This window comes from Lepisosteus platostomus, chromosome 5 (genome assembly GCF_059453375.1).
Source record: "Lepisosteus platostomus isolate fLepPlt1 chromosome 5, fLepPlt1.hap1, whole genome shotgun sequence".
Lineage (NCBI taxonomy): Eukaryota > Metazoa > Chordata > Actinopteri > Semionotiformes > Lepisosteidae > Lepisosteus > Lepisosteus platostomus.
Window position 1 is genome coordinate 1,260,140 of NC_142615.1, and position 140,201 is coordinate 1,400,340.

General features: G+C 52.7%; 6 protein-coding genes and 6 long non-coding RNA genes across 28 annotated transcripts in view; 7 read left to right on the top strand and 5 right to left on the bottom strand.

Moving 5' to 3' along the window:
- The first annotated feature begins 1,860 nt into the window (after window positions 1–1,860).
- On the top strand, window positions 1,861–9,042 carry LOC148662353 (E3 ubiquitin-protein ligase RING2-A-like). 6 transcript variants are annotated; one of them, XM_088631918.1, is made up of 7 exons: window positions 1,861–2,197; window positions 3,498–3,589; window positions 3,793–3,953; window positions 4,506–4,721; window positions 5,122–5,400; window positions 6,474–6,672; window positions 7,867–9,042. In XM_088631918.1, the coding sequence occupies exons 1-7, from the start codon at window positions 1,861–1,863 to the stop codon at window positions 7,966–7,968; spliced, it is 1,386 nt and encodes a 461-aa protein (XP_088488044.1). In that variant the 3' UTR covers window positions 7,969–9,042. The 6 variants fall into 6 exon arrangements, 5 of the variants coding, with proteins under 5 accessions (XP_088488044.1, XP_088488043.1, XP_088488045.1 ...); XM_088631917.1 differs by having other exon boundaries at window positions 1,861–2,178; window positions 3,476–3,589; XM_088631919.1 differs by having other exon boundaries at window positions 2,032–2,162.
- Window positions 9,043–10,563: 1,521 nt separating this feature from the next.
- Window positions 10,564–15,604, bottom strand: rps18 (ribosomal protein S18). Its single transcript, XM_088632018.1, has 6 exons — window positions 15,444–15,604; window positions 15,086–15,184; window positions 13,571–13,657; window positions 13,323–13,424; window positions 12,683–12,774; window positions 10,564–10,684 (listed from the first exon to the last, which is right to left on the bottom strand). The coding sequence occupies exons 1-6, from the start codon at window positions 15,444–15,446 to the stop codon at window positions 10,609–10,611; spliced, it is 459 nt and encodes a 152-aa protein (XP_088488144.1). The 5' UTR covers window positions 15,447–15,604; the 3' UTR covers window positions 10,564–10,608.
- Window positions 15,605–22,352: 6,748 nt separating this feature from the next.
- On the top strand, window positions 22,353–44,822 carry vps52 (VPS52 subunit of GARP complex). The gene is made up of 20 exons (XM_088631851.1): window positions 22,353–22,504; window positions 23,766–23,853; window positions 24,900–24,952; window positions 29,020–29,095; window positions 29,585–29,652; window positions 30,570–30,745; window positions 31,819–31,969; window positions 32,052–32,152; window positions 32,622–32,754; window positions 34,042–34,099; window positions 35,032–35,165; window positions 37,113–37,268; window positions 37,361–37,479; window positions 38,432–38,555; window positions 40,081–40,176; window positions 40,268–40,375; window positions 41,709–41,774; window positions 41,871–41,982; window positions 42,065–42,183; window positions 44,560–44,822. Exons 1-20 carry the CDS (start codon window positions 22,424–22,426, stop codon window positions 44,704–44,706), a joined length of 2,166 nt encoding a protein of 721 aa, XP_088487977.1. The 5' UTR covers window positions 22,353–22,423; the 3' UTR covers window positions 44,707–44,822.
- A 994-nt stretch (window positions 44,823–45,816) lies between these two features.
- Window positions 45,817–46,780, top strand: LOC148662356 (uncharacterized). Its single transcript, XR_015936771.1, has 2 exons — window positions 45,817–46,457; window positions 46,497–46,780. It is a non-coding gene; the product is annotated as an uncharacterized LOC148662356 (long non-coding RNA).
- A 1,035-nt stretch (window positions 46,781–47,815) lies between these two features.
- LOC148662357 (uncharacterized) lies at window positions 47,816–54,254 on the top strand. 2 transcript variants are annotated; one of them, XR_015936752.1, is made up of 4 exons: window positions 47,816–48,576; window positions 50,021–50,179; window positions 53,634–53,751; window positions 53,840–54,254. It is a non-coding gene; the product is annotated as an uncharacterized LOC148662357 (long non-coding RNA). The 2 variants fall into 2 exon arrangements; XR_015936751.1 differs by lacking the exon at window positions 47,816–48,576 and having other exon boundaries at window positions 49,089–50,179.
- Window positions 48,568–49,548, bottom strand: LOC148662358 (uncharacterized). The gene is made up of 3 exons (XR_015936776.1): window positions 49,448–49,548; window positions 48,835–49,098; window positions 48,568–48,787 (listed from the first exon to the last, which is right to left on the bottom strand). It is a non-coding gene; the product is annotated as an uncharacterized LOC148662358 (long non-coding RNA).
- A 440-nt stretch (window positions 54,255–54,694) lies between the features above and the next one.
- LOC148662359 (uncharacterized) lies at window positions 54,695–57,715 on the top strand. Its single transcript, XR_015936782.1, has 2 exons — window positions 54,695–54,903; window positions 57,251–57,715. It is a non-coding gene; the product is annotated as an uncharacterized LOC148662359 (long non-coding RNA).
- On the bottom strand, window positions 57,213–88,279 carry LOC148662360 (uncharacterized). 11 transcript variants are annotated; one of them, XM_088631893.1, is made up of 15 exons: window positions 88,124–88,279; window positions 84,171–84,479; window positions 83,651–83,932; window positions 83,275–83,313; window positions 83,106–83,150; window positions 76,491–76,799; window positions 75,969–76,250; window positions 73,223–73,330; window positions 72,539–72,612; window positions 67,002–72,430; window positions 66,340–66,431; window positions 64,975–65,066; window positions 63,891–64,521; window positions 57,717–62,397; window positions 57,213–57,628 (listed from the first exon to the last, which is right to left on the bottom strand). In XM_088631893.1, the coding sequence occupies exons 1-10, from the start codon at window positions 88,200–88,202 to the stop codon at window positions 72,278–72,280; spliced, it is 1,680 nt and encodes a 559-aa protein (XP_088488019.1). In that variant the 5' UTR covers window positions 88,203–88,279; the 3' UTR covers window positions 57,213–57,628; window positions 57,717–62,397; window positions 63,891–64,521; window positions 64,975–65,066; window positions 66,340–66,431; window positions 67,002–72,277. The 11 variants fall into 11 exon arrangements, with proteins under 11 accessions (XP_088488019.1, XP_088488018.1, XP_088488015.1 ...); XM_088631892.1 differs by having other exon boundaries at window positions 66,485–72,430; XM_088631889.1 differs by having other exon boundaries at window positions 63,891–64,126; window positions 64,439–64,521; window positions 66,340–72,430.
- A 14,770-nt stretch (window positions 88,280–103,049) lies between these two features.
- LOC148662361 (uncharacterized) lies at window positions 103,050–107,816 on the top strand. The gene is made up of 3 exons (XR_015936775.1): window positions 103,050–103,184; window positions 103,278–104,152; window positions 107,343–107,816. It is a non-coding gene; the product is annotated as an uncharacterized LOC148662361 (long non-coding RNA).
- A 6,900-nt stretch (window positions 107,817–114,716) lies between these two features.
- On the bottom strand, window positions 114,717–139,590 carry slc44a4 (solute carrier family 44 member 4). The gene is made up of 23 exons (XM_088631855.1): window positions 138,426–139,590; window positions 130,947–130,995; window positions 129,871–129,944; window positions 129,692–129,770; window positions 129,390–129,489; window positions 128,644–128,769; window positions 128,484–128,544; window positions 128,279–128,393; window positions 128,105–128,188; window positions 124,906–125,018; window positions 124,179–124,301; window positions 123,262–123,361; window positions 122,942–123,034; window positions 122,369–122,471; window positions 120,454–120,710; window positions 118,540–118,634; window positions 118,025–118,128; window positions 117,861–117,934; window positions 117,582–117,652; window positions 117,163–117,257; window positions 116,537–116,621; window positions 115,793–116,008; window positions 114,717–115,627 (listed from the first exon to the last, which is right to left on the bottom strand). The coding sequence occupies exons 1-22, from the start codon at window positions 138,463–138,465 to the stop codon at window positions 115,896–115,898; spliced, it is 2,154 nt and encodes a 717-aa protein (XP_088487981.1). The 5' UTR covers window positions 138,466–139,590; the 3' UTR covers window positions 114,717–115,627; window positions 115,793–115,895.
- LOC148662363 (uncharacterized) lies at window positions 115,583–116,007 on the top strand. The gene is made up of 2 exons (XR_015936740.1): window positions 115,583–115,723; window positions 115,757–116,007. It is a non-coding gene; the product is annotated as an uncharacterized LOC148662363 (long non-coding RNA).
- Window positions 139,591–140,036: 446 nt separating the features above from the next.
- The window catches only part of ehmt2 (euchromatic histone-lysine N-methyltransferase 2), a 22,502-nt gene continuing 22,337 nt past the window's right edge, over window positions 140,037–140,201 (bottom strand). The window contains exon 27 of the mRNA XM_088632999.1: window positions 140,037–140,201. This exon is cut by the window's right edge and continues 607 nt beyond it. The gene's annotated coding sequence lies outside the window, so the exon portion shown is untranslated.

Genomic DNA, 140,201 nt, shown 5'->3' on the forward strand with positions numbered 1-140,201 from the left:
AGAGACACCAGAGTCTGGAGCAGTCAGGAGTCTACAGAGAGAAACACCAGAGTCTAGAGCAGCCAGGAGTCTACAGAGAGAGACACCAGAGTCTAGAGCAGTCAGGAGTCTACAGAGAGAAACATCAGAGTCTGGAGCAGTCAGGAGTCTACAGAGAGAGACACCAGAGTCTGGAGCAGTCAGGAGTCTACAGAGAGAGAAACACCAGAGTCTGGAGCAGCCAGGAGTCTAGAGAAAGAAACACCAGAGTCTGGAGCAGTCAGGAGTCTACAGAGAGAAACATCAGAGTCTAGAGCAGTCAGGAGTCTACAGAGAGAAACACCAGAGTCTGGAGCAGTCAGGAGTCTACAGAGAGAGACACCAGAGTCTGGAGCAGCCAGGAGTCTAGAGAGAGAAACACCAGAGTCTGGAGCAGTCAGGAGTCTACAGAAAGAAACACCAGAGTCTGGAGCAGTCAGGAGTCTACAGAGAGAAACATCAGAGTCTGGAGCAGTCAGGAGTCTACAGAGAGAGACACCAGAGTCTAGAGCAGTCAGGAGTCTACAGAGAGAGACACCAGAGTCTAGAGCAGCCAGGAGTCTACAGAGAGAGACACCAGAGTCTGGAGCAGCCAGGAGTCTACAGAGAGAGACACCAGAGTCTAGAGCAGCCAGGAGTCTACAGAGAGAGACACCAGAGTCTAGAGCAGCCAGGAGTCTACAGAGAGAGACACCAGAGTCTGGAGCAGCCAGGAGTCTACAGAAAGAAACACCAGAGTCTGGAGCAGTCAGGAGTCTACAGAGAGAAACATCAGAGTCTGGAGCAGCCAGGAGTCTACAGAGAGAGACACCAGAGTCTAGAGCAGCCAGGAGTCTACAGAGAGAAACACCAGAGTCTGGAGCAGTCAGGAGTCTACAGAGAGAGACACCAGAGTCTGGAGCAGCCAGGAGTCTACAGAGAGAGACACCAGAGTCTGGAGCAGTCAGGAGTCTACAGAGAGAGACACCAGAGTCTGGAGCAGTCAGGAGTCTACAGAGAGAGACATCAGAGTCTAGAGCAGCCAGGAGTCTACAGAGAGAAACATCAGAGTCTGGAGCAGTCAGGAGTCTACAGAGAGAGACATCAGAGTCTAGAGCAGCCAGGAGTCTACAGAGAGAAACATCAGAGTCTAGAGCAGCCAGGAGTCTACAGAGAGAGACACCAGAGTCTAGAGCAGTCAGGAGTCTACAGAGAGAAACACAGAGTCTGGAGCAGTCAGGAGTCTACAGAGAGAGACACCAGAGTCTAGAGCAGTCAGGAGTCTACAGAGAGAAACACCAGAGTCTGGAGCAGTCAGGAGTCTACAGAGAGAAACACCAGAGTCTAGAGCAGTCAGGAGTCTACAGAGAGAGACACCAGAGTCTGGAGCAGGGAGGAGATTATTTCAGTGTAGTTTCCAGGTGACGAGGGCGGCCGGTCCCGTCTCGGAGTATGAGTCCCAGGGGTCTCGGTCCCAGGCCCGCGTGCGAGAGAAGCCCATCTCGGGGGACTCGCTGCAGGGAGACGATACTGTTCAGCCGGTGAGCGGACTGGACGAAAGATGGCAGCAGATGGGGGCACCAAGCATTATCTGTCAGCAAACCAATACAGAGAGAGAGCAGAATGTCAGCACCCTTTACTTCCTTCCTTCCTTCACACATGTCTCTTCCTGGACAGTCGACAGGAGCTGAGTCGTCCCTCACGGGTGAGAAACAGCCCTGTCCTGTATTGATCAGTCCAGCTCCTGGCTTTCTACAGCGAGATGAGTCTATTTGGTATTCGTGAGGAGGGCCTGTGACGCAGTCCGCTGCCGCTGCCGCTGTCTCCTCCAGCCCACCAGGCGGCGCTGTCGCACGTCCAAGCATGACGCGCCACGCCGCCGGAAGTCCGGCTGCGTCGCTTCCGGCGTCAAGATGGCCGCCAGCTAGGAGCGCCCAGCCAGGCACTTTTGTTTACATTCCTCCCGATTGTGTTTCGTTGCGGACACGGAGGTGGCGGGGAGGGAAAAACAAAATTGCCCACGGAAGAAATAAAATCCCGAAGGAAACGCAGCGAAAGCGAAGCGCCTTCTGTGGCGCAGAGCAGGACGGGCCGCGGAGCGGAGGAGCGACGCGACACCGAGTTGGGAGAAACTTCGACCGCAGCGGCCGCGTCTCCCGGCCAGAGTGGGTGTGGAAGTGTCTCGTCTCGTCTCGTCTCTGTTCCCGAGTGAGTGTGGAAGTGTCTCGTCTCTGCTCCCGAGTGGGTGTGGGAGTGTCGCGTCTCTGTTCCCGAGTTGGTATGGAAGTGTCTCGTCTCCCGGCCCGAGTGAGTTTGGAAGTGTCTCGTCTCTGTTCCCGAGTGGGTGTGGAAGTGTCTCGTCTCGTCTCCCGGCCCTAGTGGGTGTGGAAGTGTCTCGTCTCGTCTCGCCTCCCGCCCCGAGTGAGTGTGGAAGTGTCTCGTCTCGTCTCCCGCCCCGAGTGAGTGTGGAAGTGTCTCGTCTCCCGGCCCCAGTGAGTGTGGAATTGTAGCGTCGCGTATCGGGTGGGTTTGGACACTCCCAGTGTACAGCAGTCTGCTGGTCCACTCCGGCTTTTACAGACGGTTGTACGCAGCTGTGAACTGTAAGTCTCATGGGCGACACTGGAAGACCTGGAGCGGATCAGACTGACAGCACTGTCACACCTGGAGCGGATCAGACTGCTGCGCACTGGGAGTCTGACTGACAGCACTGTCACACCTGGAGTGGATCAGACTGCTGCGCACTGGGAGTCTGACAGCACTGTCACACCTGGAGCGGATCAGACTGCTGCACACTGGGAGTCTGACAGCACTGTCACACCTGGAGCGGATCAGACTGCTGCGCACTGGGAGTCTGACTGACAGCACTGTCACACCTGGAGCGGATCAGACTGCTGCGCACTGGGAGTCTGACAGCACTGTCACACCTGGAGCGGATCAGACTGCTGCGCACTGGGAGTCTGACTGACTGCACTGTCACACCTGGAGCGGATCAGACTGCTGCGCACTGGGAGTCTGACTGACAGCACTGTCACACCTGGAGCGGATCAGACTGCTGCACACTGGGAGTCTGACTGACAGCACTGTCACACCTGGAGCGGATCAGACTGCTGCGCACTGGGAGTCTGACTGACAGCACTGTCACACCTGGAGCGGATCAGACTGCTGCGCACTGGGAGTCTGACTGACAGCACTGTCACACCTGGAGCGGATCAGACTGCTGCGCACTGGGAGTCTGACTGACAGCACTGTCACACCTGGAGCGGATCAGACTGCTGAACACTGGGAGTCTGACTGACAGCACTGTCACACCTGGAGCGGATCAGACTGCTGCGCACTGGGAGTCTGACTGACAGCACTGTCACACCTGGAGCGGATCAGACTGCTGCGCACTGGGAGTCTGACTGACAGCACTGTCACACCTGGAGCGGATCAGACTGCTGCACTGTCACACCTGGAGCTGTGAGTCTGATGGCACTTTCTCTATTTTGTCTCCTCAGGGACAAGAAACAACATGGCCACCCCAGCAACAGCACAGAACCCCAACAAGACGTGGGAGCTGAGTCTGTATGAGTTACACAGAACTCCGCAGGTAAGAGGGAGCTGTCTGTCTCTGGGAACTCGTGTCCAGTCAGTGTGTGTTTATGAACCCCTCTCTCTCAGTGCAGTGTTCATGTACTGGAGTGTCCAGTCAGTGTGTGTGTATGAACCCCTCTCTCTCTCAGTGCAGTGTTCATGTACTGGAGTGTCCAGTCAGGGTGTGTGTATGAACCCCTCTCTCTCTCTCCTGTGCAGGAGGCGATCATGGACGGGACAGAGATCGCTGTCTCTCCCCGCAGTCTCCACAGTGAGCTCATGTGCCCCATCTGCCTGGACATGCTGAAGAACACCATGACCACCAAGGAGTGTCTCCATCGCTTCTGCTCCGACTGCATCGTCACTGCGCTGCGGTCAGGGTACGAGCCAGCCTCCTCTGCACAGGGTGACACCCAGCGTCTGCCTGCCTGCCTGTCTGTCTGCCTGCCTGCCTGTCTGTCTGTCTGGGCCGCTGGCCCTGTCAATAACTCCTCTGTCTCTCTGTGGGGCGATGCTCCCTGTGGGTTAACCCCTCTGTCTCTCTCCGGGGTGACGATCCCTGTGGATGAACCCCCCTGTCTCTCTCCGGGGTGACGATCCCTGTGGATGAACCCCCCTGTCTCTCTCCGGGGTGACGATCCCTGTGGATGAACCCCCCTGTCTCTCTCCGGGGTGACGATCCCTGTGGATGAACCCCTCTGTCTCCAGTGTGATGATCCCTGTGGGTTAACCCCTCTGTCTCTCTCCGGGGTGACGATCCCTGTGGATGAACCCCCCTGTCTCTCTCTGGGGTGACAATCCCTGTGGACTAACCCCCCTGTCTCTCCCTGTGGGCTAACCCCCCTGTCTCTCCCTGTGGGCTAACCCCCCTGTCTCTCCCTGTGGACTAACCCCCCTGTCTCTCCCTGTGGATGACCCCCCTGTCTCTCCAGGAACAAGGAGTGCCCGACCTGCAGGAAGAAGCTGGTGTCAAAGCGCTCCCTGCGGCCCGACCCGAACTTCGACGCCCTGATCTCCAAGATCTACCCCAGCCGGGACGAGTACGAGGCCCACCAGGACCGGGTGCTGGCCCGGCTCAGCCGGCTGCACAACCAGCAGGCGCTGAGCTCCAGCATCGAGGAGGGGCTCAAGATGCAGGCCATGCACAGGTACCGGGCCAAACTGGACTGGCACCGGCGCCGACTGGACTGGACTGGACCACACTGGACTGGCACCGGCGCCGACTGGACTGGACTGGACCACACTGGACTGGCACAGGTGCCGACTGGACTGGACTGGACCACACTGGACTGGCACAGGCGCCGACTGGACTGGACTGGCCCACACTGGACTGACACAGGTGCTGATCGGACTGGACTGGACTGGCCCACAGCGGACTGGACTGGACTGGCCCACACTGGACTGACACAGGTGCTGATCACACTGGACTGGCCCACAGCGGACTGGACTGGACTGGCCCACAGCGGACTGACACAGGTGCTGACCGGACTGGCCCGGCCCGGAGCTCCCCAGCGGGCCCGGCGCTGACCCACTCCCCCTCCCCCCCAGGGCCCAGCGGGTCAGGAAGCAGCAGCACGAGAGTGACAACACCACCTTCAGCGGCGGGGAGGACAACTGCGACTCGCGGTCCCACGTGTCCCACGGCTCGGCCCAGAGCGCCGGCGCCGCCCCGCCCGAGGCCGGGCCCAGCCGGCACAAGCGCTCCCGGGCCTCCGACGACTCGGACCGGGCCAGCCCCCCGCCCCACGAGAGCTCGGGCTCCGAGATCGAGCTGGTGTTCTGCCCACACCCCCTGCTGGTGGACAGGGAGCAGTACAGCCAGACCAGGTACTGGAGAGAGGAGTGAGAGAGAGGAAAGAGAGACAGGAGAGAGACAGGAGTGAGAGGAGTGAGAGAGAGGAGAGAGAGATCGAGCTGGTGTTCTGCCCACACCCCCTGCTGGTGGACAGGGAGCAGTACAGCCAGACCAGGTACTGGAGAGAGGAGAGAGAGACAGGAGAGAGGAGAGAGAGATCGAGCTGGTGTTCTGCCCACACCCCCTGCTGGTGGACAGGGAGCAGTACAGCCAGACCAGGTACTGGAGAGAGGAGTGAGAGAGAGGAGAGACAGGAGAGAGAGGAGTGAGAGAGAGGAGAGAGAGATCGAGCTGGTGTTCTGCCCACACCCCCTGCTGGTGGACAGGGAGCAGTACAGCCAGACCAGGTACTGGAGAGAGGAGTGAGAGAGAGGAGAGACAGGAGAGAGAGGAGTGAGAGAGAGGAGAGAGAGATCGAGCTGGTGTTCTGCCCACACCCCCTGCTGGTGGACAGGGAGCAGTACAGCCAGACCAGGTACTGGAGAGAGGAGTGAGAGAGAGGAGTGAGAGAGAGGAGAGACAGGAGAGAGAGGAGTGAGAGAGAGGAGAGAGAGATCGAGCTGGTGTTCTGCCCACACCCCCTGCTGGTGGACAGGGAGCAGTACAGCCAGACCAGGTACTGGAGAGAGAGACGGGAGAGAGAGAGAGGAGTGAGAGACGGGAGAGAGAGACGGGAGAGAGAGACGGGAGAGAGAGACGGGAGAGAGAGGAGAGAGAGACAGGAGAGAGTGGGAGACAGGAGAGAGGAGAGAGATAGAGACAGGATAGAGAGATGACAGGAGAGGGGGACAGGACAGAGAGGAGAGAGAGATGGGAGAGACAGGAGAGAGAGAGGGGAGAGAGACAGGACTCACTCCCTGACTGTCTCTTTTTCTCTGACTGTCTCCCTGTCTCCCTCTCTCTCCCTGCGTCTCCCTTCCCACCTGTCTCTCTCTCTCTCTCCCCCTCCCTCCCTGTCTCTCCCTGTCTCCCCCTCTCTTCTACCCTGCCTGTCTCTCTCTCCCCCTCTCTCTCTCTCCCGCCCGTCTCCCTGTCTCTCTCTCAGGTACGTCAAGACGACAGCCAACGCCACAGTGGACCACCTGTCCAAGTACCTGGCCCTGCGCATCGCGCTGGAGGAGAGACAGGCGGACAGGCAGGCGGGGGGCGAGGGGGGCGAGGGGGGCGCCGGCGCGGCCAGCCTGCAGGACGTCAGCGAGAAGCAGTACACCATCTACATCACCACCACAGCGGGGCAGTTCACCGTGAGTGTCCCCCCCTCCTGTCCTCTCTCCCTCTCCTGTCCTCTCTCCCCCTCTCCTGTCCTCTCTCTCCCGCTCCTGTCCTCTCTCCCGCTCTCCTGTCCTCTCTCCCGCTCTCCTGTCCTCTCTCCCCCTCTCCTGTCCCCTCTCCCCCTCTCCTGTCCCCTCCTTTCCCCTCTCCTGTCCCCTCCTTTCCCCTCTCCTGTCCTCTCTCCCCCTCTCCTGTCCTCTCTCCCCCTCTCCTGTCCTCTCTCCCCCTCCTGTCCTCTCTCCCCCTCTCCTGTCCTCTCCCCCCCTCCTGTCCTCTCTCCCGCTCTCCTGTCCTCTCTCCCGCTCTCCTGTCCTCTCTCCCTCTCCTGTCCTCTCTCTCCCTCTCCTGTCCCCTCCTTTCCCCTCTCCTGTCCTCTCCTGTCCCCTCCTTTCCCCTCTCCTGTCCTCTCTCTCCCTCTCCTGTCCCCTCCTTTCCCCTCTCCTGTCCTCTCTCCCCCTCTCCTGTCCCCTCCTTTCCCCTCTCCTGTCCTCTCTCCCCCTCTCCTGTCCCCCCCCCCTCCTGTCCTCTCTCCCTCTCCTGCCCCCTCCTGTCCTCCCTCCCTCTCCTGTACCCTCCTTTCCCCTCTCCTGTCCTCTCTCCTGTCCCCCCCCCTCCTGTCCTCTCTCCCTCTCCTGCCCCCTCCTGTCCTCCCTCCCTCTCCTGTACCCTCCTTTCCCCTCTCCTGTCCTCTCTCCTGTCCCCCCCCCCTCCTGTCCTCTCTCCCTCTCCTGCCCCCTCCTGTCCTCTCTCCCCCTACTGTCCTCTCTCCCTGTCCTGTCTCCTCCTGTTCTCTCTCTCACTCTGACAGTGAGACAGGTTCTCTCTCTGACAGACACTTAATGGCTCTCTCTCTGACTGTGAGACAGGTCCTCTCACTCTCTGACAGTGAGACAGGTTCTCTCTCTGACAGACACTCAATGGCTCTCTCTCTCTGACAGTGAGACAGGTCCTCTCTCTCTCTCGCTGACAGTGAGACAGGTCCTCTCTCTCTCTCTCTGACTGTGAGACAGGTCCTCTCACTCTCTGACTGTGAGACAGGTCCTCTCACTCTCTGACTGTGAGACAGGTTCTCTCTCTGACAGACACTCAATGGCTCTCTCTCTCTGACAGTGAGACAGGTCCTCTCTCTCTCTCTGACAGTGAGACAGGTCCTCTCTCTCTCACAGACGCTCAATGGCTCTCTCACTCTGGAGCTCGTGAACGAGAAGTTTTGGAAGGTCAGCAAACCCCTCGAGCTGTACTACGCCCCCACCAAGGAGCAGAAGTGAGGGAGGGGTCCAGCTCTCGCCCTGTCTCACCCCTCCTGCGTCTGGACAGACAAGTTTTGCTCTGCTCTACGAGATGGAAGCTGATTCTGGAGTTTTCTACAGCCTGTTTTATACCGAAGGAATAAATCTGTCCTCTCTCTCTGTACAGTGTCTCTCTGTCCTCTCTCTGTGTACAGTCTCCCTCTGTCCTCTCCTTTTCTCTGTCCTCTCTCGCTGTAGTATGTCTCTCGGTCCTCTCTCTCTGTACAGTGTCTCTCTGTCCTCTCTGTGTACAGTCTCTCTCTGTCTCTATACAGTGTCTCCCTCTGTCCTCTCTTTTTCTCTGTACAGTGCGTCTCTCTGTACTCTGTCTCTCATTGTCCTCTCTCACTGTAGTGTGTCTCTCTCTGTACAGTGTGTAACACAGTGCCCTGTCTCTTTCTCCCAGCCTGTGTGCAGGGTCTGTCTGTCCTGCCCGTCTCTCTCTCTTTACAGTGTGTTATCACAGAGCTCTGTCTCTCTTTCTCTGTACAGTGTTATCACAGAGCCCTGTCTCTCCCTCTGTAGTGTATCACAGAGCCCTGTCTCTCTCTCTCTGTGCAGTGTGTTATCACAGAGCCCTGTCTCTCTCTCTCTGTGCAGTGTGTTATCACAGAGCCCTGTCTCTCTCTCTCTGTGCAGTGTGTTATCACAGAGCCCTGTCTCTCTCTCTGTACAGTGTTTTCAGAGCCCTGTCTCTCTCTCTGCGCAGTGTTATCTCCGAGCTGACTGCCACACTGACGCTCTGACACATTGACACTCTGACACTGACTGACTGAAACACTGACACACTGAAGTACACACTTACTGAAACACTGACACATTAACGTACACACTGAAACACTGACACATTGACACTCTGACACTGACTGACTGAAACACTGACACACTGAAGTACACACTGACGCACTGATTAAAACACACTTGCGCCCCGCCACACACACTGACGCTCCGCCACACAGCCCCCTCCCTGTGCCGAGCTGATCCCGCTGGTAGAGACACACTAGTCCTGCGTCTGTCTGCTCCCGTCCCACAATAAACTTTTCTAGAAGCGCAGACCCTCTCGGTCTCGTTATTGGGGGAGGTGGCCCTCGCCCCCGGCGTGCTGTAGTGCGTGTGTGTGTGTGCGTGGTGTCTGTTCGGACGGGCGGGTGCGTGCTTTCCCGTGTGCGGAGGCCCTGCAGGAAGTGCCCACCTGCGCCACTTCCTGCCTCTGCGGGAGCACACCGAGGGGGCGGGCCCAGCTCCCCGATTGGCCGAGGCAGAGAGGAAGGGCAGAGCCCGCTCCCCGATTGGCTGGGCCTGCGTCACCTGCGGGATGGAGCCAAACGCCGCCCCGCTGGGGGGACACCGGAAGAGCAGAGGGGCAGGGCCACCCCCCGCTGGCAGGTGGGTGACACCAGTACCCCCCCTCCCAGGGGCACAGCTGACAGGGGGACGGGGTTCGAGTCCAGGCCTCTCGGACAGCGTACTCCCACTGGCGGGGTGGAGGAGCCCCAGCCCGAGCAGTACAGGGTCACGGGCCCCAGCAAGAGCCCCCCGTCTCTCTGTGAAGGACTGGGCTCACAGCGGCCCCCGTCCTCCTCCAGCCCAGCTCCTGCAGGGAGTCCTCCGGACCCAGCGACTGTCCACAGTGAGGCATCTGTGTGTGTGCACACTGTCCCAGGTCTGGCGCTGTCCTCTCTCTGTGTGTGTGTGTGTGTGTGTGTGTACACTGTCGCAGGTCAGGCACTGTCGTGTGTGTGTGTGTGTGTGTGTGTGTGTGTGTGTGTGAGAGCACTGTCCTGTGTGTGTGTGCACTGTCGCAGGTCTGGCGCTGTCCTGTGTGTGTGTGTGTGTGTGTGCACTGTCGCAGGTCTGGCGCTGTCCCGTGTGTGTGTGCACTGTCGCAGGTCTGGCGCTGTCCTGTGTGTGTGTGTGTGTGCACTGTCGCAGGTCTGGCGCTGTCCTGTGTGTGTGTGCACTGTCGCAGGTCTGGCGCTGTCCTGTGTGTGTGTGCACTGTCGCAGGTCTGGCGCTGTCCTGTGTGTGTGTGCACTGTCGCAGGTCTGGCGCTGTCCTGTGTGTGTGTGTACTGTCGCAGGTCTGGCGCTGTCCTGTGTGTGTGTGTACTGTCGCAGGTCTGGCGCTGTCCTGTGTGTGTGTACACTGTCACAGGTCTGGCGCTGTCCTCTGTGTGTGTGTGTGTACACACTGTCGCAGGTCTGGCACTGTCGTGTGTGTGTGTACACTGTCGCAGGTCTGGCACTGTCGTGTGTGTGTGTTTATTGTATAATCCAGTGTATTCTTAACGTGATGTTGGATTATATGGTTGTTGCAGTTTGGTGTGGCGATGCCAAAAGCAACTCTCCACCCTTTTGGAGGGACACTGAAGTGATAGCTGAATGGCACAGCACGGGACAAAACACCAGGCCCAAGCAGGAGCTTCCCCCAACCCCTCAGGGTCACGACACAGCCGGAGCGAGCTCCCCCCTACCCCACACCTGATCGAGGGCCACGCTCCCCCTGTGCCAGATGACTGAGCGGCGCGAGCCCCCACCCCCACAGACCACACACCAGGCAGAGGGCAGACAGACGTGAGTGTGCTGGGCACGTTTATTGAGGAGGACAGAGGGACAGAGTTTACTTCTTCTTGGACACACCCACAGTGCGACCCCTTCTTCCAGTGGTCTTCGTGTGCTGACCTCTCACACGCAGGCTGAAACACAGAGAGAGAGAGAGAGAGGGGTTCATACACACACCCTGACTGGACACTCCAGTACATGAACACTGCACTGAGAGAGAGAGGGGTTCATACAGACACACTGACTGGACACTCCAGTACATGAACACTGCACTGAGAGAGAGAGGGGTTCATACACACACACTGACTGGACACTCCAGTACATGAACACTGCACTGAGAGAGAGAGGGGTTCATACACACACACTGACTGGACACTCCAGTACATGAACACTGCACTGAGAGAGAGAGGGGTTCACACAGACACACTGACTGGACACTCCAGTACATGAACACTGCACTGAGAGAGAGAGGGGTTCATACAGACACACTGACTGGACACTCCAGTACATGAACACTGCACTGAGAGAGAGAGGGGTTCATACACACACACTGACTGGACACTCCAGTACATGAACACTGCACTGAGAGAGAGAGGGGTTCACACAGACGCACTGACTGGACACTCCAGTACATGAACACTGCACTGAGAGAGAGAGGGGTTCATACAGACACACTGACTGGACACTCCAGTACATGAACACTGCACTGAGAGAGAGAGGGGTTCATACACACACACTGACTGGACACTCCAGTACATGAACACTGCACTGAGAGAGAGAGGGGTTCACACAGACACACTGACTGGACACTCCAGTACATGAACACTGCACTGAGAGAGAGAGGGGTTCATACAGACACACTGACTGGACACTCCAGTACATGAACACTGCACTGAGAGAGAGGGGGGTTCATACAGACACACTGACTGGACACTCCAGTACATGAACACTGCACTGAGAGAGAGAGGGGTTCATACAGACACCCTGACTGGACACTCCAGTACATGAACACTGCACTGAGAGAGAGAGGGGTTCACACAGACACACTGACTGGACACTCCAGTACATGAACACTGCACTGAGAGAGAGAGGGGTTCACACACACCCTGACTGGACACTCCAGTACATGAACACTGCACTGAGAGAGAGAGGGGTTCATACAGACACCCTGACTGGACACTCCAGTACATGAACACTGCACTGAGAGAGAGAGGGGTTCATACAGACACCCTGACTGGACACTCCAGTACATGAACACTGCACTGAGAGAGAGAGGGGTTCATACAGACACACTGACTGGACACTCCAGTACATGAACACTGCACTGAGAGAGAGAGGGGTTCATACACACACACTGACTGGACACTCCAGTACATGAACACTGCACTGAGAGAGAGAGGGGTTCATACACACACACTGACTGGACACTCCAGTACATGAACACTGCACTGAGAGAGAGAGGGGTTCATACACACACACTGACTGGACACTCCAGTACATGAACACTGCACTGAGAGAGAGAGGGGTTCACACACACACACTGACTGGACACTCCAGTACATGAACACTGCACTGAGAGAGAGAGGGGTTCACACACACACACTGACTGGACACTCCAGTACATGAACACTGCACTGAGAGAGAGAGGGGTTCACACAGACACACTGACTGGACACTCCAGTACATGAACACTGCACTGAGAGAGAGAGGGGTTAATACACACACACTGACTGGACACTCCAGTACATGAACACTGCACTGAGAGAGAGAGGGGTTCATACAGACACACTGACTGGACACTCCAGTACATGAACACTGCACTGAGAGAGAGAGGGGTTCATACACACACACTGACTGGACACTCCAGTACATGAACACTGCACTGAGAGAGAGAGGGGTTCATACACACACACACTGACTGGAGACTCCAGTACATGAACACTGCACTGAGAGAGAGAGAGGGGTTCACACACACACCCTGACTGGACACTCCAGTACATGAACACTGCACTGAGAGAGAGAGGGGTTCACACACACACCCTGACTGGACACTCCAGTACATGAACACTGCACTGAGAGAGAGAGAGGGGGGTTAGTAAAGAGGGGAGAAGGGATGTCCAAGTGTCTCTTACCCCCAGAAGTGTCTCAGTCCCCGATGAGCCCTGATCTTCTTCAGTCTCTCCAGGTCTTCTCTCAGCTTGTTGTCCAGGCCGTTAGCAAGAACCTGCGAGACAGCACAACGCCAGGTCACCCCACAACACGCCCAACTGTACCCCACTGTTCTCTATAGTAGAGTGCAGTCTAGAGACCCGTACCCCAGTGGTCTGTATAGCCTGCAGCCCCACAAGGGGGCACTGTAGATACCCGTACCACAGTGGTCTGTATAGCCTGCAGCCCCACAAGGGGGCACTGGAGAGATCCGTACCCCAGTGGTCTGTATAGCCTGCAGCCCCACAAGGGGGCACTGGAGAGATCCGTACCCCAGTGGTCTGTATAGCCTGCAGCCCCACAAGGGGGCACTGTAGAGACCCATACCCCAGTGGTCTGTATAGCCTGCAGCCCCACAAGGGGGCACTGTAGAGACCCCTACCCCAGTGGTCTGTATAGCCTGCAGCCCCACAGGGGGCACTGGAGAGACCTGTACCCCAGTGGTCTGTATAGCCTGCAGCCCCACAGGGGGCACTGGAGAGACCTGTACCCCAGTGAGGAGGGAGTAGAAACTGACCACAGGCCACAGGGTGCTGCGCCCCCCTCAGGACACTGCAGTCTTACCTGGCTGTATTTTCCATCCTTGATGTCCTTCTGCCTGTTGAGGAACCAGTCTGGGATCTTGTACTGCCTGGGGTTCTGCATGATGGTGATGACTCTCTCCACCTGCCCCCGCCCCAGACACCCCAACACACACAGCAGTGAGCCCCCACACGTCCATCTAGACCCCAACACATCTCCACCTGCCCCCCCAAGACATCCCCAACTACACCCCAACACACACACACAGCCCCCTCTCCCCCCAGACTCACCTCGTCTTCGGTCAGCTCTCCAGCTCTCTTGTTGAGGTCGATATCAGCCTTCCTCAGAACGACATGGGCATATCGCCGGCCCACCCCCTGAACACACAACAACAACAGGGTCAGTCCAGCGCCCACCCCCTGAACACACAACAACACCAACAGGCTCAGTCCAGCGCCCACCCCCTGAACACACCACACTAGCAGGGTCAGTCCAGAGCCCACCCCCTGAACACAAATAACACCAACCACAGGGTCAGTCCAGCGCCCACCCCCTGAACACACCACACCAACAGGGTCAGTCCAGCACCAACCCCCTGAACACACAACAACACCAACCACAGGGTCAGTCCAGCGCCAACCCCCTGAACACACAACAACACCAACCACAGGGTCAGTCCAGCGCCCACCCCCTGAACACAAATAACACCAACCACAGGGTCAGTCCAGCGCCCACCCCCTGAACACACCACACCAGCAGGGTCAGTCCAGCGCCCACCCCCTGAACACACCACACCAGCAGGGTCAGTCCAGCACCCACCCCCTGAACACAAATAACACCAACCACAGGGTCAGTCCAGCGCCCACCCCCTGAACACACCACACCAGCAGGGTCAGTCCAGCACCCACCCCCTGAACACACTACACCAGCAGGGTCAGTCCGGCGCCCACCCCCTGAACACACTACACCAGCAGGGTCAGTCCGGCGCCCACCCCCTGAACACACCACACCAGCAGGGTCAGTCCGGCGCCCACCCCCTGAACACACCACACCAGCAGGGTCAGTCCAGCGCCCACCCCCTGAACACACCACACCAGCAGGGTCAGTCCAGCATCCACCCCCTGAACACAAATAACACCAACCACAGGGTCAGTCCAGCACCCACCCCCTGAACACACCACACCAGCAGGGTCAGTCCAGCGCCCACCCCCTGAACACACCACACCAGCAGGGTCAGTCCAGCACCCACCCCCTGAACACAAATAACACCAACCACAGGGTCAGTCCAGCGCCCACCCCCTGAACACACCACACCAGCAGGGTCAGTCCAGCGCCCACCCCCTGAACACACCACACCAGCAGGGTCAGTCCAGCGCCCACCCCCTGAACACACCACACCAGCAGGGTCAGTCCAGCATCCACCCCCTGAACACACCACACCAGCAGGGTCAGTCCAGAGCCCTGAGCCCAGTCCTGACCCTGAGCACACAGCAGCTCAGTCCAGAGCCCAGTCCTGACCCTGAGCACACAGTCTACACAGAGACCCAGCAAGTCAGCCCTGACCCTGAACACACACCCTCAACACCCAGAGACACAGCAGGTCAGCCCAGAGTTCAGTCCTGACCCTGAACACACAGCAGCTCAGTCCACAGCCCAGCCCTGACCCTGAACACACAGCGGGTCAGCCCACAGCCCAGCCCTGACCCTGAACACACAGCGGGTCAGTCCACAGCCCAGCCCTGAACACACAGCGGGTCAGCCCAGAGCCCGGTCCAGTCCGGTCCACTCACAGCCCCGTGTCTCACCTTGATGGCGGTGATGGCGAAGGCGATCTTCCTGCGCCCATCGATGTTGGTGTTGAGAACACGCAGGATGTGCTGGAACTTCTCGGGGATAACGAGTGACTGCAGGTCAGAGAGAGACACAGAGAGACAGGGGGGTTTAGCGGGCTCGGCTCGGAGGGAATATGGCCGGATCACACAGCACAGCAGCGAGCGCCAGTTTTAAAACAGACCCGCACCCGGTTCCGACCCAAACCGAGCCGCAGGGCCGGGCAGGGGTCCGGGAGAGGCTGCCCCGCGGCGGCCGGGGCGCCGGCGCCCCCGTGTGCAAGCGATGGCGGCGGATGCCTTGCCGGCTCCCCGGCAGCTCGTCTCCCCTCACCATCTTGTCCGCGGGTCCCGTCGCAAAGAGGCAGAGGCCGCGCTCTCGCGAGACTATATCGCGGGATCTCCGGGGAGGGGCTTCCGGTTCCGGCGCCCGACCGCCGCCGCCGCCGCCCCCTCCCGAATGCCGTCCGGTGGGGAAACACGGACCGAGTTCTTCTTGTGGGCCGCTGTCGCTGCCTTTTAAGAGGACGGCGCTCTAAGTGGTGGTGGTGGTGGGAAAAAAAAGAAACGGTTTTAAACGACTCCCCGTGATTCTTTAAAAAAAAAAAGAAAAGGTCTTCCTTCGGTGCGGAAGAGAGCCGCCGGCCCGGCCCCTGTGCGGCCGGTGTGTCCCCAGGTTTTCCTTCCCCCTCGACTCTGAAACTCGATCAGCTCGTCGGCACCTTCGCCGGACTGACTTTATTTTTTAATATTTTGGTGCCCTCCGGGCCAGCGGGCGCTGGGTTTACGACGCCATTGGCTGTACTGTTGCGCGGTGCACTGGGGACTGACATGGCTTTCGAAGGCTGCGTGTTTCACTGTGGCGTTAAAAGCAGTTTCCCCCCCCGATGGGCACAGAGGGGTCCGTTGTGCCTGGTGTTGGGGACAGTTTCCTCACCGAGAGAGGCGTTTGGACTGCGGGGTACCTTCGTGTGCGGAGAGCCACAGTTATACCCCACTGACAGGGAGCTGGAAACCCCTCCGCCAGCCCGGCCAGCCCCTCCGGGACCGGGACCGGGACCGGGACCGGACACAGCCTGTAGTGTTGGGTCCGTCCCAGTGTGTTAACACGATCCCACCCCGTGTGTTTCTCCTCTGCACGAGTGCCATGAAACGCTCCAGTCCAAAGACATGAAATAAATCGCCACAAACATCAACACGGAACAGCCGCAGCGACGACAACACGTTTAATAACACACGACTTGGATAACACATCCGTGTGAGCCAGCGGGAGGGGCAGAGTTCAGTAATCTGACAGCTGGAGGGGAAGAAGCCGTCTCTGAAGCTGGAAGTCTGCGCCTTTAATAATAATAATCATCATAATAATAATAATAATAAACTTTATTTTATATAGCGCCTTTAAAGTGGATGCTGCGCATTGGTGGTAGTAGAGGGGAGTCCCCATTACCTGTAAAGCGCTTTGAGTGGAGTGTCCAGAAAAAGCGCTATATAAGTAAAAGCAATTATTAATTATTATTATTTAAAGGTGGCTTCTCAAAGCGCTTTACAGAATGACAGCAACAATAAATCCCCCCCAAAAATAGCTCCTATAACGCTGACCGGAGGGAAGGAGGGAGATAAAGTGAGGAACCGGGATGGCTGGTGTCCTGAACGATACTCCCAGCCTTCCTGAGACAGCGGGTAGTACAAATGCCCACCGTACAGGGGAGCTGAACTCTTTTTTTAGATTAAGTTTTTATTTAAACAGCAGAAATACAAGGGGGAGGGGAGACAAAATATTAAAACAGATACAAAAATAGACACTTGACAGCCGGAGGAATTCACAATTATAACAGCTAAAAATTAAACTTTTTACATAATTCCACGTGTTCCGATGGAGATTTTGCCTTTTGATTCTACCGGGGTAAAGTTAGCTTGAAGTTCGAAAACGATTTTGGCACGCCTGTAGCGCTTTCACGAAACCTCTTAGAGTTACAAAAACACTTGTTTTGTGTATAAAATACATTGTGGATGCTTTCTCAGCCTTTACTTTTTCGTTTTTATGACATTTTTTTGACCAAGCACGAATATTCTTTTGTCCATATCTCCGCAATGGAAGCACAGAACGCCTTCAAACCAAAAGCATTTTAAAGACCACGACCTGTGGATATTTCCACAGCCTTTACATCAAACTATCAGTGAGCTAATTATCTTTTTTTAAACCTCCGGTTTTTCATCGATGCGTAATTACGCACGAACTGGAACCCGGGGGACTGCTGTGTGCACACGTTCACAACGCGAGAAATACTGTTCAATACGGCTTCGTGCGAAAAACCCGTATATGACCATAGGAAGCAGAACAGCGCGGTCTCCCATTACCCAGACTGTAAGCACGGGAATAAAGCTTTGTTTGATTTCTGAAACCCTTCCTTTACATCTTGTTTTCATTCAGGTAAGGGTCAACTATATTCACAATACTACTGACAGCAGGAAGATTAAAATATTCTTTTCTCAGCAGCTTATTAAAAACAGCTCCCATGATGTTCAAACCGATTTGTTACACAGAACACTGACACAGTTTTGCATTCTGAATCTCTTTTCTCGTGCTTTTATTTAATGTGGCACAATGCACTGGGATAGGTGATTCTGTTCACAAACCAATAGCATTTAAACCACGGCACCCACAATGCTGCAAGTGTTTTGCACACTAAGCAGGTCCTCTGACTTTTCCCAGCTTTGTTTTGGGTTGTGGAACCTTTCTTTATATTTTTTAGGATTTTCTGAAGATAACACTACAGGTAATACACTGGGATAGGTGGGTCTTCTTCATGGCTGAATAGCATTTCAAATACAACAGCCACACTGCTGAAACCAAGTGTTTTACACACCAGACAGCCCCCAGAACCTTATACAACCTTGCTGTAGTTGTGGCCTCTTTCTTTATTTTTTTATGAGTTTTTCAATATGGCACCATTAGACAGGCGGTACATGGTGATAGGAGGGTGCTCTTCAAGGACAACAGCCACAGGGCTGCAACCAGGTGTTTTACACCAGACAGCTCCCCTAACCTTATACAACCTCGCTTTGAGTTGTGGAACATTTCTTTATTTTTTAATGTTTTTTTTGACTGTAATCAAGTGTTGTGCTCACTAGGCAGGCCTCCTGACCTTTCACAGTCATGCTTTGTTGTGTGCAACTGTAATTATCTTTTTAGGATTTTTTGAACATGGCAACTTCCACCGAGACGGATGGGGGGTGTGGGGGTGCTCTTCAATAGCTTTTTCATCTATACACACAAACGGATGTAACCAAGACACTCAGAACCTGTCACGCAGGGGCTGACTGCTGAGGATAGGGATCCAATGCGGTGCCCTTGGTAGGGTTGGCGCGAGACGCAGGCGTAGTCGGAGTAAACAGGCAGGGGCCCGAGTCCGGGAAGGCGTAGTACAGGCGTAGGCACAGAATCGACAGGCGAAGGCGTAGTCGAGGGACTGGCAGGGGTCGGAGTCCGGGAAGGCGTAGAAGTTGCGTCGGTAGGCAGAGGCGTAAACGAAGAGACAGGCTGGGGTCAGGATCCGAGAAAGCGTAAAACAGGCGAAGGTACAAAATCGAGTGGCTAAAGCAGTTGTCAGAAAAGCGGGGTCGAGGTCCAGGGGAGAAGTCATAGTAAGGCAAAGGCGTAGTTAGTAGGTAAGCTCCGGGAGAGAATCTCAATCGTGAGCAATGACCGGGGGACAGATGAGGGTTTAAGTAGAGGACTGATTGACATGTGCACGTTTGGTACGGGGAGAGCTCGAGGGAATGCGGGAGCGCTTGCCTGCGTGAGGGAGATTCATGACAGAACCAACAGAATCAACCTGAACTCATAGAAAAACAAGAATGCCCCCGAGACACCTGAATCCCCCTCCTGGACCACTCTGGTATCAACACCCCCAAACCCATCCATACCAGCTTACAAGATTCAGAATCGGTGCAACCCTCCAACCTGGACCAAGAGCAGGATGGGACAAGAATCTGCACCACACTACGTACACAGGTTTGTATTTTTGGCTGAAGATGAAAATGTCTAACATAGATTGTTATGGTTCTAGCAAACAATAAAAATAGTTGTTAAAATCCAAACACACATAATGAGATCACTCTCTGTCAGTATGTGTAACATTCTGGGTCTGGGCTCCTCTGTATTTGGGCTAAAGAGAGTTCAACAACATTTATTAAATGCACTGACATCATAATCTGACAAGATCCATTGTTTAGGGGAGACTTGACCACCCACTGTCCCCCTGGTATCGTGAAGCTCATTGTCCTTTAGCTTTCCAAAACCAGAATCACTTGGGACTCCGGGGGGATCGGTGTATGCAAAATATGAATTCCTTATGCAAGAAATTGTATATGGTCAATATAGCGATCATATCTTATCAGCAGATGGTAATCTCCAAGGAACAAGTAATAGGTTTATTCCACGCTGAAAAATGATCAAATGATTGATGAACCCAAGTGATTTGAAAGAAATGTTCCACAACTCAAAGCGAGGTTGTATAAGGTTAGGGGAGCTGTCTGGTGTAAAACACCTGGTTGCAGCCCTGTGGCTGTTGTCCTTGAAGAGCACCCTCCTATCACCATGTACCGCCTGTCTAATGGTGCCATATTGAAAAACTCATAAAAAAATAAAGAAAGAGGCCACAACTACAGCAAGGTTGTATAAGGTTCTGGGGGCTGTCTGGTGTGTAAAACACTTGGTTTCAGCAGTGTGGCTGTTGTATTTGAAATGCTATTCAGCCATGAAGAAGACCCACCTATCCCAGTGTATTACCTGTAGTGTTATCTTCAGAAAATCCTAAAAAATATAAAGAAAGGTTCCACAACCCAAAACAAAGCTGGGAAAAGTCAGAGGACCTGCTTAGTGTGCAAAACACTTGCAGCATTGTGGGTGCCGTGGTTTAAATGCTATTGGTTTGTGAACAGAATCACCTATCCCAGTGCATTGTGCCACATTAAATAAAAGCACGAGAAAAAGAGATTCAGAATGCAAAACTGTGTCAGTGTTCTGTGTAACAAATCGGTTTGAACATCATGGGAGCTGTTTTTAATAAGCTGCTGAGTAAAGAATATTTTAATCTTCCTGCTGTCAGTAGTATTGTGAATATAGTTGACCCTTACCTGAATGAAAACAAGATGTAAAGGAAGGGTTTCAGAAATCAAACAAAGCTTTATTCCCGTGCTTACAGTCTGGGTAATGGGAGACCGCGCTGTTCTGCTTCCTATGGTCATATACGGGTTTTTCGCACGAAGCCGTATTGAACAGTATTTCTCGCGTTGTGAACGTGGGCACACAGCGGTCCCCCGGGTTCCAGTTCGTGCGTAATTACGCATCGATGAAAAACCGGAGGTTTAAAAAAAGATAATTAGCTCACTGATAGTTTGATGTAAAGGCTGTGGAAATATCCACAGGTCGTGGTCTTTAAAATGCATTTGGTTTGAAGGCGTTCTGTGCTTCCATTGCAGAGATATGGACAAAAGAATATTCGTGCTTGGTCAAAAAAATGTCATAAAAACGAAAAAGTAAAGGCTGAGAAAGCATCCACAATGTATTTTATACACAAAACAAGTGTTTTTGTAACTCTAAGAGATTTCGTGAAAGCGCTACAGGCGTGCCAAAATCGTTTTCGAACTTCAAGCTAACTTTACCCCGGTCCACTGACAGGGGTATAACTGAGGTGTCCCTCGGGCGCCGGTGTTGAAAGGGAAACCCCTCCGCCAGCCCGGCCAGCCCCTCCGGGACCGGGACCGGGACCGGGCACAGCCTGTAGTGTTGGGTCCGTCCCAGTGTGTTAACACGATCCCGCCCCGTGTGTTTGTCCTCTGCACGAGTGCGAGGAAACGCTTGTGCGCCCGTCCGCTCCAGTCCAAAGACATGAAATAAATCGCCACAAACATCAACACGGAACAGCCGCAGCGACGACAACACGTTTAATAACACACGACTTGGATAACACATCCGTGTGAGCCAGCGGGAGGGGCAGAGTTCAGTAATCTGACAGCTGGAGGGGAAGAAGCCGTCTCTGAAGCTGGAAGTCTGCGCCTTTAATATTAATAATCATAATAATAATAATAATAATAATAATAAACTTTATTTTATATAGCGCCTTTAAGGTGGATGCTGCACATTGGTGGTAGTAGAGGGGAGTCCCCATTACCTGTAAAGCGCTTTGAGTGGAGTGTCCAGAAAAAGCGCTATATAAGTATAAGCAATTATTAATTATTATTATTTAAAGGTGGCTTCTCAAAGCGCTTTACAGAATGACAGCAACAATAAATCCCCCCAAAAAATAGCTCCTATAACGCTGGCCGGAGGGAAGGAGGGAGATAAAGTGAGGAACCGGGATGACTGGTGTCCTGAACGATACTCCCAGCCTTCCTGAGACAGCGGGTAGTACAAATGCCCACCGTACAGGGGAGCTGAACTCTTTTTTTAGATTAAGTTTTTATTTAAACAGCAGAAATACAAGGGGGAGGGGAGACAAAATATTAAAACAGATACAAAAATAGACACTTGACAGCCGGAGGAATTCACCATTATAACAGCTAAAAATTAAACTTTTTACATAATTCCACGTGTTCCGACGGAGGTTTTGCCTTTTGATTCTTTAAATGTCTAATCGAGTTTAAATAAAAAAGGAATTCTACCTTAAAAGCATTAATAGAGGGAGCATTCACCAAAATAATTAACAGATTAATTACGAAAACGTATCGTTTATCCAAATCAGGTCTAATAAAATATAAAATAATATCAAAATCTCACGATTTAACATTTAACTTTAAATATTTAACAACATTTTGAAAATCTATCCAAAACAATTATGTATATATGTATTAACAATTAACAAACACACGTAACAGATTCCTCATTCTCATTATTACAAAATACACATCAGTCATCTCGATCGTGTTTGAATCCAGAAAGTGTCAATTTAACAGGATAAAAATCTATGAACAATCTTAAATGTTATTTCTTTAACTTCATCTGAAAGACAGTATCGATCAGTATCATTTATTTTATATTTAAATATACATTTTATTGGAATATATTCCAATTTATTTTATATTCGAGTTCGCCGCATATGCACACAGCTAAAACTACATATAGAGTTTATAAATCTGAACATGATCGTATGATGAAATGGTCCACCCCGTCCATGCGACGTGTTCTTCACATCAGCTACGATCTGTACGGCAAAAAATAATAATTCAATAATAAAACCCATTAAAAAAAACCCTCAGCGCAGAGCACGCCGGGAGGCGGGCGCGGGGGCTGCTGGGAGGCGGAGGACCCGGATGCGGGCAGTGATGGCGGCGGTGCTCCAGACTGCGGACGCCGGCCCGGCTGTTAGCGCCATGGCGTACCTGCAGGACGAGGTACGTGCAGCGCCTCCGCCCCGGGAGAGACACGGGGAGCGCCGGCGGGCGGCTCCTTGCTCACTCGTACGTGTGTGTGTTTGTGTGTTTGTATACACGTCCCTCTCCTCCATAGCCAGCTCCCAGCCTCTTACTGCTCACACAGGGGTCTCTCAGGGAGACAGGTGTGTGTGTGTGTGTGTGTATACACGTCCCTCTCCTCCATAGCCAGCTCCCAGCCTCTTACTGCTCACACAGGGGTCTCTCAGGGAGACAGGTGTGTTTGTGTGTGTGTGTGTTCCCCGTGTTACGGCTCTCCCTCTGTCTGTGTCTCCTCTTCTCCGTGTTACGGCTCTCCCTCTGTCTGTGTCTCCTCTTCTCCGTGTTACGGCTCTCCCTCTGTCTGTGTCTCCTCTTCTCCGTGTTACGGCTCTCCCTCTGTCTGTGTCTCCTCTTCTCCGTGTTACGGCTCTCCTCTCCCCCCGGTCTGGCTCTCCTCTCCCCCCGGTCTGGCTCTCCTCTCCCCCCGGTCTGTGTCTCCTCTCCCCTGTGTTATGGCTTTCCCCCGGTCTGTGTCTACTCTCCCCTGTGTTAAGGCTCTCCCTCGGTCTGGTTCTCCTCTCCCCCCGGTCTGGCTCTCCTCTCCCCTGTGTTATGGCTCTCCCCCTGGTCTGTGTCTCCTCTCCCCTGTGTTAAGGCTCTCCCCCGGTCTGGTTCTCCTCTCCCTCGGTCTGGCTCTCCTCTCCCCCCGGTCTGTGTCTCCTCTCCCCTGTGTTATGGCTCTTCCCCGGTCTGTGTCTCCTCTCCCCTGTGTTATGGCTCTTCCCCGGTCTGTGTCTCCTCTCCCCTGTGTTATGGCTCTTCCCCGGTCTGTGTCTCCTCTCCCCTGTGTTATGGCTTTCCCCTGGTCTGGCTCTCCTCTCCCCCCGGTCTGTGTCTCCTCTCCCCTGTGTTATGGCTCTTCCCCGGTCTGTGTCTCCTCTCCCCTGTGTTATGGCTTTCCCCTGGTCTGGCTCTCCTCTCCCCCCGGTCTGTGTCTCCTCTCCCCTGTGTTACGGCTCTCCCCCGGTCTGTGTCTCCTCTCCCCTGTGTTATGGCTCTCCCCCCGTTCTGTGTCTCCTCTTCCCTGTGTTATGGCTCTCTCCCCTGTGTTACGGCTCCCCCCCCGGTCTGGCTCTCCTCTCCCCCCGGTCTGTGTCTCCTCTCCCCTGTGTTATGGCTCTTCCCCGGTCTGTGTCTCCTCTCCCCTGTGTTACGGCTCTCCCTCGGTCTCTCTCCTCAGATGAAGTCTGACCCAGATGACATTCCTGCTCTCAATCTGGGTGACCTGGACCTGACCTCTGACGAGTTCATCCTCGATGAAGTGGACAGTGAGTGTAGAGTTGTGTGAGTGTGGGTTTGTAGTGTGTGGGGTGTACACTTTAACACAGCGAGTGTAGAGTTGTGTGTGAGTGTGGGTTTGTAGTGTGTGGGGTGTACACTTTAACACAGCGAGTGTAGAGTTGTGTGAGAGTGTGGGCTTGTAGTGTGTGTGTGTGTGGTGTACACTTTAACACAGCGAGTGTAGAGTTGTGTGAGAGTGGGTTTGTAGTGTGTGTGGTGTACACTTTAACACAGCGAGTGTAGAGTTGTGTGAGAGTGTGGGTTTGGAGTGTGTGTGTGGTGTACACTTTAACACAGCGAGTGTAGAGTTGTGTGAGAGTGTGGGTTTGGAGTGTGTGTGTGGTGTACACTTTAACACAGCGAGTGTAGAGTTGTGTGAGAGTGTGGGTTTGGAGTGTGTGTGTGGTGTACACTTTAACACAGTGAGTGTAGAGTTGTGTGAGTGTGGGTTTGTAGTGTGTGGGGTGTACACTTTAACACAGCGAGTGTAGAGTTGTGTGAGAGTGTGGGTTTGTAGTGTGTGTGTGGTGTACACTTTAACACAGCGAGTGTAGAGTTGTGTGAGAGTGTGGGTTTGTGGTGTACACTTTAACACAGCGAGTGTAGAGTTGTGTGAGAGTGTGGGTTTGTGGTGTACACTTTAACACAGCGAGTGTAGAGTTGTGTGAGAGTGGGTTTGTAGTGTGGGTTTGTGGTGTACACTTTAACACAGCGAGTGTAGAGTTGTGTGAGAGTGTGGGGTTGTAGTGTGTGTGTGGTGTACACTTTAACACAGCGAGTGTAGAGTTGTGTGAGAGTGTGGGTTTGTAGTGTGTGTGGTGTACACTTTAACACAGCGAGTGTAGAGTTGTGTGAGAGTGTGGGGTTGTAGTGTGTGTGTGGTGTACACTTTAACACAGCGACTGTAGAGTTGTGTGGGTTTGTGTAGTGTTGTAGAGTTGTGTGAGAGTGTGGGCTTGTAGTGTGTGCTGTAGAGTTGTGAGTGTGGGTTTGTGTAGTGTGTGTGTGTCTAACAGTGTTTCTGTGCTCACAGTCCACATCCAGGCTAATCTGGAGGATGATCTGGTGAAGGAGGCTCTGAAAACGGTAAGACTGACCCCTGACCCTGACTGACCCCTGACCCGAGACTCACTGACCCCCTGACCCCGACTGACTGCAGACTCACTGACCCCCTGACCCCCTGACCCTGACTGACCCCAGACTCACTGACCCCCTGACTGACCCCAGACCTGAGACTCACTGACCCCCTGACTGACCCCAGACCTGAGACTCACTGACCCCCTGACCCTGACTGACCCCAGACCTGAGACTCACTGACCCCCTGACCCTGACTGACCCCAGACCTGAGACTCACTGACCCCCTGACTGACCCCAGACCTGAGACTCACTGACCCCCTGACCCTGACTGACCCCAGACCTGAGACTCACTGACCCCAGACTCACTGAACCCCTGACCCCAGACCTGAGACTCACTGACCCCGACTGACCCCAGACTCACTGACCCCCTGACCCCGACTAACCCCAGGCTCACTGACCGACAGACTGACCCTCTCTCCCAGGGTGTGGACCTGAGGCGGTACTCACACACACACTGACCCCAGACTGACCCTCTCTCCCAGGGTGTGGACCTGAGGCAGTACTCACACACACACTGACCCCAGACTGACCCCAGACTGACCCTCTCTCCCAGGGTGTGGACCTGAGGCAGTACTCACACACACACTGACCCCAGACTGACCCTCTCTCCCAGGGTGTGGACCTGAGGCAGTACTCACACACACACTGACCCCAGACTGACCCTCTCTCCCAGGGTGTGGACCTGAGGCAGTACTCACACACACACTGACCCCAGACTGACCCTCTCTCCCAGGGTGTGGACCTGAGGCAGTACTCACACACACACTGACCCCAGACTGACCCCAGACTGACCCTCTCTCCCAGGGTGTGGACCTGAGGCGGTACTCACACACACACTGACCCCAGACTGACCCTCTCTCCCAGGGTGTGGACCTGAGGCAGTACTCACACACACACTGACCCCAGACTGACCCTCTCTCCCAGGGTGTGGACCTGAGGCAGTACTCACACACACACTGACCCCAGACTGACCCTCTCTCCCAGGGTGTGGACCTGAGGCAGTACTCACACACACACACTGACCCCAGACTGACCCTCTCTCCCAGGGTGTGGACCTGAGGCGGTACTCACACACACACTGACCCCAGACTGACCCTCTCTCCCAGGGTGTGGACCTGAGGCAGTACTCACACACACACTGACCCCAGACTGACCCTCTCTCCCAGGGTGTGGACCTGAGGCAGTACTCACACACACACTGACCCCAGACTGACCCTCTCTCCCAGGGTGTGGACCTGAGGCAGTACTCACACACACACTGACCCCAGACTGACCCCAGACTGACCCCAGACTGACCCCAGACTGACCCTCTCTCCCAGGGTGTGGACCTGAGGCGGTACTCACACACACACTGACCCCAGACTGACCCTCTCTCCCAGGGTGTGGACCTGAGGCGGTACTCACACACACACTGACCCCAGACTGACCCTCTCTCCCAGGGTGTGGACCTGAGGCAGTACTCACACACACACTGACCCCAGACTGACCCTCTCTCCCAGGGTGTGGACCTGAGGCAGTACTCACACACACACTGACCCCAGACTGACCCCAGACTGACCCTCTCTCCCAGGGTGTGGACCTGAGGCGGTACTCACACACACACTGACCCCAGACTGACCCCAGACTGACCCTCTCTCCCAGGGTGTGGACCTGAGGCAGTACTCACAGACACACTGACCCCAGACTGACCCTCTCTCCCAGGGTGTGGACCTGAGGCAGTACTCACACACACACTGACCCCAGACTGACCCTCTCTCCCAGGGTGTGGACCTGAGGCAGTACTCACACACACACACTGACCCCAGACTGACCCTCTCTCCCAGGGTGTGGACCTGAGGCGGTACTCACACACACACTGACCCCAGACTGACCCCAGACTGACCCTCTCTCCCAGGGTGTGGACCTGAGGCAGTACTCACACACACACTGACCCCAGACTGACCCTCTCTCCCAGGGTGTGGACCTGAGGCAGTACTCACACACACACTGACCCCAGACTGACCCTCTCTCCCAGGGTGTGGACCTGAGGCAGTACTCACAGACACACTGACCCCAGACTGACCCTCTCTCCCAGGGTGTGGACCTGAGGCGGTACTCACACACACACTGACCCCAGACTGACCCTCTCTCCCAGGGTGTGGACCTGAGGCGGTACTCGCACACACACTGACCCCAGACTGACCCTCTCTCCCAGGGTGTGGACCTGAGACGGTACTCACACACACACTGACCCCAGACTGACCCTTTCTCCCAGGGTGTGGACCTGAGGCGGTACTCACACACACACTGACCCCAGACTGACCCTCTCTCCCAGGGTGTGGACGTGAGACGGTACTCACACACACACTGACCCCAGACTGACCCTCTCTCCCAGGGTGTGGACCTGAGGCAGTACTCACAGACACACTGACCCCAGACTGACCCTCTCTCCCAGGGTGTGGACCTGAGGCGGTACTCACACACACACTGACCCCAGACTGACCCTCTCTCCCAGGGTGTGGACCTGAGACAGTACTCACACACACACTGACCCCAGACTGACCCTCTCTCCCAGGGTGTGGACCTGAGGCGGTACTCACACACACACTGACCCCAGACTGACCCTTTCTCCCAGGGTGTGGACCTGAGACAGTACTCACAGACACACTGACCCCAGACTGACCCTCTCTCCCAGGGTGTGGACCTGAGACAGTACTCACACACACACTGACCTCAGACTGACCCCAGACTGACCCTCTCTCCCAGGGTGTGGACCTGAGGCAGTACTCACACACACACTGACCCCAGACTGACCCTCTCTCCCAGGGTGTGGACCTGAGGCGGTACTCACACACACACTGACCCCAGACTGACCCTCTCTCCCAGGGTGTGGACCTGAGGCGGTACTCACACACACACTGACCCCAGACTGACCCCAGACTGACCCTCTCTCCCAGGGTGTGGACCTGAGGCGGTACTCACACACACACTGACCCCAGACTGACCCTCTCTCCCAGGGTGTGGACCTGAGGCAGTACTCACACACACACTGACCCCAGACTGACCCTCTCTCCCAGGGTGTGGACCTGAGGCGGTACTCACACACACACTGACCCCAGACTGACCCTCTCTCCCAGGGTGTGGACCTGAGGCGGTACTCACACACACACTGACCCCAGACTGACCCTCTCTCCCAGGGTGTGGACCTGAGGCGGTACTCACACACACACTGACCCCAGACTGACCCTCTCTCCCAGGGTGTGGACCTGAGACAGTACTCACACACACACTGACCCCAGACTGACCCTCTCTCCCAGGGTGTGGACCTGAGGCAATACTCACACACACACTGACCCCAGACTGACCCTCTCTCCCAGGGTGTGGACCTGAGACAGTACTCACACACACACTGACCCCAGACTGACCCTCTCTCCCAGGGTGTGGACCTGAGGCAGTACTCACAGACACACTGACCCCAGACTGACCCTCTCTCCCAGGGTGTGGACCTGAGGCGGTACTCACACACACACTGACCCCAGACTGACCCTCTCTCCCAGGGTGTGGACCTGAGGCAGTACTCACAGACACACTGACCCCAGACTGACCCTCTCTCCCAGGGTGTGGACCTGAGGCAGTACTCACAGACACACTGACCCCAGACTGACCCTCTCTCCCAGGGTGTGGACCTGAGGCAGTACTCACAGACACACTGACCCCAGACTGACCCTCTCTCCCAGGGTGTGGACCTGAGGCAGTACTCACACACACACTGACCCCAGACTGACCCTCTCTCCCAGGGTGTGGACCTGAGGCAGTACTCACACACACACTGACCCCAGACTGACCCTCTCTCCCAGGGTGTGGACCTGAGGCAGTACTCACAGACACACTGACCCCAGACTGACCCTCTCTCCCAGGGTGTGGACCTGAGGCGGTACTCACACACACACTGACCCCAGACTGACCCTCTCTCCCAGGGTGTGGACCTGAGGCAGTACTCACACACACACTGACCCCAGACTGACCCTCTCTCCCAGGGTGTGGACCTGAGGCAGTACTCCAAGCAGGTGGAGGCGGAGCTGCAGCAGATCGAGCAGGCCTCCATCAGGGACTGTATCCTCTCTGGGCCCTCCCCTCCTCGTGGGGGGCGGGGCCTCGGTCACAGCAGCACCACTGAGATCGCAGCTCAGCATGGGGGGCGGGGCCTCGGTCACAGCAGCACCACTGAGATCGCAGCTCAGCGCGGGGGGGCGGGGCCTCGGTCACAGCAGCACCACTGAGATCGCAGCTCAGCGCAGGGGGGCGGGGCCTCGGTCACCTTATCCGGCCGATCCTTCAAGGATTCCCAGAGAGACCCGCTGGGCTGCTCGTTCCAGTCACCCGCTACTCTCTGCGTACAGAGGACTCTCCCTTCCTCTTCCCTGAAGGCCCCCCACTGGTGTCGGTGTGGATCCTGACACACACAAAGCCTGGTGCTGGCAGGGTCCGTACCGCTGGCCCGGTCCGGTCCGGTTCAGAGCTCTGTGCGTCTCTTTCGGGCGTGACGGCGCGGGTGTCCAGGCCTGTCCTCGTGTGTCTGTCCTTAAACCCCCCGTCCTCCAGACATCAAGGAGAGTCAGAACATCGCCTCCCTGCACAACCAGATCACGGCCTGCGACTCCATCCTGGAGGTGAGAGGTCACAGCCAGTCAGTGTGTGTGTATGAACCCCTCTCTCTCTCAGTGCAGTGTTCATGTACTGGAGTGTCCAGTCAGTGTGTGTGTATGAACCCCTCTCTCTCTCAGTGCAGTGTTCATGTACTGGAGTGTCCAGTCAGTGTGTGTGTATGAACCCCTTTCTCTCTCAGTGCAGTGTTCATGTACTGGAGTGTCCAGTCAGTGTGTGTGTATGAACCCCTCTCTCTCTCAGTGCAGTGTTCATGTACTGGAGTGTCCAGTCAGTGTGTGTGTATGAACCCCTCTCTCTCTCAGTGCAGTGTTAGTGTACTGGAGTGTCCAGTCAGTGTGTCTGTATGAACCCCCCTCTCTCTCAGTGCAGTGTTCATGTACTGGAGTGTCCAGTCAGTGTGTGTGTATGAACCCCTCTCTCTCTCAGTGCAGTGTTCATGTACTGGAGTGTCCAGTCAGTGTGTCTGTATGAACCCCTCTCTCTCTCAGTGCAGTGTTCATGTACTGGAGTGTCCAGTCAGTGTGTCTGTGTGAACCCCTCTCTCTCTCAGTGCAGTGTTCATGTACTGGAGTGTCCAGTCAGTGTGTCTGTATGAACCCCTCTCTCTCTCAGTGCAGTGTTCATGTACTGGAGTGTCCAGTCAGTGTGTGTGTGTGAACCCCTCTCTCTCTCAGTGCAGTGTTCATGTACTGGAGTGTCCAGTCAGTGTGTCTGTATGAACCCCTCTCTCTCAGTGCAGTGTTCATGTACTGGAGTGTCCAGTCAGTGTGTGTGTGTGAACCCCTCTCTCTCTCAGTGCAGTGTTCATGTACTGGAGTGTCCAGTCAGTGCGTGTGTATGAACCCCTCTCTCTCTCAGTGCAGTGTTCATGTACTGGAGTGTCCAGTCAGTGTGTGTGTATGAACCCCTCTCTCTCCAGCGGATGGAGCAGATGCTCAGTAACTTCCAGAGTGACCTGTCCTGCATCAGCAGTGAGATCCAGTCCCTGCAGGAGCAGTCGGTGGCCATGAACGTCAAGCTGAAGAACCGCCAGTCTGTCCGCAGCGAGCTGAGCCAGCTGGTGGACGAGCTGGTGGTGCCCAGCAGCATGATCGCGTGAGGCTGACCGCGACGCGTCCTGACCGCGGGGAGACTGACCGGCACGCGCGTCCTGACCGCGGGGAGACTGACCGGCACGCGCGTCCTGACCGCGGGGAGACTGACCGGCAGGCGCGTCCTGACCGCGGGGAGACTGACCGGCAGGCGCGTCCTGACCGCGGGGAGACTGACCGGCACGCGCGTCCTGACTGCGGGGAGACTGACCGCTGGGAGTTTGGTCTGAGTCGTGTCCTGACCGCGGGGAGACTGACCGCTGGGAGTTTGGTCTGAGTCGTGTCCTGACCGCGGGGAGACTGACCGGCACGCGCGTCCTGACCGCGGGGAGACTGACCGGCACGCGCGTCCTGACCGCGGGGAGACTGACCGGCACGCGCGTCCTGACCGCGGGGAGACTGACCGGCAGGCGCGTCCTGACCGCGGGGAGACTGACCGGCAGGCGCGTCCTGACCGCGGGGAGACTGACCGGCAGGCGCGTCCTGACCGCGGGGAGACTGACCGGCACGCGCGTCCTGACTGCGGGGAGACTGACCGCTGGGAGTTTGGTCTGAGTCGTGTCCTGACCGCGGGGAGACTGACCGGCAGGCGCGTCCTGACCGCGGGGAGACTGACCGCTGGGAGTGTGGTCCGAGTCGTGTCCTGACCGCTGGGAGACTGACCGCTGGGAGACTGACCGGCAGGCGCGTCCTGACCGCGGGGAGACTGACCGCTGGGAGTGTGGTCCGAGTCGTGTCCTGACCGCTGGGAGTGTGGTCCGAGTCGTGTCCTGACCGCTGGGAGTTTGGTCCGAGTCGTGTCCTGACCGCTGGGAGTTTGGTCCGAGTCGTGTCCTGACCGCGGGGAGACTGACCGCGGGGAGTTTGGTCTGAGTCGTGTCCTGACCGCGGGGAGACTGACCGCTGGGAGTGTGGTCTGAGTCGTGTCCTGACCGCGGGGAGTGTGGTCTGAGTCGTGTCCTGACCGCGGGGAGACTGACCGCGGGGAGTTTGGTCTGAGTCGTGTCCTGACCGCGTCGGTCGGTCAGTCCGTCCGGCGGTGAGTAACCCCCACTGTCCCCCCGCCGTCCCCCCCAGGACCGTCCTGGACAGCGCAGTGACGGGGCAGGACTTCGTGGAGCAGCTGCAGGAGCTCAACAACAAGATCAACTACGCGAAGGAGCAGAGCTTCCGGGAGACGCTGGCCTGCGCCGACATCCAGGACACGCTGGACAAGCTGCGGGTCAAGGTGGGGGCCGGGCGCGGGGGGCCGGGCGCGGGGGGGGCGGTCTCGGGGTCTCCGTCTCTGAGCGTCTGTCCCCTGCCCGCAGGCCGTCTCCAAGATCCGCGAGTTCATCCTGCAGAAGGTCTACTCCTTCCGCAAGCCCATGACCAACTACCAGATCCCCCAGAACACCCTGCTCAAGTACAGGTACCGCCCCACCCCTCCGCCCGGGGGTCCCCCCTGTCTGGTTCGCTCGCCGCGGGGGTTCGTCATCTGTCTCTGACTGTCCCACTCTCTCTCCCGTCTCTCTGACTCTCTCAATTTTTCAGTTCAGTCCAAGGTGCTTCATTAGCATGACCGATGGGTACAATCAGTGTTGCCACAGCAAATAAAATAATGAAATTAACACAAAATAAAAGTAAAATAAAATCTACAGACGTTTACATCAAAGACATGTCATAAAATATTGACATATACTGTGGACAAAAGGAGCGTTACTGGGAGACAGACTCACTGGGGCTCAGGCTGGGACAGGAGCTCACACACTGGCCTGCCAGTTCAGCGGAGTTCCCTCCTCCTCCCTCTCCCAGTAGGATGGGGACCCGCTGGGATTCTGGCAGGGGCGGGGACTCTGGGACGAGAGGTCGGAGTTCAGGGAAGACTCGTCTCTCTGCAGGTTCTTCTACCAGTTCCTGCTGGCCAACGAGCGCCAGGTGGCGAAGGAGGTCAGGGACGAGTATGTGGACACCTTGAGCAAGATGTACTACAGCTACTTCAAGTCCTACACCGGCAGGCTGATGAAAGTGCAGGTCTGAGGCCAGAGGGACACGGGCGTCTGCCTGTCCACTGACTGTCTGTCTGTCCGACTACCGCACCTGTCCACTGACTGTCTGTCTGTCCGACTGCCGCACCTGTCCACTGACTGTCTGCCTGTCCGACTGCCACACCTGTCCACTGACTGACTGACTGTCTGTCTGTCCCTCCATCTGCCGCGCCTGTCCACTGACTGTCTGCCTGTCCGACTGCCACGCCTGTCCACTGACTGTCTGTCCGACTGCCACACCTGTCCACTGACTGACTGTCTGTCCGACTACCGCACCTGTCCACTGACTGTCTGTCTGTCTGTCTCTGTCCCTCCATCTGCTGCACCTGTCCACTGACTGTCTGTCCCTCCATCTGCCACGCCTGTCCACTGACTGTCTGTCCGACTGCCACGCCTGTCCACTGACTGTCTGTCCGACTGCCACACCTGTCCACTGACTGACTGTCTGTCCGACTACCGCACCTGTCCACTGACTGTCTGTCTGTCTCTGTCCCTCCATCTGCTGCACCTGTCCACTGACTGTCTGTCCCTCCATCTGCCACGCCTGTCCACTGACTGTCTGTCCCTCCATCTGCCACGCCTGTCCACTGACTGTCTGTCCCTCCATCTGCCACGCCTGTCCACTGACTGTCTGTCTGTCCGACTGCCACGCCTGTCCACTGACTGACTGTCTGTCTGTCCCTCCATCTGCCCCGCCTGTCCACCGACTGTCTGCCTGTCCGACTGCCCCGCCTGTCCACCGACTGTCTGCCTGTCCGACTGCCCCGCCTGTCCACTGACTGTCTGCCTGTCCGACTGCCCCGCCTGTCCACTGACTGTCTGCCTGTCCGACCGCCGCGCCTGTCCACTGACTGTCTGTCTGTCCACTGACTGTCTGTCTGTCCGACCGCCACGCCTGTCCACTGACTGTCTGTCTGTCCACTGACTGTCTGTCTGTCCGACCGCCACGCCTGTCCACTGACTGACTGTCTGTCTGTCCCTCCATCTGCCACGCCTGTCCACTGACTGTCTGCCTGTCCATTGACTGTCTGTCTGTCTGACTGCCACGCCTGTCCACTGACTGTCTGTCTGTCCACTGACTGTCTGTCTGTCCGACTGCTGCACCTGTCCACTGACTGTCTGTCTGTCCGACCGCCGCGCCTGTCCACTGACTGTCTGTCTGTCCACTGACTGTCTGTCCCTCCGTCCGCCGCGCCTGTCCACTGACTGTCCGGGCTCCAGCTGGCCGCAGTGTCCCCCCTGACCCCTGCCCCTCTCTGTCCCTCTGCCCCAGTACGAGGAGGTTGCTGATAAAGACGACCTCATGGGTGTGGAGGACACAGCCAAGAAAGATATCCTTCAGGGAGCAGGGCAGCAGGGCGCCGGGGGGCTGGGTGGCACTGTGGGGTTCGTGTGTGTAGTGAGGCTGTCTCAGAGAGGTTTGGTGTTATTGTGTTATTGTGCAGTGAGATTGTGCAAGACTGGTGTGGTGGTGTGTGGTTTGTGTGTGTAGTGAGGCTGTCTCAGAGAGGTTTGATGTTATTGTGTTATTGTGCAGTGAGATTGTGCAAGACTGGTGTGGTGGTGTGTGGTTTGTGTGTGTAGTGAGGCTGTCTCAGAGAGGTTTGGTGTTATTGTGTTATTGTGCAGTGAGATTGTGCAAGACTGGTGTGGTGGTGTGTGGTTTGTGTGTGTAGTGAGGTTGTCTCAGAGAGGTTTGGTGTTATTGTGTTATTGTGCAGTGAGATTGTGCAAGACTGGTGTGGTGGTGTGTGGTTTGTGTGTGTAGTGAGGCTGTCTCAGAGAGGTTTGGTGTTATTGTGCAGTGAGATTGTGCAAGACTGGTGTGGTGGTGTGTGGTTTGCGTGTGTAGTGAGGTTGTCTCAGAGAGGTTTGTGTAATTGTGGGGTTCGTGTGTGTAGTGAGGTTGTCCAAGAGAGGTTTGGTGTTATTGTGCAAGACTGGTGTGGTGGTGTTGTGTGGTTCGTGTGTGAAGTGAGGTCGTGTAAGAGGGGTTTGTGTAATTGTGGGGTTCGTGTGTGTAGTGAGATTGTCCAAGAGAGGTTTGGTGTTATTGTGTTGTTAGTGTGTGTGCAGTGAGATTGTGCGAGAGTGGTGTGGTGGTGTTGTGTGGTTCGTGTGTGTAGTGAGGTTGTCCAAGAGAGGTTTGGTGTTATTGTGAGATTGTGCGAGAGTGGTGTGGCGGTGTTGTGTGTGCACCACAGTCGTTGTGCGGTTGTGTAACGGTAGTGTGGCCCCAGTGTTTCTCCTTGACCCAGTGAACGGTTCTTCTCCAAGCCCTCTCTGAAGAGCAGGAACACCATCTTCACGCTGGGCCAGAGGGGGACGATACTGAGTCCCACCGAGTTGGAGGGGCCCATCCTGGTACCCCACACTGCCCAGAGGAGTGACAACAGGGTAAATACAGCCACCCCCCTCTCAGTGCAGTGTTCATGTACTGGAGTGTCCAGTCAGTGTGTGTGTGTGAACCCCTCTCTCTCTCAGTGCAGTGTTCATGTACTGGAGTGTCCAGTCAGTGTGTCTGTATGAACCCCTCTCTCTCTCAGTGCAGTGTTCATGTACTGGAGTGTCCAGTCAGGGTGTGTGTATGAACCCCTCTCTCTCTCAGTGCAGTGTTCATGTACTGGAGTGTCCAGTCAGTGTGTGTGTATGAACCCCTCTCTCTCTCAGTGCAATGTTCATGTACTGGAGTGTCCAGTCAGTGTGTGTGTATGAACCCCTCTCTCTCTCAGTGCAGTGTTCATGTACTGGAGTGTCCAGTCAGTGTGTGTGTATGAACCTCTCTCTCTCTCAGTGCAGTGTTCATGTACTGGAGTGTCCAGTCAGTGTGTGTGTATGAACCCCTCTCTCTCTCAGTGCAGTGTTCATGTACTGGAGTGTCCAGTCAGTGTGTGTGTATGAACCCCTCTCTCTCAGTGCAGTGTTCATGTACTGGAGTGTCCAGTCAGTGTGTGTGTATGAACCCCTCTCTCTCTCAGTGCAGTGTTCATGTACTGGAGTGTCCAGTCAGTGTGTGTGTATGAACCCCTCTCTCTCTCAGTGCAATGTTCATGTACTGGAGTGTCCAGTCAGTGTGTGTGTATGAACCCCTCTCTCTCTCAGTGCAGTGTTCATGTACTGGAGTGTCCAGTCAGTGTGTGTGTATGAACCTCTCTCTCTCTCAGTGCAGTGTTCATGTACTGGAGTGTCCAGTCAGTGTGTGTGTATGAACCCCTCTCTCTCTCAGTGCAGTGTTCATGTACTGGAGTGTCCAGTCAGTGTCTGTGTATGAACCCCTCTCTCTCTCAGTGCAGTGTTCATGTACTGGAGTGTCCAGTCAGTGTGTGTGTATGAACCCCTCTCTCTCTCAGTGCAGTGTTCATGTACTGGAGTGTCCAGTCAGTGTGTGTGTATGAACCCCTCTCTCTCTCAGTGCAGTGTTCATGTACTGGAGTGTCCAGTCAGGGTGTGTGTATGAACCCCTCTCTCTCTCAGTGCAGTGTTCATGTACTGGAGTGTCCAGTCAGTGTGTCTGTATGAACCCCTCTCTCTCAGTGCAGTGTTCATGTACTGGAGTGTCCAGTCAGTGTGTCTGTGTGAACCCCTCTCTCTCTCAGTGCAGTGTTCATGTACTGGAGTGTCCAGTCAGTGTGTCTGTATGAACCCCTCTCTCTCTCAGTGCAGTGTTCATGTACTGGAGTGTCCAGTCAGTGTGTCTGTATGAACCCCTCTCTCTCTCAGTGCAGTGTTCATGTACTGGAGTGTCCAGTCAGTGTGTGTGTATGAACCCCTCTCTCTCTCAGTGCAGTGTTCATGTACTGGAGTGTCCAGTCAGTGTGTGTGTATGAACCCCTCTCTCTCTCAGTGCAGTGTTCATGTACTGGAGTGTCCAGTCAGGGTGTGTCTGTATGAACCCCTCTCTCTCTCAGTGCAGTGTTCATGTACTGGAGTGTCCAGTCAGTGTGTCTGTATGAACCCCTCTCTCTCTCAGTGCAGTGTTCATGTACTGGAGTGTCCAGTCAGTGTGTGTGTATGAACCCCTCTCTCTCTCAGTGCAGTGTTCATGTACTGGAGTGTCCAGTCAGTGTGTGTGTATGAACCCCTCTCTCTCAGTGCAGTGTTCATGTACTGGAGTGTCCAGTCAGTGTGTCTGTATGAACCCCCCTCTCTCTCAGTGCAGTGTTCATGTACTGGAGTGTCCAGTCAGTGTGTCTGTATGAACCCCTCTCTCTCTCAGTGCAGTGTTCATGTACTGGAGTGTCCAGTCAGTGTGTCTGTATGAACCCCTCTCTCTCTCAGTGCAGTGTTCATGTACTGGAGTGTCCAGTCAGGGTGTGTATTGACTCCTCTCTCTCTGTGTCTCAGTACCCCTACGAGACTCTGTTCCGCAGTCAGCACTACGCTCTGCTGGACAACAGCTGCCGGGAGTTCCTCTTCCTGTGTGACTTCTTCATGGTGACAGGAAGCTCCGCCCAGGACCTCTTCAACTGCATCATGGGAAAGACGCTCAGCATGTTCCTGGTAGGTGAGGAGGAGGAGGAGGAGGAGGAGGGTGGGGTTCGGGGCGCAGGGCCCCGAGCTCAGCGGCTGTGCGCCCCTCTGTCTCCCCGCAGAAACACATGTCCTCCTACGTGTCGGACTGCTACGACAGCATCGCCGTCTTCCTCTGCATCCACATCATCCTGCGGTTCCGGGCCATCACGGCCAAGAGGAACGTCCCGGCGCTGGACAAGTCAGTCTGTCCGCCTGCTGCTGCTGAGTCTCTCTTCAGACTCCCTGTGTTGCTGGTGCTGTGCTGTCGCTCTGTGTTGCCCAGTGTTGATGGTGCTGTGCTGTCGCTCTGTGTTGCCCAGTGTTGATGGTGCTGTGCTGTCGCTCTGTGTTGCCCAGTGTTGATGGTGCTGTGCTGTCGCTCTGTGTTGATGGTGCGGTGTTGCTCTGTGTTGCCCAGTGTTGATGGTGCGGTGTTGCTCTGTGTTGCCCAGTGTTGATGGTGCAGTGTTGCCCAGTGTTGATGGTGCGGTGTTGCTCTGTGTTGACTTGTTGCCCAGTGTTGATGGTGCGGTGTTGCTCTGTGTTGACTTGTTGCCCAGTGTTGATGGTGCGGTGTTGCTCTGTGTTGACTTGTTGCCCAGTGTTGATGGTGCGGTGTTGCTCTGTGTTGCCCAGTGTTGATGGTGTGGTGTTGCTCTGTGTTGCCCAGTGTTGATGGTGTGGTGTTGCTCTGTGTTGCCCAGTGTTGATGGTGCGGTGTTGCCCAGTGTTGATGGTGCGGTGTTGCCCAGTGTTGATGGTGCGGTGTTGCCCAGTGTTGATGGTGCAGTGTTGCCCAGTGTTGATGGTGCAGTGTTGCCCAGTGTTGATGGTGCAGTGTTGCCCAGTGTTGATGGTGCAGTGTTGCCCAGTGTTGATGGTGCAGTGTTGCCCAGTGTTGATGGTGCGGTGTTGCTCTGTGTTGACTTGTTGCCCAGTGTTGATGGTGCGGTGTTGCTCTGTGTTGCCCAGTGTTGATGGTGTGGTGTTGCTCTGTGTTGCCCAGTGTTGATGGTGTGGTGTTGCTCTGTGTTGCCCAGTGTTGATGGTGCGGTGTTGCTCTGTGTTGACTTGTTGCCCAGTGTTGATGGTGCGGTGTTGCTCTGTGTTGCCCAGTGTTGATGGTGCGGTGTTGCTCTGTGTTGCTGTAGGTACTGGGAGGCTGTGCTGGAGCTCTTGTGGCCCCGATTTGAGCTGATCCTGGAGATGAACATCCAGAGCATCAGGAACACTGACCCTCAGAGACTGGGAATACTGGACACCAGACCACACTACGTCAGTACTGACCGGTGACTCACACTGACCCTCAGAGACTGGGAATACTGGACACCAGACCACACTACGTCAGTACTGACCTGTGACACTCACTGACCCTCAGAGACTGGGGATACTGGACACCAGACCACACTACGTCAGTACTGACCGGTGACTCACACTGACCCTCAGAGACTGGGAATACTGGACACCAGGCCACACTACGTCAGTACTGACCGGTGACGCTCGCTGACCCTCAGACACCAGACCACACTACGTCAGTACTAACCAGTGACACTCACTGACCCTCAGAGACTGGGGATGCTGGACACCAGACCACACTACGTCAGTACTGACCGGTGACACTCACTGACCCTCAGAGACTGGGAATACTGGACACCAGACCACACTACGTCAGTACTGACCGGTGACTCACACTGACCCTCAGAGACTGGGAATACTGGACACCAGACCACACTACGTCAGTACTGACCTGTGACACTCACTGACCCTCAGAGACTGGGGATACTGGACACCAGACCACACTACGTCAGTACTGACCGGTGACACTCACTGACCCTCAGAGACTGGGAATACTGGACACCAGACCACACTACGTCAGTACTGACCGGTGACTCACACTGACCCTCAGAGACTGGGAATACTGGACACCAGGCCACACTACGTCAGTACTGACCGGTGACGCTCGCTGACCCTCAGACACCAGACCACACTACGTCAGTACTAACCAGTGACACTCACTGACCCTCAGAGACTGGGAATACTGGACACCAGGCCACACTACGTCAGTACTGACCGGTGACGCTCGCTGACCCTCAGACACCAGACCACACTACGTCAGTACTAACCAGTGACACTCACTGACCCTCAGAGACTGGGGATGCTGGACACCAGACCACACTACGTCAGTACTGACCGGTGACACTCACTGACCCTCAGAGACTGGGAATACTGGACACCAGACCACACTCCGTCAGTACTGACCGGTGACTCTCACTGACCCTCAGAGACTGGGAATACTGGACACCAGACCACACTCCGTCAGTACTGACCGGTGACTCTCACTGACCCTCAGAGACTGGGAATACTGGACACCAGACCACACTACGTCAGTACTGACCGGTGACTCAGACTGACCCTCAGAGACTGGGAATACTGGACACCAGACCACACTACGTCAGTACTGACCTGTGACACTCACTGACCCTCAGAGACTGGGGATACTGGACACCAGACCACACTACGTCAGTACTGACCGGTGACTCAGACTGACCCTCAGAGACTGGGAATACTGGACACCAGACCGCACTCTGTCAGTACTGACCGGTGACGCTCGCTGACCCTCAGACACCAGACCACACTACGTCAGTACTGACCGGTGACACTCACTGACCCTCAGAGACTGGGGATACTGGACACCAGACCACACTACGTCAGTACTGACCGGTGACACACTGACCCTCAGACACCAGCCCACACTCGGTCAGTACTGACGCGCTGCCCGTGTCGGTGTCTCTGTCCTCAGATCACCCGGCGGTACGCGGAGTTCTCCTCCGCGATCGTCAGCATCAACCAGACCTTCCCCAACGAGAAGACCCACACCCTGCTGGGCCAGCTGCAGGTACGCACGAGGAGGAGGAGGCAGCCCTCCGGCGCTGCAGGGGCGCGGGCCCCAGTCCGCACGGTAACGCCCTCTCGGTCCTCCTTGGCAGGTGGAAGTGGAGAACTTCGTCCTGAAGATGGCGGCCGAGTTTCCCTCCAGGAAGGACCAGCTCATCTTCCTCATCAACAACTACGACATGATGCTGAGCGTGCTCATGGTGAGACAGAGACACGTGGTCTGGACACTGGGTGTCTCTGGGGTCTGTGTGAGGGTCTGGACTCCTCTCTCTGTGTGAGGAGCGTCTCTGGGGTCTGTGTGAGGGTCTGGACTCCTCTCTCTGTGTGAGGAGTGTCTCTGGGGTCTGTGTGAGGGTCTGGACTCCTCTCTCTGTGTGAGGAGCGTCTCTGGGGTCTGTGTGAGGGTCTGGACTCCTCTCTCTGTGTGAGGAGCGTCTCTGGGGTCTGTGTGAGGGTCTGGACTCCTCTCTCTGTGTGAGGAGTGTCTCTGGGGTCTGTGTGAGGGTCTGGACTCCTCTCTCTGTGTGAGGAGCGTCTCTGGGGTCTGTGTGAGGGTCTGGACTCCTCTCTCTGTGTGAGGAGCGTCTCTGGGGTCTGTGTGAGGGTCTGGACTCCTCTCTCTGTGTGAGGAGTGTCTCTGGGGTCTGTGTGAGGGTCTGGACTCCTCTCTCTGTGTGAGGAGTGTCTCTGGGGTCGGTGTGAGGGTCTGGACTCCTCTCTCTGTGTGAGGAGTGTCTCTGGGGTCTGTGTGAGGGTTTGGACTCCTCTCTCTGTGTGAGGAGTGTCTCTGGGGTCTGTGTGAGGGGTCTGGACTCCTCTCTCTGTGTGAGGAGTGTCTCCGGGGTCTGTGTGAGGGTCTGGACTCCTCTCTCTGTGTGAGGAGTGTCTCTGGGGTCTGTGTGAGGGTCTGGACTCCTCTCTCTGTGTGAGGAGTGTCTCTGGGGTCTGTGTGAGGGTCTGGACTCCTCTCTCTGTGTGAGGAGTGTCTCTGGGGTCTGTGTGAGGGTGTGTGCTCCTCTCTCTGTGTGAGGAGTGTCTCTGGGGTCTGTGTGAGGGTGTGTGCTCCTCTCTCTGTGTGAGGAGTGTCTCTGGGGTCTGTGTGAGGGTCTGGACTCCTCTCTCTGTGTGAGGAGTGTCTCTGGGGTCTGTGTGAGGGTCTGGACTCCTCTCTCTGTGTGAGGAGCGTCTCTGGGGTCTGTGTGAGGGTCTGGACTCCTCTCTCTGTGTGAGGAGTGTCTCTGGGGTCTGTGTGAGGGTCTGGACTCCTCTCTCTGTGTGAGGAGTGTCTCTGGGGTCTGTGTGAGGGCCTGGACTCCTCTCTCTGTGTGAGGAGTGTCTCTGGGGTCTGTGTGAGGGTCTGGACTCCTCTCTCTGTGGGAGGAGTGTCTCTGGGGTCTGTGTGAGGGGCTGGACTCCTCTCTCTGTGTGAGGGGTGTCTCTGGGGTCTGTGTGAGGGTCTGGACTCCTCTCTCTGTGTGAGGGGTGCCTCTGGGGTCTGTGTGAGGGTCTGTTTGAACTTTCTCTCCCTGCCAGGAAAGGGCATCGGATGACAGCAAGGAAGTGGAGGGTTTCCAGCAGCTCCTCCATGCCAGAACTCAGGTGGGTCAGCAGTGGACTCAGGGCTGTGCAGTGAGGATCCCGCTGGGCTTACCGTAGATCACAAGGTCTCATGGAGATCCCCTCTCTGGCTCCCAGGAGTTCATCGAGGAGATCCTCTCCCCGCCCTTCGGCGGGATGATCGCGTTCGTGAAGGAGAGCGAGGCTCTGATGGAGAAGGGTCAGCTGGACCGGCTGAAGAACGATGAAGGTGAGAGAGGAGGAGGAGGTAATTCCCCTCCCAGTGCAGTGTTAGTGTCCTGGAGTGTCCAGTCTCTCTCTCTCTCTCTCAGTAAGGGTCACTCAACTGGTCAGAGGGTTCTCCAGCACCTGGAAGCAGTCGGTGGAGAGCCTCAGTCAGGACGTCATGAGGTCCTTCACCAACTTCAAGAACGGAACCGGGATCATTCAGGTACAGACTGAGCCTCCTGCCTCTCTCCAGGGTGTGGGGTGTGGGGTGTGGGTCCTGTCTCTCTCACTCTCAGGTGTGTCGTGCCTCTCGCTCGCTCTCTTTCTCTTGCTGTCTCAGGTGTGTCCTGTCTATTGCCGTCTCTCTTGCTGTCTCAGGTGTGTCCTGTCTCTCATTGTCACTGTCTCTCTCTCTTGATGTCTCAGGTGTGTCCTGTCTCTCTCTCTCGATGTCTCAGGTGTGTCCTGTCTCTCTCTCTCTTGATGTCTCAGGTGTGTCCTGTCTCTCTCTCTCTCGCTGTCTCAGGTGTGTCCTGTCTCTCTGTCTCTCGCTGTCTCAGGTGTGTCCTGTCTCTCGCTCGCGCTCTCTTGCAGTCTCAGGTGTGTCCTGTCTCTCTCTCTCTTGCTGTCTCAGGTGTGTCCTGTCTCTCTCTCTCTCGCTGTCTCAGGTGTGTCCTGTCTCTCTCGCTGTCTCAGGTGTGTCCTGTCTCTCTCGCTGTCTCAGGTGTGTCCTGTCTCTCGCGCGCTCTCTCTCTCTCGCTGTCTCAGGTGTGTCCTCTCTCTTGCTGTCTCAGGTGTGTCCTGTCTCTCTCTCTCTTGCTGTCTCAGGTGTGTCCTGTCTCTCTCGCTGTCTCAGGTGTGTCCTCTCTCTTGCTGTCTCAGGTGTGTCCTGTCTCTCTCTCTCTTGCTGTCTCAGGTGTGTCCTGTCTCTCTCGCTGTCTCAGGTGTGTCCTGTCTCTCGCGCTCTCTCTCTCTCGCTGTCTCAGGTGTGTCCTGTCTCTCGCGCTCTCTCTCTCTCGCTGTCTCAGGTGTGTCCTGTCTCTCGCGCTCTCTCTCTCTCGCTGTCTCAGGTGTGTCCTGTCTCTCGCGCTCTCTCTCTCTTGCTGTCTCAGGTGTGTCCTGTCTCTTGCTCGCTCTCTCTCTCGCTGTCTCAGGTGTGTCCTGTCTCTCTCTCTCTTGATGTCTCAGGTGTGTCCTGTCTCTCTGTCTCTTGATGTCTCAGGTGTGTCCTGTCTCTCGCGCTCTCTCTCTCTCGCAGTCTCAGGTGTGTCCTGTCTCTCGCGCTCTCTCTCTCTTGCTGTCTCAGGTGTGTCCTGTCTCTTGCTCGCTCTCTCTCTCGCTGTCTCAGGTGTGTCCTGTCTCTCTCTCTCTTGATGTCTCAGGTGTGTCCTGTCTCTCTGTCTCTTGATGTCTCAGGTGTGTCCTGTCTCTCGCGCTCTCTCTCTCTTGATGTCTCAGGTGTGTCCTGTCTCTCTCTCTCTTGATGTCTCAGGTGTGTCCTGTCTCTCTCTCTCTTGATGTCTCAGGTGTGTCCTGTCTCTCTGTCTCTCGCTGTCTCAGGTGTGTCCTGTCTCTCGCGCTCTCTCTCTCTCGCTGTCTCAGGTGTGTCCTGTCTCTCGCGCTCTCTCTCTCTCGCAGTCTCAGGTGTGTCCTGTCTCTCGCGCTCTCTCTCTCTTGCCGTCTCAGGTGTGTCCTGTCTCTTGCTCGCTCTCTCTCTCGCTGTCTCAGGTGTGTCCTGTCTCTCTCTCTCTTGATGTCTCAGGTGTGTCCTGTCTCTCTGTCTCTTGATGTCTCAGGTGTGTCCTGTCTCTCGCGCTCTCTCTCTCTTGATGTCTCAGGTGTGTCCTGTCTCTCTCTCTCTTGATGTCTCAGGTGTGTCCTGTCTCTCTCTCTCTTGATGTCTCAGGTGTGTCCTGTCTCTTGATGTCTCAGGTGTGTCCTGTCTCTCGCGCTCTCTCTCTCTCGCAGTCTCAGGTGTGTCCTGTCTCTCGCGCGCTCTCTCTCTTGCTGTCTCAGGTGTGTCCTGTCTCTTGCTCGCTCTCTCTCTCGCTGTCTCAGGTGTGTCCTGTCTCTCTTGCAGTCTCAGGTGTGTCCTGTCTCTCTGTCTCTCTCGCTGTCTCAGGTGTGTCCTGTCTCTCTCTCTCTCGCTGTCTCAGGTGTGTCCTGTCTCTCTCTCTCTTGATGTCTCAGGTGTGTCCTGTCTCTCTGTCTCTTGATGTCTCAGGTGTGTCCTGTCTCTCGCGCTCTCTCTCTCTCGCAGTCTCAGGTGTGTCCTGTCTCTCGCGCTCTCTCTCTCTTGCTGTCTCAGGTGTGTCCTGTTTCTTGCTGTCTCAGGTGTGTCCTGTCTCTTGCTCGCTCTCTCTCGCTGTCTCAGGTGTGTCCTGTCTCTCTCGCTGTCTCAGGTGTGTCCTGTCTCTTGCTCGCTCTCTCTCTTGATGTCTCAGGTGTGTCCTGTTTCTTGCTGTCTCAGGTGTGTCCTGTCTCTCGCTGTCAGTCTCTCTCTCTCTCGCTGTCTCAGGTGTGTCCTGTCTCTTGCTGTCGCAGTCTCAGGTGTGTCCTGTCTCTCTCTCTCTCTCTCGCTGTCTCTCTGTGTGTCCAGGGTGCGCTGACCCAGCTGATCCAGTACTACCACGGCTTCCACAAGGCCCTGTCCCAGCCGGCGTTCCGGACCCTGGCGGTGCGCTCCGAGCTCATCAACCTGCACCACCTCATGGTGGAGGTGAAGAAGCACAAGCCCAACTTCTGAGGGACAGGGCTCGGCTGTGTCTGTGTGTGTGTGTCTGTGTGTGCCCCCTGCTGGAGAGACTGTCTGTGTGTGTCTGTGTGTGCCCCCTGCTGGAGAGACTGTCTGTGTGTGCCCCCTGCTGGAGAGACTGTCTGTGTGTGTCTGTGTGTGCCCCCTGCTGGAGAGACTGTCTGTGTCTGTGTCTGTGTGTGCCCCCTGCTGGAGAGACTGTCTGTGTGTGTCTGTGTGTGCCCCCTGCTGGAGAGACTGTCTGTGTGTGTCTGTGTGTGCCCCCTGCTGGAGAGACTGTCTGTGTGTGTCTGTGTGTGCCCCCTGCTGGAGAGACTGTCTGTGTGTGCCCCCTGCTGGAGAGACTGTCTGTGTGTGCCCCCTGCTGGAGAGACTGTCTGTGTCTGTGTCTGTGTGTGCCCCCTGCTGGAGAGACTGTCTGTGTGTGTCTGTGTGTGCCCCCTGCTGGAGAGACTGTCTGTGTGTGTCTGTGTGTGCCCCCTGCTGGAGAGACTGTCTGTGTGTGTCTGTGTGTGCCCCCTGCTGGAGAGACTGTCTGTGTGTGTCTGTGTGTGCCCCCTGCTGGAGAGACTGTCTGTGTGTGCCCCCTGCTGGAGAGACTGTCTGTGTGTGTCTGTGCGTGCCCCCTGCTGGAGAGACTGTCTGTGTGTGTCTGTGTGTGCCCCCTGCTGGAGAGACTGTCTGTGTGTGTCTGTGTGTGCCCCCTGCTGGAGAGACTGTCTGTGTGTGTCTGTGTGTGCCCCCTGCTGGAGAGACTGTCTGTGTGTGTCTGTGTGTGCCCCCTGCTGGAGAGACTGTCTGTGTGTGTCTGTGCGTGCCCCCTGCTGGAGAGACTGTCTGTGTGTGTCTGTGTGTGCCCCCTGCTGGAGAGACTGTCTGTGTGTGTCTGTGTGTGCCCCCTGCTGGAGAGACTGTCTGTGTGTGTCTGTGTGTGCCCCCTGCTGGAGAGACTGTCTGTGTGTGTCTGTGTGTGCCCCCTGCTGGAGAGACTGTCTGTGTGTGTCTGTGCGTGCCCCCTGCTGGAGAGACTGTCTGTGTGTGTCTGTGCGTGCCCCCTGCTGGAGAGACTGTCTGTGTGTGTCTGTGCGTGCCCCCTGCTGGAGAGACTGTCTGTGTGTGTCTGTGTGTGCCCCCTGCTGGAGAGACTGTCTGTGTGTGCCCCCTGCTGGAGAGACTGTCTGTGTGTGTCTGTGTGTGCCCCCTGCTGGAGAGACTGTCTGTGTGTGCCCCCTGCTGGAGAGACTGTCTGTGTGTGTCTGTGTGTGCCCCCTGCTGGAGAGACTGTCTGTGTGTGCCCCCTGCTGGAGAGACTGTCTGTGTGTGTCTGTGCGTGCCCCCTGCTGGAGAGACTGTCTGTGTCTGTGTCTGTGTGTGCCCCCTGCTGGAGAGACTGTGTGTGTGTCTGTGTGTGTGTCTGTGTGCGCTGGTGCCCCCTGCTGGAGAGACTGTGTGTCTGTGTGTGTGTGTGTGTCTGTGTGCGCTGGTGCCCCCTGCTGGAGAGACTGTGTGTCTGTGTGTGTGTCTGTGTGCGCTGGTGCCCCCTGCTGGAGAGACTGTGTGTGTGTCTGTGTGTGTGTCTGTGTGCGCTGGTGCCCCCTGCTGGAGAGACTGTGTGTCTGTGTGTGTGTGTGTGTCTGTGTGCGCTGGTGCCCCCTGCTGGAGAGACTGTGTGTCTGTGTGTGTGTCTGTGTGCGCTGGTGCCCCCTGCTGGAGAGACTGTGTGTCTGTGTGTGTGTGTCTGTGTGCGCTGGTGCCCCCTGCTGGAGAGACTGTGTCTGCAGGGCTCTGTGCTGCCCTGGAGAGAGAGACAGACAGGCAGAGAGAGTGAGACGGGTCGAGAGACCCCTGGGCTGGGGGGGGGGTGGTGACCGCTGTCCAGCAGGGGGGGCGCCCTGCCCTGCCCCTCCGCCCGGTCCGGTCCGGTCCGTCCCGTGGAGCAGTGAAACGCACCAGCTGTGGACTCCCCAGGACTGTGACCCCGCTGTGACCCCGCTGTGACCCCGCTGTGACCCCGCTGTGTGTGTGTAGCTGCAGTCCGCCCTGAATAAAGACCCTGCTGGCTCTCGCTCCTGGTCCCGTTGTGTGTCCAGGATTCTGTGTCCGCTCTCGGGGGGGGGGGGTACCCCAAGATGGGCGGCAGGTGAGTGGAGGGGCAAGGCTGAGGTGGGGGGGTGGCTACTGCCCCTGCACCCCACGTGCGTCCAGGGGGGTGAGCCCGGACCGACGTCATCCCGACACCAGGACCCCGCAGTGATGAGCGACCCGGCCTGTCTGCACCAGCGCACTCTCTCGGGTATTGGGGTACCCGCTGACTGAGAGGAGGAGGGAGTGGGGGCACTGGTCTGGTGAGAGGAGGGAGTGGGGGCACTGGTCTGGTGAGAGGAGGAGGAGGAGGAGGGGAGTGGGGGCACTGGTCTGGTGAGAGGAGGAGGAGGAGGGGAGTGGGGGCACTGGTCTGGTGAGAGGAGGAGGAGGAGGGGAGTGGGGGCACTGGTCTGGTGAGGGGAGGAGGAGGGAGTGGGGGCACTGGTCTGGTGAGAGGAGGAGGAGGGGAGTGGGGGCACTGGTCTGGTGAGAGGAGGAGGGGAGTGGGGGCACTGGTCTGGTGAGAGGAGGAGGAGGAGGGGAGTGGGGGCACTGGTCTGGTGAGAGGAGGAGGGGAGTGGGGGCACTGGTCTGGTGAGAGGAGGAGGAGGGGAGTGGGGGCACTGGTCTGGTGAGAGGAGGAGGAGGGGAGTGGGGGCACTGGTCTGGTGAGAGGAGGAGGGGAGTGGGGGCACTGGTCTGGTGAGAGGAGGAGGAGGGGAGTGGGGGCACTGGTCTGGTGAGAGGAGGAGGAGGGGAGTGGGGGCACTGGTCTGGTGAGAGGAGGAGGAGGGGAGTGGGGGCACTGGTCTGGTGAGAGGAGGAGGGGAGTGGGGGCACTGGTCTGGTGAGAGGAGGAGGAGGGGAGTGGGGGCACTGGTCTGGTGAGAGGAGGAGGAGGGGAGTGGGGGCACTGGTCTGGTGAGAGGAGGAGGAGGGGAGTGGGGGCACTGGTCTGGTGAGAGGAGGAGGAGGGGCGTGGGGGCACTGGTCTGGTGAGAGGAGGAGGAGGGGAGTGGGGGCACTGGTCTGGTGAGGGGAGTGGGGGCACTGGTCTGGTGAGAGGAGGAGGAGGGGAGTGGGGGCACTGGTCTGGTGAGAGTGGGGTACAGGTCAGGTGAGAGCAGGAGGAGTGGGGGTCAGTCTGTAATAGAAGCAGCCCTGTTGTTGTTGTGATTTTGAACACACACACCAGTGACAGAAGCAGGACTAGTGAACACGACACCCCCATCAGGAGTGGAAGAGAGAGCTCAGGCTCTGCTCCGTGCCGGGGGGCGATGTGCTCGTTCCTCTCGGCTGGGGGTCTCTCTCGAGGGCACGACGCCCCATCAGTCTGGGGAGCAGAGGGAGTGCTGTGCTCGGACTCGGAGGAGCAGGACCGAGCCGGACTGCTGCCCTCAGACTCGTGATCTGTACAGCCGACAGCAGAGCCTCCTGCTCTCTGAGCTCATGCAGCACCAGCCACAGGGGTCACACTGACAGGTAGGGGTACAGGCTGGGTTCCCCTGCCATCTTTTCCCAGATTTTCACGACTATCCAGAGGCCGACAGTGGGAAGACAGGTGTGGACGGGGAGTTGGGAGGGAGGTGAGGAGCTCTCTGCTGTCTGTATTTCTTCCTCTGTGGCGTCTCTCTGCTCGTCTCTTTCTCTCAGTCCAGCTGCATGTGGTCTGTGGAACAGCAGCTTCGCAGTGCTGAGCTAGGATTAGGACCGGTGGGTCGCAGAGTTCAGGGTTCGATTCCAGAGGGGGACACAGCTCTTGTATCCCAGAGACAGGTACTTCAGTTACTGTTCTGATATCATGTTTTATTATAGAGGTGTATTGTAGACAGTGTAGTGTTGACAATAGTGTGCTGATGTCTCATGAAGGCTGTACCTCAACACTCGCATTTAGTGACACTGTGTGCTAAATGCTCACCTGTACTGTGCTTTAGTACTTGAACCTGTGTACAGTTGTAATACTCAGACCAGTGAGCTGAACTCATGCCTGTACTGAGCTTTAATACTCAACACACCTGTGTGCTGAACTTAAACCTTTATTCTACTTCAGTACTCAACCCTGTGTGCTCAGCTCTCACCTGTACTGTAGTTTAATACTCAGACACACCTGTGTACTGATTCTTCAACTGTACTGCGCTTTAATAATCAGGGACAGATCAGTGTGCTGAATTATCACCTGTATTGAGCTGCAATGATGACACTGACACACCTGTGTGAAGAACTCTAATATGGACAGTTGTAACACTCAGACCTGTGTACTGAACTCTGTACGCTGTACTATAATACTCCAAGACACATCTGTGTGCTGTACTCTCAACTGTACTGAGATGTAATACTCAATGACAAGCCAGTATTCTGAACCCTTGTAGTGTACTGTAATACTCACAGCTGGACTGAACTCACCTGTAGTGAACTTGAATTCTCACACCTGTGTACTGAACTCTCTCCTACACTGAGCTTTAATACTCCTTGACACACCTGTGTGCTGAACTGTATTGTTTTAGTGTTTGAACCTTAGTGCTGAACTGTTGCCTGTGGTGTTGTAGTACTCAAACTTGTGTACTGAACTCTCGGCTGTATTGAGCTTTAATACTTTTTGACACACCTGTGTGACGATCTCTAATATGTACAGTTGTATTACTCAGACCTGTGTACTAAATTCTCAACTGTACTGTCCTGTAATAATGACAGTTCTGTGTGCTGAATTCTCCACTTTAATTAACGACTGATCGGTGTGCTGTGCTGAACTTAACTACTCAATGACAAACCAGTACTATGTGCCGTTCCTTGTCCTGTGATTTAACACTCAAATCTGTGTACTAAACTCTCCTGTGCTGAATTTTAATACAGTGTCACACCAGTGTGCTGAGCTCTCACCTGTAATCCAGCCCAATTCTAAATCCTGTGATAAACCTGTGTGTAAAACTGTGCTGAACTCTCTCAACTTGCTTAGACTGGTTATTAAATCTCGCTAACAAAATAAACTTACAGTATTGTACAAATTTCATATTAAATGCACCTTTGTGAACGTGCTGTATGTTGGCCACATCCTTCCTGCTCCCTAGCTGCTGTACACACACATGAAATGGGCTCTCCTACCACCCTTAATCCTTTCTGGTCTTTTTGAACTGGCGTCTGTATTTCAATCGAAGCCTCACTGTCGCGTGTTTGACTGTTCAGAACAGTTTGACTTTCTGCTGGTCCGCTCCTCTGTTGTGAGAGAGCACTGTCTCCTTCTCCAAGGGATCAGCCAGGAAGGAGACGGGTCATAAACACGGGCACTGATGTGGGTCTCCTCCACAAGTCCCATCCAGCAAGCACAGGTTGTGCAGCACATTTCACCCCAGAACTGTTCAACATCTGTGTGCTGAGCTGACAAGTAAGTAGTGTTTGTGGGTAAAACAGTCTTGAAATCGAGCTGTTGAATTCAGTTCACCTGCACTTGATCAGATCACAAACACAGCCTGTGACACAGCATGTCCTCCAGAAATATAAGCCCTGCAGGAATGTCTCTTTTATGTGTGATCTTCCATCAAATTTACTGCTTTTTTCCACAATATTTAAGGAATCTAAAAAATGTCGCTGTATTGGTTTCATGAAAATATTTTACATGAGTATAGTAGCAACATCTCTTGGTCATGAGCATGTTTACAGTGTAAGAGGGCTGCTTTCACGACTCTGATGTTTTGTTGCCTTGTTCTGAACTGCAGACCGTGATGGTGATATGGTGTTGCTCAGACAGTACATTGAAACTTCATCTCTGTTGTGTTGTGAGGTGGAGGTTGTACAGGTGGTAGTTTCATTGTCGTTTGAAACACACTCATCATCGATTCAGTATAACCTGGAAATGTAAAAAGTGTTAACATTCTCGTGTAATACTCACTGTCACGTGTGCTGAACTCTCACCTGTACTGTTGTAACTCAGACCTGTGTAATGACCCTCACATGTAGTACTGGAACCTGTATCCTGAACTCACTTGTACTGAGCTTTAATTCTGAAACATGTACTGAACTCTGCTCCTGTACTGTAATACTTTAGTTAATCTTTCCCCTGTATTGTGCTGTAATATTCAAGTCTGTGTTCTGAGCTCTAACATGTACTATTGTAATAATCAGAACTGTGTGCTAAGCTCATAGCTGTACATTGTACTGTACTACTTAGCTCTGTTTCCTGAACTCACATGTACTGTTGTGATACTGAAATGTGTGTAATGACTCAACCTGTGTGGTGAACTTTGGCTTGTACTGCTGTTGCTGTCTTGTGTGCTGTACTGAGCTTCAGTTGTTTAAACTTATGTACTGAACTGTTCCTGTACTGTTGTAATTCTCAGACCTGTATACTGATCTGTGGTCCTGTACTGTTGTAACATTGAGGGCTGTGTACTGAACTCACTTGTACTGAGTTTAAATGTTGAAACGTGGACTGAACTCTGCTTCTGTACAGCTGTAACAGTCAGATATGTAATGTCCCTAACATGTATTGTTGAAGTTGTCAGATTGTGTACTGAAGTCTCTGTACTGTTATAACTCTCGCCTGCACTATGTACTGAACTCCGCTCCTACAGTGAGCTTGAATTCTGAAACATGGATTGAACTCTGCTCCTGCACTGTTGTAATACTCAGCCCTGTGTACTAAGGTTTCCCCTGTATTTTGCTGTAATATTCATGTACTATTGTAATAACCAGAACTGTATGCTAAGCTCTTAGCTGTCCCTTGTTCTGTACTGAACTCACTTGTACTGAGTTTATATTTTAAAACTTCTACTGAACTCTGCTCCTGTACACCAGTGGTACTCGGACATGTCCCTAACCTGTATTGTTGGAGTTGTCAGATTGTTTACTGAACTTCACTGTATTTTATAGTAATTTGCCGTTTACCTGTACTAAGCTTACATTCTGAAACATGTACTGTTGTTGTACTCAGCCCTGTGTGTTAATCTTTCCCCTGTATTCTGCTGTAATATTCAAGCCTGTGCTCTGAGCTCTTCCCTGTATTAATGTAATCAGCACTGTGTACTCCACTCTCTGCTTAACTTTTGAAAGGGGTGTACTTGACTACATTAAGGTGAAATTCTTTAAATGTACACTGAAATTCTTTTTCTCAAGTGTTTGTAGTGAACCCTACACCTCTACTTCTGTTCCACTGCCCTTAGTGTTGTACTGAACTCTCTTGTGTATCTCACACTACACTGTAGAAGTACTCTGCCTTAAATACTGCTTTTTTATTACTGGTATAGTACTTAGACCTGTTCCCTGACTCTGCTTGTAGTGTTGTATAGATAGTCTTGGTGCTGAACTCTGTACCTGTACTGCTGTTAATGGGAACAGTGTTGTTTTCTCATGTACATTGTTGTAATACTCAACCCTCCTCCCTCAACTCTCACAGGTGTATCTCACTATACCGCTGTAGTACTCAGCTTCATGGCCTAAGTTCATACCTGTAAAGTAGTACTCAGCCCTAGGCCCTGACTGTGCTTGTATTGTAAGTCTGGTCACTGTGTGCTGAACTCTGTACCTGTACTGTTGTGATAGTCTGACTGGTGTTGTCCTCTCCTGTACATTGTTGTAATACTGAACACTCCACCCTTAACTGTCACACATACTGTCCAGTGTGCAGCCCTGTGTCCTCATCTCCCCCACCTGCTGCAGTAACACTCCAGCCTTTTCCTGCTCTCTCAGACCTTGACTTGTAGTTTTCAGACCTGTGTTGAACTGTACATCTGTCCTCTGCATTAATATTTACACACTGAGCTTTTACCTGTGTTGTGGCAGCACAGTGACTGAGTGGTATATCAGATTTATCATCATTTCCCGAGTACGGCTGGGGTCTGGTGTAAGGACTCTGAACTCAATGTGGGTAAGTTCACCCCTGGGGCTCTCTGTACTCCAGCACAAAGCTGTGCCTGTTATTTGCACAACTCGCAGGGGTCCTGGTGTCTTCTTGATCATGAAAAGCAACCTGACTGGAGAACAGCCGTGTCAGGAGCAGAGCTGGTGGAGCTGTGAATAAAGTCACTATGGGGAGGTGGTGAATATTAACTCAGGGGCTGGTCACACCACATCTCATGATTCTCACAGGCAGGGGGACTGTTCTCTCCTGTCACTGTACCCAAACCCCCACGCTGCAGCCTCAGATAGAAAGGAAAGAGGCACCCTTATTAAAGTCACAGCTTCTGTTTGAAATCACTGCACCAAGAGGTGTCTGGCTCAGAGATGGAGGGAGGGGAGAGGCACTTACAGCCTTTAGCCAGCAGAGGGCAGTGTGTCTCTAAGCATCTGCTTCTTCCCCCACCTTGATTCTCTAGCAGAGTGATCCCCTCCAGGCTACACTACATTTCCCAGCAGGCCATGAGGGAATGGTGGCCAACAGGCTGCCTCCCCCGGGTTACTGATGCAGCTGTTAATTCTAGGCTGTAGCCAGTGTGTATAATGAGGGGGGTGGAGTAGAGCTCATGCAGAGGGCTGGGAGAACTGCATCACCCACAAGGACCTGCTCCATTCAGTCACCTGACCCCTGGGACAGAGATGATTGGTCAGAAGACATTTGAAAAGCAGGCAGTGACAGAGGGTGTTAGTGCTGTTGGAGGAGCAGAGATAGAAAAGAGCTCTCGCCTCCAACACAGAAACTGATCTGGGACAGTTTGTAGACCTACTGCTCAGTGGTCCTGTTGTTCAGGTCGCTGCAGGGGAGGGGGGCTGGTGACCCTCTGATGGGATTCACTCTGGGAGAATGAGGGAACAAGTAACAGCTGATCCTCATGACTGCTCTCACCTCCTGGCCAGGGGAGTCTCTCACCCAGAAGCTAAACCCAGTAGTTTTTCATCTTTTTCAGCTCAGAGGGGACGAGGGACCTGTCCTGACCCACTGTGCAGTTCACAGTCCCCATCCTCCTCCTACTGCAGCTGAGGCACAGCTGGACAGCTCTCAGGACAGACACTCACAGCCACAAGGTAAGGAAACAGGGCTCTTTATTCACAGTTTGAGATGAAGCGTTCCAGAAACCACAAGACAAACCTCTAGTTCTTCTCCCAACTGTAGCTAGACGTGCAGTCGGCTTCCCCAGGCCTCTGTGAAGACAAGTCAGACTCCCAGCTCCCAGGCTCAGCAGTCAGACCTCCTCCCCCGACACAGCTCAGCTCTGCAGCTCTTCCCTCCTGCTCTGCTCAGCACAACTGCTCTCTGTCCCCAGCAGCACCAGACTGAAGGCCTCCCCTCCTGCCTTTTAACTGTCTCCCCACCAATCGTCTTCCACCAATTAGGCAGGTGATTATAGGCTGCAGGTTGTTCTCCTGGGCCTCGTTGGGGATGATCCCATATAAAAATCAGACTGGTAAACGAGGGCTGGAGCTTGTTTTGGGTCTCAGAATTAATCTTGCTGGATGTCCTACAGGCTCCTCTGTGTTGGGGCTCAGTTGTTCCTAAAAAATCAATAAAAAAAGTGTAATTATGTGAATATTTGTGCAAATTAAATGAAAACCAAGCATCTTGTTTTCTACAGGTTTTGATCCCACAGCCTTTGTGTTAGAAGCCCAGAGCTCTTCCACTGAGCCACAGTGTCGCTATGAGTCTGGGGCTCCTGTGTGCTCTTGGCCTTCCCAGCTCAGGGTTCGAGACTGAGGGATAAAAGACAGACCGAATGAGCTCTCCTTCAGGACAGGAGCCAGTGGAGGAGTGGAGATGGTGCTGAGCTCCTGAGCACAAGGTTGTGGGTTCAAGTTCTGGCTGAGAGCTGAGATGAATTTGCAGTGTGATCCTCCCCAGCAGTGAGAAGTAAAAGCCCACAGCCCTTGTGTCTTTATTTATCAATTCTTGTCCACAAGAATTAAATTAACAAAAGCTCCTGGTCCTTCCAGGATTTGAACCCACAACCTCCCGGCAGAAGTCTAGAGCTCTTCCCCTGAGCCACAGTGTGTCTTTGTAGGTGTGGGGCTCCTGTGGGCTCTTGGTCTTCTTCCCAGTTCAGGGCTGAAACGGAGGGATAAGAGACAGACCGAATCCCTCTCCGCTCCGGGCAGCAGATGGAGGAGTGGAGACGGTGCTGGGCTCATGACCGCAAGGTTGTGGGTTCAAATCCTGGCCGGTCCCTGGTAAGTATCACCCAGGTGAGTATCCAAGGTAAGTATGTGGGCTGGGTAGACAGGAGGGGTAGACAGGGCTAGGCAGGAGGGTGGGACAGTCAGGTTGAGAGGGTGGGGTAGGTAGGACAGGCAGGGCCAGGTAGTGCAGGGAGGAGGGTGGGGTAGACAGGCCCAGCTAGCAGGTGGGGGCAGGTCAGCTGAGAGAGGACAGGCAGGGCTGGGAGGTGCAGGCAGGGGGTTAGGTAGAGGGGGTAGATAGGGGTAGACAGGTACAGGCAGCAGGAGGTGGGTGGGGTAGGCAGGACCAGGTAGGGTAGAATAGCAGGGGGGTGGGGTAGGTTAGGGGAGACAGGGGGTTAGGTAGAGCTGGGAGGGGCAGGCAGGGTCAGGTGAGGCAGGAGGTGGCCTGGGCTGAGGAGGAGAGAGTAAGAGAAGGAGCAGAGAGGAGCCCAGGCCACAGGGGGGTCAGATAGGGGGGGTTAGGGTAGGTAGGAGAGAGAGGAGGGTCAGGTGAGGTAGGAGGTGGCCTGGGCTGAGGAGGAGAGAGTAAGAGAAGGAGCAGAGAGGAGCCCAGGCCACAGGGGGGGTCAGATAGGAGAGGGTAGGGTAGGTAGGAGTTGGGTAGGATAGGGCAGGGTCAGGTAGACAGGAGGTGGCCTGGGCTGAGGAGGAGAGAGTAAGAGGAGGAGCCCAGGCCATGGGGGGGGGGTCAGATAGAGGGGGTTAGGTAGGGTAGAGAAGGCAGGCAGGAAGAGGAGGTGGGTGGGGTAGGCAGGAGCAGGTAGAATAGGGGGTGGTGGGCTGATGGTTTTTTCACCCTAACCCCCCTTAGTAACTAGTGTCATTAGTATTTAATATTACAGGTACTAGATACTAATTTATATATAAATATTTATATATATATATAAAATGACACTAGATACTAATGGGGGAGGGGGAGAGGAATGAAAAAACATCAGCCCACCCTCCCCCCTCCTCATCCTCCACCACCACCTACCCCACCCCCTCCTGCCTACCCCACCCACCTCCTCCTTGCCTGCCTGCCTGCCTCTCCTAGCCCTGCCTACCTCCTCTACCCCTCCTATCTGACCACCCCCCCCCCCCCATGGCCTGGGCTCCTCCTCTTACTCTCTCCTCCTCAGCCCAGGCCACCTCACCTGACCCTCCTCTCTATCCTACCTACCCTAACCCCCCCTATCTGACCCTCTCTCCTACCCCTCCTATCTCACCCCCCCCTGTGGCCTGGGCCCCTCTCTGCTCCTTCTCTTACTCTCTCCTCCTCAGCCCAGGCCACCTCCTGCCTCACCTGATCCTGCCTGCCCCTCCCAGCTCTACCTAACCCCCTGTCTCCCCTAACCTACCCCACCCCCCTGCTATTCTACCCTACCTGGTCCTGCCTACCCCACCCACCTCCTGCTGCCTGTACCTGTCTACCTCTCCTAGCCCTGCCTACCCCTATCTACCCCCTCTACCTAACCCCCTGCCTGCACCTCCCAGCCCTGCCTGTCCTCTCTCAGCTGACCTGCCCCCACCTGCTAGCTGGGCCTGTCTACCCCACCCTCCTCCCTGCACTACCTGGCCCTGCCTGTCCTACCTACCCCACCCTCTCAACCTGACTGTCCCACCCTCCTGCCTAGCCCTGTCTACCCCTCCTGTCTACCCAGCCCACATACTTACCTTGGATACTCACCTGGGTGATACTTACCAGGGACCGGCCAGGATTTGAACCCACAGCCTTGCGGTCATGAGCCCAGCACCGTCTCCACTCCTCCATCTGCTGCCCGGAGTGGAGAGGGATTCGGTCTGTCTCTTATCCCTCCGTTTCAGCCCTGAACTGGGAAGAAGACCAAGAGCCCACAGGAGCCCCACACCTACAAAGACATGCTGTGGCTCAGGGGAAGAGCTCTGGACTTCTGCCTGGAGGTTGTGGGTTCAAAGCCTGGAAGGACCTGGAGCTTTTGTTAATTTAATTCTTGTGGACAGTAACACACTGATAAATAAAGACACAAGGGCTGTGGGCTTTTACTTCTCACTGCTGGGGAGGATCACACTGCAAATTCATCTCAGCTCTCAGCCAGGACTTGAACCCACAACCTTGTGCTCAGGAGCTCAGCACCATCTCCACTCCTCCACTGGCTCCTGTCCTGAAGGAGAGCTCATTCGGTCTGTCTTTTATCCCTCAGGCTCGAACCCTGAGCTGGGAAGGCCAAGAGCACACAGGAGCCCCAGATATATAAAGATGCTGTGGCTCAGTGGAAGAGCTCTGGGCTTCTAACACAAAGGCTGTGGGATCGAAAACAAGATGCTTGGCTTTAATTTATTTTGCACAAATATTCACATAATTACACTTTTATTTTTATTGATTTTTTAGGAACAACTGAGCCCCAACACAGAGGAGCCTGTAGGACATCCAGCAAGATTAATTCTGAGACACAAAACAAGCTCCAGCCCTCGTTTAACAGTCTGATTTTTATATGGGATCATCCCCAACGAGGCCCAGGAGAACAACCTGCAGCCTATAATCACCTGCCTAATTGGTGGAAGACGATTGGTGGGGAGACAGTTAAAAGGCAGGAGGGGAGGCCTTCAGTCTGGTGCTGCTGGGGACAGAGAGCAGTTGTGCTGAGCAGAGCAGGAGGGAAGAGCTGCAGAGCTGAGCTGTCGGGGGAGGAGGTCTGACTGCTGAGCCAGGGAGCTGGGAGTCTGACTTGTCTTCACAGAGGCCTGGGGAAGCCGACTGCACGTCTAGCTACAGTTGGGAGAAGAACTAGAGGTTTGTCTTGTGGTTTCTGGAACGCTTCATCTTGATCTGTGAATAAAGAGCCCTGTTTCCTTACCTTGTGGCTGTGAGTGTCTGTCCTGAGAGCTGACCAGCTGGGCTGGGGTTGGAGGTGGGTGGGGGGTCAGATGAGCTGGATGCTGGGGCAGGGACAGGGACAGGGGCAGGGACAATCGTCCTGTACTCTCTGAGTTGAAACAGGTGGAAGAACTGCTGGTCAGCCAGACACCCCACTACCCCAGCGGATAGGGGCCTTCCTCGCCAGCTCGCCACCAACCAGGAGCACCCCCTCTTCCTCGTCCCTGTGGACCTGGAGTTACACAAGCAGCTCCTCCTGCCCTTCCCCTGAGGGAGAGGAGAGCAGGGGCTGGGGGCTGTGGAGGAGTCTGTCAGCTCCTGACCAATCACAAGTCCCCCACCTGGTCACCTGACTGGAGCGAGCAGGTCCTCCTGGGTAATGTAGTTCTGACCAGAGCTGCACAGAGAGCTGGAGATTCACAAGGAAGCAAACTCTATAAAAACTTCCTGCAGCTGGGCCTGAAACATTAACACAGACTCCAAAGAATGGAACAGGAGACAGCAGGACAGCTCGCCTTTTATTGAGAACAGCCCAGCGTGTTCATCCCTCTCCCTTCATCACAGACAGCCCCACACAAAGAGTGAACTAGTACCTCTCCCCTCCACTCTCCCACCCCCTCGTTCTATACACTGGCTGCAGGCTTGAACGGACGGCACCTGTGCCTTATCAACCCAGGGGAGGCATCCTATTGGCCACCATTATTCCCCCCCCAAGGCCTGCTGGGAAATGTAGTTCAAGGGGACCTGCAGCAGCACTGTCCTAGTTAGAGTGAAAGAGAGGGTGGAGACCACATCTCTTCATCTATTATAGACACTCTCAGTGTGCGACGCCACGTGTGCGACACTATAGCCTCACACACCTGAAGAGGGCTCCACAGCTGAAACCGGTTTCTTTCTTCCCTGGGAATAAACCTCATACTTGTTCCTGTCGTAGACACGGCTGTTGCCCCCATATTTCATCACACCAATCTGTACAGCCTGGTCTGGAACCGGCTCAGAGGTGGTGCAATACGCGCACACAGCGCACAGACTACGCTTGTGCTAGAGAACAGGCAGCCACACCCAGAAACACACACTGCCCTCTGCTGGAGGGAGACCGTTACTGCGGCTCGGCTCACTCCACTTCCTCAGCAACACGAAGCAGCAAATCGAAAGGGAAACAGCCCCTCCGACTCCACGAGCGCGGCGAGGAAGAGGGACCGGAGCCCAGCCCACAAGACCTCGGGCCCCAGGGCGCCGGTCCGGCACTGGGGTGGGAACCACGCTCTCTGCTCTTCAACAGGGAGCAGCTGCTGCTGAATCTGTCTCACCGGTGAGCACAGCCGGGCCCTGGGTCAGTACTCTCTACTCCCCCACCCACAGGACCGGTTCCACCCATCCCAGACCCGCGGGCGCTGCGTTCGTGCCCAGCACCCAGCTCCACACAGGCCTGCAGCTCGGCCACAACTGCTGCTGGACGGGGAGAGCCGGCTGTTACCCAGGGAGACCAAGAAGAGAGAGAGACGCAGACACAGCAAATCCAGAAAGACAGGCAGCCATGTGTGTTGAGGACAGAAGTGTTAGTATTTAAACTCTGAAGCACAGGAGAAGCAAGACCCCAGCACCCACCTTCAGCCATTCCAGCAGAACACAGGCGAGAGCGGAGCAGACAGGTCCGGACCCTGACGCAGCTGCAGGGTGGGGTTCAGACACAGGGGGGCAGTGGACCAGTTTGTCAGGACCACCCCTCCTGGATCTACAGGACAGAACGTGGGGCAGTCCAGCGTGTGGTCAGAGACCTAGTACAGTACCACAGCGAGCTCTACGGAGTGATCAGTAAAGAACAGGACAGTCGCAACAGTCGGAGGGATACTGGAACAGTACAGGTGTCAGGGTAGCAGCACACTGACTCTTCCAGCAGAGTACAACCTGCTGTTTACCTTAGGAATAAGGCAGGGTGTAGGCATTACAGGAGAGGTCAGAAGAGAAAGAACTTATGCAGTTACAGGTTTGAGTACAGATCAAACTAGTACAAACGTACAGGGGGAAGCTCACTGTTACCACAATAAAGAGAATATTACAACACTACAGGAGTTCAACAGGAGACTTCTAGTGTTACAATAGAACGAAAGGTTAGGACACAGGTCACCCTACTACATCAGCACAGGTACAGAGTTCAGGACAGGTCACCCTACTCCAACAGCACAGGCCACTATTACAACAGAGTAGGTACAGTGCTCAGGCCACAAGGAAGAGGGGTACAATGGCACAGGTACAGAGTTCAGGACACAGGTCACCCTACTACATCAGCACAGGTACAGCGTTCAGGACACAAGACAGGGGTATTTACAGTACAGTATTACAATAGTACAGGTACAGAGTTCAGGACACAAGGCAGAGGGGTACAATGGCACAGGTACAGGGTTCAGGACACAGGTTACAGTATTACAACAGTACAGGTACAGAGTTCAGGACACAAGACAGGGGTATTTAGAGTACAGTATTACAACAGTACAGGTACAGAGTTCAGGACACAAGGCAGAGGGGTACAATGGTACAGGTACAAAGATCTGGACACAGGTTACAGTATTACAACAGTACAGGTACAGAATTCAGTACACCATACAACAACAGTACAGGTACAGAGTTCAGAACACAAGGCAGAGGGGTACAATTTTACAGAGTTCAGGACACACGTCACAGTATTACAACAGTACAGGTACAGAGTTCAGTACAGAAGGCAAAGGGGTACAATGGTACAGGGATAAAGATCCAGACACAGATTACAGTATTACAACAGTACAGATACAAAGTTCAGTATACAATGGCACAGGTACAGCGCTCAAGACACAGGGCACAGTATTACAACAGTACAGGTACAAAGTTCAGGACACAAGGCAGAGGGGTACAATGGTACAGGGTTCAAATTACAGTATTACAACAGTACAGGTACAGAGTTCAGTATGTAAGGTAGAAGGGTACAATGGTACAGTGTTCAGGACACAGGGCACAGTATTACAACAGTACAGGTACAGAGTTCAGTACAGAAGGCAAAGGGGTACAATGGTACAGGTATAAAGATCCAGACACAGATTACAGTATTACAACAGTACAGGTACAGAGTTCAGTATTCAATGGCACAGGTACAGAGCTCAAGGCACACGTCACAGTATTACAACAGTACAGGTACAAAGTTCACTACACAAGGCAGAGGAGTACAATGGTACAGTGTTCAGATTACAGTATTACAACAGTACAGGTACAGAGTTCAGTCCACAAGGCAGAGGGGTACAATGGTACAGAGTTCAGGACAGGTCACAGTATTACAACAGTACAGGTACAGAGTTCAGTCCACAAGGCAGAGGGGTACAATGGTACAGAGTTCAGGACACAGGGCACAGTATTACAACAGTACAGGTACAGAGTTCAGTCCACAAGGAAGAGGGGTACAACAGTACAGGTACAGGGTTCAGGGCACAGGTCACAGTATTACAACAGTACAGGTACAGAGTTCAGTACACAAGGCAGAAGGGTACAATGGTACAGGTACAGGGTTCAGGACACAGGTCACAGTATTACAACAGTACAGGTATAGAGTTCACTATGTAAGGTAGAGGGATACAATGGTACAGGTACAGAATTCACTACAGCAGGCAGAGTTCACTGCATAGTTCTGATCATAATAGAAGAGGTAAGTTCAGTCTCCCTGTTTGAGTATTAGAACAGAACAGGCAGAGTCCAGCACACCGCTCTGGGAAATACAGTACAATAGCACAGGCACATACTTCTGAAATTACAAAAGTGCACATGAGACTTCAGTATTACAATAAAGATGAGAGCTCAGTGAACAGGTCTGAGTGTTATAACTGTGCAGGTGAAGAGCTCAGTACACGTTTGAGAATTAAAGCTCAGTACAGGTGAGTTCAGTACACAGGGCAGAGTATTAAAGCTCAGTACAGGTGAGTCTTCATCATAGAGATGTTACTGTGAGCATTAAAGGTGAACTGCAACAACTTTCCAAAGTTATACTGAATCAGGAAGGATGAGTACGTTTAAAACCACAATGAAACTAGCGAATATGCAGCCTCCACATCACAACAGCGATGAAGTTTCAATGTGCAACACCATACTGCCAGCATTTCAGAACGAGGCAACAAAACAGACAAGAAGCAGCCCTCTTGCACTGCAAACATGCTCTAGACCAGGAGATTTGTGCTACTAGATTCACGAAACAGACATATACAGTACAGCAGCATGTTTTTAAGATGCTTTTTCCCCCAAGTACAGCAGAAAAGCATTCTGCCAACCAAATAAAATACACTCCTTTGTTTTCAAGTCTTGCAAGAGTGCTCCATTTCCACTGGTGGTTATTCTATGGGAGATCACACATAAAATACATTCCTGCAGGTCTTATATTTCTGGAGGACATGCTGTGTCACAGGCTGTGTTTGTGATCTGAATGAGTGCAGGTGAACTGAATTCAACAGCTCGATTTCAAGACTGTTCTACCCACAAACTACTTACTTGTCAGCTCAGCACACAGATGTTGAACAGTTCTGGGTGAAATGTGCTGCACAACCTGTGCTTATTGGATGGGACTTGTGGAGGAGACCCACATCAGTGCCCGTGTTTATGACCCGTCTCCTTCCTGGCTGATCCCTTGGAGAAGGAGACAGTGCTCTCTCACAACAGAGGAGCGGACCAGCAGAAAGTCAAACTGTTCTGAACAGTCAAACACAAGACAGTGAGGCTTCAATTGAAATACAGACGCCAGATCAAAAAGACCAGAAAGGATTAAGGTTGGTAGGAGAGCCCATTTCATGTGTGTACAGCAGCTAGGGAGCAGGAAGGATGTGGCCAACATACAGCACACGTTTACAAAGGTGCACTTAATTCAAAATTTGTACGATTTTCCGATACTGTCAGTTTATTTTGTTTGCGAGATTTAATAACTGGTCTAAGCAAGTTGAGAGAGTTCAGCACAGGTGTTACACACAGGTTTATCACATGATTTAGAAGTGGCCTGGATTACAGACGAGGGATCAGAACACAGGTAGGACTAGTACAGTACAGGCAAGAGCTCAGCACACTGGTGTGACACTGTATTAAAATTCAGCACAGGAGAGTTTAGTACACAGATTTGAGTGTTAAATCACAGGACAGGGAACGGCGCATAGTACTGGTTTGTCATTGAGTAGTAAAGTTCAGCACAGCACACCGATCTCTTGTTAAAGTGGAGAATTCAGCACACAGAACTGTGATTATTACAGGACAGTACAGTTGAGAATTTAGTACACAGATGCGTCATGGAGTATTATAGCACAGCATTCAGAGCTCAGTACACAGGTCTGAGTAATACAACTGTACATATTAGAGTTCGTCACACAGGTGTGTCAAAACGTATTAAAGCTCAATACAGCCGAGAGTTCAGTACACAAGTTTGAGTACTACAACACCACAGGCAACAGTTCAGCACTCAGGTTCAAACACTAAAACAATACAGTTCAGCACACAGGTGTGTCAGAGTATTAAAGCTCAGTGTAGGAGAGAGTTCAGCACACAGGTTTGAGAATTCAAGTTCACTACAGGCGAGTTCAGTCCAGCTGTGAGTATTATAGTACACTACAAGAGTTCAGAATACTGGCTTGTCATTGAGTATTAAAACTCAGTACAGTTGAGACTACAGCACACAGGTGTGTCTTGGAGTATTATAGTACAACATACAGAGTTCAGTACACAGGTCTGAGTGTTACAACTGTCCATATTAGAGTTCTTCACACAGGTGTGTCAGTGTCACCATTGCAGCTCAATACAGTTAGTACAGTTGAAGAATCAGTACACAGGTGTGTCTGAGTATTAAACTACAGTACAGGTGAGAGCTGAGCACACAGGGTTGAGTACTGAAGCAGAATAAAAGGTTTTAGTTCAGCACACAGGTGTGTTGAGTATTAAAGCTCAGTACAGGCATGAGTTCAGTTCACTGGTCTGAGTATTACAACTGTACACAGGTTCAAGTACTAAAGCACAGTACAGGTGAGCATTTAGCACACAGTGTCACTAAATGCGAGTGTTGAGGTACAGCCTTCATGAGACATCAGCACACTATTGTCAACACTACACTGTCTACAATACACCTCTATAATAAAACATGATATCAGAACAGTAACTGAAGTACCTGTCTCTGGGGTACAAGAGCTGTGTCCCCCTCTGGAATCGAACCCTGAACTCTGCAACCCACCGGTCCTAATCCCAGCTCAGCACTGCGAAGCTGCTGTTTCACAGACCACATGCAGCTGGACTGAGAGAAAGAGACGAGCAGAGAGACGCCACAGAGGAAGAAAGACAGACAGCAGAGAGCTCCTCACCTCCCTCCCAACTCCTCGTCCACACCTGTCTTCCCACCGTCAACATCTGGACAGCCAGGAAAATCAGGGAAAAGAATGAATGAGAGTTCAAGTTCGATCCCAACTCCACACCTCTCTTCCCACTGTCAGCCTCTGGACAATCAGGAAAACTAGGGAAACGAGAGACTGGAGAGAGCATCTAACCTCCATCACAACTCCCCATCCATACCTGCCTTCCCACTGCAAATCCTGGAAAATTAGGTTACGGAATGCAGGAAAGACCATCAAATCCACATATCAATACCTGTCATCCTAGAGGCTGTCAGCCTGTGGACATCCTGAAAAACAACACAGGAGACAGTCCAATCAGCATACTTACCTGTCTTCCCACTGTCAGCCTCTGGAAAACGAACGCAGGAGACACCATCTAACCCATCTTCCCACTGCCAACTCCTGGACATCCTGGAAAATAGTACAGGACAGATCATCCAAAATGCATCCCAACTAATCCACACCGTCACTCATTGGACATCCTGGAAAAGTAGGGAAAAAGATTACATGAGAGACCATCTAACCTGCATCCATACCTGTCTTCCCACTGTCAGCCTCTGGACATCCTGGACAATTAGGGAAAATAATACAGGAGAGATCATCCAACTCACATCCCAACTAATCCACACCCGTCTTCCCACTGTCAGCCTCTGGAAAACTGGGGAAAAGAATGCAGGAGACACCATCTAACCCATCTTCCCACTGTCAGCCTCTGGACATCCTGGACAATTAGGGATAATACAGGAGAGATCATACAACTCACATCCCAACTAACCCATACCTGTCCTCCCACTGTCAGCCTCTGGACATCCTGGAAAATAATACAGGAGAGATCATCCAACATGCATCCCAACTAATCCACACCTGTCTTCCCACTGTCAGCCTCAGGAAAACTGGGGAAAAGAATGCAGGAGACACCATCTAACCCATCTTCGCACTGTCAGCCTCTGGACATCCTGGAAAATAATACAAGAGATCATCCAACATGGTCCCAACTAATCCACACCTGTCTTCCCACTGTCAGTCACTGGACATCCCGGAAAAGTAGGGAAAAAGATTACATGAGAGACCATCTAACCTGCATCCATACCGGTCTTCCCACTGTCAGATTCTGGAAATCCTGGAAAATAATACAACTCACATCCCAACTAATCCATACCCATCTTCCCACTGTCAGTCACTGGAAAACTGGGGAAAAGAATGCAGGAGACGCCATCTAACCCATCTTCCCACTGTCAGCCTCTGGACATCCTGGAAAATAATACAGGAGAGATCATCCAACATGGATCCCAACTAATCCACACCTGTCTTCCCACTGTCAGCCTCTGGACATCCTGGAAAATAATACAGGAGAGATCATCCAACATGGATCCCAACTAATCCACACCTGTCTTCCCACTGTCAGCCTCTGGACATCCTGGAAAATACAGGAGAGATCATCCAAAATGCATCCCAACTAATCCACACCTGCCTTCCCACTGTCAGCCACTGGACATCCCAGAAAAGTAGGGAAAAAGATTACATGAGACCATCTAACCTGCATCCATACTGGTCTTCACACTGTCAGATTCTGGAAATCCTGGAAAATAATACAACTCGCATCCCAACTAATCCATACCCATCTTCCCACTGTCAGGCACTGGAAAACTGGGGAAAAGGATGCAGGAGACACCATCTAACCCATCTTCCCACTGTTAACCTCTGGAAATCCTGGAAAATAATATAGGAGAGACCAACCAAAATGCATCCCAACTAACCCATACCTGTCCTCCCACTGTCAGCCTCTGGACATTCTGGAAAATAATACAGGAGAGATCATCCAACATGCATCCCAACTAATCCATACCTGTCTTCCCACTGTCAGCCTCTGGAAAACTGGGGAAAAGAAAGCAGAAGACATCATCTAACCCATCATCCTACTGTCAGCCTCTGGACATCCTGGAAAATAATACAGGAGAGATCATCCAACATGCATCCCAACTAATCCACATCTGTCTTCCAACTGTTAGCCTCTGGACATCCTGGAAAATAATACAGGAGAGATCATCCAACATGCATCCCAACTAATCCACACCTGTCTTCCAACTGCCATCCTCAGGAAAACTGGGGAAAAGAAGGCAGGAGACACCATCTAACCCATCTTCCCACTGTCAGCCTCTGGACATCCTGGACAATTAGGGATAATAATACAGGAGAGATCATACAACTCACATCCCAACTAATCCATACCCGTCTTCCCACTGTCAGCCTCTGGAAAACTGGGGAAAAGAATGCAGGAGACACCATCTAACCCATCTTCCCACTGCCAGCCTCTGGACATCCTGGAAAATAATACAGGAGAGATCATCCAACATGCATCCCAACTAATCCATACCTGTCTTCCCACTGCCAGCCTCAGGAAAACTGGGGAAAAGAATGCAGGAGACACCATCTAACCCATCTTCCCACTGTTAGCCTCTGGATATCCTGGAAAAGAATACAGGAGAGGTCATCAAATATGGATCCCAACTAATCCATACCTGTCTTCCCACTGCCAGCCTCAGGAAAACTGGGGAAAAGAATGCAGGAGAAACCATCTAACCCATCTTCCCACTGTTAGCATCTGGACATCCTGGAAAATAATACAGGAGAGGTCATCCAACATGCATCCCAACTAATCCACATCTGTCTTCCCACTGTTAGCCTCTGGACATCCTGGAAAATAATACAGGAGAGATCATCCAACATGCATCCCAACTAATCCACACCTGTCTTCCCACTGTCAGCCTCAGGAAATTGGGGAAAAGAATGCAGGAGACACCATCTAACCCATCTTCCCACTGTTAGCCTCTGCACATCCTGGAAAATAATACAGGAGAGATCATCCAACATGCATCCCAACTAATCCACACCTGTCTTCCCACTGTCAGCCTCTGGAAAACTAAGGAAAAGAATGCAGGAGACACCATCTAACCCATCTTCCCACTGCCAGCCTCTGGACATCCTGGAAAATAATACAGGAGAGATCATCCAAAATGCATCCCAACTAATCAACACCTGTCTTCCCACTGTCAGCCACTGGACATCTCTGAAAAGTAGGGAAAAAGATTACATGAGAGACCATCTAACCTGCATCCATACTGGTCTTCCCACTGTCAGATTCTGGAAATCCTGGAAAATAATACAACTTGCATCCCAACTAATCCATACCCATCTTCCCACTGTCAGCCTCTGGAAAACTGGGGAAAAGAATGCAGGAGACGTCATCTAACCCATCTTCCCACTGTTAGCCTCTGGACATCCTGGAAAATAATACAGGAGAGGTCATCCAACATGCATCCCAACTAACCCACACCTGTCTCCCCACTGTCAGCCTCTGGACATCCCGGATAAGTAGGGAAAAAAAGATGACATGAGAGACCATCCTTAGACGAAAAGCTGCATCCATACCGGTCTTCCCACTGCCAGCCTCTAGAAATCCTGCAAAATAATACAGGAGAGACCATCTAACCTGTATCCATACCTGTCTATCCACTGTCAGATTCTGGAAATCCTGGAAAATAATACAGGAGAGATCATCCAACTCACATCCCAACTAATCCACACCTGTCTTCCCACTGCCAGCCTCTGGACATCCTGGAAAATTAGGGAGTTAATACAGCAGAGAGCATCCAACCTGCATATGAACTCCTCATCCAGCCCGCTGTGATGTTGCTCACGCTTTTGAGAGACAAAGCAGGAGGAGTCCTCTTGGGGCTCCAGATCTCCACCTGGACCAGGGGCACCAGCAGCTCTTCATCACCATCGCCATCCTCACAGGCTCCAGCAGGCAGGAGGAGGAGGAGGAACATCCTGGCCGTCTCCCAGAGACGACTCCTGCTCCACCCCCTCAGAGAGCGCGGATCCGGATCGGTCCGGTCTGCTCCCAGTGGGATCGTGGAAGACCAGCGTCGCCTGCGAGGGAGCCTCACCTGCCCTTCAGGACCAGTCAAGCAGACCCCCTTGTCCTCTACCTGCAGGTGTGGGGGCGCCCTCTCCAGCGGGGGACAGTGTTACCCCACTCCCAGTCCCTCCCTGCGTCTGGTGGGAATAAACAGGCCTGAAGGCAGCCTGTGCTCCACCGAGTCCCGACTGCTCCGGCCCAGAGCTGCTGTGCTGGAGAAACACAGGCGTGTTGTCCACAGGCTCTCTTCCTCACCTCCTCCTCCTCACACCCCCGGGCTCCTCCTCCTCCTCCTGACACCCATGGGTGTCCAGGCACTGGGCTCTAGTCATCATTATAATCATCTGTGACTGACCAGTGTCAAGAAAAAATAACTCATAAATGAAAATAACCATCCCAGTGGACACCCACTGCAGACACTGGCTGGTTAAGTGACAGCTGTAGAATGAATGACCAGTACATGGAATATATAACAGTTTTCATAAAAAACTACCTGGTTCAGTGACTGGACAGTGTAATTAACAACCAGCACGGTGAATATAGAACATAATTAATAAGGAAAAACTCCATCCGGTTTAGTGACTTAAAATTAACACCCAGCAGGGTGAATATAGAACTTGAGTATTCATGAAAAACACCATCAGGTTGAGGGACTAGAAAGCACAATTAAACAGTGCAGTGAATATGACAGGTAATTAATATGGACAAACTGTCTGGATTAGTAATTAGAAATTCAAATTAACAACCAGTACAGTGAATACACAACAGAATTCACGAAAACCCATCTAGTTTAGTGACTCCAGTACAATCAGCAGTCAGGACAGTGACTATATCACAGACCTGTCAGTACTCAGGAAAACCCATCTAGTTTAGTGACTCCAGTACAATCAGCAGTCAGGACAGGGACTATATCACAGACCTGTCAGTACTCAGGAAAACCCATCTAGTTTAGTGACTCCAGTACAATCAGCAGTCAGGACAGGGACTATATCACATACCTGTCAGTACTCAGGAAAACCCATCTAGTTTAGTGACTCCAGTACAATCAGCAGTCAGGACAGGGACTATATCACATACCTGTCAGTACTCAGGAAAACCCATCTAGTTTAACGAGTAGACAGTTCAATTAACAACTGGTAAGGCGAATAATTCAGGAAAATTACTGCCTGCTTTAGTGACTATAAATCAAAATTAATAAAAAGTACAGTGAAGGTAGAACAAGTATTCAAGAGAAACACTGTGGTCCTGTGACTACACAGTAAAATTAACAACCTGCACAGTGAAAACAAGATAATTAACAAGGCAAAACTGTTCAGTTTAGTGACTAGACAATATAATTAATAAGCAGTCCAGTAAATATAGCATAATTAATAAGGAACATTTCCACCTGGTTTAGTGCCTAGACAGTAAGTACAATTATCAACCATTATGGTCAGTGACTGACCATTGTCCTGTCAGTGTAATTATCACTGACAATAACCATCCCAGTGGACACCCACTGCAGACACTGGCTGGTTTAGTGACAGCTGTAGGATGAATGACCAGTACAGTGAATATATAACAGTTTTCATAAAAAACTACCTGGTTCAGTGACTGGACAGTGCAATTAACAACCAGCACAATGAATATTTAAGAAATATTCAGGAAAAACACCACCTGGTTCAGTGATTAGACAGTATAATAAAAAAACAGTTCAGCGAATATACTGTATAAGAAAATTAGTAAGGAAAACTTCTGTATGGATTAGTTACTAAACAGTAATATTAAGAACCAGTACCGTGAACATAGAACAATTATATTTAGGAAATTCTCTGCCCGGATTAGGAACTAGAAATTAACTCAGTATGGTGAATATGTAACAGGTGTTCATGAAAAACATCGGGTTTAGTGACGAGACAGTACAATTAAAAACGAACACGGCGAATTTATCATAATTATTCAAGAAAAATATAGTCTGGATTAGTGACTCGAAATTAAAATTAACAACCAGGAAGGTGAAAATAGAACAAGTATTCGTTAACAACACTGGAAGGTTTAGTGACAAAACTGTACAATTAAGAACCAGTACCATGAATATAGAACATAATAAGAAAAAACTCTGTCCGGTTTAGTGACTAGAAATGAAAATTAACAACCAGTACAGGGAATATATCACGTAAATAATCAGGAATAATATTCATGAAAAACTCCGTCTGATTTAGTGACTAGTCAGTATAATTAACAACCAGTACCGTGAATATAGAACATAATTAATAAGAAAAAACTCTGCCCGGTTTAGTGACTAGAAATGAAAATTAACAACCAGTACAGGGAATATATCACGTAAATAATCAGGAATAATATTAATGAAAACCTCCGTCTGATTTAGTGATTAGTCAGTATAATTAACAACCAGTGCGATGAATATAACAATTATTCTAGACAAATACTGTCTGGTTTAATGACTAATTCAAGATTAACAAACAGTACAGTGAAGATAACACAATTATTCCTAAAAAAACACTGTATGGCACTGTGAAAACACAGTAAAATTAACAACCAGCACGGTGAAGATACAAGATAATCAACAAGGGAAAACTGTCCGGTTTAGTCACTAGAAATTAAAATTAAAAACCAGTGCAGGGAATATGTCGCATAGATATTCAGTAATAACATCTGGTTCAGTGATTAGACGGTATAATTAACAACCAGAACACTGAATATATAAGAAAATTAGTAAGAAGACATTCCGCACGGTTTGGTTACTAAACAGTAATATTAAGGACAGGTACCGCAAACGTAAAACAATTATTCAGGAAAAACACCGTCTGGGTTAGTGATTAGACAGTGTCATTAACACCCGGTACGGTGAATATATACGATAATAATTCTGGAAAATCACTGCCTGGTTTAATGAGTATAAATTAAAATGTATAAACAGAAGAGGGAAAACATAAGTATTAATGGAAAACACCTTCTGGTTCTGTGACTACACAGTCAAATTAACACCCAGCACGGGGAATATACAAGATAATTATTACTGAAAAACTTAGTCACGGTAATTAACTAACGGACCGTAGGAAAAATATATCAAATAATTAATAGGAACCAACTCCGTCCGGTTTAGTGAGTGGAAATTAAAATTAGCAACCAGTACCGTGAACATGCGCACTCAGGACAAACTCCGTCCGGTTTAGCGACTAGACAGCACATTTAACAACGAGTACGGTGAACGTATACCAAGATTATTCACAAAAATCACTGCCTGGTTTAGCGAAATTAGACATTTAAATGAACAGTCAGCACAGCGAGGATATAACGATGATTCAGGGAAAACGCTGTCGGGTTTCATGACTAGACGTACAATTCACAACCTGCACGGGGAATCTAAGTGAATAAGGAAAAACTCCGTCTGGCTTCATAAACTCGCGATTTCACCGAATAAACAGTCAGGCAGACACGTAAACACAACTATTCGTGAAGTAAAAACTATTTCTTACTGACGGGCACAGTGAATATCCGAGGAGAGCAGGACAACGATACTCGTTTGTTCAGCTTGCAGACGAAGCGGCGTCGAGCGCCCTTCCGGCCCTCAATTAACCAGGTGAGTCCACTTCCGCCGCTCAATAAAACAGGTGAGTCCACTTCCGCCCCTCAGTAAAACAGGCGAGTCCACTTCCGCTAGTCAATTAAACAGGAGAGTCCACTTCCGCCCCTCAATTAAACAGCTCGCCAGTCCCGTGTCCCTCCTCTCCAATGACACTCCTCCTCCTCCTCCTCCTCCTCCAGGGAAACGATCCTCAGGTTGTATAGCAACGCCAGGTCTTTTTAGAGGATAAACGGGACTGCGTATTCCGGAAACAGACGGTGTCGGTGAATACGCAGTAAAGTCATTTTTCAGTGCAGTGAATATCGGACACAATACTGATTGAGGAAAGACGCCAGCGCGTTTCTTGAGAAGCCCTTAACTCGTGAAAACCACCTTGTACAGTGGAACAACTGGTCAGTAAAGACACCTACTGGTTCATGACTAAGCTGTACAGGAAACGTTCGAGACAGGGGGTCTGAATTAATATCCCCCACAGGTTTTAAGCTCTTTTGAGTTCAAAACCGTCCGTGCTGTTAAGCAACAGCGACAGAGCTCTGCTGCTGTGCTCTGAGCGTCCATCTTTGTGGCCTGGTGGATCGTGTTCAGGCAGGTGGGGGAGTCTCAGGTACATCACACAGCGCCCCCCGGTGGAGACTTGATGTAACCTCCACCTCCTCCTATTTCCCTGTCCTGAGGTCCGAGTAAACGGTGGTCTCGCCCTCCCTGGGGACGCCCTGTCCTCTCGGGGGTCCTGCTGCCGCCTCTGCGAAGTTCACGGTGGAGTAGCTGACCTCATCGCCGCCCGGAGCACTGGGGGAGCCCTGGACCGCCTGGGAGAGGGAGAGAGAGAGACCCCCGGACAGGTCACACTCGGACACAGGGAGGAGGCTGAGCACAGCCCCGCTGGGGGGGTCTGCTCGAACCCGGGGCCGTGTTACCGTGGGCTCTGCGGGGCGGGCGCAGACAGCGAGGTCTCCGGCGACGTCCTCTCTCTCCTCGCGAGCCGCCCGGCCTGCGAATAACGAGCAGAACCAGGACTGAGGCCCAGAGCCGTGCTTCTGTACACAGAGGGGGGTGGGGGTGGGGAACAAGCTGCCCAGCCCTGCGGTTGAAGCCGATACCCTGGCTTCTCTCCAGACACAGCTGGGTGAGCTCCTCCAGTCAGGACAGGAGGCTCTACTGTACACAGAGGGGGGTGGGGGTGGGGAACAAGCTGCCCAGCCCTGTGGTTGAAGCCGATACCCTGGCTTCTCTCCAGACACAGCTGGGTGAGCTCCTCCAGTCAGGACAGGAGGCTCTACTGTACACAGAGGGGGGTGGGGGTTGGGAACAGGCTGCCCAGCCCTGTGGTTGAAGCCGATACCCCGGCTTCTCTCCAGACACAGCTGGGTGAGCTCCTCCAGTCAGGACAGGTGGCTCTACTGTACACAGAGGGGGGTGGGGGTGGGGAACAAGCTTAAAATCAAAGGTGACTGAGATACTCAGACTTAATAAGCAACCACCCATCCATTGTGCTTAAACAAAAAAAATAAAACAGGCCAGAATTCAGCTCTTTCTCTTATTTTAGAGGTGAAAGGTCAAAGGTGAACTCTGGTTTTTAAGGCTGCTGTAGGGGTACAGACCTGTCACCTTCCTCCTCCTCCTCTTCATCGTGACGACAGCGACAAGCACCAGCAGGACGCAGAGGACAGCGGCTACTGGCACAAGAACTTTCACCAGGAAATCGTCCTCTGTGAGAAACAATGAATCAGGATTAAACGGGAATCAAACACCGAATTAATACCCTAAGAATTAATACCCTACCTGTGAGGAGACTGGTGTAGGTATCAGGTCTGTCTCACTCTCACAATAATACCCTACCTGTGAGGAGACTGGTGTAGGTATCAGGCCTGTCTCACTCTCACAATAATACCCTACCTGTGAGGAGACTGGTGTAGGTATCAGGTCTGTCTCACTCTCACAATAATACCCTACCTGTGAGGAGACTGGTGTAGGTATCAGGCCTGTCTCACTCTCACAATAATACCCTACCTGTGAGGAGACTGGTGTAGGTATCAGGTCTGTCTCACTCTCACAATAATACCCTACCTGTGAGGAGACTGGTGTAGGTATCAGGCCTGTCTCACTCTCACAATAATACCCTACCTGTGAGGAGACTGGTGTAGGTATCAGGTCTGTCTCACTCTCACAATAATACCCTACCTGTGAGGAGACTGGTGTAGGTATCAGGTCTGTCTCACTCTCACAATAATACCCTACCTGTGAGGAGACTGGTGTAGGTATCAGGCCTGTCTCACTCTCACAATAATACCCTACCTGTGAGGAGACTGGTGTAGGTATCAGGTCTGTCTCACTCTCACAATAATACCCTACCTGTGAGGAGACTGGTGTAGGTATCAGGCCTTTCTCACTCTCACAATAATACCCTACCTGTGAGGAGACTGGTGTAGGTATCAGGTCTGTCTCACTCTCACAATAATACCCTACCTGTGAGGAGACTGGTGTAGGTATCAGGTCTGTCTCACTCTCACAATAATACCCTACCTGTGAGGAGACTGGTGTAGGTATCAGGTCTGTCTCACTCTCACAATAATACCCTACCTGTGAGGAGACTGGTGTAGGTATCAGGTCTGTCTCACTCTCACAATAATACCCTACCTGTGAGGAGACTGGTGTAGGTATCAGGTCTGTCTCACTCTCACAATAATACCCTACCTGTGAGGAGACTGGTGTAGGTATCAGGTCTGTCTCACTCTCACAATAATACCCTACCTGTGAGGAGACTGGTGTAGGTATCAGGCCTGTCTCACTCTCACAATAATACCCTACCTGTGAGGAGACTGGTGTAGGTATCAGGTCTGTCTCACTCTCACAATAATACCCTACCTGTGAGGAGACTGGTGTAGGTATCAGGCCTGTCTCACTCTCACAATAATACCCTACCTGTGAGGAGACTGGTGTAGGTATCAGGCCTGTCTCACTCTCACAATAATACCCTACCTGTGAGGAGACTGGTGTAGGTATCAGGTCTGTCTCACTCTCACAATAATACCCTACCTGTGAGGAGACTGGTGTAGGTATCAGGCCTGTCTCACTCTCACAATAATACCCTACCTGTGAGGAGACTGGTGTAGGTATCAGGCCTGTCTCACTCTCACAATAATACCCTACCTGTGAGGAGACTGGTGTAGGTATCAGGTCTGTCTCACTCTCACAATAATACCCTACCTGTGAGGTGAATGGTGTAGGTATCAGGCCTGTCTCACTCTCACAATAATACCCTACCTGTGAGGAGACTGGTGTAGGTATCAGGCCTGTCTCACTCTCACAATAATACTCTACCTGTGAGGAGACTGGTGTAGGTATCAGGTCTGTCTCACTCTCACAATAATACTGTACCTGTGAGGAGACTGGTGTAGGTATCAGGTCTGTCTCACTCTCACAATAATACCCTACCTGTGAGGAGACTGGTGTAGGTATCAGGTCTGTCTCACTCTCACAATAATACCCTACCTGTGAGGAGACTGGTGTAGGTATCAGGTCTGTCTCACTCTCACAATAATACCCTACCTGTGAGGAGACTGGTGTAGGTATCAGGCCTGTCTCACTCTCACAATAATACCCTACCTGTGAGGAGACTGGTGTAGGTATCAGGCCTGTCTCACTCTCACAATAATACCCTACCTGTGAGGAGACTGGTGTAGGTATCAGGTCTGTCTCACTCTCACAATAATACCCTACCTGTGAGGAGACTGGTGTAGGTATCAAGCCTGTCTCACTCTCACAATAATACCCTACCTGTGAGGAGACTGGTGTAGGTATCAGGCCTGTCTCACTCTCACAATAATACCCTACCTGTGAGGAGACTGGTGTAGGTATCAGGCCTGTCTCACTCTCACAATAATACCCTACCTGTGAGGAGACTGGTGTAGGTATCAGGTCTGTCTCACTCTCACAATAATACCCTACCTGTGAGGAGACTGGTGTAGGTATCAGGTCTGTCTCACTCTCACAATAATACCCTACCTGTGAGGAGACTGGTGTAGGTATCAGGTCTGTCTCACTCTCACAATAATACCCTACCTGTGAGGAGACTGGTGTAGGTATCAGGTCTGTCTCACTCTCACAATAATACCCTACCTGTGAGGAGACTGGTGTAGGTATCAGGTCTGTCTCACTCTCACAATAATACCCTACCTGTGAGGAGACTGGTGTAGGTATCAGGTCTGTCTCACTCTCACAATAATACCCTACCTGTGAGGTGAATGGTGTAGGTATCAGGCCTGTCTCACTCTCACAATAATACCCTACCTGTGAGGAGACTGGTGTAGGTATCAGGTCTGTCTCACTCTCACAATAATACCCTACCTGTGAGGTGAATGGTGTAGGTATCAGAGGTCTTCATCACTCCTCTCTCTCTCAGTACACATGTCCTGTTCCTCATGTGGTCTGAACTCTGCAGCTTCATTGACAAGCTGCTGAAATATCTGTCCTGCTTGATGTCCACTGTGTCCAAATGGTCACTCTCCCAGGTCACTTGGACATCAGCAGGTTTCCCAGCACAGCTTTGAAATCCTCCTCCACAGTCCAGACCACACTGGAGAGTGAGGACTGTGTCTGTCTTCAATCCTCCAGAGGGACTGGCAGAGACTGCAGAATGACATCACATGTGTCTTCAGCACAGGGACAGACACTGTTTCACACACTGACATGATCAATGAGTCCAGACAGCAGATCAGAGCACAGGAAGGACAGACAGAGAGACAGAAGACCTGCAGATTCCTGACTGGACTCATCAGGACCAGCACTGGGCTGAAGAGACAGAGGGGACAGTTAATGGAGACTCACTGACTGAAACACAGAGACACGTCCTCAGGTCCTCAGACTTACTGGACAGCAGGTAGAGATCAACAGTGGTGCGTCCAGGAAGAAAATACTGTCCATTGATACTCTGCTCACAGATGTACTGTCCAATGTCCTGAGTGTTGAGACTGTGGATGTGTAGAGACCAGTCAGACCCCACACTCATTCTCTGGGCTCTTTCTGGGTCTCTGACTGTGATCTGCTGTTTTCCGTTTATTATTTTGATTCGCTTGGATTTGTAAAGAAAATCCCACTCAAAAAAATATGCTTGATTGTCTCTGGACCCCTGACAGGACATGTTGACTGACCCCCTCACAGTGGAGTACAGAGTCACACCTGAGGAGAGAAAATAACACAAGAGTAACACCTGACACCACCACACCTCCCACTGTGTCTCCTTTCACTGCTGACACCACCACACCTCCCACTGTGTCTCCTTTCACACCTGACACCACAACACCTCCCACTGTGTCTCCTCTCACTGCTGACATCACCACAACACCCACTACGTCTCCTCTCACTCCTGACACCACACACTTCCCACTGTGTCTCCTTTCACTCCTGAAACCACACACCTCCCACTGTGTCTCCTCTCACTCCTGATATCACAACACCACTCACTGTGTCTCCTTTCACACATTTACTCCTCTCTATGTACTTAGTACAATACTAACCCAACTGTTATCAGATCTGTTCTTGCTGTTATTTATAAAACAACTGCAGTCTGATCAGAATCAAAGATGTTAGAAGCCTGAAATGTCAGCAATTAATAAGATTTAATGTATTATTAGATACATTTAAGGAAGTTAACAAAACTGTCTCCATTACTGAACTGTTGTCTTTAAGAAGGACACACACTGTTGTGTCTCCATTACTGAACTACTGTCTTTAAGAAGTACACACACACACTGTTGTGTCTCCATTACTGAACTACTGTCTTTAAGAAGTACACACACACACTGTTGTGTCTCCATTACTGAACTGCTGTCTTTAAGAAGTACACACACACACTGTTGTGTCTCCATTACTGAACTACTGTCTTTAAGAAGTACACACACACTGTTGTGTCTCCATACCTGAACTGCTGTCTTTAAGAAGTACACACACACTGTTGTGTCTCCATTACTGAACTGCTGTCTTTAAGAAGTACACACACACACTGTTGTGTCTCCATTACTGAACTGCTGTCTTTAAGAAGTACACACACACTGTTGTGTCTCCATTACTGAACTACTGTCTTTACGAAGTACACACACACTGTTGTGTCTCCATTACTGAACTGCTGTCTTTAAGAAGTATACACACACACACTGTTGTGTCTCCATTACTGAACTACTGTCTTTAAGAAGTACACACACACACTGTTGTGTCTCCATTACTGAACTGCTGTCTTTAAGAAGTACACACACACTGTTGTGTCTCCATTACTGAACTACTATCTTTAAGAAATACACACACACTGTTGTGTCTCCATTACTGAACTGCTGTCTTTAAGAAGTACACACACACTGTTGTGTCTCCATTACTGAACTACTGTCTTTACGAAGTACACACACACTGTTGTGTCTCCATTACTGAACTGCTGTCTTTAAGAAGTATACACACACACACTGTTGTGTCTCCATTACTGAACTACTGTCTTTAAGAAGTACACACACACACTGTTGTGTCTCCATTACTGAACTGCTGTCTTTAAGAAGTACACACACACTGTTGTGTCTCCATTACTGAACTACTATCTTTAAGAAATACACACACACTGTTGTGTCTCCATTACTGAACTGCTGTCTTTAAGAAGTACACACACACACTGTTGTGTCTCCATTATTGAACTGCTGTCTTTAAGAAGTACACACACACACTGTTGTGTCTCCATTACTGAACTGCTGTCTTTAAGAAGTACACACACACTGTTGTGTCTCCATTACTGAACTGCTGTCTTTAAGAGGTACACACACACACAGTGTTGCACAATGTAACAGATGACACAGTCTTTCCTTTCTGAATACTCCACTGCTGTCGTCACTCACTCACACACACTGTTGCACAATGGAGAAGCCATTACTGCACAGCTCTGTATCACATTAAACACGCACACAAACACACAGCAGAACACACTTGTACACACAGAGAGACACACTCCCTTCAGTGTGTACTCCCAACACACACACACTCACACACTCACACTGAGACTGACCCACACACACTCACACACTCACACTGAGACTGACACACACACACACTCACACTGAGACTGACACACACACACACACACACCTGTGTGACTTACCCACACCCTCCTGTCCCACTGTGTGACCCCAGAAAGAGAGAGAGACCAGCAGACAGAAGACGGGGAGCCCCATTTCCTCACTGACACGTCTCCTCCGAGCGCCGGAGCAGAAGACAGGAGGAGGAGACGGACGCCGAGATTGGCCAACTCCGGGGCAGGAAGTGGAGAGCAGCACTTCCTGTGTTGCTCCAGGAGCAGCCCCAGCCCCTGACTCTCACTGACAGGCAGGCCGGCGGGAGACCGGCCAAGACACTGGCCACATCTGGGGTCTGTCCTGCCCCCTGAGGAGCAGCCCAGTCCACTGGCCCCCCAGACTCAGACTCCGGGCCCCCCCCACAGCCGCCGCTCGTGTGAGAGCGACTTCCTGCAGCGAGAGGGGGGCCCCCCGGGGGGCCGACCACATCGCTCACGAGTCTCGCTGGGCCGGAGGGACCCAGAGCCGGGCTGGGGGGGGACGAGGCCCCGAGCTGGGTCCACACTGGGGTTGGGGCTGGAATCGGGGCGGGGGGGGGATCGTGGCGAGGAATCAGGGGTGGGGGGGGCACAGGACTGTCTCTGGAGCTGGGCTGGGGTCCGGTCTGGGGGGCACGCTCATGTGACACCAATCACAGCAGGTGAATCCATTGAACACAGCAGATCACTATTTAGTAACGGCATCATTGATTATAATACATTCCTGTAACAACAGAACATCACATCTCCTTGGTGGCCCTGTACAATGTCTTGCGTGAGGAATGTGACCCCAGCCTGCTCTCCATGAGACACACAGACAGGGAGAGAAGCTGGGGGTCAGAGCGCAGGGTCAGCTACTGTACAGCGCCCCTGGAGCAGTTGGGGTGAGAATCAGACGAGCTGTATCGAGCGACCACTGAGGAGACAACCAGTTCACACAGTAATCTGCCAGGGACCAGTTTATTCAACAAGACCTCCAGTGAGCACCCAGCAACATTAACATCCGGTCCAGTAGTCTGTCCTGTGAATATCCAGTCCAGTGATTCACCAGTGGCACGGATATCCCCTTCAGTTCCTAGTCAGCAGAGCGAACAGGCAGTCGAGTGGAGAGTCAGTTCTGTCAGCTGTCGACTCAAACAACAAGCAGTTCAGTGGATTACTGTAGGGTCATGTGACCTGCGAACACTCAGTCCAGTGAATATCCAGTCCAAGAGACAGTCAGTCCAATGACAATACAGTGCAGTGAATGTCCAGTCCAGTGAATATCCAATCCAAGAGACAGTCAGTCCAGTGATAATACAGTGCAGTGAATGTCCAGTCCAGTAAATATCCAATCCCATAGACAGTCAGTCCAGTGACAATACAGTGCAGTGAATGTCCGGTCCAGTAAATATCCAGTCCAAGAGACAGTCAGTCCAGTGACAATACAGTGCAGTGAATGTCCAGTCCAGTGAATATCCAATCCAATAGACAGTCAATCCAGTGACAATACAGTGCAGTGAATGTCCAGTCCAGTGAATATGCATCAACATTAATATCCAGTTCAACAGTCTGTCCTGTGATTTTGCAGTCCAGTGATCATTCCTGTGATCCAGTGGTCACTCCACTGATCCAGCTGGGAGGATAGTCATTTCAGGGAAGACCAGTTCAGAGAGCAAGCTGTCCAATCTGTTACCTGAGGGCGATATGACCTGTAATAGCCAGTCCAGTGGATATCCAGTCCAGTGGGATCCCAGTCTGTGGGATAGTCAGTCCAGTGGATATCCAGTCCAGTCTAGTGGGATTGCAGTCTGTGGGATAGTCAGTCCAGTGGATATCCAGTCCAGTGCTAATCCAGTGCACTGAAATCCCATTCTGTGGGATCGTCAGTCCAGTGGATATCCAGTCCAGTCCAGTGGGAACACAGTCTGTGTTATAGTCGGTCCAGTGGATATCCAGTCTAGTCCAGTGGGATCCCAGTCTGTGGGATAGTCAGTCCAGTGGATATCCAGTCCAGTGCTAATCCAGTGCACTGAAATCCCAGTCTGTGGGATCATCAGTCCAGTGGATATCCAGTCCAGTGTAGTGGGATCCCAGTCTGTGGGATAGTCAGTCCAGTGGATATCCAGTCCAGTCCAGGGGGATCCCAGTCTGTGGGATAGTCAGTCCAGTGGATATCCAGTCCAGTCCAGTGGGATCCCAGTCTGAGGGATAGTCAGTCCAGTGGATATCCAGTCACTGGTTTGATTCAGCACTTTTCCCAGCTGTTGGTTTTTCAGACAATATTCCTTTAATTCCTCAAAAGCAGGGAATGACCGAGGGGAATTTATGAAGAGCTTCAAGCAGACACACAGGAACTATTCTCTCTCGGCACTAGGGGGAGGAGGGAACAGTTAGAAGGACGGACAGGAAGTCAGCGCTGCGGCTGGAGCTCAATCCCCGGTGACACTTCCTCTGCAGGGAGAATAAGATGAGGCTTCGTTCAGGAGGAAGAGGATGGATATTGACGAAAACAGTCATGTTTGACAAATATTTCTACAAACTCTGCAGCACAGATGCAGACATTGAAGCTGGTCACAGTCATGGTTTATAAATTAATAGTTCAGTATGAAGGATCTGACAAATCAAGAGACTATTTCTATTGAAACAGAAACACAGCGGCCATTCTGCACCGATAGACCACTGCTCTGTTACTGGAGTTTACAGCCTGTGGACGGACCTGCTCTAGACTGACTCCACTGCTCTGTTACTGGAGTTTACAGCCTGTGGACGGACCTGCTCTAGACTGACTCCACTGCTCTGTTACTGGAGTTTACAGTCTGTGGACAGACCTGCTCTAGACTGACTCCACTGCTCTGTTACTGGAGTTTACAGCCTGTGGACAGACCTGCTCTAGACTGACTCCACTGCTCCGTTACTGGAGTTTACAGCCTACGGACAGACCTGCTGTAGACTGACACCACTGCTCTGTTACTGGAGTTTACAGCCTGTGGACAGACCTGCTCTAGACTGACTCCACTGCTCCGTTACTGGAGTTTACAGCCTGTGAACAGACCTGCTCTAGACTGACTCCACTGTTCTGTTACTGGAGTTTACAGTCTGTGGACGGACCTGCTCTAGACTGACTCCACTGCTCTGTTACTGGAGTTTACAGCCTGTGGACGGACCTGCTCTAGACTGACTCCACTGCTCTGTTACTGGAGTTTACAGCCTGTGGACAGTCCTGCTCTAGACTGACTCCACTGCTCCGTTACTGGAGTTTACAGCCTGTGAACAGACCTGCTCTAGACTGACTCCACTGTTCTGTTACTGGAGTTTACAGTCTGTGGACAGACCTGCTCTAGACTGACTCCACTGCTCTGTTACTGGAGTTTACAGCCTGTGAACAGAGCTGTTCTAGACTGACTCCACTGCTCTGTTACTGGAGTTTACAGCCTGTGAACAGACCTGCTCTAGACTGACTCCACTGCTCCGTCACTGGAGTTTACAGCCTGTGAACAGACCTGCTCTAGACTGACTCCACTGCTCTGTTACTGGAGTTTACAGCCTGTGGACAGACCTGCTCTAGACTGACTCCACTGCTCTGTTACTGGAGTTTACAGCCTGTGGACAGACCTGCTCTAGACTGACTCCACTGCTCTGTTACTGGAGTTTACAGCCTGTGGACAGACCTGCTCTAGACTGACTCCACTGCTCTGTTACTGGAGTTTACAGCCTGTGGACAGACCTGCTCTAGACTGACTCCACTGTTCTGTTACTTGCCTGTGACTTTGCTGTTCCTCCTCTTGGTGAAAATTAATATCCCAAGAAGCACCGGGACCAGCAGCACGATGAAGAAAATAGTCAGCCTCACTGTCATCTCCAGTCCTGATGATTGATCTGAGGAAGAGTTAGATCATCTTGAGAAAGAGCTTTTGAAACAAGTCTTGTTGATTATCATGTCAAGTCAGTTATGAGCCAGCTGTGTTACACTGTCCAGTCAGCTTCACCCAGCTCTGAAGGTGTTGCAGATTTAAAGAGCCGTGGAAAGACTGCAGAAGGACTGGCAACAAGTACCAACACCCAGTGAATAAGCTCTGAAATCATCTTCAGGAAGAGGTTGTTGAGATTGTGGAACAAGCTGCTCATCCCTGCTGTTGAAGCCGATACCCTGGCGTCTCTCCAGACACAGCTGGGTGAGCTCCTCCAGTCAGGACAGGAGGCTCTTCTGTACACAGAGGGGGGTGGGGGTGGGGAACAGGCTGCCCAGCCCTGTGGTTGAAGCCGATACCCTGGCTGCTCTCCAGACACAGCTGGATGGGATTGTCTACTAATTGCCAATTAGACTAGTGGTGCCTCCCTCTTCCTCTCTAAGTGCTCATTTATTCAGTCATTCCTTGGTCAAAACCGAGTCATATGAAAAGAATCTGAGTCTCTCTAACCTTCTCTAGGTGGGGCTGTTGTATATCCTTTAGATCCGACATCACCTGAAAAAGAAGGAGGAGATAAGTGATTTGCCCATCCCTGTGAGATTCCTCTCGGCATCAAGAGATGCTCAAAAAAGACAATCTGAGACAGAGGACTGTGTGCTAATGAGCAGAACCTGCTCACCTGAATCCGGGCTCAGTTCTATGTCTCCAGTACGAACATCTGGAACAAAGATAGAGAGATGTCTCACTCTCACAATAATACCCTACCTGTGAGGAGACTGGTGTAGGTATCAGGTCTGTCTCACTCTCACAATAATACCCTACTTGTGAGGAGACTGGTGTAGGTACAGTATCAGGCCTGTCTCACTCTCACAATAATACCCTACCTGTGAGGAGACTGGTGTAGGTATCAGGTCTGTCTCACTCTCACAACAATACCCTACCTGTGAGGAGACTGGTGTAGGTATCAGGTCTGTCTCACTCTCACAATAATACCCTACCTGTGAGGAGACTGGTGTAGGTATCAGGTCTGTCTCACTCTCACAATAATACCCTACCTGTGAGGTGAATGGTGTAGGTATCAGAGGTCTTCATCACTCCTCTCTCTCTCAGTACACATGTCCAGTTCCTCATGTGCTCTGAACTCTGCAGCTTCATTGACAAGCTGCTGAAATATCTGTCCTGGCTGATGTCCACTGTGTCCATGTGGTCACTCTCCCAGGTCACTAGGACATCAGCAGGTTTCCCAGCACAGCTTTGAAATCCTCCTCCACAGTCCAGACCACACTGGAGAGTGAGGACTGTGTCTGTCTTCAATCCTCCAGAGGGACTGGCAGAGACTGCAGAATGACATCACATGTGTCTTCAGCACAGGGACAGACACTGTTTCACACACTGACATGATCAATGAGTCCAGACAGCAGATCAGAGCACAGGAAGGACAGACAGAGAGACAGAAGACCTGCAGATTCCTGATGACTCATCAGGACCAGCACTGGGCTGGAGAGACAGAGGGGACAGTTAATGGAGACTGACGGACTGAAACACAGAGACACGTCCTCAGGTCCTCAGACTTACTGGACAGCAGGTAGAGATCAACAGTGGTGCGTCCAGGAAGAAAATACTGTCCATTGATACTCTGCTCACAGCGGTACAGTCCAGTGTCCTGAGTGTTGAGACTGTGGATGTGTAGAGACCAGTCAGACCCCACACTCATTCTCTGGGCTCTTTCTGGGTCTCTGACTGTGATCTGCTGTTCACTGTTTACTATTAGCACTGGCACCTCAGATTTGTGATAAAAGAACCACTCAAAGTAGTACTGATGGTCTCTGGACCCCTCACAGGACATGATGACTGACCCCCCCACAGTGGAGTACAGAGTCACACCTGAGGAGAGAAAATAACACAACAGTAACACCTGATACCACCACACCTCCCACTGTGTCTCCTTTCACTGCTGACACAACACCTCCCACTGTGTCTCCTTTCACTCCTGACACCACAACACATCCCACTGTGTCTCCTTTCACTGCTGACACCACCACACCTCCCACTGTGTCTCCTTTCACTGCTGACACAACACCTCCCACTGTGTCTCCTTTCACTGCTGACACAACACCTCCCACTGTGTCTCCTTTCACTGCTGACACCACTACACCCCCCACTGTGTCTCCTTTCACACCTGACACAACACACCTCCCACTGTGTCTCCTTTCACTGCTGAGACCACACACCTCCCACTGTGTCTCCTTTCACTGCTGACACCACCACACCTCCCACTGTGTCTCCTTTCACTCCTGATACCACCACACCTCCCACTGTGTCTCCTTTCACTGCTGACACCACCACACCTCCCACTGTGTCTCCTTTCACTGCTGACACCACCACACCTCCCACTGTGTCTCCTTTCACTGCTGACACCACCACACCTCCCACTGTGTCTCCTTTCACTTCTGACACAACACCTTCCACTGTGTCTCCTTTCACTCCTGACACCACAACACCTCCCACTGTGTCTCCTTTCACTGCTGATACCACAACACCTCCCACTGTGTCTTGTTTTACTGCTGATACCACCACACCTCCCACTGTGTCTCCTTTCACTGCTGACACTACAACACTTCCCACTGTGCCTCCTTTCACTCCTGACACCACCACACCTCCCACTGTGTCTCCTTTCACTTCTGACACAACACCTTCCACTGTGTCTCCTTTCACTCCTAACACCACAACACCTCGCACTGTGTCTCCTTTCACTGCTGATACCACAACACCTCCCACTGTGTCTCCATTCACTGCTGACACCACCACACCTCCCACTGTGTCTCCTTTCACTGCTGACAACACCACACCTCCCACTGTGTCTCCTTTCACACCTGACACCACCACACCTCCCACTGTGTCTCCATTCACTGCTGACACCACCACACCTCCCACTGTGTCTCCTTTCACTGCTGACACCACCACACCTCCCACTATGTCTCCTTTCACTGCTGATACCACAACACCTCCCACTGTGTCTCCATTCACTCATGACACCACAACACCTCCCACTGTGTCTCCTTTCATTCTTGACACCACAACACCTCCCACTGCTTCTCCTTTCACTCCTGACACCACCACACCTCCCACTGTGTCTCCTTTCACACCTGACACCACCACACCTCCCACTATGTCTCCTTTCACTGCTGATACCACCACACCTCCCACTGTGTCTCCTTTCATTCTTGACACCACAACACCTCCCACTGCTTCTCCTTTCACTCCTGACACCACCACACCTCCCACTGTGTCTCCTTTCACTGCTGACACTACAACACCTCCCACTGTGTCTCCTTTCACTCTTGACACCACAACACCTCCCACTGTGTCTCCTTTCACATCTGACACCACACACCTCCCACTGTGTCTCCTTTCACATCTGACAACAGACCTCCCACTATGTCTCCTTTCACTCCTGACACCACCACACCTCCCACTGTGTCTCCTTTCACTCCTGACACCACACACCTCCCACCATGTCTCCTTTCACTGCTGACACCACCACAGCTCCCACTGTGTCTCCTTTCACTCCTGACACCACCACACCTCCCACTGTGTCTCCTTTCACTCCTGATACCACACACCTCCCACTGTGTCTCCTTTCACTGCTGACACCACCACACCTCCCACTGTGTCTCCTTTCACTCCTGACACAACCACACCTCCCACTGTGTCTCCTTTCACTCCTGACACCACACACTTCCCACTGTGTCTCCTTTCACTCCTGAAACCACACACCTGCCACTGTCTCTCCTCTCACTCCTGATACCACAACACCACTCACTGTGTCTCCTTTCACACATTTACTCCTCTCTATGTACTAAGTACAATATTAACGCAACTGTTATCAGATCTGTTCTTGCTGTTATTTATAAAACAACTGCAGTTTTATCAGAATCAAAGATGTTAGAAGCCTGAAATGTCAGCAAATAATAAGATTTAATATATTATTAGATACATTTAAGGAAGTTAACAAAAAGTGTCTCCATTACTGAACTGCTGTCTTTAAGAAGTACACACACTGTTGTGTCTCCATTACTGAACTGCTGTCTTTAAGAAGTACACACACTGTTGTGTCTCCATTACTGAACAATTGTCTTTAAGAAGGACACACACACACTGTTGTGTCTGCATTACTGAACTCCAGTCTTTAAGAAGGACACACACACACTGTTGTGTCTCCATTACTGAACTGCTGTCTTTAAGAAGGACACACCTCTTAATGTGTCTCCTTTCACACATATATCGCTTCAATAGATGACTTTGGATTGTAATTATCCTCTCGGGGGAAATTTCTAGCAAATGAGGAAACAAGAGAGCAACAGGATACCGCACTGTTGTGACATCATGCGGGGGCGTGTCCAGTGTGGAGGCGGAGCCCGGGTGGAAGGGCGGGGCCTCGTCTGTGTAGTCCCAGCTCATGAGCCCCTGTAAGGGCACCCTGGTCACACCCCCTGACAGGACGAGCAGAGCCAGCCCCGCAGGGGGAGGGGTGTGTGACAGTGACAGCCCCGGAGGGGGGAGTTCGACACCGACTGATTGACACTTGTTGTGTTCTTGCCTGACGCACCCGGCTCTACCAGACCGGGACCCTCTAAACAGGGTCAGTCCGGTCCGGTCCGGTCCCCACTGTGCTAATGGCTCTGTTCTCTACCAGACCGGACCCCTCTAAACAGGGTCAGTCCGGTCCGGTCCGGTCCCCACTGTGCTAATGGCTCTGTTCTCTACCAGAACGGACCCCTCTAAACAGGGTCAGTCCGGTCCGGTCCGCTCCCCACTGTGCTAATGGCTCTGTTCTCTACCAGACCGGACCCCTCTAAACAGGGTCAGTCCGGTCCGGTCCGGTCCCCACTGTGCTAATGGCTCTGTTCTCTACCAGAACGGACCCCTCTAAACAGGGTCAGTCCGGTCCGGTCCGGTCCCCACTGTGCTAATGGCTCTGTTCTCTACCAGACCGGACCCCTCTAAACAGGGTCAGTCCGGTCCGGTCCGGTCCCCACTGTGCTAATGGCTCTGTTCTCTACCAGACCGGACCCCTCTGAACAGGGTCAGTCCGGTCCGGTCCGGTCCCCACTGTGCTAATGGCTCTGTTCTCTACCAGAACGGACCCCTCTAAACAGGGTCAGTCCGGTCCGGTCCGGTCCCCGCTGTGCTAATGGCTCTGTTCTCTACCAGGCCGGACTCCTCTGAACAGGGTCAGTCCGGTCCGGTCCGGTCCCCGCTGTGCTAATGGCTCTGTTCTCTACCAGAACGGACCCCTCTGAACAGGGTCAGTCCGGTCCGGACCCCTTCAGGAAGCAGCAGCAGAGCCGAGCAGCAGCTGGGATCCTGGATACCTGCAGGTTACTCCAGATCCAGCTGGTGCAGCTCCTCTCCAGCAGATGCAGGCCACGCCTCGAGCGGGACCGTCAGATCGCTGGGCCAGCGCGGACAGCCAGTTCCCGAGAGAGCCCAGTCTGCGGGCCAGCCCCCTCGAACCCGAGACCTACCTTCCACCCCCAGTCCCAGAGCCCAGGCCAGGAGGGAGAGCAGGGGGATGAGGGACGAAGCCCGGAGCAGGAGATCCATTGTGTTCTGTCTGCAGCTCTTCCTCCTTCTGTCAAAGAGGAAGGATATTAATAGGCGCAGTTCAGAGCAGAGAAACGGACATGGCTGCCCACACACTTCCTGTGTCATCAGCGGCATCCGAGGCAGAAGCAGGGAGGGACTCTCTGATCCGGTCTTCCTCCCTCTGTCATTTCTCCCACCGGGAGCCCCACGGAGCACACAACCCAGTCGGCACCCGCTGGAGTGCAGGAGCAGCTCTCATTGAGCGCGCTGCAGGGTCCACAGGCGAACAGCTGTTGTGTGCGCGTGTGTGTGTGTGTGTGTGTGTGTGTGTGTGTGTGTGTGTGTGTGTGTGTGTGTGTCCTGTGATGGACTGGTGTGCTGTCCAGTGTTTGTGTATGTGTGTGTGTGTGTGTCCTGTGATGGACTGGTGTCTTGTCCAGGGTGTGTGAGTGTGTGTGTGTCCTGTGATTGACTGGTGTCCTGTCCAGGGTGTGTGTCTTTGATATGTGTCCTGTGATGGACTGGTGTCTTGTCCAGGGTGTGTGTGTGCGTGCGTGCGTGCGTGCGTGCGTGTGTCTGTGTCCTGTGATGGACTGGTGTCCTGTCCAGGGTGTGTGTGTGTGTGTGTGTGTGTCCTGTGAGGGACTGGTTTCCTGTCCAGGGTGTGTGAGTGTGTGTGTGTGTCCTGTGATGGACTGGTGTCCTGTCCAGGGTGTGTGAGTGTGTGTGTGTGTGTCCTGTGATGGACTGGTGTCCTGTCCAGGGTGTGTGAGTGAGTGTGTGTGTCCTGTGAGGGACTGGTGTCCTGTCCAGGGTATGTGTGAGTGTGTATGTGTGTCCTGTCCAGGGTGTGTGAGTGTGTGTATTGTGCCTGTTGCTTGCTGGAAAATACACAAAACAAAGAGAGTTTTTTATACTCTCAGTGCAGACAGAGTCTGCAGCCACCTGACAGAAGAGCAGCAGCAGCAGCACAAGTAACTGCTGGAGACCGACGCAGGGTCACCTGGTTCCAGCGAGACTCCGATGGTCCATTCCTGGGAGACCCTGTGTCCTCTGTCTCCCATCACGCTGCACTGCATCCTCTCAGAGCTCTGCGGCTCAAGAACAACGGTGGAGCTGACAGTATTCCCAGTGCGCTCACTGGCGCCGCCCTGCAGGCTGTCCCCGGTACTGTTCCTCCAGAGCAGCCGGGTGGTTTCATCACAGGCAGAGGAACAGGTGAGGAGGCAGGTCAGGGTGACGCTGGAGCCCCTCTGCACCGCTCCAGAGGGGTCTGAGCTCACTGGAATGAACAGCACAGCACTAAACACACACTGCACTCTGACCCCAGGCCCTCTCCCTAACTGTGTGTCTGTGTGTCTCATGGAGAGACAGCTGTCTGTGATCTCCTCTCGCTCACTGTGTCTCCTGTCCTCCTGTGTGTGTTTATGACTGAGGGACTCCCTGTGATCTCCTCTCTCTCACTGTGTCTCCTGTCCTGCTGTGTGTGTTTATGACTGAGGGGCTCCCTGTGATCTCCTCTCTTTCACTGTGTCTCCTGTCCTGCTGTGTGTGTTTATGACTGAGGGGCTCCCTGTGATCTCCTCTCTCTCACTGTGTCTCCTGTCCTCTTTATCTGGTTTGATCATATTTTTATTAATTTGCCTCACAATTTTTGATTGCCGTTTTGGTTGTTTAGGAAAAAAGTACTACTATTTTTTAAAGGAATTAAACAAAAACAGAATTATAGGCAGATTTAGATTTATAATATATAAAGTATATCTATATTATAATTAATAATCTCCAGTTTAATTGAGGGGCGGAAGTGGACTCGCCTGTTTAATTGAGCGGCGGAAGTGGACTCGCCTGTTTAATTGAGGGGCGGAAGTGGACTCGCCTGTTTAATTGAGGGGCGGAAGTGGACTCGCCTGTTTAATTGATGACCAGAAGGGCGCTCGACGCCACTTCGTCTGCAAGCTGAACGAACAGATGAGTGTCGGTGTCCTGCTCTCCTCGGGTTACTCACTGTACCAGTTAGTAAGAAAATATGTTTCACTTCACTCACAGATGTATTACATGTTTGACTTACTGTTTGTCCGGTGAAATCGCTGGTCCGAAACACAGGCGGTCCTTTTTCTGAATCATTATGTAATCTGTTCTCCTCGCCGGCTCTTAGTCTAACTGTTTAGTAGCTAAACCCGACGGAGTTCTTCCTGAATAATTATTTGTATACGTGCACCGTAGTGTTTTGTTAATTTTGCTGTCTTGGTCTTGTAACAAAACCAGACGAAGTTTTTCTCTATTAATTGTCTTGTAGGTCCACCGCAGTGGTTGTTAATTGTAGCGTTTTCTCACTACACCAGACGAAGTTTTTTCTTTGTTAATTATCGTCTCTATTCCTCGGACGGGGTGTTAATTAGGATTTCTAGTCACTGAACTAGACGGTGTTTTTCCAGAATAATGATCTTATGCCTCTCCTATCCTGGTTGGTAATTGTACTGAACCAGACTAGGGGTCGGGGCGGCGGTGTTGAGGCTCGGTAGTGTTTTTATGAATAAGTATATTAGATCTTCACCGTACTGTTTAGCTGTCTAGTCACGATACCGGACAGAGATTCTCAAGAATAATGATTTTACATCTGCACCACACTGGTTGTTAATGGTAAAATTAGTGTTCCCAAACCAGGCGGTGTTTTTACTAAATAATGATGGTATACAGTATGTTCTCCGTTCTGGTTGTTCATTGTGCTGTCTAATCGGTGAAGCGGATGGTGTTTTTCCTTAATTGTTCTGTATTCACCGTACCAGTTGTTAATTGTATTACTTACCCGCTAAACTGGACTGCTTTTCCTAAATTTCCTATCTTCACCATTTTGGATCTTAATTTAATTGTCTGCTCACTAAACCAGGTGGTGGTTTTCTAGAATACTTATATATTCTCCGTACTGGTTATGAATTATATTGTCTATTTGCTCAATCAGAGTGTTTTTCCCTAAGTAGTTATATATTCGCTATACTGTCAGAATTAGTTTTTCCTTATTAATGATCTGTTCACAGTACCAGTTCTTAATTGAACCGTCTAATAACTAAACTAGATGTTTTTTTCTGAATGCTTAGGTTATGTATTCACCATACTGGTGATTAATTATCCTGTCTAGTCACTAAACTGCACAGTTTTTCCTTGTTAATTATCTTATTTTCACTGTGCAGGTTGTTAATTTTACTGTGTAGTCACAGGACCACAGTGTTTCTCTTGAATACTTGTTCTACCGTCACTGTACTTTATTAATTTTGATTTATAGTCACTAAAGCAGGCAGTGATTTTCCTGAATTATGGTGTACTGTATATTCCCTGTACTGGGTGTTATTTTAACTCCTTAGTCACTACACCAGACATAGTATATTCACCGTACCAGTTGTTAATTGAACTGTCTACTTGTTAAACTAGACTGGTTTTCCTGAGTACTGACAGGTCTGTGATATAGTCACTGTCCTGACTGCTGATTGTACTGGAGTCACTAAACTAGATGGGTTTTCCTGAGTACTGACAGGTCTGTGATATAGTCACTGTCCTGACTGCTGATTGTACTGGAGTCACTAAACTAGATGGGTTTTGTGAATTCTGTTGTGTATTCACTGTACTGGTTGTTAATTTGAATTTCTAATTGCTAAACCATACAGCTTGTCCATATTAATTACCTGTCATATTCACTGCACTGTTTAATTGTGCTTTCTAGTCCCTCAACCTGATGGTGTTTTTCATGAATACTCAAGTTCTATATTCACCCTGCTGGGTGTTAATTTTAAGTCACTAAACCGGATGGAGTTTTTCCTTATTAATTATGTTCTGTATTCACCGTGCTGGTTGTTAATTACACTGTCCAGTCACTGAACCAGGTAGTTTTTTATGAAAACTGTTATATATTCCCTGTACTGGTCATTCATTCTATAGCTGTCACTAAACCAGCCAGTGTCTGCAGTGGGTGTCCACTGGGATGGTTATTTTCATTTATGAGTTATTTTTTCTTGACACTGGTCAGTCACAGATGATTATAATGATGACTAGAGCCCAGTGCCTGGACACCCATGGGTGTCAGGAGGAGGAGGAGCCCGGGGGTGTCAGGAGGAGGAGGTGAGGAAGAGAGCCTGTGGACAACACGCCTGTGTTTCTCCAGCACAGCAGCTCTGGGCCGGAGCAGTCGGGACTCGGTGGAGCACAGGCTGCCTTCAGGCCTGTTTATTCCCACCAGACGCAGGGAGGGACTGGGAGTGGGGTAACACTGTCCCCCGCTGGAGAGGGCGCCCCCACACCTGCAGGTAGAGGACAAGGGGGTCTGCTTGACTGGTCCTGAAGGGCAGGTGAGGTCAGACCAGGTGAGTCTCCCTCACAGGCGACGCTGGTCTTCCACGATCCCACTGGGAGCAGACTGGACCGATCCGGATCCGCGCTCTCTGAGGGGGTGGAGCAGGAGTCATCTCTGGGAGACGGCCAGGATGTTCCTCCTCCTCCTCCTGCCTGCTGGAGCCTGTGAGGATGACGATGGTGATAAAGAGCTGCTGGTGCCCCTGGTCCAGGTGGAGATCTGGAGCCCCAAGAGGACTCCTCCTGCTTTCTCTCAAAAGCGTGAGCAACATCACAGCGGGCTGGATGAGGAGTTCAGATGCAGGTTGGATACTCTCTGCTGTATTAATTCCCAGATTTTCCAGGATGTCCAGAGGCTGACAGTGGGAAGACAGGTGTGGATTAGTTGTGATCCATGTTGGATGATCTCTCCTGTATTATTTTCCCTAATTTTCCAGGATGTCCAGGAGCTGGCAGTGGGAAGATGGGTTAGATGGTGTCTCCTGCATTTTTTTCCCCAGTTTTCCAGAGGCTGACAGTGGGAAGACAGGTATGGATGCAGGTTAGGTGGTCTCTGATGTATTCTTTTCCCTATTTTCCAGGATGTCCAGAGGCTGACAGTGGGAAGACAGGTATGGATTAGTTGGGATGCATGTTGGATGGTCTCTCCTGTATTATTTTCCAGGATGTCCAGAGGCTGGCAGTGGGAAGATGGGTTAGATGGCGTCTCCTGCATTCTTTTCCCCAGTTTTCCAGTGACTGAAAGTGGGAAGACGGGTATGAATTAGTTGGGATGCATGTTGGATGATCTCTCCTGTATTATTTTCCAGGATGTCCAGAGGCTGGCAGTGGGAAGACAGGTGTGGATTCATTGGGATGTGAGTTGTATGATCTCTCCTGTATTTTCCAGGATATCCAGAATCTGACAGTGGGAAGACCGGTATGGATGCAGGTTAGATGGTCTCTCATGTAATCTTTTTCCCTACTTTCCGGGATGTCCAGAGGTTGACAGTGGGAAGACAGGTGTGGATTAGTTGGGATCCATGTTGGATGATCTTTCCTGTATTATTTTCCAGGATGTCTAGATGCTAACAGTGGGAAGATGGGTTAGATGGTGTCTCCTGCCTTATTTTCCCCAGCTTTTTTGAGGCTGGCAGTGGGACAACAGATGTGGATTAGTTGGGATCCATGTTGGATGATCTCTCCTGTATTATGTTCAAGGATGTCCAGAGGCTAACAGTGGGAAGATAGGTTAGATGGTGTCTCCTGCATTCCTTTCCCCAGTTATCCAGAGGCTGATAGTGGGAAGACGGGTATGAATTAGTTGGGATGCATGTTGGATGACTTCTCCTGTATTATTTTTCTGGATGTCCAGGAGCTGGCAGTGGGAAGATGGGTGTGGATTAGTTGGGATGCATGTTGGATGATCTCTCCTGTATTATTTTCCAGGATGTCCAGAGGCTGACAGTAGGATGATGGGTTAGATGGTGTCTTCTGCTTTCTTTTCCCCAGTTTTCCAGAGGCTGGCAGTGGGAAGACAGGTGTGGATTAGTTGTGATCCATGTTGGGTGGTCTCTCTTGTATTATTTTCCAGGATGTCCAGAGGCTGGCAGTGGGAAGATTGGTTAGATGGTGTCTCCTGCATTCCTTTCCCCAGTTTTCCAGAGGTTGACAGTGGGAAGACAGGTGTGGATTAGTTGGGATGCATGTTGGATGATCTCTCCTGTATTTTCCAGGATTTCCAGAATCTGACAGTGGGAAGATGGGTATGGATTAGTTGGGATGCGAGTTGTATTATTTTCCAGGATTTCCAGAATCTGACAGTGTGAAGACCGGTATGGATGCAGGTTAGACGGTCTCTCATGTAATCTTTTTCCCTACTTTTCAGAGATGTCCAGTGGCTGACAGTGGGAAGACAGGTGTGGATTAGTTGGGATGTGAGTTGTATGATCTCTCCTGTAATATTTTCCAGGATGTCTAGATGCTAACAGTGGGAAGATGGGTTAGATGGTGTCTCCTGCCTTCTTTTCCCCAGTTTTCCTGAGGCTGACAGTGGGAAGACAGGTGTGGATTAGTTGGGATGCATGTTGGATGATCTCTCGTGTATTATTTTCCAGGATGTCCAGATGCTAACAGTGGGAAGATGGCAGGAGACGCCATCTAACCCTTCTTTTCCCCAGTTTTCCAGAGGCTGGCAGTGGGAAGACAGGTGTGGATTAGTTGGGATCCATGTTGGATGATCTCTCCTGTATTATTTTCCAGGATGTCCAGATGCTAACAGTGGGAAGATGGCAGGAGACACCATCTAGCCCTTCTTTTCCCCAGTTTTCCAGAGGCTGGTAGTGGGAAGACAGGTGTGGATTAGTTGGGATGCATGTTGGATGATCTCTCCTGTATTTTCCAGGATGTCTAGAGGCTGGCAGTGGGAAGATGGGTTAGATGGCGTCTCCTGCATTCTTTTCCCCAGTTTTCCAGTGACTGAAAGTGGGAAGACGGGTATGAATTAGTTGGGATGCATGTTGGATGATCTCTCCTGTATTTTCCAGGATATCCAGAATCTGACAGTGGGAAGACCGGTATGGATGCAGGTTAGATGGTCTCTCATGTAATCTTTTTCCCTACTTTTCCGTGATGTCCAGATGCTAACAGTGGGAAGATGGGTTAGATGGTGTCTCCTGCCTTATTTTCCCCAGCTTTTTTGAGGCTGGCAGTGGGACAACAGATGTGGATTAGTTGGGATCCATGTTGGATGATCTCTCCTGTATTATGTTCAAGGATGTCCAGAGGCTAACAGTGGGAAGATAGGTTAGATGGTGTCTCCTGCATTCCTTTCCCCAGTTATCCAGAGGCTGATAGTGGGAAGACGGGTATGAATTAGTTGGGATGCATGTTGGATGACTTCTCCTGTATTATTTTCCAGGATGTCCAGAGGCTGACAGTGGGAAGATGGGTTAGATGGTGTCTTCTGCTTTCTTTTCCCCAGTTTTCCAGAGGCTGACAGTGGGAAGACAGGTGTGGATTAGTTGTGATCCATGTTGGGTGGTCTCTCCTGTATTATTTTCCAAGATGTCCAGAGGCTAGCAGTGGGAAGATTGGTTAGATGGTGTCTCCTGCATTCTTTTCCACAGTTTTCCCGAGGCTGGCAGTGGGAAGACAGGTGAGGATTAGTTGGGATGCATGTTGGATGACCTCTCCTGTATTATTTTCCAGGATGTCCAGAGGCTAGCAGTGGGAAGACAGGTATGAATTAGTTGGGATGCATGTTGGATGATCTCTCCTGTATTATTTTCCAGGATGTCTAGAGGCTGACAGTGGGAAGATGGGTTAGATGGCGTCTCCTGCATTCTTTTCCTTAGTTTTCCAGTGACTGAAAGTGGGAGGACGGGTATGGATTAGTTGGGATGCATGTTGGATGGTCTCTCCTGTATTATTTTCCAGGATGTCCAGAGGCTACCAGTGGGAAGATGGGTTAGATGGCGTCTCCTGCATTCTTTTCCCCAGTTTTCCAGTGACTGAAAGTGGGAGGACGGGTATGGATTAGTTGGGATGCATGTTGGATGGTCTCTCCTGTATTATTTTCCAGGATGTCTTGAGGCTGACAGTGGGAAGACAGGTATGAATTAGTTGGGATGCATGTTGGATGGTCTCTCCTGTATTATTTTCTGTGATGTCCAGAGGCTGACAGTGGGAAGACAGGTATGGATTCGTTGGGATGTGAGTTGTATGATCTCTCCTGTAATTTCCAGGATATCCAGAATCTGACAGTGGGAAGACCGGTATGGATGCAGGTTAGATGGTCTCTGATGTAATCTTTTCCCTACTTTCCAGGATGTCCAGTGGCTGGCAGTGGGAAGACAGGTGTGTATTAGTTGGGATGCATGTTGGATGATCTCTCCTGTATTATTTTCCAGGATGTCCAGATGCTAACAGTGGGAAGATGGCAGGAGACGCCATCTAACCCTTCTTTTCCCCAGTTTTCCAGAGGCTGGTAGTGGGAAGACAGGTGTGGATTAGTTGGGATGCATGTTGGATGATCTCTCCTGTATTTTCCAGGATATCCAGAATCTGACAGTGTGAAGACCGGTATGGATGCAGGTTAGACGGTCTCTCATGTAATCTTTTTCCCTACTTTCTGGGATGTCCAGTGGCTGACAGTGGGAAGACAGGTATGGATTAGTTGGGATGTGAGTTGTATGATCTCTCCTGTATTATTTTCCAGGATGTCTAGATGCTAACAGTGGGAAGATGGGTTAGATGGTGTCTCCTGCCTTCTTTTCCCCAGTTTTCCTGAGGCTGACAGTGGGAAGACAGGTATGGATTAGTTGGGATGTGAGTTCCATGATCTCTCCTGTATTATTTTCCAGGATGTCCAGAGGCTGACAGTGGGAAGACAGGTGTGGATTAGTTGGGATGCATGTTGGATGATCCCTCCTGTATCATTTTCCAGGATGTCCAGGAGCTGGCAGTGGGAAGATGGGTTAGATGGTGTCTCCTGCATTCTTTTCCCCAGTTTTCCAGTGACTGAAAGTGGGAAGACGGGTATGGATTAGTTGGGATGCATGTTGGATGATCTCTCCTGTATTATTTTCCAGGATGTCCAGGAGCTGGCAGTGGGAAGACAGGTGTGGAGTAGTTGGGATGCATGTTGTATGATCTCTCCTGTATTGTTTTCCAGGATGTCCAGAGGCTGACAGTGGGAAGATGGGTTAGATGATGTCTCCTGCATTCCTTTCCCCAGTTTTCCTGAGGCTGACAGTGGGAAGACAGGTATGGATTAGTTGGGATGTGAATTCTATGATCTCTCCTGCATTCTTTTCCCCAGTTTTCCAGAGGCTGACAGTGGGAAGACGGGTGTGGATTAGTTGGGATGCATGTTGGATGGTCTCTCCTGTATTATTTTCCAGGATGTCCAGAGGCTGGCAGTGGCAAGACGGGTATGGATTTGTTGGGCTGTGAGTTGTATGATCTCTCCTGTATTTTCCCCAGTTTTCCAGGATGTCCACAGGCTGACAATGGGAAGACTGGTATGGATTAGTTGGGATGTGGGTTGAATGATCTCTCCTGTGTTCTTTTCCCCAGTTTTCCAGGATGTCCGGAGGCTGACAGTGGGAAGACAGGTGTGGACGGGGAGTTGGGAGGGAGGTGAGGAGCTCTCTGCTGTCTGTATTTCTTCCTCTGTGGCGTCTCTCTGCTCGTCTCTTTCTCTCAGTCCAGCTGCATGTGGTCTGTGAAACAGCAGCTTCGCAGTGCTGAGCTGGGATTAGGACCGGTGGGTCGCAGAGTTCAGGGTTTGATTCCAGAGGGGGACACAGCTCTTGTATCCCAGAGACAGGTACTTCAGTTACTGTTCTGATATCATGTTTTATTATAGTGGTGTATTGTTGACAATAGTGTGCTGACGTCTCATGAAGGCTGTACCTTAACACTCGCACTCAGTGACACACTGTGTGCTAAATGCTCACCTGTACTGTGCTTTAGTACTTGAACCTGTGAACAGTTGGTTTACTCAAACAGTGAGCTGACCTCTTGCCTGTACTGTGCTTTAATACTCAACCACACACCTGTGTGCTGAACTAAAACCTTTATTCTGCTTCAGAACTCAAACCTGTGTGCTCAGCTCTCACCTGTACTGTAGTTTAATACTGAGACACACCTGTGTACTGATTCTTCAACTGTACTGTGCTTTAGTAATCAGGGACCAATCAGTGTAGTGAATTATCACCCGATTGAGCTGCATTGATGAAACTTGTGTGAAGAACTCTAATATGTACAGTTGTAACACTCAAACCTCTGTATTGAACTCTGTGCGCTGTACTATTGTACTCCATGACAGATCTGTGTACTGAATTCTCAACTGTACTGAGTTTTAATATTCAATGACAAGCCAGTATTCTGTACCCTTGTAGTGTACTTTAATACTCACACCTGGACTGAATTCACCTGTAATGAATTTTAATTCTCAGACCTGTACTGAACTCTCTCCTACACTGAGCTTTAATATTGTGACACCTGTTTTGAACTGTATTGTTTCGGTATTTGAACCTGAGTGCTTAACTGTTGCCTGTAGTGTGTTGTAGGACTCAAACTTGTATACTGAACTCTTGGCTGTACTGAGCTTTAATACTTAGTGACACCCTTGAGTGTACTGCACTTTAATACTCAAAACTGTACTGAACTCGCCTGTACGGAGCTTTAATGACAAACCAGTATTCTCAGCTCTAGCCTGTAGTCCACTTTTATAATCAAACCTGTGCTGAACTCTCTCCTATAATGCTTAATTTTAATACTCTTTGACGCACCTGTGAGCTGGACTGCATTGTGTTCAAGTATTCGATTCTGAGTGCTGAACTGTTGCCTGCAGTGTTGTAGTAGTAAAAACTCTGTACTGAACTCTCAGCTGTACTGAGCTTGAATACTCTGACACACTTGAGAACTCTAGTATGTACAGTCATACTGAACTCTGTACACTGTACTATAATACTCAGACACATCTGTGTACTGGATTCTCAACTGCACGGCGCTTGAATAATTAATGACTGTGATCAGTGTGTTGTGCTGTTTTAATACTTGATGACAAACGGTGTTCTGAACCCTTGCCTTTAGTGTAATACTGTACTCCATAACCCACCAGTGTGGTGAAGTCTCACCTGTTTAATACTTCGCCTGTAATATGGTCTAATACTCAAACCTGTGTGCTGAACTCATACCTTTCTGAGACCAGGTATTAAATCTTGGTAACAAAATGAATTTTACAGTTTTTGTATTAAGTGCAGCTTTGTGAACGTGCTGTTTGTTGGCCACATCGTTGCTGGTAGATGTGAAACTGCTGGTCTCACCACGAGCGAGAGGGAGAGTTTGTGGAAATCGTCACACAAAAGCAGCCCTTCCTGCTCCCTAGCTGCTGTACACACACATGAAATGGGCTCTCCTAACATCCTTAATCCTTTCTGGTCTTTTTGAAGTGGCGTCTGTATTTCAATCGAAGCCTCACTGTCGCGTGTTTGACTGTTCAGAACAGTTTGACTTTCTGCTGGTCCGCTCCTCTGTTGTGAGAGAGCACTGTCTCCTTCTCCAAGGGATCAGCCAGGAAGGAGACGGGTCACAAACAAGTAGTGTTTGTGGGTAAAACAGTCTTGAAATTGAGCTGTTGAATTCAGTTCACCTGCACTCGTTGCACGCGTTGTTAAAACAAAATTATATAAAACCTGCAAGAATGTCTTTTATGTGTGATTTCCCGTAAACTCGAAAACGAAGAAGTATATTTTAATTGTTTGGCAGGATGCTGTTTGTTTTTTTGCTGTAGTTGGATAAAGCATCTAAGACCATGTAGCCTTATACACATCAATTTAACGTGAATCTAGTAGCGAAAATCTCTTGGTCTAGAGCATGTTTGCAGTACAAGAGGGCTGCTTTTGTGTCTGTTTTGTTGCCTCATTCTGAAATGCTGGCAGTATGGTGTTGCACATTGAAACTTCATCGCTGTTGTGATGTGCAGCCTCCACTTCACATTTGCTAGTTTCATTGTAGTTTGAAATGCACGCATCCTTCCTGATTCAGTATAACTTTCAAAAGTTGTGTTGCAGTTCTCGTTTAATACTCGCAATAACATCTCTATGATGAAGACTCACCTGTACTGAGCTTTAATACTCTGCCCTGTGTACTGAACTCACCTGTACTGAGCTTTCAGACGTATGGGGTAAGTTCTCTTGTACAGTGTATTCTCTTGTTAAACTCGAACCTTCTGCCCTGAGCTCTGCACCTGTACTGTTCTATTCCTCAGCTGCGTGGGCAAAGGTCTCGCATGGTTTCTCTTGTAATACTGAACTTGTTCCTGTCCTGTTGTATTCCTCAGGTGTGTACTGACCTCACCTGTACTGTTCGTTATACTCAGACATGTGTTCTCTGTACCTGTACTGTTATAGTACTCTGATCTCTCACCTGTAGTGTTGTATTCCTCAGATGTGTTTGTATACTGAACTCACCTGTACTGTTATACTCAGATGTGTGTATTAAACTCAACTGTACTGTTTGTAATACTCAGCTGTGTGTACTCTGTACCTGTACTGTTGTAATACTCTGATCTATGTACTTACTTGTACTGTTGTATTTCTCACTATGTATACTGAATTCACCTGTATTATTATACTCAAATGTGTGTATTGAACTCAACTGTCCTGTTTCTTATATTCAGGTGTACTATGTACCTGTACTGTTGTAATACTCTGCTCTATGTATTAACTTGTACTGTTGTATTTCTCAGATGTGTATACTGAACTCACCTGTACTGTTTCTTACACTCTGATCTGTGTACTCACTTGTAGGGATGTAGGCTTTAGAATACAACTTTAGAACTTACCTGTACTGTTTAAAATGCATAGATTTGTATTCTGTACCTGTACTCCTTGTAATATTCTGATCTGTAATGTATTCCTCATGTGCGTATATTGACCTCCTGTACTATATGTAATATCCAGATGTGTGTGTTGAATGGTGTACTTGTATGGTAATTGGATCTGTATTTTCGCCTGTACTGTTTGTAATACCCAGCTGTGTGTACTGAACTCTGCACCTCTACTACAGTGTTACACTAATCTGCACCGTGATCTCTTACTTGTACCGTTGTTTCTTAAGCAGGGATACTGAACTCACCTGGACACGGACAGCTGTATTGAACTCTCGACCTGAGTAACCCTTGTTCTGGTTACTGAACTCTGTACCAGTGCTATTTAATTCCTACATTGGTCTGGAACTCTGAACGTGTTACATGGAGAAGAACGTACTAGACTCTACCCCTGCTCGGTGTAACACTGTTCCCTGGGTACTGAACTCAGCCCCTGTACTTTTGCCTGACTGACTTGTATAAGGACCTCGCTTGTCCTCCATATATCTGCTTCACCCCGGCCTTTTCCTGTGGAAGGCTTAGGGGGACTGTGCTTTCGTTCTCCAGCCTTTGTGCGAGTTTCATCTAGTGTGGTGGTGCACTCTTCATCTGGGCAGGTGTACCAGTGGGATCTGGCTACTGGCCTTGACCGCCATCATCTTGTTCCTGAGCTCGGCCCCTGTCCTTTTGTCACACTCCGATGGCTGTAATACCGTGTACTGAACTTTCCTCCTGTACACTGGTATGAGTCAGATTGGTACTTAATTCTGTATCCTGCTTTATTTCTCTCCTGAACTCTGCTGTAATATTTACACACTGCCCTAGGGTAAGCTTCGTCTAGTACGCTGCCTGAAGAGGCAGTCTGCTGCTCGCCTTCCGCCGGTACTGCTGTCATATTCCTCCCTGTTCAGAACTCGTAATTGGACTGGTCCCTGTTCTGTACTGTAATTCTCAGAGGGGTGGGTTCACAGCCGTGCACGGGACAGACTGGTACACTTCGGCGCTGTCCTAACCCCCTGCTGCAGCTGTGGCCCTGTGCGGCCCTGTGTCCTAACCCCCTGCTGCAGCGGGGGTACTGTGCACCCCTGCGTCCGGACCCCCTGCTGCAGCTGGGGCACTGTGCAGCCCTGTGGCCTCACCTCTGGCCTCCGTTGGGCTGGAATGGTTAAGACGAGGGGCTGTGGTTTTGCCCGTCCTGTGCTTCAATGGTTACACACCGCCGCGCCTGGGGGCTGAACTCAAGCGTGTGGGGCTTCGGACCAGCTCTGCCCGTTTTTCTGCGTTCCCTGATCTCATGGGTGGGACCTTGAGCGAATACACAGTGTGGGTCCCTGCACCCGGCCAGAGCTGTGTCCGTTACTGATGGCCTTCCCAGGGGAACAGGAGGGAGCTGGGGGGGGGGGGTGCAGTAACAGTCTTTCTCCACCAGGGGGCAGTGTCTGGAGGTAGAGGGGCTTGTTCTGTAACAGACAATCTCTGGGACTCGAACATATATTTGTACCACCTCTAAGCCAGTTCCAGACCCCAGTGTACAGATTTATATGACACTGTGTGAAGAAAGGGGTGTGGGGGCGGTAATGTCAGTGTCCATAATGGGATGAGGAAGGGATACAGTCTCTTTCCTCTCTATCACTCCTGACTGCTGCAGGACCTCTCGAACTACATTTCCCAGCAGGCTGTGGGGGGGGGGGGAGGGGATAATGGTGGCCAATGGAATACCTCCCCTGGGTTGATGGGGGGACAGGTGCTGTCAGTTCAAGCCTGCAGGCGGTGTATATAAGGAGGGGGTGCGAGAGTGGAGCTCAGACCCTGCTGGAGCTCCTGCAGAGACACTAGTTCACCCTTTCTCTGTGGCTTTTTGTGGGAAAGATGGCTCGGTTGTAGGGAAGCTGTGATGGAGGGATATATATACACATATTGAGCAAGCGGGCATGTTTTAAATAAAGCAGGAGCTGTCCTACTTTCACAGCAGCTGATTTTTCTCCTTGATTTATATCTCCTTTTACGATTCAGGGGCTAGGACTGCTCTCGGGTGATACCCTGCTTCATGTTGAAACTCGCTCTTCTCCAGTAGCAGAGCAGGCAGAAGGCCTCTCTCCGTGCCCTCCTGCAGAGGGGGCTGGTGTTCCACCTCCCATGGACCGAGAAGAAAGGCAGCAGGAGTGGTTTGTTCAGCTGTGGGCACCAGTCAACAGGATGGCAGCTGCTGTGCTTCTTGGTGTGCTGGTCTTACAGGGATCTGGAGTGGAAGGGCGCTGGTGGGCCTGTGGTAATTCACACCTGCTCCCAGTGGGATCAGGGTCAGTTATACAGTTAGCTGTTCTGACCTCCTGCCCAGCAGAGTCTCTGACTGACCGGGAGCTAAACCCAGTAGTTTTCCCATCTTTTTTCAGCTCAGGGGACAAGAGACCTGTGCTGGGCCAGTGTCCAACTGACAGCCCAGGACAGGTGGACAGCTCTCAGGACAGACACTCGCAGCCACAAAGTAAAGAAACGGGACTCTTTATTCACAGTTTGAGATGAAGCGTTCCAGAAACCACAAGACAAACCTCTAGTTCTTCTCCCAACTGTAGCTAGACGTGCAGTCGGCTTCCCCAGGCCTCTGTGAAGACAAGTCAGACTCCCAGCTCCCAGGCTCAGCAGTCAGACCTCCTCCCCCGACAGCTCAGCTCTGCAGCTCTTCCCTCCTGCTCTGCTCAGCACAACTGCTCTCTGTCCCCAGCAGCACCAGACTGAAGGCCTCCCCTCCTGCCTTTTAACTGTCTCCCCACCAATCGTCTTCCACCAATTAGGCAGGTGATTATAGGCTGCAGGTTGTTCTCCTGGGCCTCGTTGGGGATGATCCCCTATAAAACTCAGACTGTTAAACGAGGGCAGGAGCTTGTTTTGGGTCTCAGGCTTAATCTTGCTGGATGTCCTACAGGCTCCTCTGTGTTGGGGCTCAGTTGTTCCTAAAATCAATAAAAATAAAAGTGTAATTATGTGAATATTTGTGCAAATTAAATGAAAACCAAGCATCTTGTTTTCTACAGGTTTTGATCCCACAGCCTCTGTGTTAGAAGCCCAGAGCTCTTCCACTGAGCCACAGCATCTCTGTGAGTCTGGGGCTCCTGTGTGCTCTTGGCCTTCCCAGCTCAGGGTTCGAGACTGAGGGATAAAAGACAGACCGAATGAGCTCTCCTTCAGGACAGGAGCCAGTGGAGGAGTGGAGATGGTGCTGAGTTCCTGAGCACAAGGTTGTGGGTTCAAGTCCTGGCTGAGAGCTGAGGTGAATTTGCAGTGTGATCCTCCCCAGCAGTGAGAGAGTGAGAAGTAAAAGCCCACAGCCCTTGTCTTTATTTATCAGTGTGTTACTGTCCACAAGAATTAAATTAACAAAAGCTCCAGGTCCTTCCAGGATTTGAACTCACAACCTCCAGGCAGAAGTCCAGAGCTCTTCCCCTGAGCCACAGTGTGTCTTTGTAGGTGTGGGGCTCCTGTGGGCTCTTGATCTCTTCCCAGTTCAGGGCTGAAACGGAGGGATAAGAGACAGACCGAATCCCTCTCTGCTCCGGGCAGCAGACGGAGGAGTGGAGACAGTGCTGGGCTCATGACCGCAAGGTTGTGGGTTCAAATCCTGGCCGGTCCCTGGTAAGTATCACCCAGGTAAGTATCCAAGGTAAGTATGTGGGCTGGGTAGACAGGAGGGGTAGACAGGGCTAGGCAGGAGGGTGGGACAGTCAGGTTGAGAGGGTGGGGTAGGTAGGACAGGCAGGGCCAGGTAGTGCAGGTAGGAGGAGGGTGGGGTAGACAGGCCCAGCTAGCAGGTGGGGGCAGGTCAGCTGAGAGAGGACAGGCAGGGCTGGGAGGTGCAGGCAGGGGGTTAGGTAGAGGGGGTAGATAGGGCTAGGAGAGGTAGACAGGTTCAGGCAGCAGGAGGTGGGTGGGATAGGCAGGACCAGGTAGGGTAGAATAGCACAGGGGGTTAGGTAGAGTTGGGAGGGGCAGGCAGGGTCAGGTAGACAGGAGGTGGCCTGGGCTGAGGAGGAGAGAGTAAGAGAAGGAGCAGAGAGGAGCCCAGGCCATAAGGGGGGGTTAGGGTAGGTAGAGTAGAGAGGAGGGTGAGGTAGGAGGTGGCCTGGGCTGAGGAGGAGAGAGTAAGAGAAGGAGCAGAGAGGGGCCCAGGCCACAGGGGGGTCAGATAGGGGGGGGTTAGGGTAGGTAGAGTAGAGAGGAGGGTCAGGTGAGGTAGGAGGTGGCCTGGGCTGAGGAGGAGAGAGTAAGAGAAGGAGCAGAGAGGGGCCCAGGCCACAGGGGGGTCAGATAGGGGGGGGTTAGGGTAGGTAGAGTAGAGAGGAGGGTCAGGTGAGGTAGGAGGTGGCCTGGGCTGAGGAGGAGAGAGTAAGAGAAGGAGCAGAGAGGGGCCCAGGCCACAGGGGGGTCAGATAGGGGGGGGTTAGGGTAGGTAGAGTAGAGAGGAGGGTCAGGTGAGGTAGGAGGTGGCCTGGGCTGAGGAGGAGAGAGTAAGAGAAGGAGCAGAGAGGGGCCCAGGCCACAGGGGGGTCAGATAGGGGGGGGTTAGGGTAGGTAGAGTAGAGAGGAGGGTCAGGTGAGGTAGGAGGTGGCCTGGGCTGAGGAGGAGAGAGTAAGAGGAGGAGCCCGGGGTAGAGGAGGCAGGCAGGAGGAGGTGGGTGGGGTAGGCAGGAGCAGGTAGAATAGGGGGTGGGGTAGGTGGTGGTGGAGGAGGATGAGGAGGAGGGGTGTTGACAGGTAGGGGGAGAAGAGGTGGGAGGGTGGGCTGATGTTTTTTCATTCCTCCCCCCCCCCCCCCCCATTAGTATCTAGTGTCTTTATTTATATATATAAATAAATAGTATTTAATATTACAGGTACTAGATACTAATTTATATATATATAGACACTAGATACTAATGGGGGGGGGGGGGGGGGGGGGAGGAATGAAAAAACATCAGCCCACCCTCCCACCTCTTCTCCCCCTACCTGTCAACACCCCTCCTCCTCATCCTCCTCCACCACCACCTACCCCACCCCCTATTCTACCTGCTCCTGCCTACCCCACCCACCTCCTCCTGCCTGCCTCTCCTAGCCCTGCCTATCTGACCCCCCCCATGGCCTGGGCTCCTCTCTGCTCCTTCTCTTACTCTCTCCTCCTCAGCCCAGGCCACCTCCTACCTCACCTGACCCTCCTCTCTACTCTACCTACCCTAACCCCCCCCTATCTGACCCCCCTGTGGCCTGGGCTCCTCTCTGCTCCTTCTCTTACTCTCTCCTCCTCAGCCCAGGCCACCTCCTGCCTCACCTGACCCTCCTCTCTACTCTACCTACCCTAACCCCCCCCTCTCTGACCCCCCTGTGGCCTGGGCTCCTCTCTGCTCCTTCTCTTACTCTCTCCTCCTCAGCCCAGGCCACCTCCTGTCTACCTGACCCTGCCTGCCCCTCCCAACTCTACCTAACCCCCTGTGCTATTCTACCCTACCTGGTCCTGCCTATCCCACCCACCTCCTGCTGCCTGAACCTGTCTACCTCTCCTAGCCCTATCTACCCCCTCTACCTAACCCCCTGCCTGCACCTCCCAGCCCTGCCTGTCCTCTCTCAGCTGACCTGCCCCCACCTGCTAGCTGGGCCTGTCTACCCCACCCTCCTCCTACCTGCACTACCTGGCCCTGCCTGTCCTACCTACCCCACCCTCTCAACCTGACTGTCCCACCCTCCTGCCTAGCCCTGTCTACCCCTCCTGTCTACCCAGCCCACATACTTACCTTGGATACTCACCTGGGCGATACTTACCAGGGACCGGCCAGGATTTGAACCCACAACCTTGCGGTCATGAGCCCAGCACCGTCTCCACTCCTCCATCTGCTGCCCGGAGCGGAGAGGGATTCGGTCTGTCTCTTATCCCTCCGTTTCAGCCCTGAACTGGGAAGAAGACCAAGAGCCCACAGGAGCCCCACACCTACAAAGACATGCTGTGGCTCAGGGGAAGAGCTCTGGACTTCTGCCTGGAGGTTGTGGGTTCAAATCCTGGAAGGACCTGGAGCTTTTGTTAATTTAATTCTTGTGAACAGTAACACACTGATAAATAAAGACACAAGGGCTGTGGGCTTTTACTTCTCACTCTCTCACTGCTGGGGAGGATCACACTGCAAATTCACCTCAGCTCTCAGCCAGGACTTGAACCCACAACCTTGTGCTTAGGAGCTCAGCACCATCTCCACTCCTCCACTGGCTCCTGTCCTGAAGGAGAGCTCATTCGGTCTGTCTTTTATCCCTCAGTCTCGAACCCTGAGCTGGGAAGGCCAAGAGCACACAGGAGCCCCAGATACATAAAGATGCTGTGGCTCAGTGGAAGAGCTCTGGGCTTCTAACACAGAGGCTGTGGGATCAAAACCTGTAGAAAACAAGATGCTTGATTTCATTTAATATTCACATAATTACACTTTTATTTTTATTGATTTTAGGAACAACTGAGCCCCAACACAGAGGAGCCTGTAGGACATCCAGCAAGATTAATCCTGAGACCCAAAACAAGCTCCAGTCCTCGTTTAACAGTCTGATTTTTATATGGGATCATCCCCAACGAGGCCCAGGAGAACAACCTGCAGCCTATAATCACCTGCCTAATTGGTGGAAGACGATTGGTGGGGAGACAGTTAAAAGGCAGGAGGGGAGGCCTTCAGTCTGGTGCTGCTGGGGACAGAGAGCAGTTGTGCTGAGCAGAGCAGGAGGGAAGAGCTGCAGAGCTGAGCTGTGTCGGGGGAGGAGGTCTGACTGCTAAGCCTGGGAGCTGGGAGCTGGGAGTCTGACTTGTCTTCACAGAGGCCTGGGGAAGCCGACTGCACGTCTAGCTACAGTTGGGAGAAGAACTAGAGGTTTGTCTTGTGGTTTCTGGAACGCTTCATCTTGATCTGTGAATAAAGAGCCCTGTTTCCTTACCTTGTGGCTGTGAGTGTCTGTCCTGAGAGCTGTCCAGCTGGGCTGGGGTTGGAGGTGGGTGGGGGGTCAGATGAGCTGGATGCTGGGGCAGGGACAATCGTCCTGTACTCTCTGAGTTGAAACAGGTGGAAGAACTGCTGGTCAGCCAGACACCCCACTGCCCCAGCGGATAGGGGCCTTCCTCGCCAGCTCACCACCAACCAGGAGCACCCCCTCCTCCTCCTCGTCCCTGTGGCCCTGGAGTTACAGAAGCACCTCCTCCTCCCCTTCCGCTGAGGGAGAGGAGAGCTGGGTGGGGTGGAGGAGTCTGTCAGCTCCTGACCAATCACCAGTCCCCCCACCTGGTCACCTGACTGGAGCGAGCAGGTCTTCCTGGTTAATGTAGTTCTGACCAGAGAAACATTAACACAGACTCCAAAGAGTGGAACAGGAGACAGCAGGACAGCTCGCCTTTTGAGAACAGCCCAGCGTGTTCATCCCTCTCCCTTCATCACAGACAGCCCCACTGAAAGAGTGAACTAGTACCTCTCCCCTCCAGCAGGCTCTGAGCTCCACTCTCTCACCCCCTCATTATATACACTGGCTGCAGGCTTGAACGGACGGCGCCTGTGCCTTATCAACCCAGGGGAGGCATCCTATTGGCCACCATTATTCCCCCCCCCCCCAAGGCCTGCTGGGAAATGTAGTTCATGATAGTCCCACACCGAGAAAGATGGCAGGGGCGTCATGTATCCCACCTTCAGCCCCTTATAGAGACCCTGTGACAGCAGCCTATCGTGCTTTGCTCCGTGTAGTATGAATCTGTACAGGCTGGAGTGGACCAGCACTGGGCGGGACCTGGAAGCCATATGCTCCAGCTGTGCCAGATGCCCCTGCAGCTGCCCACTGAAAGCTCCCAGCTTGAGCGCAGCAGAGGGGAGACTTCTGGGAGGAGAGCTGAGGCTGCTGCAGGGAGAGGTGTTAGTGGGGCCAGCAGGGGGCGCTCTCACCCAGCTCCCAGTACGCTGGAGCACAGTAGTGTGATCCTGGCAGAGAGACTCCTGGGAGAGCCGAAGCTGCTGGGGGTAGTGTGTGGGGGGTGGGAGGGGAACAGGGGACACTCTCACCCAGGTCCCAGCCCCCTGGCACCCTAGCCCTGTGATCCTGGCCAGTACCTGCAGGGGAGACTCCTGGGAGTGCCGAGGCTGCTGCTGCTGGCCCTGCTCAGAGTGACAGAGACCCGCTGGTGTGGTAAAAGGCGCCATCCTTTAACTGAGACGTAAAACCAAGGGCAGGGGGGTGCCTCACTTGAGAAAAGGAGGTGTGAGGCAGAGGTAAACCACATTACCCCCATCCGGGCCCTACTAACCCCACTGGCTGCAGTACTGCTCTCCTGTGCCCTGCGCGCTGGTGGGGCTGTGTGCATGGAGAGGGAGGGAGGCACCAGCACCTGTGATGAGCATGGTGTGTAATACCAGTCTGTTCCTATTAATATGATGGTGCAGGCTGGCGCTCAGGAACAGCAACAGGACGAAACACACAATGGCTGGTGAGGCCCAGTAATAACACACCTACACCTCCCATCTCGTGCAGGAAGACAGCCCACAACACACTCCCACCCACTCTTTTCAATAACCACACCCCTGCTTACAGCAGTAAATCCAACCCGTTCGATTAACGGTGGTAGAAGAGAGGGTCAGTGTGCTATTACACAACCCTGAGGAAAGTTGAGCACAGGCCTGGGGCTAGGTGCAAATATAAACACCAAGGACAAGGGACACTTTAGTAACACTTACACCTGTGTACACTCAAGACAGGAGTAGAGCACAGCACAAAGCATTGAGAGTGACAACAGTACAGAGGAGAGCCCAGCACGCTAGAGTTAGTGTTATACCTGTACAGAACTGAACACAGGTTTCATTATTACAACAGTACAGAGGAGAGTCCAGCACACTGGGGTCAGTGTTACACCAGTACAGAGCTCAACACAGGTTTGATTACAACAGTACAGAGGAGTGTCCAGCACACTGGGGGCAGTGTTACACCAGTACAGAGCTCAACACAGGTTTGATTATTACAACAGTACAGAGGAGAGTCCAGCACACTGGGGGCAGTGTTACACCAGTACAGAGCTCAACACAGGTTTGATTACAACAGTACAGAGGAGAGTCCAGCACACTGGGGTCAGTGTTACACCAGTACAGAGCTCAACACAGGTTTGATTATTACAACAGTACAGAGGAGAGCCCAGCACACTGGGGGCAGTGTTACACCAGTACAGAGCTCAACACAGGTTTGATTATTACAACAGTACAGAGGAGAGCCCAGCACACTGGGGGCAGTGTTACACCAGTACAGAGATTAACACAGGTTTCAGTATTACAACAGTACAGAGGAGAGCCCAGCACACTGGGGTCAGTGTTACACCAGTACAGAGATTAACACAGGTTTGATTATTACAACAGTACAGAGGAGAGCCCAGCACACTGGGGTCAGTGTTACAACAATACAGAACTCAACACAGGTTTGATTATTACAACAGTACAGAGGAGAGTCCAGCACACTGGGGTCAGTGTTACAACAATACAGAACTCAACACAGGTTTGATTATTACAACAGTACAGAGGAGAGCCCAGCACACTGGGGGCAGTGTTACACCAGTACAGAGCTCAACACAGGTTTGATTATTACAACAGTACAGAGGAGAGCCCAGCACACTGGGGGCAGTGTTACACCAGTACAGAGCTCAACACAGGTTTGATTATTACAACAGTACAGAGGAGTGTCCAGCACACTGGGGTCAGTGTTACACCAGTACAGAGCTCAACACAGGTTTGATTATTACAACAGTACAGAGGAGAGCCCAGCACACTGGGGTCAGTGTTACAACAGTATAGAGCTCAACACAGGTTTGATTATTACAACAGTACAGAGGAGAGTCCAGCACACTGGGGTCAGTGTTACAACAATACAGAACTCAACACAGGTTTGATTATTACAACAGTACAGAGGAGAGTCCAGCACACTGGGGGCAGTGTTACACCAGTACAGAGCTCAACACAGGTTTGATTATTACAACAGTACAGAGGAGAGTCCAGCACAGTGGGTCAGTGTTACACCAGTACAGAGCTCAACACAGGTTTGATTATTACAACAGTACAGAGGAGAGTCCAGCACACTGGGGTCAGTGTTACACCAGTACAGAGCTCAACACAGGTTTGATTATTACAACAGTACAGAGGAGAGTCCAGCACACTGGGGTCAGTGTTACACCAGTACAGAGCTCAACACAGGTTTGATTATTACAACAGTACAGAGGAGAGCCCAGCACACTGGGGTCAGTGTTACACCAGTACAGAACTCAACACAGGTTTGATTATTACAACAGTACAGAGGAGTGTCCAGCACACTGGGGTCAGTGTTACACCAGTACAGAGCTCAACACAGGTTTCATTATTACAACAGTACAGAGGAGAGTCCAGCACACTGGGGGCAGTGTTACACCAGTACAGAGCTCAACAAGTTTGATTATTACAACAGTACAGAGGAGAGCCCAGCACAGTGGGTCAGTGTTACACCAGTACAGAGCTCAACACAGGTTTCATTATTACAACAGTACAGAGGAGAGTCCAGCACACTGGGGTCAGTGTTACAACAATACAGAACTCAACACAGGTTTCATTATTACAACAGTACAGAGGAGAGCCCAGCACACTGGGGTCAGTGTTACACCAGTACAGAGCTCAACACAGGTTTGATTATTACAACAGTACAGAGGAGAGTCCAGCACACTGGGGGCAGTGTTACACCAGTACAGAGATTAACACAGGTTTCATTATTACAACAGTACAGAGGAGTGTCCAGCACACTGGGGGCAGTGTTACACCAGTACAGAGCTCAACACAGGTTTCATTATTACAACAGTACAGAGGAGAGTCCAGCACACTGGGGGCAGTGTTACACCAGTACAGAGCTCAACACAGGTTTGATTATTACAACAGTACAGAGGAGAGTCCAGCACACTGGGGGCAGTGTTACACCAGTACAGAGATTAACACAGGTTTCATTATTACAACAGTACAGAGGAGTGTCCAGCACACTGGGGGCAGTGTTACACCAGTACAGAGCTCAACACAGGTTTCATTATTACAACAGTACAGAGGAGAGCCCAGCACACTGGGGTCAGTGTTACACCAGTACAGAGATTAACACAGGTTTGATTATTACAACAGTACAGAGGAGAGTCCAGCACACTGGGGGCAGTGTTACAACAATACAGAACTCAACACAGGTTTCATTATTACAACAGTACAGGCGAGAGTTTAACAGGTTTGAGTGTTAAAGCTCTTCACAGTCAAGACTTCAGCAGGCTGGTGTATCAGTGTGAGCATTAAAAAAGCACCAGGGAGAGTTCAGCACACCACTTGGTCATTGAGAATTGAAGCTCGGCGCAGGAGAGAGCTCAGCACACAGGTGTGGCAGTAAGTACTCAAGTTCAGTCCAGCTGTGAGTATTAAGGTACACTACGAGGGCTCAGGATACTGGTTTGTCTGTGAGTATTAAATCTCAGTACAGAAAACTGATCTGTCATTAATTAAAGGACAGTACAGTCGAAAATTCAGCATCATTGAGTATTAAAGCTCAGTACAGGAGAGAGTCCAGCACACAACTCTTAGTAGCACACAGTACAGGTGAGAGTTCAGTAGAAAGATAGAGACCTAACAAAGGGAAGAGTTCAGAACAGTGGTTTCAGTATTAACGAACAGTTCAAGGGAGAGTTTTGGACACAGGCCAACCATTACAACACACTACAATCAAGCGTTCAACACACAGGTCTGTCACTGAGTGTTAAAGCTCAGTGCAGGAGAGTCCAGCACACAGATTGGAGTATTCAAGTACAGTACAGGCGAGTTCAGTACAGGTTTGCGTTTTACAACTGTACAAGTCAGAGTTCTTCACACCCGGTGCGTCAAAGCACAGTACAGCTGAGAGTTTAGTAGTACTCAAACTTGTGTACAACACTACAGGTGACAGTTCAGCACTGAGATTCTAATACTAAAGCATAATACAGTTCAGTCCACAGGTTTGAGACTTCAATTTCACTACAGATGAGGGTTCAGAAAACTGGTTTGCCACTAAATCTTAAAGCTCAGCACAGGTTTGAGAATTCAAGTTCACTACAGGCGAGTTCAGTCCAGATGTGAGTATTACAGCACACTACAAGGGTTCAGAAAACCGGCTTGTCAATTGAGTATTAAAACTCAGTACAGCACACTGATCTGTATTATTAAAGGGCAGTACAGTAGAGAATTCACTATTATAGTCCAGTGCACCGTTCAGTATTTGAGTATTAAAGCACACAGCACACAGGTGAGTCACGGAGTATTAAAGCTCAGTACAGGTAAGGGTATTGGGAAGGTCACACTGACAGCAGAGAGCACAGCCTGGGCACTGGGGGAAACACGAGACTCACAGTCACCTCCAGTCAGAGCTCGGCACTTTGCTTGTTAACAGTCCAAATAGCTCGGCTCTGTCCAAGAGCACGGATACCGACGAATCTGCGCGCACACACACACACACACTGTATTCAACACCCTACCAACCCGATCAGTGAATCCAGGAAGCACAAGACAGACGAGATTTCGGCACACAGATCTGAGTGTTGAAGCCGAGTACAGGCAAGAGTTCAGCACAGACAGACGGGTGAAGAATCCGGCAAACGTGTCGGAGAACTTACGCTCAGTCCAAGGGAGAGTTCAGCCCACAAACCTGAGTATCGCAGCAGCGTGGCGAGGGTTCAGCAGGCATCTACTGGCCACGGTGGTCTCTCTTGTAGGGGTACAACAGACTCTCTCACGCACACACCGCCCTCTGGTGGAGAAATACTGGTACTGCACCTCGGCTCCCTCACTCGGAAGGAAACGCGACGCAGAGATTTAAAACACACGGGAAGACGGACAAACCTCAGACCCTTCGACCCCGCCAGAGCAGGCAGGAGAGGCTTCCAGTCGCCGGGTTAGGATCCTGGCCGACAGAGTTCAGCCCTGCTCAGCCCGCGCCTCTGGGTGGGTTGGTATCCTCCGTCAGACCGCGGGGACTGACGTCACTCCCCGGCCCTGTAGGAGGCGTCGTCGGCAGGACCGGTCAGCGGCCTCGAGACATCGGACATCAGCAGCCAGCGGTTTAGCAAAGGAACCAGAGATTGAACTTACCTGGAGGGGTCAGTCAGTGTGTGCGTGTCCAGTCCTGGAGGGGTCAGTCAGTGTGTGTGTGTCCAGTCCTGGTCCTGGAGGGGTCAGTGTGTGTGTCCAGTCCTGGTCCTGGAGGGGTCAGTGTGTGTGTCCAGTCCTGGTCCTGGAGGGATCAGTCAGCGTGTCCAGCCCTGGTCCTGGAGGGGTCACTCAGTCAGCGTGTCCAGCCCTGGTCCTGGAGGGGTCACTCAGTCAGCGTGTCCAGCCCTGGTCCTGGAGGGGTCAGTCAGTCAGTGTGTCCAGCCCTGGTCCTGGAGGGGTCAGTCAGTGTGTCTGCAGCAGGACTGTCCAATCCTGGTCCTGGAGGGGTCAGTCAGTGTGTCCAGCCCTGGTCCTGGAGGGGTCAGTCAGTGTGTCTGCAGCAGGACTGTCCAGTCCTGGTCCTGGAGGGCTCAGTCAGTCAGTGTGTGTCCAGCCCTGGTCCTGGAGGGGTCAGTCAGTTCTGAGAGGCACAGCGGTGTGACACTGAAACAGGGGGTCTCAGTACTGACCAGTGAGAGGTCTGGGGGACACCGTGGCAGCAGGCTGGATTAAAACGGGGGGTCCCCTTGAACGATCACATCAGCAGAGCAGGGTGGTGGTACCCCAGGAGCAGGTGAACCCCAGAAACCCCAGACCACACATAGGTCACACACACCCCCAGGTCACCCTCCCAAATCAAGCACCTCGTTTTTTTCCCCAACACTCTTTTTAATGAGTGCGTTTCTCGCACTGAGCGATGGTACAAACAATCACCACGGCAACCATGCCGAAGAAAACAAAACAGGGTTCAGTCACCTGCTTACAAAGAGATTAAAACGTCCACAACACCAGCCGGCGTGCGCAGACCGAGACGGGGGCGCGTCTCCCGCGACACCATCCCAGGGAAAATTAAGATATCGAGCTGCGGGCGAGACACAACACCGGGCAGCAAACGGAGGGGTCACCAAACCCCGAGGCCTCTCGGCTCCAACCCAACACGGGCGAGAGAGACAGCGCACAGCCGAACCCGCGGGTGCCATGCGGTCAAGTCACCTGGCGGGACCGATCCGGTCTCCCTCCCGGATCAGAACCAGCTCCTCCTGCTGGGGGTGGGGGGTCAGAGGTCAGCATGGGGCCCTCCAGGCAGAGTCTGAGCAACGTCCCGGATGTCAGAGGGCAACCCCAGCCCCTAAGAGACTCACCCCCTTTGAAAAACAGACGGGTTAGAGGGAGGAGCAAGGAGAGAGGGAAAGGAGCAAGAGGAGAGGAGGGGAGAGGGAGGAGAAAGAGAGGAACGCAGACTGTGCTTGACCTCTGAGCCCCCCTGTCAGAAAGACACCTTCACCCCTTCAGACCTGAACTCAACACCTTTCAGCGCTGTTCTGTGTCTCCTGTCCTGCTGTGTGTGTTTATGACTGAGGGACTCTCTGTGATCTCCTCTCTCTCTCACTGTGTCTCCTGTCCTGCTGTGTGTGTTTATGACTGAGGGGCTCCCTGTGCTCTCCTCTCTCTCACTGTGTCTCCCGTCCTGCTGTGTGTGTCTATGACTGAGGGGCTCCCTGTGCTGTCCTGTGAGAGAGGAGGTGAGAGGGAGAGGGAGACAGGCCCAGAGAGAGGAGGTGGTGAGAGGGAGACAGGCCCAGAGAGAGGTGAGAGGGAGAGGCAGACAGGCCCAGAGAGAGGAGGTGGTGAGAGTGAGACAGGCCCAGAGAGAGGTGAGAGGGAGAGGCAGACAGGCCCAGAGAGAGGAGGTGGTGAGAGTGAGACAGGCCCAGAGAGAGGAGCAGCCGGGGTGTCTGTGCAAGGGAGGGGTTTTATTGCAGACGTGACAAACTGCTGGGGAGGCAGCGTGGGGGGTGAGGAAGAGGAGGAGGAGGATGAAGTGTCTTATTTCTTCTCTGCCTTGGGCAGCTTGTTCTTCTTGTTGAGAATCTTCATCAGGCTCTTGGACATGTAGTAGGGCTTCTGGACCGACCCATCGTTCCTCTCCAGATCCTCCACTGGGAGAGAGAGACACAGCGTCAACACACACCGTCCACCTCGCGGGGCCATCCAGTCCTGTCCTGGAGGGGTCAGTCAGTCAGTGTGTGTGTCCAGCCCTGGTCCTGGAGGGGTCAGTCAGTGTGTGTGTCCAGCCCTGGTCCAGGAGGGGTCAGTCAGTGTGTGTGTCCAGTCCTGGTCCTGGAGGGGTCAGTCAGTCAGTGTGTGTGTCCAGCCCTGGTCCTGGAGGGGTCAGTCAGTGTGTCTCCAGTCCTGTCCTGCAGGGGCCGGTCAGTGTATCTGCAGCAGGGCTGTCCAGTCCTGGTCCTGGAGGGGTCAGTCAGTCAGTGTGCGTCCAGTCTTGGTCCTGGAGGGGTCAGTGTGTGTGTATCCAGTCCTGGTCCTGGAGGGGTCAGTCAGTGTGTGTGTCCAGTCCTGTCCTGTCCTGCAGGGGCCGGTCAGTGTGTCCAGTCCTGGTCCTGGTCCTGCAGGGGTCGGTCAGTGTGTCCAGTCCTGTCCTGCAGGGGCCGGTCAGTGTGTCCACTCACAGAAGCAGAGGAAGAGTGTGTCCACACACATGCTGTAGACGCTGAAGAAGCCCTGAGCGACCAGGTAGGAGCCCACGACCACCGTCTGAAACACACAACAGCACAGGGAGACCCTCACACCTGCCCCCGCCGCCCGGACACACAGGTCAACCCCCTGACCTGGCCGAGCACTGACCACCCCCAGGGGCTCTGGCACACTCAACCCAGCGGGCTTCTGTACACAGAGGGGGGTGGGGGTGGGGAACAGGCTGCCCAGCCCTGTGGTTGAAGCCGATACCCCGGCTTCTCTCCAGACACAGCTGGGTGAGCTCCTCCAGTCAGGACAGGAGGCTCTACTGTACACAGAGGGGGGTGGGGGTGGGGAACAGGCTGCCAGCCCTGTGGTTGAAGCCGATACCCTGGCTTCTCTCCAGACACAGCTGGGTGAGCTCCTGCAGTCAGGACAGGAGGCTCTGCTGTACACAGAGGGGGGTGGGGGTGGGGAACAGGCTGCCCAGCCCTGTGGTTGAACCCGATACCCTGGCTCAATCTGGGCAGCGATTGGTCGCCGAGGAATGACTGACAGGCCGCCGCACCAGTGAAGGCTGAGGGAGGGCGGGACACCGGGAGTGACTGACGGCACTTACGATGATGGGCACCCAATAGTAGTTGAGCGTCTCGGGGCGGAAGGTGTCACTGGGCAGCTGGATCCTCCCGGAGAAGAAAAAGAAGGCCAGGACCCCTGAGAGAGGGAGACGGGGTTAGAGAGAAAGACAGGGGACTAGACAGAAGACTCGAGAGGGAGACGGGGGACTAGAGAGGGGACTCGAGAGAAAGACGGGGAGACAGGGGACTCGAGAGAAAGAGAGGGAGACAGGGGACTCGAGAGGGGACTCGAGAGGGGACTCGAGAGGGAGACGGAGAGACAGGGAATTAGAGAGGGAAAGAGGGAGAAAGAGAGGGAGACAGGGGACTAGAGAGGGAGAGATACAGAGAGGAACTGGCATCACGAACCCAACAGAACATCTCGCAGACGCGCGTCTAGAACCGGTCCGCCGGGCCTTACCCACTCCGCCCACCACCAGCAGCTTCCCGAAGAACAGCAGCAGGTCCGTCACCTTATCCAGCACCACCACCCTGCGGAGACAGGCAGGGCGCGTCAGGCAAAGGCGTCCCCCGCGCCGCCCCCTCCCGCGCCACTTTGGTTCCTAGCGTGCCGACGACACCCGTCAGGGCGCTCACGGGCGAGGGTGGTGGTGGGGGGGGACGTCCACACGTCCACACGTCCACACGTCCACACGTCCACACGTCCACACGTCCACACGTCCAGCCTCCCCCTGCTCACCTCACGATGTTCCTCATCAGCAGCTTGAAGGCGTTCTTGGCCGAGACGCAGAAGTTTTTCCCGTAAATGGCGATCTGCAGCGGGAAGGGGGATACGGTCACACACAGCGGGACCCCTCGGGGGGGTGGTGGTCAGAACCGGAGGACCGGGCCGGACGGTCATACCATGATGTAGGCGTTCCTGTTGATGAACTTGATGAACTTCTCCAGGCACCAGAAACAGCACTTGAGGCAGCACATGACGAACCTGGCGCAGGGGTTCTGAGCAGCTGGGGGAGAGACGGGTTAATACGCTCACACTGACAGAGAGAGAGAGAGAGACGGGTTCATACGCTCACAGCACGGTACACTCACACTGACGGAGAGAGAGACAGGTTAATGCACTCACAGTACAGTACACTCGCACTAACAGAGAGAGAGAGATGGGTTAATACGCTCACAGCACGGTACACTCACACTGACGGAGAGAGAGACAGGTTAATGCACTCACAGTACAGTACACTCGCACTAACAGAGAGAGAGAGACGGGTTAATACGCTCACAGCACGGTACACTCACACTGAGAGAGAGAGAGACGGGTTAATGCACTCACAGCACGGTACACTCACACAGAGAGAGAGAGACAGGTTTATACACTCACACAGTGTCTAATCCAGACACACTCCCTCGGCGACCCTCACCTCTGAACTTGTGGTCCAGGTACTCCAGGACTATCCGAATGAACTGGACAATCGTCAGAATCAAAGCTCCGAACGCCAGAGACCCCACATGGTATCTGCAGGGACCGAGGGACCGAGGGACGGAGGGACAGAGGGACAGGTCAGCGTCAGGTGGGGCAGACACACACACACACACCCCCCAGTCAGGGTGAAAGCGACTCACTTCATCGTTCCGGACGCCCGCTCCACTGAGGGAGTTAGTACTGCACGTCTGTGTGGCAGAGAGGCTCAGTAACACACACACACACAGAACCACAAGAACCCCACAACACCCACACCCACAGATAGAAACACCCAGACACAGTAAACACACACACATAGTAAACAAACACCACACACATACTAAACACCCACACACAGAAAGACAAGAACCACACAAACACCACACACACTTAAAACCACATGCATACACTACACACCCATACTAAACACCGACACACAGTAAACACACACACAGAAAAACGAGAACCCCACAACGCCCACACAGATAGAAACACCCACACAGTAAACACACACAGAAAAACAAGAACCCCACAACACCCACACAGATAGAAACACCCACACAAATACTACACACACAGTAAACACACACACACACAAACACAAGAACCCCACAACACCCACACCCACAGATAGAAACACACACATAAACCACACACAAACATGGTAAACAAACACCACACACACTTAAAACCACATGCATCCACTACACACCCATACTAAACACCTACACACAGTAAACACACACACAGAAAAACGAGAACCCCACAACGCCCACACAGATAGAAACACCCACACACACTACACACACAGTAAACACACACAAACACAAGAACCCCACAACACCCACATACAGATAGAAACACCCACACACTACACACACACAGTAAACACAAGAACCCCACAACACCCACACAGATAGAAACACCCTCACACACTACACACACACAGTAAACACACACACACAAGAACCCCACAACACCCACATATAGATAGAAACACCCACACAAATACTACACACACACAGTAAACACACACAAACACAAGAACCCCACAACACCCACACACAGATAGAAACACCCACACACACTACACACACACAGTAAACACCCACACACACAAACACAAGAACCCCACAACGCCCACACAGATAGAAACACCCTCACATATACTACACACACACAGAAAAACAAGAACCCCACAACACCCACACACGGATACTACAAACACACAGTAAACACACACAGAAAAACAAGAACCCCACAACACCCACACACGGATACTACAAACACACAGTAAACACACACAGAAAAACAAGAACCCCACAACACCCACACACAGATAGAAACACCCACACACACACAGTAAACACCCACACACACAAACACAAGAACCCCACAACACCCACACAGATAGAAACACCCTCACATATACTACACACACAGTAAACACACACAGAAAAACAAGAACCCCACAACACCCACACAGATAGAAACACACACACACAGAAACACAAGAACCACACACACAGTAAACACACACATATACTACACACCCACATAGTAAAGAAACACCACACACATTTAAAACCCACACACACAGATAGAAACACCACACACACACACACAGAGACGACAACCACACGCATACGCAACACACAGAAACCCAGCAACTGCACGGGCCTACGCACGCACGCGCACACACACACACACACACACACACACACACACACACACACACACACACACACACACACACACACACACACACACACACACACACACACACACACACACACACACACCGCGGACCCAGGGGGCACCACACAGACCCCGACCCCGGAGCTCGGCCCGGGCGATCTCGGCCCGGCCGTACCGCAGGGCCCGCAGGAAGCTGGCGGTGAGGGGCAGGGCCGGGATGTCCGCGGGCTTGCGCAGGGCCCAGTAGTAGGAGGCGAAGGCGCCCGCCAGGGTGCACTGGCCCAGCGCGATGACGAAGTTGGCGCACCACAGGAAGGCCAGCACGTTGTACACCTGCAGGTTGAAGAGGTTCCGCTGGAACAGGCCCTGGTCGTTGTACTTGAGGAAGACACAGCACACGGACCGGCAGGCGTACTGGGAGGAGTTAAAGGTCTGGGGGGGGAGAGAGACAGGTTAGCAGCACAGGGCTGAGGGAGGGAGGGAGAGCGAGAGACAGGTTAGCACAGGGCTGAGGGAGGGAGAGAGGTTAGCACAGGGCTGAGGGAGAGAAAGAGAGAGAGAGAGACAGGTTAGCAGCACAGGGCTTGGGGAGAGAAAGAGAGAGAGACAGGTTAGCACAGGGCTGGGAGAGCGAGAGACAGGTTAGCACAGGGCTGAGGGAGGGAGAGACAGGTTAGCACAGGGCTGAGGGAGGGAGAGAGCGAGAGAGAGAGACAGGTTAGCACAGGGCTGGGGGAGGGAGAGAGCGAGAGACAGGTTAGCACAGGGCTGAGGGAGGGAGAGAGCGAGAGACAGGTTAGCACAGGGCTGAGAGAGGGAGAGACAGGTTAGCACAGGGCTGAGGGAGGGAGAGAGCGAGAGACAGGTTAGCGCAGGGCTGAGGGAGGGAGAGACAGGTTAGCACAGGGCTGAGGGAGGGAGAGAGCGAGAGACAGGTTAGCACAGGGCTGGGGGAGGGAGAGAGCGAGAGACAGGTTAGCACAGGGCTGAGAGAGGGAGAGACAGGTTAGCACAGGGCTGAGAGAGGGAGAGACAGGTTAGCACAGGGCTGAGAGAGCGAGAGACAGGTTAGCGCAGGGCTGAGGGAGGGAGAGACAGGTTAGCACAGGGCTGAGGGAGGGAGAGACAGGTTAGCACAGGGCTGAGGGAGGGAGAGAGCGAGAGACAGGTTAGCACAGGGCTGAGGGAGGGAGGGAGAGACAGGTTAGCACAGGGCTGGGGGAGGGAGAGAGAGACAGATTAGCACAGGGCTGGGGGAGGGAGAGAGAAAGAGAGACAGGTTAGCAGAGGGCTGGGACAGGGCTGAGGGAGGGAGAGACAGGTTAGCACAGGGCTGGGAGGGAGAGAGCGAGAGACAGGTTAGCGCAGGGCTGAGGGAGGGAGAGAGGTTAGCACAGGGCTGAGGGAGGGAGAGAGCGAGAGACAGGTTAGCACAGGGCTGGGGGAGGGAGAGAGCGAGAGACAGGTTAGCACAGGGCTGGGGGAGGGAGAGAGCGAGAGACAGGTTAGCACAGGGCTGGGGGAGGGAGAGAGCGAGAGACAGGTTAGCACAGGGCTGAGAGAGGGAGAGACAGGTTAGCACAGGGCTGAGAGAGGGAGAGACAGGTTAGCACAGGGCTGAGGGAGGGAGAGAGCGAGAGACAGGTTAGCGCAGGGCTGAGGGAGGGAGAGACAGGTTAGCACAGGGCTGAGGGAGGGAGAGAGCGAGAGACAGGTTAGCACAGGGCTGAGGGAGGGAGGGAGAGACAGGTTAGCACAGGGCTGGGGGAGGGAGAGAGAGACAGATTAGCACAGGGCTGGGGGAGGGAGAGAGAGACAGGTTAGCAGAGGGCTGGGACAGGGAGAGAGAAAGAGAGACAGGTTAGCAGAGGGCTGGGACAGGGCTGAGGGAGGGAGAGACAGGTTAGCACAGGGCTGGGAGGGAGAGAGCGAGAGAGAGAGACAGGTTAGCACAGGGCTGAGGGAGGGAGAGAGCGAGAGAGAGAGACAGGTTAGCACAGGGCTGAGGGAGGGAGAGACAGGTTAGCACAGGGCTGAGGGAGGGAGAGACAGCTGGTGAGCCGACAGGCAGGCAGGGAGACAGGCAGTACCGCTGGGTCACAGCTGTCGTTGCCAGTGACGTTCTGGCAGCTGGGGAGCGAGGAGTTGAGAGCGACCACTCTGTACAGGGGTCCCCCGGAGGTGGCGAGGTACCTGCAGGGCTGTCAAGGACTGGCACAGCGCCGAGAGAGAGAGACAGGGCCTCACAGAGACAGACAGGGCCTCAGACAGAGAGAGACAGGACTGGGACTGCTCCTGAGAGAGAGACAGGGCCTCACAGAGACAGACAGGGCTTGTGAGAGAGACAGGGCTGGGACTGCTCCTGAGAGACAGACAGGGCCTCACAGAGACAGACAGGGCCTGTGACTGCTCCTGAGAGACAGACAGGGCCTCACAGAGACAGACAGGCCCTGAGAAAGAGAGAGAGACAGGGCTGGGACTGCTCCGAGAGAGAGAGACAGGGCCTCACAGAGACAGACAGGCCCTGAGAAAGAGAGAGAGACAGGGCTGGGACTGCTCCGAGAGAGAGAGACCGGGCCTCACAGAGACAGACAGGCCCTGAGAAAGAGAGAGAGACAGGGCCGGTTGCTGGCTTGGCTGGCCCAGCAGTGGCGACAGGATACAGCGCCGTGATGCCCCAGTACGCCACACACACCACCAGCAGGGAGAAGGTCACCAGGGGGTACACCAGCGCACTCATGATGTGACCAATCGCCCTGAGAGAGAGACAGGCGGGGGGGTTAGTGTGTGTTGTCTGACAGGCACCAGGGCAGAGAGACAGGGGGTGAGTGTGTGTTGTCTGACAGACACCAGGGCAAAGAGACAGGGGGTGAGTGTGTGTTGTCTGACAGACACCAGGGCAGAGAGACAGGGGGTGAGTGTGTGTTGTCTGACAGACACCAGGGCAGAGAGACAGGGGGTGAGTGTGTGTTGTCTGACGGACTTGCTGGCTTCCTTGATGAGTGCGATGGCGATGAGGATTCGGGTCCGCAGGAAGATGAGCAGGAGCAGCAGGATGAGCTCTAGGGCAGCCAGGATAATCACTGGGAGGGAGAGAGAGACAGGTTAGTGTGCAACTCAGGATAATCACTGGGAGAGATAGAGAGAGTGAGGGAGGGAGACAGGCAGAGAGAGAGACAGGTTAGTGTGCAACTCAGGATAATCACTGGGAGAGATAGAGAGAGGGAGACAGGCAGAGAGAGAGAGACAGGTTAGTGTGCAACTCAGGATAATCACTGGGAGAGATAGAGAGAGTGAGGGAGGGAGACAGGCAGAGAGAGAGACAGGTTAGTGTGCAACTCAGGATAATCACTGGGAGGGAGAGAGAGACAGGTTAGTGTACAACTCAGGATAATCACTGGGAGAGATAGAGAGAGGGAGACAGGCAGAGAGAGAGAGACAGGTTAGTGTGCAACTCAGGATAATCACTGGGAGAGATAGAGAGAGTGAGGGAGGGAGACAGGCAGAGAGAGAGACAGGTTAGTGTGCAACTCAGGATAATCACTGGGAGGGAGAGAGAGACAGGTTAGTGTACAACTCAGGATAATCACTGGGAGAGATAGAGAGAGGGAGACAGGTTAGTGTGCAACTCAGGATAATCACTGGGGAAGAGAGAGAGAGTGAGGGAGGAAGACAGGCAGAGAGGGAGACAGGTTAGTGTGCAGTCCCAGAAACACATTCAGCATGTTCACCATCCGAGAGAGACAGGCAGGTTAGTGTCGAGTTAGAGAAGGATATCTGGGATTGTCCCCGGAGGGAGAGAGAGAGACAGATGAAGATCGCACCGGATAATGACTGGGAGACAGAGAGAGAGGAAGAGGAGCAGTTTGTAATGAAGACGATGATGATGAAGAGACTCACAGAAAGCCAGCCAGGTCTCCTTCACCTGCAGGTAGGCCGAGAGGTTGGTGGTGAAGCCGATGTTGTTGATGGAGACGTTGGAGTTTCTGTAGTTATCGTACTCCCAGTAACAGTGCCAGATACCTGAGACAGACAGACAGGCACCTCACTGTGAACACAGAGAGAGGACACTGCACGGAGAGAGACAGACAGGCACCTGACTGTGCACAGAGAGACAGACAGGACGCTGCACAGAGAGACCGACAGGCACCTGACTGTGCACAGAGAGACAGACAGGATGCTGGACAGAGAGACCGACAGGCACCTGACTGTGCACAGAGAGACAGACAGGACACTGGACAGAGAGAGAGAGAAACAGACAGGCACCTGACTGTGCACAGAGAGACAGACAGGACACTGGACAGAGAGAGAGAGAAACAGACAGGCACCTGACTGTGCACAGAGAGACAGACAGGACGCTGGACAGAGAGAGACAGGCACCTCACTGTGCACAGAGTGACAGACAGGACGCTGGACAGAGAGAGAGAGAGACCGACAGGCACCTGACTGTGCACAGAGAGACAGACAGGACACTGGACAGAGAGAGAGAGACCGACAGGCACCTGACTGTGCACAGAGAGACAGACAGGACACTGGACAGAGAGAGAGAGACAGACAGGCACCTGACTGTGCACAGAGAGACACGGGCAGCACCCTGGGCAGAGAGAGACGGGTCTCGTTGCCTCACCGTACGCGATGACACCCAGCACGCCCACGATCAGAACCCAGACCAGGATGCCGGCCATGAACCTCAGGAGGAGGAGGAAGAGCAGGCTGGTGGCCATGGCGATGAGCAGGCCGCTGTCCGGGAGGGGGGGAGAGGGAGAGGAGGAAACTCAGCTGAACTGGCAGCCCAGTGTGTGATCTCCTGTCCCAGCCTGAGGACCAGTGAGCCTGTCTCCCAGTAATATGTCTTTGTTGTAAATGTCTGAAGATTTTATTTTACTTTTATTTTTTGTTTTGTTTCATCTTCATTTGTTTATTTTATGTGCTTTATGTACTGATGGTACCCATCGGCCATGCTAATAAAGCACCTTGGACTGAGTCGGTCTGACCCCCTACTGGACCCCCGCAGTGACTGCAGTGCACCCCGCCGGCCACAAGGGGGAGACAAACAACGTGCCTCTCCGTCTCTGAAGTCAATAACAACCCTGTACAGCTGTCCTGGGCTCAGGGGCAATACCTCTACAGGTGATTGATACCTCTACAGGCGATTAATACACCGCGATAAATACCTCTACAGGAGATTAATACACTGTGATTAATACCTCTACAGGAGATTAATACACCGTGATTAATACCTCTACAGGAGATTAATACACCGCGATTAATACCTCTACAGGAGATTAATACACTGCGATTAACACCTCTACAGGAGATTAATACCTCTACAGGAGATTAATACACCGCGATTAATACCTCTACAGGAGATTAATACACCGCGATTAATACCTCTACAGGAGATTAATACCTCTACAGGAGATTAATACACCGCGATTAATACCTCTACAGGAGATTAATACCTCTACAGGAGATTAATACACCGCGATTAATACCTCTACAGGAGATTAATACCTCTACAAGAGATTAATACACCGTGATTAATACCTCTACAGGAGATTGATACACCGCGATTAATACCTCTACAGGAGATTAATACACCGCGATTAATACCTCTACAGGAGATTAATACACCGCGATTAATACCTCTACAGGAGATTAATACACCGCGATTAATACCTCTACAGGTGATTAATACACCGCGATTAATACCTCTACAGGTGATTAATACACCGCGATTAACACCTCTACAGGAGATTAATACACAGCGATTAACACCTCTACAGGTGATTAATACACTGCGATTAACACCTCTACAGGAGATTAATACACCGCGATTAACACCTCTACAGGAGATTAATACACTGCGATTAACACCTCTACAGGAGATTAATAATAATAATATAATAATAATAAACTTTATTTTATATAGCACCTTTAAAGGTGGCTTCTCAAAGCGCTTTACAGGATGACAATAACAATAATTAAGAAGACTACAACAATAAATAAGAACATTTCACAAGACAGGACACAATTATAATTACAACAATACAACAATAACAATAGAGGAGACCGTGGAAGATGGTATTAAGAAGAGCAGAGGGGTGAAGAATGGAACCAGTTCAGTAAAGGCTCTTCTGAAGAAGAAGGTTTGGAGTCTGGATTTGAAGGAGTTTAGAGAAGGTGACTCTCTAATATCCTTGGGCAAGGAGTTCCAGAGCTTGGGGGCAGAGCAGGAGAAGGCCCTGTCGCCCATACAATGTAGACGGGCTTGGGGGACAGTAAGGGGGCAGAATTTGAAGAGCGGAGGTTGCGAGGTGGGGAGCAGGGCGATAAAAGTTCAGACAGGTATTGAGGTGCCAAGCCATGCAGAGCCTCATAGGTGAGCATGAGGATTTTAAAGTCTATGCGGAATTTGACCGGAAGCCAGTGCAAGGACTCCAGGATAGGAGTAATGTAATACACCGTGATTAATACCTCTACAGGAGATTAATACACCGTGATTAATACCTCTACAGGAGATTAATACACCGTGATTAATACCTCTACAGGAGATTAATACACCGTGATTAACACCTCTACAGGCGATTAATACACCGTGATTAACACCTCTACAGGCGATTAATACACCGTGATTAATACCTCTACAGGAGATTAATACACCGTGATTAATACCTCTACAGGAGATTAATACACCGTGATTAACACCTCTACAGGAGATTAATACACCGTGATTAACACCTCTACAGGAGATTAATACACTGCAATTGATACCTCTACAGGAGATTAATACACCGTGATTAATACCTCTACAGGAGATTAATACACCGTGATTAATACCTCTACAGGAGATTAATACACCGTGATTAACACCTCTACAGGAGATTAATACACCGTGATTAACACCTCTACAGGAGATTAATACACCGTGATTAATACCTCTACAGGAGATTAATACACCGCGATTAACACCTCTACAGGAGATTAATACACCGCGATTAACACCTCTACAGGAGATTAATACACCGTGATTAACACCTCTACAGGAGATTAATACACTGTGATTAATACCTCTACAGGAGATTAATACACCGTGATTAACACCTCTACAGGAGATTAATACACCGCGATTAATACCTCTACAGGAGATTAATACACCGCGATTAACACCTCTACAGGAGATTAATACACTGCGATTAATACCTCTACAGGTGATTAATACACTGCGATTAACACCTCTACAGGTGATTAATACACTGCAATTAACACCTCTACAGGAGATTAATACACTGCGATTAACACCTCTACAGGTGATTAATACACCGCGATTGACACCTCTACAGGAGATTAATACACCGTGATTAATACCTCTACAGGAGATTAATACACCGTGATTAATACCTCTACAGGAGATTAATACACCGCGATTAATACCTCTACAGGAGATTAATACACCGCGATTAATACCTCTACAGGAGATTAATACACCGTGATTAATACCTCTACAGGAGATTAATACACCGTGATTAATACCTCTACAGGAGATTAATACACCGTGATTAATACCTCTACAGGAGATTAATACACCGTGATTAATACCTCTACAGGAGATTAATACACCGTGATTAACACCTCTACAGGAGATTAATACCTCTACAGGTCAACAATACACCGTCAGCGCAGGGCAGTGCACTGACACACATCTGAGAGGATTCTCACATTATCTACAGTTCTACCTCAGAGCTCTGAATGTGTGCGTGTGTGCGTGTGAGTGTGTGTGTGTGTGTGTGTGAGCGCACCCTTGCAGCGCACACACAGAGACTCACATGAGGATCCAGTACCAGGACACCGCAAAGTCCTCGAAGATGCGCACCCCAATCTCCTTGGCGTTGAACCCCAAGATGACATCTCTAAGGCACAGAGAGAGAGAGAGGGGGGCTATCACAGACCTGTCCCAGACACCACCACGCCCCCCCGGCCCGGCGTGGCGAGAGACTCACTGGGTGGCGTTTCGGATCCTGCTGGCAGTCTGGTTGGCCGAGCTCAGGCCAGGGATGGAGAAGTTTGAAGGGATGACGCTCAGCGAGCCCATACTGGGCAGGCAGCGCCCCAGAACTGCAGGCAGACACGGGGAGAGAGGCTCAGACAGGGACCGACGGGGCCACCCCACCTCCGAGACGAGAACCAAGCCACCCAAACTCTCACCTGAGGAAGACGGAGTGTAGAAATAGGCACACAGCTCCTTATTGATAACGTCACTGGTGGACTGAGGGATGGAGAGAGAGAGACAGAGAGAGAAGGGTTAATACAGACATGAAGACGCAAAGGTCCCCACGTGCATCGGCGGAAGAAGAGAGAGACGTACCATGTTTGTCGTGGCGAGATTAAAGGAGGGGACGCAGTACTGCTGCTGGAAGACACTTTTGGGGGGCTGCATGTAACCTTGTGGTGGAACAATCCAGAAGTCATTGGGACACGTCGCCACACAGATCTGAGAGAGACAAAGTCCCTTTAACACAACCCCCCCAGGTCTGATCTGTTGGAGAGAGGAGTCCAGACCCTCGCACAGACCCCAGAGACACTCCTCACACAGAGAGAGGAGTCCAGACCCTCACACAGACCCCAGAGACACTCCTCACACAGAGAGAGGAGTCCAGACCCTCACACAGACCCCAGAGACACTCCTCACACAGAGAGAGGAGTCCAGACCCTCACACAGACCCCAGAGGCACTCCTCACACAGAGAGAGGAGTCCAGACCCTCACACAGACCCCAGAGACACTCCTCACACAGAGAGAGGAGTCCAGACCCTCACACAGACCCCAGAGACACTCCTCGCACAGAGAGAGGAGTCCAGACCCTCACACAGACCCCAGAGACACTCCTCACACAGAGAGAGGAGGCCAGACCCTCACACAGACCCCAGAGACACTCCTCACACAGAGAGAGGAGTCCAGACCCTCGCACAGACCCCAGAGACACTCCTCACACAGAGAGAGGAGTCCAGACCCTCACACAGACCCCAGAGACACTCCTCACACAGAGAGAGGAGTCCAGACCGCTCACACAGACCCCAGAGACACTCCTCACACAGTAGCGATTTATAAAAACCTGTGTTGTGGGACACTGAAGTCCATTCAAAGCTGCAGCCATGATGTTAGTAGAGGTGGCACACTTCAGGATATTGAAATACAGCACACTGGGCTTGTCTCTGCCAAAGGAGACAGAGCACAAGAGCAACTGGTTACACTGGCACCCAAGAGAGACTGAGCACAGGACCCAGGACACAGACACTGGGAGAATGCAGTCGGTACACACACACACAGCAGACAGACATGAAAGCCAGCAAGACAGTACGAGGTCAGACAAGAAACACACGAGGACACTGACAGGACAGACAGAAAATGTCTCACTTGTTCTCTCCCACTCCACAGAAGCTGCCAGTGGAGTTTCGGGGGTACAGGACTTGTCGGGGGTCTCCGTACAGCCAGGCTGACAGAAAGGGGGACACAGACAGAGGATGAGGCTCTCCATCACCTCGTCCGCGGGAAGAGACAAGAGGAGAGACGGGGGTGTTGACCGCTCGGCTTACCCAGAATTCCCACGATCATGTAGCCAACAATGGCGGCCAAGAACAACACACAGCAAATAATGTCAGTACAGCCTCTGAGAGAGAGAGACAGGTTAATACAGACAGTAATACTGCACTGAGAGAGAGAGAGAGAGGGGTTAATACAGACAATAACACTGCACTGAGAGAGAGGGGTTCATACAGACACACTGACTGGACACTCCAGTACATGAACACTGCACTGAGAGAGAGAGGGGTTCATACAGACACACTGACTGGACACTCCAGGACATGAACACTGCACTGAGAGAGAGAGGGGTTTATACACACACACTGACTGGACACTCGAGTACATGAACACTGCACTGAGAGAGAGGGGGGTTCATACACACACACTGACTGGACACTCCAGTACATGAACACTGCACCGAGAGAGAGAGGGGTTCATACACACACACTGACTGGACACTCCAGTACATGAACACTGCACTGAGAGAGAGAGGGGTTCACACAGACACACTGACTGGACACTCCAGGACATGAACACTGCACTGAGAGAGAGAGGGGTTCATACACACACACACTGACTGGACACTCCAGTACATGAACACTGCACTGAGAGAGAGAGGGGTTCACACACACACACACTGACTGGACACTCCAGTACATGAACACTGCACTGAGAGAGAGAGGGGTTCATACACACACACTGACTGGACACTCCAGTACATGAACACTGCACTGAGAGAGAGAGGGGTTCATACAGACACACTGACTGGACACTCCAGTACATGAACACTGCACTGAGAGAGAGAGGGGTTCACACAGACACACTGACTGGACACTCCAGTACATGAACACTGCACTGAGAGAGAGAGGGGTTCAGACACACACACTGACTGGACACTCCAGTACATGAACACTGCACTGAGAGAGAGAGGGGTTCATACAGACACACTGACTGGACACTCCAGTACATGAACACTGCACTGAGAGAGAGAGGGGTTCATACAGACACACTGACTGGACACTCCAGTACATGAACACTGCACTGAGAGAGAGAGGGGTTAATTCAGACACACTGAGACAATGCTCACCTGTTTCTGATTGGTCCTTTAAAATTGGGGTCATATTTAGCTGCCTCTCCTACGACAGGGTGCAGAAGAAAGCGAGAGAAAGAGTTGTTAAACCTCCGAGTCAGCCCGCAGGCCGAGGCCAGTGGGTCCAGGCTGTCCGCCGCTGGCCGGTCCAGCAGTGGTCAGACCGGTCTGGGCGTGAGAGACACACACACCTGCATCTGGGACCCCTGGAGGACAGGAGGAGACACACACACACACCTGCATCTGGGACCCCTGGAGGACAGGAGGAGACACACACACACACCTGCATCTGGGACCCCTGGAGGACAGGAGGAGACACACACACACACCTGCATCTGGGACCCCTGGAGGACAGGAGGAGACACACACACACACCTGCATCTGGGACCCCTGGAGGACAGGAGGAGACACACACACACACCTGCATCTGGGACCCCTGGAGGACAGGAGAAGACACACACACACACCTGCATCTGGGACCCCTGGAGGACAGGAGGAGACACACACACACACCTGCATCTGGGACCCCTGGAGGACAGGAGAAGACACACACACACCTGCATCTGGGACCCCTGGAGGACAGGAGAAGACACACACACACACCTGCATCTGGGACCCCTGGAGGACAGGAGAAGACACACACACACACCTGCATCTGGGACCCCTGGAGGACAGGAGAAGACACACACACACACCTGCATCTGGGACCCCTGGAGGACAGGAGAAGACACACACACACACCTGCATCTGGGACCCCTGGAGGACAGGAGAAGACACACACACACCTGCATCTGGGACCCCTGGAGGACAGGAGAAGACACACACACACACCTCCATCTGGGACCCCTGGAGGACAGGAGAAGACACACACACACACCTGCATCTGGGACCCCTGGAGGACAGGAGAAGACACACACACACACCTGCATCTGGGACCCCTGGAGGACAGGAGGAGACACACACACACACCTGCATCTGGGACCCCTGGAGGACAGGAGGAGACACACACACACACACCTGCATCTGGGACCCCTGGAGGACAGGAGGAGACGCGCGCACACAAACACACACACAGCCACGAATACACACGCGCACACATGTGCACACATTCACTCACACACAGTCCTGTGCGCACACACTCGCAGACGCAAACCCACCCAGATGTGTGCACACACAGACACGCACCCAGATGTGCATACATGCACCTGCACAGAACACACACACAACACACACACACACACGCACGAGAATCTCTGTGAAACGCGCTGGGAGGAACAGACGGGATGTGACCGGGAGAGCACCAGGGATCAGCGGGAGACAGTGACGATCCACGGGCAGAGCTGACCGGCGGCAATGATTAACCTTCATCAAGGAACAGGGAAGAGAACTTAACGAGGCCGTTAATCTCCGCGCGCGCGGGGACAAAGGTGATCAGGTTTTAGACTGGCGTGCGAGGGACCGAACAGGAACTTCCTGCAGTGGAAAACACAGGCCCTCCACTTCCCTGGGGGAGCAGGAGGTCAGCAGGAGACACCGCCCGGAGGGGAGCAGACATTCAGGGAGGGAAAGAGGTGGACCACACCGACAGGCTCAGGCTGGAGGAACTGAGTCTCTTTAGTCCGAAGCTGCCCAGCCCTGTGGTTGAAGCCGATACCCCGGCTTCTCTCCAGACACAGCTGGGTGAGCTCCTCCAGTCAGGACAGGAGGCTCTGCTGTACACAGAGGGGGGTGGGGGTGGGGAACAAGCTGCCCAGCCCTGTGGTTGAAGCCGATACCCTGGCTTCTCTCCAGACACAGCTGGGTGAGCTCCTCCAGTCAGGACAGGAGGCTCTACTGTACACAGAGGGGGGTGGGGGTGGGGAACAGGCTGCCCAGCCCTGCGGTTGAAGCCGATACCCTGGCTTCTCTCCAGACACAGCTGGGTGAGCTCCTCCAGTCAGGACAGGAGGCTCTACTGTACACAGAGGGGGGTGGGGGTGGGGAACAAGCTGCCCAGCCCTGTGGTTGAAGCCGATACCCTGGCTTCTCTCCAGACACAGCTGGGTGAGCTCCTCCAGTCAGGACAGGAGGCTCTACTGTACACAGAGGGGGGTGGGGGTGGGGAACAAGCTGCCCAACCCTGTGGTTGAAGCCGATACCCTGGCTTCTCTCCAGACACAGCTGGGTGAGCTCCTCCAGTCAGGACAGGAGGCTCTTCTGTACACAGAGGGGGGTGGGGGTGGGGAACAGGCTGCCCAGCCCTGTGGTTGAAGCCGATACCCTGGCTTCTCTCCAGACACAGCTGGGTGAGCTCCTCCAGTCAGGACAGGAGGCTCTTCTGTACACAGAGGGGGGTGGGGGTGGGGAACAGGCTGCCCAGCCCTGTGGTTGAAGCCGATACCCTGGCTTCTCTCCAGACACAGCTGGGTGAGCTCCTCCAGTCAGGACAGGAGGCTCTTCTGTACACAGAGGGGGGCGGGGGTGGGGAACAGGCTGCCCAGCCCTGTGGTTGAAGCCGATACCCTGGCTTCTCTCCAGACACAGCTGGGTGAGCTCCTCCAGTCAGGACAGGAGGCTCTGCTGTACACAGAGAGGGGTGGGGGTGGGGAACAGGCTGTCAGATCAGATCAGCACAGAGAAGGACTGGGAGGCCAGCAGGTACGAGGAGGAGGAGCAGGAAGGAAAGAGAGAGTGGAAAAACAAGGAGAGCAGGAAGAGAGAGAGGAACCGGGAGTGGTCACTCTCGAGGGCGTAGCCGTGGTGTGCGTGTGTGTGCGCGTGTGTGTGCGCGTGCGCCCAGCCAGCCAGGGGGCACAGCAGTGGGGCTAGAGCTGGAGGGGAGACAAACTACAACTCCCACCAGCCCCTGCACCGGCCAGCCTGCGCCCCTCAGAGCAGGCCACAGCCAGGGGGGCTGGTGGGAGGTGTAGTTGTCAAAGGAGCCCTCCCCCTCCCGCTCTCCGTCCACAGTGTAATATCCCTCCAGTTCGGAGTCTCGGGATCCAGAGCCGATCCCGGACAGAGCAGCACCTCTCTCTCTCATCCTCCTGAAATCTCAGACTCTGCCCTCTCTCTCTGTCTCTCCCTCAGGTCAGAGATCAGGTTTCAGTCTCACCCAGAGGGCAGCAGGCTCACGAGACTCTAGGATTTGCATGAGCTGCAACTTCCTGGAGAGAACTGTGCTCACTCTCTCTCTCACACACACACACACGCAGAGAGAACTGGGCTCTCTCACACACACACGCAGAGAGAACTGGGCTCTCTCTCACTCACACACACACACACACACACACACACACACACACACACACACACACACACACACACACACACACACACACACACACACACAGGGAGAACTGGGCTCTCTCTCACACACACACGCGCGGAGAGAACTGGGCTCTCGCACGCACACACACGCGCGGAGAGAACTGGGCTCTCGCACGCACACACACACACACACGCAGAGAGTGTGTCCTGTGACGGACTGGTGTCCTGTCCAGGCTGTGTGTGTCCTGTGACGGACTGGTGTCCTGTCCAGGGTGTGTGTGTCCTGTGATGGACTGGTGTCCTGTCCAGGGTGTGTGTGTCCTGTGATGGACTGGTGTCCTGTCCAGGGTGTGTGTGTCCTGTGATGGACTGGTGTCCTGTCCAGGGTGTGTGTGTCCTGTGATGGACTGGTGTCCTGTCCAGGGTGTGTGAGTGTGTGTGTCCTGTGATGGACTGGTGTCCTGTCCAGGGTGTGTGAGTGTGTGTGTCCTGTGATGGACTGGTGTCCTGTCCAGGGTGTGTGAGTGTGTGTGTCCTGTGATGGACTGGTGTCCTGTCCAGGGTGTGTGAGTGTGTGTGTCCTGTGATGGACTGGTGTCCTGTCCAGGGTGTGTGAGTGTGTGTGTCCTGTGACGGACTGGTGTCCTGTCCAGGGTGTGTGAGTGTGTATGTGTGTCCTGTGACGGACTGGTGTCCTGTCCAGGGTGTGTGAGTGTGTGTGTGTGTCCTGTGACGGACTGGTGTCCTGTCCAGGGTGTGTGAGTGTGTGTGTGTGTCCTGTGACGGACTGGTGTCCTGTCCAGGGTGTGCCCCGCCTTGCACCCAGTGCCTGCTGGGACACACTCCTGCTCCCTCCTGACCCTGCACAGGAGGGGGTTCCCCAGTCTTGGTTCTGCTGACCCCCAGACCTGCCGAGCCCGCAGAGACACAATCAGACCCTCGTCCGACTTCACCACCACCAAGGTCCACCTGAGCTGCGCGCCCCCGGCTCTGCAGAACAATCGGCATAAAATCCCAGCCCCGCGAGGAGACGCCGAACGCAAACACGCTCCCAGGAAAGGGCTCCCGAGATCGCCAAACTCTCCGGGATATTTGCGGAAAGACTGGTTTAGATTCAGGAGGGCTGGGATGGTACAGTGCAATCAACTTGCAGATGCACAAAAACACTGTAAAACAACCACATCACTCACACACATACCAGCATATTGTATATGTAATAACAGCACATATAACACAACCTGCACACACACACTCTAACTGACACCCGACAACACTGAAACGAATACGAGGACGTTACACACACTGCACGGAGAGGGCCCGAGTCGATCAAGGAAGTTCAGGATCAAGAGAGAGAGACGGACGAGCCGGAGGCTGATGGGCCATCACGTGCGATTAAAGTCGGTATATCAGCTCTCGAGTGCGACTGTCGTCATTGCCCGCTGAGCAAAGAGTAGCAGGGCGATTGTGATACAGCAGGGCCAACAGGACCTGGAGAGGTTTCCTGGAACTAGAGAGGTACGTACTGGTACACCTGCGGTGTTCAGAGAAACGCCCAGGTTCGCGTACAACAGCCCGTGTTCAGTGCTCAGAGGAGCGGCCATTGTTTTAAAAACAAAATCGACAGCGTGTTTAATCCAGAAACACAACGTTTCCTTTCCTACAGTGACTATTGTGAGTGCTGTACATTAAACACACACACTCAGAAACCCCGTACACGCACACAGAAACACACACCGTACACGCAGACCTACTCAGAAACACACAAACGCACTGTACACACAGACAAGCTGCACACTCTCAGAAACACTGTACATGTGCACAGAATCACACAAACTGCACACACTCTCAGAAACACTGTACATGTGCACAGAATCACACAAACTGCACACACTCTCAGAAACACTGTACATGTGCACAGAATCACACAAACTGCACACACTCTCAGAAACACTGTACACGTGCACAGAATCACACAATCTGCACACACACTCAGAAACACTGTACATGTGCACAGAATCACACAAACTGCACACACTCTCAGAAACACTGTACACGTGCACAGAATCACACAAACGCACTGCACACACAGACAATCTGCACACACTCTCAGAAACACTGTACACGTGCACAGAATCACAAACTGAACACACACTCAGAAACACACAAACGCACTGCACACACTCTCAGAAACACTGTACACGTGCACAGAATCACACAAACTGCACACACACTCAAACACTGTACACACATACTCAGAAACACAAAAACTGCACACACTCTCATAAACACTGTACACACATACTCAGAAACACACAAACGCACTGCACACACAGACAATCTGCACACACTCTCAGAAACGCTGTACACGTGCACAGAATCACACAAACTGCACACACACTCAGAAACTGTACACACATACTCAGAAACACACAAACGCACTGCACACACTCTCAGAAACACTGTACACGTGCACAGAATCACACAAACTGCACACGCTCTCAGAAACACTGTACACACATACTCAGAAACACACAAACGCACTGCACACACAGACAATCTGCACACACTCTCAGAAACACCGTACAAGCACACAGAAACACACACTGTGCACACAGACACACTGACATACTCAGAAACACACAAACGCACTGTACACACACTGCACACAGGATGTGTGTCCACGAGACAGGATGGAGATCTTTGTGGAGCGAGCCCATCAGCCACACCCCTCTCCCTCTCTCTGGAACCCCATGCAAATTCCCAACTTACACACACACACACACTCCTGCAGCAGCTCCCAGAGAATTCCCAGGCCTGTCCCAGTGCAGACATCCCCTCTCCCTGCTTCTTGTTCCGCACTGACCTCCTTCTCACAGTGTCCAGTGAGGGACTGCTGTCCTGTCCAGGGTGTGTGAGTGAGTGTGTGTGTCCTGTGAGGGACTGGTGTCCTGTCCAGGGTGTGTGAGTGTGTCCTGTGATGGACTGGTGTCCTGTCCAGGGTGTGTGAGTGTGTGTGTGTCCTGTGATGGACTGGTGTCCTGTCCAGGGTGTGTGAGTGTGTCCTGTGATGGACTGGTGTCCTGTCCAGGGTGTGTGAGTGTGTGTGTGTCCTGTGAGGGACTGGTGTCCTGTCCAGGGTGTGTGAGTGTGTGTGTGTCCTGTGAGGGACTGGTGTCCTGTCCAGGGTGTGTGAGTGTGTGTGTGTCCTGTGAGGGACTGGTGTCCTGTCCAGGGTGTGTGAGTGTGTGTGTGTCCTGTGAGGGACTGGTGTCCTGTCCAGGGTGTGTGAGTGTGTGTGTGTCCTGTGAGGGACTGGTGTCCTGTCCAGGGTGTGTGAGTGTGTGTGTGTGTCCTGTGAGGGACTGGTGTCCTGTCCAGGGTGTGTGAGTGTGTGTGTGTCCTGTGAGGGACTGGTGTCCTGTCCAGGGTGTGTGAGTGTGTGTGTGTGTCCTGTGAGGGACTGGTGTCCTGTCCAGGGTGTGTGTGTGTGTCCTGTGATGGACTGCTGTCCTGTTCAGGGTGTGTGAGAGTGCGTGTGTCCTGTCCAGTGTGTGTGTGTGTCCTGTGATGGACTGCTGTCCTGTTCAGGGTGTGTGAGAGTGCGTGTGTCCTGTCCAGTGTGTGTGTGTGTCCTGTGATGGACTCGCTGAGGTACTGGTCAGCTGTGTCACTCTGGACAGGGCTCGAACCTGCGTCCTCACCCCCCCAGCCGCCAGCAGGACGGGAGAGACTGCTGTCCCCTGTCCCAAACACAGTCCGACCCCAGTGGACCAGCCTGGCCCCCCCCGGCCCCAGGCGGGAAAGGCGCTATATCGGGGTGTCCAGACGCGCTCGTTTTCAGACCGGAAATGCGGGTCCGACCGGGACCGATCAAATCGCACAACTTGTCCGGGGTTGTGTTTCGCTCGTTACTCGGACTGTGTGTGTTTGTGTGTGTGCGCGCCCGTGAGAAATCACCATGTTTAACTTGTTTCATTACAATTAAGACAAAAAAAAGTCGCGTTAAAGTTTTTGCCAACCGGCGGGTCGTCTTCACGTCTCCCCCTGGGTGTGTGTGTTTCGCCGTCACGGGACAGGAGACGCAGCCCTGCCGCCGCCGAGGCGAGACGGGGCCTGTCCGGGCTCTCGGACCCGAGCGCGGGGTACCCCCCCCCACGGGCTGCGGCGAGGCGTGGGGGGAGGGGGGAGACCCCCGAGTGTGCTCGTGTGTGTGTGTGTCGGTCTCACCGAAAGTGTCGGAGTCGCTGTCCTCGTTTTTCTTCCCCATCGCGGTCTCCTCTCCCCGGTCTCCGGTCTACAGCGTCTCCGGTCTCCGGTGTCTCCTCTCCCCGGTCTCCGGTGTCTCCTCTCCCCGGTCTCCGGTCTACGGCGTCTCCTCTCCCCGGTCTCCGGTCTATAGCGTCTCCGGTCTACAGCGTCTCCTCTCCCCGGTCTTCGGTCTACAGAGTCTCCGGTGTCTCCTCTCCCCGGTCTTCGGTCTACAGAGTCTCCGGTGTCTCCTCTCCCCGGTCTCTGGTCCCCGGTCTCCGCTCTACAGAGTCTCCGGTGTCTCCTCTCCCCGGTCTCTGGTCCCCGGTCTCCGCTCTACAGAGTCTCCGGTGTCTCCTCTCCCCGGTCTCCGCTCTCCGGTCGACAGAGTCTCCGGCGTCTCCTCTCTCGGCGACTCACCCAACCACCCCGCGCTCGGAGATCCTCTGCCCCTGCGGTTTGTGTGTACCTCCCTCGGTGTCAAACGGCACGACGTGGGGACGGCTCGGCTCGGCTCGGCTCGGTTCACCTGGAAGAGCGCTCCCGGCTCTGGGGTCCGGCTGGACGAGGGGAGCTGTTTGGTTTGCGGGATAAATCTCTCTCGCTCGCTCGCTCGCTCCGTCTCTGTGCCTGCGGTAACCAGGCGTGACGTCACAGAGGCACCTGCCGCTGGGAGGGGCGGCGGCAGCGCTCACCTGGCCGGGCACGCCCCCGCGGCGGCGCGCCTCCACTGTGACGTCAGGCCACGCCCCCTGGCGGAGGAGGAGGTGGAGGACCGGGGGAAAAAAAACAAACTTCTTCCTTGTTCGTCTTGTTTGAGTTGGATTATTTTCCCGTTGACCTGGTCGTAGAGGTCATAGAGCGCCTCGACCCCGCGCCCGCTCCTTGTCAGAGGGACACCCAGAGTCCACCCTACAGCCAGCTCTGGACAGACACATGTCCAGCTCACAGGAAGAGAGCTCTGCTGGACTCGTGACACACCTGGACGGGCAGCTAGCGGTCAGCTGTGTCACTGAGGTCCTGCTGGGCTGGTCAGCTGTGTCACTGATGTACCGGTCAGCTGTGTCGCTGAGGTCCTGCTGGGCTGGTCAGCTGTGTCACTGAGGTTCAGCTGGGCTGGTCAGCTGTGTCGCTGAGCTAGCGGTCAGCTGTGTCGCTGAGGTCCTGCTGGGCTGGTCAGCTGTGTCACTGAGGTCAGCTGTGTCACTGAGGTTCAGCTGTGTCGCTGAGCTACTGGTCAGCTGTGTCACTGAGGTATCGGTCAGCTATCTCACTGAGCTACTGTGTCGCTGAGCTACTGGTCAGCTGTGTCGCTGAGCTACTGGTCAGCTGTCACTGAGCTACTGGTCAGCTGTCACTGAGCTAGTGGTCAGCTGTGTCGCTGAGCTAGTGGTCAGCTGTGTCGCTGAGCTACTGGTCAGCTGTGTCGCTGAGGTCCTGCTGGGCCGGTCAGCTGTGTCGCTGAGCTACTGGTCAGCTGTGTCGCTGAGCTACTGGTCAGCTGTGTCGCTGAGGTCCAGCTGGGCCGGTCAGTCCCCAGGCTGGACGAGGAGTGTCTCGCTCGGCAGGGACAGAGGCAGAGTCCACAAGGAGAGAGAAAGGCTCTTTATTCAGTAAAAACTCACAACAGATGACAACTCTACTGAGGGCTAATAAAACAGGCACCAGCTGGACTGGGGGGCTATTAAAACAGTCAACAGCTCACTGCAGGCTGCTTCTGACATCCAGGGCAGACAGACAGACACAGGGCAGACA

Bases quoted from the DNA above. Each gene is read 5' to 3' on its own strand.
- vps52 (XM_088631851.1), top strand. From the start codon at position 22,424: ATGCGGGCAGTGATGGCGGCGGTGCTCCAGACTGCGGACGCCGGCCCG. The intron at 29,096-29,584 runs GTATCCTCTCTG...CCCGTCCTCCAG, and splicing joins GCAGGCCTCCATCAGGGACT to ACATCAAGGAGAGTCAGAAC. The intron at 37,480-38,431 runs GTCAGTCTGTCC...GTGTTGCTGTAG, and splicing joins AACGTCCCGGCGCTGGACAA to GTACTGGGAGGCTGTGCTGG.
- slc44a4 (XM_088631855.1), bottom strand. From the start codon at position 138,465: ATGGGGAAGAAAAACGAGGACAGCGACTCCGACACTTTCG. The intron at 128,770-129,389 runs GTTTTTATAAAT...TGTCTCTCTCAG, and splicing joins TTCAGTGTCCCACAACACAG to ATCTGTGTGGCGACGTGTCC. The intron at 124,302-124,905 runs GTGAGGCAACGA...TGTCTGTCTCAG, and splicing joins GCTGGGTGTCATCGCGTACG to GTATCTGGCACTGTTACTGG.
- LOC148662353 (XM_088631917.1), top strand. From the start codon at position 1,861: ATGACGCGCCACGCCGCCGGAAGTCCGGCTGCGTCGCTTCCGGCGTCA. The intron at 5,401-6,473 runs GTACTGGAGAGA...TCTCTCTCTCAG, and splicing joins GAGCAGTACAGCCAGACCAG to GTACGTCAAGACGACAGCCA. The intron at 6,673-7,866 runs GTGAGTGTCCCC...TCTCTCTCACAG, and splicing joins CCACAGCGGGGCAGTTCACC to ACGCTCAATGGCTCTCTCAC.
- rps18 (XM_088632018.1), bottom strand. The intron at 13,425-13,570 runs GTGAGTCTGGGG...GGGCGGGGGCAG, and splicing joins GAGAGCTGACCGAAGACGAG to GTGGAGAGAGTCATCACCAT. The intron at 10,685-12,682 runs GTAAGAGACACT...TCTGTGTTTCAG, and splicing joins GGACTGAGACACTTCTGGGG to CCTGCGTGTGAGAGGTCAGC.
- LOC148662360 (XM_088631893.1), bottom strand. From the start codon at position 88,202: ATGGATCTCCTGCTCCGGGCTTCGTCCCTCATCCCCCTGCTCTCCCTC. The intron at 83,933-84,170 runs GTAAGTCTGAGG...GTCATTCTGCAG, and splicing joins TGATCTCTACCTGCTGTCCA to TCTCTGCCAGTCCCTCTGGA. The intron at 73,331-75,968 runs GTAGGGTATTAT...TGTTTCTCACAG, and splicing joins CTACACCATTCACCTCACAG to AGGACGATTTCCTGGTGAAA.